The following is a 141,763-nucleotide window of genomic DNA, read 5'->3' on the forward strand; positions in this document are numbered from 1 at the left end:
TTAGGGACATCTTGGACATCAGTCTAAATGAAGACATTCTTTTTTAACAGCTGCAAAGACTCTGTTGTCTGGATGATCTGTAGTATATTGTTCCCTCCCCTATGGTAGCTGTTTAGGCGGTTGCTGATCCTTTGCTGTTACAAATACTGCTGCAACACACAGCCTCGTGCATGTATTGTGAGGCACTTGAGGAATCATAAAACTGAAAATTGGAATTAGAATCGGAAAAGTAGAATCACTAGGTCAAATAACCATGATAATATTAATCAAGCACTTACTAGGTCCCAGGCATTGTCTAAGGTGCTTTCCGTTTATTAATTAATTTAATCCTCACAGCCATCTTTAAAACAGTCACTATTAGTCCCGTTTCCAGGTGTGGAAACTGAATCACAGAGAGGTTAAGTATATGTGAGATCATAGCTAGTAAGAACTGTGTTTTAAATTTTGATCTAGGGACTTCCCTGGTGGTGTGGTTGTTAAGAATCTGCCTGCCAGTGCAGCGGACACGGGTTCAAGCCCTGGTCCGGGAAGATCCCACATGCCGCGGAGCAGCTAAGCCCATGCACCACAACTACTGAGCCTGCGCTCTAGAGCCCACGAGCCACAACTACTGAGCCCGCGTGCCGCAACTACTGAAACCCGTGCACCTAGAGACCATGCTTCGAAACAAGAGAAGCCACTGCAATGAGAAGCCCGCGCACCGCAAGGAAGAGTAGCCCCCGCCCGCCGCAACTAGAGAAAGCCTGCAGGTAGGAACGAAGATGCAATGCAGCCAAATAAATAAATAAAAATAAATAAATGATTTTTAAAAATTTTATCTGTATTCCGATACTGACCTCCAGAAAGATCGTTTCCAAGTATGCCCTGCTGTCAGGAACTGAGAACCAGAGCTCCCATTTACCCAGAGCTTCATCAGTGCTCTATGTTTCATCCCACTGCAGTCTTCAAAAGTACCCCATGGGGGAACAACAGTGGTCGCTGGGGGTCACCGGCTGGCACAAGGAGAGTGAGGATGATGACACCTGTTTCATTTCCAAATTAAAGAAAATGTATGTGCAAATGGTCTTAAGACGTCCATGGCCGCCCAAGGGTTTCCTGGACCCCCCAGGGGACCCCTCTCCCTAGTCATTCCCTGCACACGTCGTTGGTGGATTTGAGTCGTTGGTTATGGCAGTGACAGTGCCTTTGGAGGTCTTTGGGGGCGGCTGGGAGTGATTTGGGCGCAGAGCTGAGCAGAGTTTCCTGAATGAAAAGGCAAGACTCTTCCCAGGGTTAGGAGCATGGGGTGGGGGCAGAGAACAACTGCAAAGGTTGTAGATGGGAGTGACCTCCCACTTCCAGAAACAACCACGTGAGTCCTTTGTGGGAGTTTCAAGCACTCCTGGGGCGGCCACCTCCGGGCCCCTCCCCATCCGCTGTCCCACCGCAGCAGCAGCGAGCACACAGTGGTCTTGACTCCTCTGGGGCCCTGCAGGCATCCACCTCTGAGTGAGGCCACTAAGTCGCTCACACCTGAGTGTCAATTGCTTTACTCAGCTAATTAGATCAGCACCTTGCCTCCTGGATGCCCAAACCTCCCCCGAGGGCTTATCAGAGAGGAGACAGACTTATTTCTGAGGGAAGATAGCCCAAGGCTGACGGGTGGAGCCAGAGCTGCCCTCAGGAATTCCAGGAGGAAGACGGCAAGGCTGTTTCCCGGCCACTCGCGGGGAGGAGGTTGGGGTAGAGTTAACTGGAGAGGGTGGACGGATGGAGGAAGGTGCCAGGCCTGGGGATGGCTTGGAAGAGAGGGGGGATGGCTTGGGTCCCAAGGGTACCGGCAAAGCCCTCAGGGTGGCGGGGTCACTCCTGCACTGGTCAGGCAGGCCCATGGCTGCCCCAGCTAGGATGTGACCCCACCGCATGCAACGGGTCCTGTGTACCCAGCTTCTCAGTGGATTCTTTGTATCTCCTCTTTGGCACATCTTCACCTGCCCACTTTCTTTGTTTTTTTTCCTGTCTCGGAGTGAAGACAGCAAGCTCTGGGGTGCGGGTGATGCCCTGAGAGACCGCCAGGTGTCCCCCTATCTAAGATCAAGTCCAGATTGCTCAGTATGGTGGACCTGGGGCTGACAGTCCTTCCGCCTGGAGCATCCCCACACCTCTGCTCACACCCCAGCCTCCAGCTGCACCCAACTGACCGTATGTTTTCTCCTCCGAACCTTTGCACAAGCTGGTCTGTCTTCCCAGAATACCACCCCTCACCCCAGCCCCAGGGACAGGGTAGGTTTACCCCCTCCTGCAACAGCAATTTCCTTGAGTGACCCCTCCCTCTGGGCAGAGTGTCCCTGCCAGCCAGGGGGACCCTTGTGTGAATTTGTATGAGACGCCCCTGTACCACGATTAGGTGGGATGTTAGCAGTAGGGGGAGCAGGGTGAGGGGCATGCCGAACCCTCTGTACTGTGTTTGCAACTTTGCTGCAAGTCTAAAATTACTTCCAAAACAAAATGTCAGCAAGAAAAGGCACCCTTTCCTCCGTCCTACTGGGCTTGATTTCCCGTCCCCAGGGCAGGGCAACCTGTGTGACTGGACCTATCGGACCTGTGGGTCAGCGTCTCTCCTTTGTCCGTCCTCCAGCCCCGTGGGGCCCCCACTGATACAGAGCATGGCCCGATGGAGAAATGGCTCAAAACACACACTCGTTGGCTCACTGATCCTTCTGGTTTTGGCTTCTCAAACCTTTAACACAGTCAGTTTGACCTGTAACCTGCTGTTTGAAACCATTTTGCTAAACGTCTCTGCCTTAGGCCGAGTCCCCTTGAAGCAGACGCTGAGACACGGATTCACGTGCCTGGGACTTCCTGAGGATGTGTGTCCAGGGCAGCTGGACGGGGCGGGCAGACGCCAAGCATGGGGGGTTGTCAGGCGTGCCCAATGCCAAGCTCAGGACCCCGCCTGGTGGGAGTTCTGTCCAGAGTGTGAGTGACACTCGGAGCTCAGCCTACCTGGAGGCAAGGGCTGGACTCTTGGTCGTCGGCTAAGGGCCACTGGGACCTCAACAGCCAGGTGTCTTTGGCTCCCTGGGCCTGTGACACAGCAGGAGCAGCTGCAGGAGGAGAGCACAGAAGCAGAGAGGGGCGTCCGAGGGGGCACAGGCAGACGCTGGCACTTGGCATCTGCAGTGCAGACAGTGAGACCAGGAAAATGGATGTTCAGTGGGGGAGGAACCTGCCAGAACCTACAGGCATGAGCTGGAGCCCATGAGGACCGACCGGAACCTGTGTTGGTTCTTGTCCCCTCTGACCATGGTGATGGGGGTGTCTTGCTACGGCCGGGACCTTCACCAAGGAGCTGAACACACGCCCGGCCCAGGAGCTGGAGGACCTGCAGGAAGAGCCAGGAGAAGGGGGGGCAGTGGCAGCCCCCTGTTATGGGACGAACTGTGTCCGCCCCAGAAGATAGGCTGAAGTCCTAACCCCCAGGGTCTCAGCGTGTGACCTCACTTGGAGATGGGGTCGATGCAGATCCTATTGGGTAATTAGTTGCGGTGATAAGTTGAAGTCCTGTTAGAGTAGGGTGGGCTCCCAATCCAGTAGGACTGGTGTCCTTGAAGGGAGAGGGCAAGGTGGACACAGATACATGGAAGGAAGACGACGTAGAGATGCAGGCAGAGATCGGAGGGGTGCAGCCGTAAGCCCAGAACACTGGAGCCGCCAGCAGCTGGGAGAGGCCAGGAAGGATCCTCCCCTAAAGGCTTTGGCCCTAATTTGATACCTTGATTTCGCACTTCTAGCCTCCAGAATTTCGAGAGAATAAATTCCCGTCATTTTAAGCCATCTACGTTTTGGGTGCTTTGTTATAGCAGCTCTAGGAAGTGAGTGCAACCCCCTACCCAGGCACCGCAGAGAAGGGAGTTCCAGGAAACAGGTCGCAGACTGGCCGCAGCAGTGTATCAGAGCCACCCAGCCTCTTAGATGAACGTCACCACCTCAAGGAGGAGCCCTGAGCTGGGCCCCTGCCCAGCTCCTTACTGGTGCCAGCCGTGCATGGTTAAGTGGCGTTGGGTCACTGGGCATTCTTGCCGGCTCCCCCGGAGACCATTCGTTCTGGCAGACGAGCGTGCCGTCTGGTTCCTTCTCTCTGTTGTCTCAGGCCTAGCAAAGTGCCTGGCACATTGTAGGGCCTTTGGTAGCTGACAGAAGGGGGCGGGCTTTGCAGGGAGAGAGACGTGACCATCGCTGGGCTGGCATCGCAGCCTCAGGGGGCGGGGGAGCTGGGGCCTCCTTTTCCCAGACCCGCACTGGTCAGCAGATCAACTTCTCAGAGAAAACCCGGCTTTTTTCCTTGCTCCTTTGGACAGACAGCCCCCAACCCTGACGTACCAGTTTCCTCCAAGTGCTGATTTATCAGGACAATAATAATCTTGGGGATGATTTATGGTTTGGAGGGATTACCAGCCTGTAGTGGTGGAGCTGATAGGCGTTTATTACCTACTTAACCATTTAAGTCGAACAAAAAAGGAAAGCCTTGTTGCACAAAAGGTGATGAATGTTTCTGTTAAAACACCCTGTTAACATGATTCATTAACATGACAAAGAACGGCTTGGTCTCCTGACACCAGCTATAGGAGGTTGGAAGATCCCACCAGACCTGCGCTCTGAGGGCAGGGAGTGGGGCGGGGGCTGGCGGGAGGCTCCAGGAATTCAGGGATTTGCTTCGACTCTGCTTGGGGTGGGGTGTGGGGCATATCTGCCCAGGTCTCAGGCCAGCTGCTTTGTGGGATTTGGGTCTTTTTGAGAACCCTGACCCACGTTCACCTCCAGCAGCGGCGCTGCAAGCTGTACTGGGAAGGAAGTAGCTATAAAAAGAAACCCAGAGGTTTCCCTCAAATCTCCTCCGTATTGAATCATTTCTAAACAGCAGAGGGGTTGGGTAAGGATGTCACGACTGTGCCGCCTCACGCCAGTGTCAGGTCACTCAGCAGCTGACACAGAGTAGTGGATAATGAGCCTTTAATGAATAGAAACGTGGCAGAAAGTGATACAGTGGAGTGACCAAGAGCTGGAGGGGGGCAGTGGGAGGGGTGCTGTGGACTGGCCTGGGCTTAAACTCTTCCTCCGCCCCGCCCTCCCTGTGCGATCTTGAAGAAGTCACTTCTCTCTGAGCCTCAGTTTCCTTGCCTGTAAAACGGAGCTGACACCTGGACCTAGTTCCAGGGTTGTTGCCAGGGTTCAGTGAAAGAATCATAGCAAAGCTCTTGGGTCAGTTCATGGGTGGAGCGTAGCACAGCGCCTGGCACAGTGGCTGCCGAATAAAGGATCTTCGGGGGCACATTCAGGCTGTTTAATGAAATTCCTCGTTCATCAAAGGTACCATCTGGGCAGTGCGCGACAGGATCAGCCCTTCTCTGGAGTTCTGCCAGCTTGTTACTGTTTTTTAAAAAATACAGATGACATTTATCCAATACCACCTCGTCTTTCTCCCTTGATTCTCACCCCATGAGGTCTGCTCTGTCATCAGCTCCATTTTCCAGATGAGGATTGTTGAGGTTCAGAAAGGGTTAAGTGACACCCCAAATCACATGGCCAGGAGAGGATGGGTGCCCAGTTTGAACCCTAATCTGTCTGAATCTTTGGTATTTAAAAGTGTATTCTGCCAGCTGGGAGAGGCAGGAAATGGGCAAATGTTTCTTAAGGAATCACGTACCAGAATCTTTCATGCCCTTTATCTCATTGAATCACTATGGCAGCACTTCAAAGTGGTATTTTATTAGTCTTGATTTATAGCTGCTTGCTCATAGAGTGTTAGTCCTTCAGTACAAGGAGTGACTTTGGGGAGGCAGGCTGGCTTTGGGGCAAACCACTTTCAGGTTCAGCTTCACTATGGAGCTGTGTGACCCAGCATAAGTTGCTTAACCTCTCTGTGCCTCAGCTTCTTGATTGGTAATCCTGGCACCTACCTCCTAGGGTGGTTTGAGGCTCCATGACTTTATATCTCCATGAGGGGCTCATGGTCAGGTCTCAGTACTTGTTTTCTGTGATAATTGGGCAGCAGCAGGCTGGACTCCGGCAACATGCCCCCCTCTGTCCCCACACCCGTCATTCCTCAGAGGGTTACAGCGATCTACAGGGTTTCCATCACTAGAAACTGTTCACGCTGATCTGACCCCATTGATAACAACTCCCCCAAACACACCTCCCTGTTTCTCTCTTTTATTTGAAGATGAAATTCATATTTCTACTATCTACTATAGGTGTGTCTGAGAGCAAAAAAAAAAAAAAAGTAATTTGAAAGCCTGGAATTCAAAACCCGCAAACCTTTGAAGCTAGAGCCAGCTGAAAAAATTGTAGTCAACTGTAGTCATTCATGTTTATCACGAAGAGAAAAAAAGGTTCACTCCAAACAAAGGCGCTTACCGGGGAGAGGGAAAATATGAGAAGTATTTGGTCAAATGCCGTCCTCTGAGCAGCTTACCCAGCAAGGCATTTCACCCACCAGGGGCTTGGCCTCTCCCCCCACCCCAGGAAGTTATTAAGTTGAAAATAATTAAGGTTGCTACGTGATTTCACCTCTTGTGAAACCGCTAGAAAGGAATCCCGTCATTGTTTAATTAAAAAACGAAGAAGGGAAAGAAGGAAGGAAAGAAGGGGAGGGAGGAAGGAAGGAAAGAGGGATGGGGAAGGGAAGAAAGGAAACCGTGTGATGTGCTTAGAGGACGGGGCTCTCCCCGGGGGGGGGGGGGGGGGGGGAACATCTCTTCTTATCACAGAATGAGCTCATTTCCCACTCAGCTGGAAAGTGGTCCCTGCCAGGCCTTCCCCCTGTTGCTCCCACCCCTTGCCGGCACCTCTGCGGTTGCCTCTTTCCTGCACCCAGGAGAGAACAAAGGGATTCTGAAGTTCTTTTGGCACCATATGCCAACTTCTTCTAAAGACACACAGGGTCCCAGTTAGAACCCCGAGCAGAAGTTCTGGATTCAGACTGGCTCCAGCGTCTCCCCGTTATGTGGCCTGGGGAAAGGTCCCTGGCTTTTGCTTGACTATGATTTTACTTACGTGCAAAACAGGATCAGTAATATACTTGTTCTGCCTATGTATTTAGACTGAACTCTTTTTTATTTTTTGGTAGGTCAAAAATGGCCAAATATCAGTAATTCCATAAGGTTCTACCTGAATCAGTTAAAAAGGAAAGAGCATGGGAGTGTTTTGAAAGTGGTTAAGTGTTGTACCGATACCGTCATTAAGTCATCCCACGGGTAGTCGCTGAGTGTCTCCGAGATGCCAACACGGCTAAGTCAGCACGTACTGTGGACCCCGCTTAATCCTGCGACAACCCCAGGGATGGATGCGACTGTTCCTCATTTTATGATGAGGAAACTGAGGCTCATATGTCCAGAATCACATACCCTAGGACATTCAGTGGAATGTAGAGCAGCCAGAATTTGAACTCGAGCAGTCTGGCTTCCGAACCCAAGCTCTTCATCGTTAATTAATCAATCATCGGTTATTTTTTTTAAAGTCTTTATATTCATTCAATAAATATTTATTGAGTTTTTTAAATGGGCCAGGCACTGTTCTAGGCATTGGGAATACAGTGATAAGGAAGATAAAGCCCCTGCTCCTACGAGAGAGAAAGACAACATACAGCAGATGAGTAAAAAGTATTACAGATGCTGGTAGTAACAGGAAGGAAGATAAGGGGTGGGGTGGAGAGGCTATCTATAATGGGAAACTCTTAAAACCTTTGGAATTTTCTGAGTAATAGGGATGATAGGAGCATCTTTTGTTATAGTATTTGGTGTTTGGCTCTGGTTCCTGACACAGAGCTCCTAAAGCCTTTGGAATTTTGTGATAGCAACATGTTTTGCTCTAATGAGGCGACTCTGGGCAGATCCCTGAATAGCTTCATGATGGGGATTGGTCACCGGAAAGACTGGATCTTGATGAGAAGCTTGGGACTTTCAGCCCTACCCCCGCTCCCCATCTCAGGGGAAGGGCGAGGGGCTGGGGATTGAGTTAATAGTTGATCATGCTTATGTGGTGAAACTTCCATGAAAAACTCTAAATGATGATATTGAGGGAGCTTCCATGTTAGCGAACACATCCACATGCTGGAAGGGTGGAGCACTCCAACTCCACAGGAACAGAAGCTCCTTTATAATAAACCAGCAAATGTAAGTAGTCCTTGAGTTCTGTGAACAGTTATAGCAAATTACTGAACCTGAGGAGAGGGGTCATGGGAACACCCAATTTATAGCTGGTTGGTCAGAAGTGCAGGAGGTCCAGGACTTGTGTTTGATATCTAATGTCAGGTTAGTCTTTTGGGACTCAGCCCTTAACCTGTGGGGTCTAACTCCAGGTCGTTAGTGTCAGAATTGAATTGAATTGTAGGATACGCAATTGGTATCCAGAGAGTTGGAGAATTGGTTGGTGCAGGAAAAAACCCACACACACATTTGGTGTCAGAAGTGTTGGGAGTAGAAACAGAGCATATAGTTGGTGTCAGAAGTGGGATTTGTTAGAACAGTCTTGGCTCATGGAAACATGTGGCTTGAGAAGAGAGAGGATGAAAGGGTGGGGGATGAGGAACTTTTGATTCCTGGGTGGCCACGTGGTCACCCAAGGTGTGGAACAGCAGGAATGCTGCAGTCAGTTACTAAAGATAAAAGTTGCTCATGGAATTCAGAGTTGGATCCAACTCCTAGGGAGTTGGTTCACTGGATGCATCAGGAAATGTAAACTAATAAGAAAAAGAGCAAAATATATTCAATATAATGCTTTGGTTATTGTTGTCTGTAAGAGCTAAAATGAAATTAAAAGAGAATGCTGGGCTGGACCTTGATGCAAGACAAAGCTCAGATTTCAGTCAGTCTGTGCTTGGCTACCACCCTCAAAGCCACCCATAAAAGGAAAAATTATGTGGGGGCCACAGAGAGTACCCCCAAGGCCTCTAGTCACCAAAAAAGTAGTCCATGTGAGGGGAGGGAAGAGTCAAGAAACTTTTGAAACCAAGGGGGATAGTGTGAAGGAGTTGTCTCATTTTGTGGATCAGTGTCACCAGATTCCTGAAGAACCTTAACTAAAATGAATTTCGAGAGTGATTACCTCAGGGGCAGTAGCCTCAGTTTGTAACACTGCAGAGTAGAAGAGGCTCTTCTGATGGGTGGTCTGGGTGCTGATATTGGAGGAGGCCAGGGTGGCTGGGACATCTGGAATGGAGTAAGAGCAGTAAGGGCAGCCAGAGAGGCAGAGCGACTGTGAACCGTGGCCTGGGCTTCTGGAGGAGGCCAGGGCCACCATCCAGGCAGAGGTGATGGGGGCCTGGGTCTGGGTGCAGGCGTGAGAGGTGGGTGGAGTCAGAATATACCTTGAAGGTAGAGGGGGCAGCACCTGCTGATAGACTAGGTGTGTGAGAGAGAAAGAGAAGGCTGTTGTTTTTGTTATTCCAAGTCCACAGCTAATAACTTGCAGAGGGGGGACTAGAGGTCCAGGCTCTTGATATTGGTCAAATGTTGTCCACCGTTCATTCATTTCACAAGCATTGATTGAGTGCTTGCTGTGTACCTGTGCCTGGCGCCGAGTCAGACCTGCTCTGCTCTCATACAGCTTGCGTTCTCGAGGGGAAGGCAGATTCCAAGTCACAAGTGTCCTAATGGCTACTATAATCACGTGGATGTAGAGAGGTGGGGGGTGCCCCAGGAATACAGAGGGGACCTCATTACCCCAGGCTCCCCTGGACCTGCCGAAGGACAAAGCTGGACCAGAAAGATAGCCAGCGTCTCCTGACCTCCTCCCAGGGGCTGGGGAGTATGCAGAGCAGCTTGCATCCGGGATCTCATTTTAATCTTGGTAAGAACCCTAGGAGAAAGGAATTATTTTTATTCCCCTTTTATAGATGAGAAAGCCCAGGGTTCGGGGGAGCAGGGGCAGGTAGCTCAAGGTCACACAGCTGGCCAGGCCGAGACTCAGATCTCGAGATCTGGATCCTAAGTTTCACTGTCTTCTCTGTTCAGCGTTCTCTGATATCAGCCCCTTCCCATTACTTCTTGGAGCAAAAGGGAAGTGATTAATAAATCAATATGTCACATAATAAGCATGGTTTACCTCCAGACAGTCCCCTGTGATAGAAGCAGGTGTGTTTTTTTGGGAGGGGGTGAGCATGAGGGAAACTTGATGAAAGTCCAGAATTTTCCCCACAAAGTCCACATGACCTTTAATTACTTACAGATTTAATAGAATATCATTCCACATGATTTATTCCACTGGAAGATTGATTAGTAATATAACTTGAATTGTATTCCATTTCCCCATGCAATTTAAGATGATTTAGTGCCAAATAAAGACTAACCTCAAAGCCCTTGCTTCAAAGAACAGCAGTCCCCCTTCCTGTTCGAATGCATGTGGGAGGGAGAAATTGTGCCTTCCCCCACCCCCACCCCCACCCCTCCCACCCCCCACCCCCACCCCCCCCCCCCCCCCCCCCCCCCCCCCCCCCACCCCTCCCACCCCCACCCCCACCCCCCCACCCCCCACCCCCATCAGAAAGCAATTCCATCTCTCCTGACCTTTAACTAAGTGAGGATCCGGATCCTTGTAATCTTGGCCGTGGATCTGGGTCACTTTCTCTTAGCCCAGGGTTTCTCAGCCTCGGTACTGTGGACATTTGGGTCCGTTCCTTCTCTGCTGTGGCCTGTCCTGTGCACTGTAGGGCGGTGAGCAGCACTCCTGACCTCTGCCCACCAGGTGCCAGGAGCACCCCCTGCAGTTGTGAATAACTAAAAATGTCCCCAGGGCTTCCCTGGTGGCGCAGTGGTTGGCAGTCCGCCTGCCAATGCAGGGGACACGGGTTCGTGCCCCGGCCCGGGAAGATCCCACATGCCGCGGAGCGGCTGGGCCCGTGAGCCATGGCCGCTGAGCCTGTGGTCCGCAACGGGAGAGGCCACAACAGTGAGAGGCCCGCGTACCGCAAAAATAAAAAATAAAAATGTCCCCAGACATTGACACCTGTCCCCTGGGAGCAGAATCTTCACCCCTGGCTGAGAACGACCGATCCAGACTTCACTGATGTGGGGAGAACCAAAGTATGTTCTTTAGAAAAGAACAAATGAGCACAGTTAAAATCTCACTTGCACATGTATAATTAAAAGAGGGGAAACTCTCTCGGAGGGATAAATCACACCTTTTGTTTCTTGTCTCTCTGGTCCCTGTTGTTACATAGACAACATCCTTCAGGTCCACCTGGGAGACCCTCAGAGGACACTCAGGTGGACCTCAGGTTTTAACAGGGGTGTTGAGCAGGCAGCACGTTGTGACGTGTGAGTGGCTGGTACATTTCAGTCTGTTTCTTCCCTTCTATGTCAGATCCTGCAGGAACCAATGGGACCCCGAGGCCTCCACATGGAAGCACAGTGGTCAGAATGTGGCTCCCCCAATGCAGGCTGAGTTCTCGGGCCAGGGAAACACATGTTGCACTTAGTACATTGGCTCTACCAGCTCCTGGGTTTTCAGCTTTGGGGAACCCCTGTCCCTCTGGGATGACATTTGATGTTACTGTGTGTGTGTGTGCGTGTGTGTGTGAGTGTGCGCGCGTGCACGCATGTTTGAGTCTCTTAACACGTTGCAGACACTAATTATGGAAATTTGTGGGACAGTCCGCCTCACACCAGCCCCCTTCCCTTTTCCATTTTAGACAACAAATAAAACAGCCCTGTTCTCCTTTGCGGCAGGACCACCAAGGCTGAGCAAAGGGCCGCCAGCCCCTCCCAACGGTTCCCTTGTGCTCTGCCCCGCTTGGCTCTTTCAAGGACGGCTCAATGAGTGGCCTTGTTGAGACTTCCACTAAGGCCCGGCCTAGAAGGGACCATTAAAAACAGTTTAATCAGAACAAAAGGAGTTCTGTTCTTATTGTCCCCCTGGTTGCAGTTTGGATGCAGCAGCTGAAAATCTATCTGCACTAAGCCACAAATCCGGACCCAGCCATGCCTCGAAGTTCACCCTCCACAGAGATTTCTGGGTGGATCTCTGGAGCAGATAATTTACAACGAAAGCAAAATGCAAGGAGAAGCCTTTTTATTTGGCACAAATGTTTCCCATTAAAAGCCTTCGAAAGCCCCTGGTAACTGGAGTGCTCCTTTTGCTGCCCCAGCTCAAGGTGATCATGTTTATGCGTACAGAGCACCTTAAAAGAATTCCTGGCTTGGATGCCCATCCTGTCTGCGAGGAACAGTGTGGAACCTGATTGTGAAAAAGTATACAGAGGCAGAGGCATGTGAAAGGGAGTGTCTTTCAGTTGATTTTAAATGCCTGCCCTGGAAGCTTTGTGGTCAGTGATTTTCTGCTGCTGAGAAGTTCCAAACAGGTAGGGGCATTTGTGGTAAGCTTCCTGAACCGTCCGGAAACAGGGAGAATTGCCCCGAAGTGGAGCCGCTCGTGTGTCGTGAGGGGATGGGAATTTTTGTGGCCAGCTTTCTGGGACACAAAAGAAGCTCAGTGCTGCCTATTCTTTGGAATAGACCATCTAAAAGAGGTTATTTTTAAATTTTTGGTTTTCTAAAATTCGTTTTTAATTCTATTTTTTTCTGTATCGGCAAAGATGAAATTCCTAGGGAGACGAGGTTCAGAAGCTCATCTTATTTGACCTTGAGGTTCCTCGTCCAGATTTTTCCAGAATGGGCAGCATGTGGGGTTGTGGGCTCTTTTTGCTGTGCAGGGCCTAATGCAGCTCAGAACCGTTTTCATCCCAGCTCATGAGTAGCTCTGAACAAAAGGAGTCAAAGGAACAAGTCTTAGTGTTTGGGCCTCAACTTGGGGGAAAATGTGTCTGTTAAGGCCCGAGGAGGACCCTCCTGTGCAGACATCAAAGAACTAGCCAGAAAGCAACACGGGAACGGCTGGGTGGAAGCATTTCCGTGTGATGTCGAATAAAAGCCCCAAAGGGAATTCAATGCCAGGTGGATGTTTCTCTCCTGGTGCCCAGCAGCCCCAGAGTCCAGGCCCCTGTCATTCTTTATCCCCCGTGGAATTCCTATGTGCCCATCTTGGGCAGTGAGGGTTATGAGGCTGTCATGAGACCAGTACTTGTGATTAGTCACCATTTCTGGTTTTTTTTAATAAATGTATTTATTGTATTTATTTATTATTTTTGGCCGCATTGGGTCTTTGTTGCTGCGCGCGGGGGCTACTCTTCGTTGCGGTGCGTGGGCTTCTCATTGTGGTGGTTTCTCTTCTTGTGGAGCACGGGCTCTAGGTGCGTGGGCTTCAGTAGTTGTGGCACGTGGGCTGAGTAGTTGTGGCTTGCGGGCTCTAGAGCGCAGGCTCAGTAGTTGTGGCACATGGGCTTAGTTGCTCCGTGGCATGTGGGATCTTCCCGGACCAGGGCTCAAACCCCTGTCCCCTGCACTGGCAGGTGGATTCTTAACCACTGCGCCACCAGGGAAGCCCTAGTCACCATTTCTTTTTTTTTTTTTTAATTATTATTTATTTTATCTATTTATTTTTGGCTGCGTTGGGTCTTTGTTGCTGTGCACGGGCTTTCTCTAGTTGCGGCAAGCGGGGGCTACTCTTCGTTGTGGTGTGCGGGCTTCTCATTGCGGTGGCTTCTCTTGTTGCGGAGCACGGGCTCTAGGCACTTGGGCTTCAGTAGTTGTGGCATGAGGGCTCAGTAGTTGTGGCACGAGCGCTCAATAGTTGTGGCTCACGGGCTCTAGAGGGCAGGCTCAGTAGTTGTGGTACACGGGCTTAGTTGCTCCACGGCATGTGGAATCTTCCCGGGCCAGGGCTCGAACCTGTGTCCCCTGCATTGGCAGGCAGATTCTTAACCACTGTACCACCAGGGAAGTCCCTTAGTCACCATTTCTTAAGTAATTAGTATATGATGGGCACTTTCCATGGATTTTCTCGCTGACTCTTCCTGGCAACATGGGGTAGATAAATGAGAGAAATAAGTCTCCCCATTTTACAGATGGGAGAATGGAGACTCGGCAAGGGTCAGTAAACTGTGCAGGCCCCCACAGTGAGCAGGTGGACGGTTCTGATCAGCAGGCCTGGGTGGGCTTGAGGTTCTGCTCCCAGTGATGCCAGTGCTACTGGCCCACCAACCACACGTTGAGAATCAAGGGTTTAATGCAGGAGCCGGTCAATGTTTTCTGTAAAGTGTGGTTTACAGATTGTAAATATTTTTGACTCTGCAGACCATATGGTCTCTGTCCCAGCTATTCAACTCTGCTGTGTAGCATGAAAACAGCCATAGATGATATGTAAACAACTGGCGTAGCTGTGTTCCAGTACAACTTTATTAACTAAAATAGGTGACTGAATGTGGTCTGTGGGCCTTAGTTTGCTGACCCCTGACCTAGTCCCTAGACTAGGTGCACAGTCTGCACCTCACAGAGATGTAGGGAGGCTGAAATGAGTTCGGCCTGTGATGTGCTGAGGCAGATGCTGCTGGTTGCTGGCCCTGTATCCCTTCTCCCCTCCTTCCTTTCTACCAGAACCAACATGATGCCAATTAAAAATACCCGCTGATTAGCCTCTGTTGCAGCTAAGGATGGCTGTGTGGCCCTGCAATGGCTGATGAGATGTGAGGATGAGATATGTTGCTATCAGGAAAGGCTGTTGTTTCCCCTTGTCCCCCTCCTTCTTCCGTTCATCCTGCCTGGAAGACTGATGTGATGGCTGGAGGTGGGCAACCGGGAGGACACTGAAACCATGAGGAAGCAAACCACAGGCTTCGGACAGCAGGGCAGGAAGCTTAAGAAGAGGAAGGTACTTGTGGTGTTTTCTGAGAAGCTACATCAACCTTGGACTTCCTACCTGTACACTTCCAGTATGGGAGAAAACCACACCCTCTTTTGGTCAAGCCATTATGGGCAGGTTTCTGTTAATACAGCCACGTGCAATCCTACCATTCCAGTTCTGGATGAATAGTGAGTATTTAATAAGTGATTGATATTCAGTGTTGGTAATGTCAGAAGTGAAATCTTTGACCTCTTGGGCATCTTGAATGATGGGTAGGGTGGTAAGGTGGCATGTTTTGTCATGGTATCAATTTTAATGCCTTTTTTCCCCTTTAATTCAGTGAGCAGTTAGGAGGTTGGGTAAAGAAGTGGAAAGAACAATGCCTTTGTATTTTTCATACTGTCATAATTGTGCCTGTTTCTCTACTTTCCCCAAAGACACAGTTGACCTCTGTCTGAATCATCCCTGTGCCCCTGGGTACTGGTACCTGCAACTCACCCACCACATGCTTGTAGAGGCTCGGGGGTGGGGACTTCTTGCCCAATGTGATGGTTAATTTTTAAGTGTCAACTTGACTGGGCTAAAAGATGCCCAGACAGCTGGTTAAACGTTATTTCTGGGTGTGTCTGTAAGAGTGTTTCTGGAAGAGATTAGTATTTGAGTTGGTCAACTGAGTAGAGATGATCACCCTCACCAGTGGGGGTGGGCATCATCTGATCCATTGAGGGTCTGAATAGGGTGAAATATGGCGGAAGTGCCAATTCAGTCTCTCTGCCTGTGCTGGGACATCCATCTCCTGCCCTTGGACATCCTTACTCCTGGTTCTCAGGCCTTCAGACTCAGACTGAATTACACCGCCAGGGTTCCTGTTTCTTTAGCTTTCAGAGGGTAGATTGTGGGACTTTTTGACCTCCATCATTGCATGAGCCAATTCCTACAATAAATATCGATAAATATTGGTTCTGTTTCTCTGGAGAACCCTGAATAATACACTCCTATGGCATCACTTTTGTTTGTCCTTCCAGCAGTCCCTCTCCACCTGCTTCTTACAACAGCAGAGGAGCCAAACCTCATACTTATTTTCCCAGCCTCCCTTGCAGCCAGGTGTGGCCATGTGACCTGCTCTGACCAATGGGATGAAAGGGAGGTCCACTGGGGACTTCTGGGAAAATCTTCAGTCCCAATAAAAAGAGAGAGGGACAGAGGAGAGGTTTCCATGCCTGATCCCTTCTATCTTTGGCGCAGGTTGTGTGAGGGCATAATACCTGGATCTGTGGCAGCCATTTGTGACCTTAAGGTAACAAGTCAGAGAAAGAAAAGCCAACCCGATGAGGAGGGCAGAGAAGGGAGATGGAGACAGCCTGAGTCCTTGGTGACTCTGTTGAATTTCTGAGCCAATTCTAAAACCATTTTCCTCCTTACCTGTTGTTCTTTGAGATCATATAATAGCTGTATCATTTAAGACACCAGCCAGGGTTTCCCTACAGCCAAACACATCCCAAACACATCACCTTCTGTGCAGTACCTTTTTAAGTTTAGTAAGCGGAGTTCTTCACAGGGTCCCCCACCCCCCAACCTCTTCTTCCTCCCCGTTCCCCACCTCAGTCCATGACACCACCCTTCACCTGGTAATTCAGGCCAAAAACCTTGACATCATCCTTAGTCTCTCTTTCCCCCATGCCCTACATCCAGTCCATCTGGAAATCCTGCTATCTGTCTTCAAAAGGAAACCAGAATCCAATCAGTTCAACATTCTTACAAACTTAGTGACTTAAAATAACACATGTTTATTATCTTTTAGTTTCTGTGAGTCAGGAGTCTCTGTTAGCCTAGCTGGGTCCTTTGCGGGACGGCAGTAAAGGTATTGGCCAGGGCTGGGTTCTCATCTGAAGGCTCAACTGTGGAAAGATCTGCTTCCAAGTTTATGTGGTTGTTGACAGGACACAGTTCCTTGCTGACCGTTAGCCAAAGACCACCCTCCAACTTTGTTCCCTAATGCTCCAGCCACAGAGACCTCTGGCTACCTTCAACACATAAGCATGTCTTGCTTCAAGGCCTTTGCACTTTCTGTTCCCTTGACCTAGAATGCTTTTCCACAGGAATGTGAGCAGCTCCCTCCCCACTGCCTTCAGCAGGCTCTGGTCAGACACATGTCCTCCAGGAGGGTTTACCTGACCACTGTAGCTAAAGTAGCACCCTTGTCTCTCTCTGAACCCACGCTCTGCCTTACTGGGTCTTCTGTCTGACAGCCCCATTAGGATAGAAGCTCAACAAATCAGGAATTGTATTTGGTCCTTGTTGTTCACCCTGTACCCACCATTCTCAGGAGAGTGCCTGCTGGGCACACAGTTACGCTCCATAAATATTTATTGCATGCAAACAGGCTGAACCTCTAGAAGGATGAACCCTTGCTCTTGAAGAAGAGGAAGAAAAGAGTTTTAAGGTGCAAGGTAGGAGCAAAGACAGGGAAAAGCCAACCAACACACAAGCAAAAACCACTGGCACATGACATCCGCCCCTAATTAGCATCTCCGACCATGTGCCAGGCGCTGTCCTCAGAGCTCAAGGCAGGTGGACTCTGCCGTTTTAGTGAGGGAGGTGGACAAGAGACCAGGAGCTGCACTGAAGCGAGCTGAGTTAGGCTGTGGCAGGAAAAGTGCAGGGGGCTCTGCATCTCCTCTGTCAAGCAGGTATTTATGGAGCACTGACTGTGCAGGTCCCTAGTTAGACACAGAAAGTATAAAACAACGGGATCCAGTGTGCCTCTGGGACCTCAGAAAGCAATGGGCGCGAGGCGTCCGCCCCTAACGTTCGGCCAGCAGTCAAGCAGGGCTGGGATTTGGAGGATGGAGAGGCCACGTGGCAGTGATAATTCTGGCTCCCCAGGGTGTCTGTCTGTCTGCAAAACGCCAGCTCAGCTGGATGCTTGACCAGAGAGGGGATTCTTTGATCAAAGGTGGTGCTGGTATCTGCTCTTTCATTTTCACCCACCTGGTATCCCTTCCCCGCTTTTTCTAGTGACAGCATCCCCTTGTTTGGGAGGAACAGCTCCTGCCCCATGGCAGGCATGGGTCTCTGTTGAGGCTTTCAGTACCTTGATCCCCACCCTGACCCAGGGGCAGTCAGGTGACCCAAGTCAGGAAATCCAGGTGCTCCACTAACTGGTCCACGAGGTGAGCCAAGATCTGGACATCCTCTTCTGGGAGTGGATCCCCCCGCCCCGCCCCCAGGGTCACCAGCCAACACTGTATGGTGGCTGAGACCCCCTGCTATGCAAAGAAAGCTTGTCTGTGGTAGGAAAAAATGAACATCAGACAGATGCTGAATCAACAGAGAGAGACAGAGAGAAACTAAGCCACAGAGAAGAAAGCACGGTAAGCCCCAGTACAGCCCAGACAGAGCTCCCTTTAGCGGCTCCACTTGGATTTGGGCTGATACCACTGGGACTTGAGAGACCCCCTGACTTACTGTAACAGCTCAGGGAAACTCTGCACTTTAATTAAAGACCGAGGAGGCCCGCAGTGAAGAAACCTGTTTATCTTTCTTGAGCTCATCATTTCTTAAACTTACTTGACCAGAAATTCCTTTTTCCGCAGGACACGTGCGGACATTTTGATGACCAGGGAGAAAGAGACGGCACATTCCAGGTGATGAGACAGCAGAGGTGTGGAGGTAATATTTGCAACATAAAAACTCATCTGGGCAATGGGGCTTTGAGGTAGCTTCTTGAAGCCAGAAGTAGGGGATTATCTAAATCCCCCCAAACCTTCCTGCCTCTTGTAGGGTTCACTTCCCGAGTGAAGAGATCTGTGTCCACATGGGACCATTTTTACAAGATGACTTCTCTGAGTCACATTCCGTTGTTTTATCTATAAAAATTCTGCCTCGGAGACAGACCAGCTTTTTAAACACAGGATGGTTTTATCTCCTTGGCCTGTTTATTGCTTAATGCCAAGAAGGCTTTCTGAAGACACAGATGCCTTGAACTAACCTCCGAGCAAGGGGGACTCAGTGTGGTCACGCTCAAAGGATTTTTTTTTTTTCCTCTTTCAAAAATGGAAATGAAAGAACCGAAAGTCTGTAAATTAAATTTTCTGGTTATAATGATGCTTTTGAACCACTGTAAATCATCCTTTTATTTCTCGGGTTCCCATCTCCCAGCCCCAGCAAATTCCCACAAGGCATTTGGGAATCAAAGAATATTACCCCATAAAAACAAAATCAGGGCCATAGTGCCAGAGACATGGAGGGACATGGGAGCCACAGATGACGGTGGGGATGGGGGTGGCTGGAGGCATCAGCAGCTTCTACCCTTCACCGGAGCCTAAAGAAAACACGTCAGACTCAGTGTCTAAACAGCAGCTGCAGGAAAAGGTCTGGCTCTGAGGTGACTGCAATCTCTGTAACCTCTTTGATGTCTGGGAACATCATGCTTCCTGGCTTTGCAACTGCAGATAGCTGACTGGGAACACGGTCTTCAGACGCGGCTGGGCAGGGTCTGGCTGGTGAGGATGCTCAGCTTCAGACCAGAAGAAATGGATGAGCACCCAGCAACACCGAGTCTGAACTCTGCTTGGGGACAGAGGCCCAGGCTGGTTTGGGCTGAGTTCTCTTGGCTCTAAGAATTAGGCATCTGCTTAAGTCAACCCAGGGAATATGTTGGTATCGTAAAGACACTCGTGTCCGGGGATCTGGGCACAGGGAACCATCAGACCCCAGGAAAAACTGGAGTTAGAAGTTATTTCTGGAGTTAAGCAGCCCAGATGCTCTTGAGAGTCACCTCAGGGCCTTTGCACTGGCTGTTGCCGCTACCAGGAGCAACTGTTCCCTGTTTGTCACATGCCTGACTTCTTCTCAGACATCTGCTTTTCAGACAGGTCTCCCCCTTCTGTTTCCCTCAGCCTCTCTCTTGGCTCTGTTTTCCTCTTTGGAACTTCTCACTCACTCGTTTCTCGTCTGACCCCACCCCAACTAGAATATAAGAAATTTTGAATGTCTTTCCACAGCTGCTACCTCAAGGCCTGTATAGAGACTGCCACATGGTAGAAACTAAATACATATATGCGAATGAATCATGAATAAATAAAGTCTCAGGGCTGCCACGTACAGTCACTCAGGGTGTGCACTGCACAAGTCCAGAGGTCACCACTCGCAGACAAGGACGGGCATGGTGATCCAAGGGAATGTAGTGCACAACCTCTGCCTCTGGACATGGAGGCCCAGAGCTCCTTTGCAATGCCGGCTTGCTCACAGCCCATCATGGCTGTGTTCACTTCACTTTCTACCTCCTGACCTGGACTCACTCCCATTTTCTTATGATAGGCCTCATTTTTCTGGAATTTTCTACTTTGAATACTCAAGAGAGTGAATCTGATAAGCCTGGCTAGTGTCTTGCTCTAAGCCATGTCATTGATCACTCGGGCCAGCATGGGATGGTGGCCCTTAGGTGGCCTCCTCTAGCCTAATCATCTCTGGCTAGAGAAGAGACAGGGTTGCCTGTGGTGGGCACTCGGGCCCATGGAGGTACTTCACACAACATCCCAGCCAGGTGGTACTGTTATTAAACCTGTTTTACAGGTGAGGAAGTGGGCTCAGAGCCTGATATCGGGCCATCTGAGCTCATGTTTGATTTTATTGCTTTGTGGTAGTGAAACCCTGGGAAAACTGCTTACCCTCTCTGAACCTCAGTTTCCTCATCTGTAAAAAGGACTGATTTCAGAATACTGATTTCCAAAGTGCTACGACGACTAAACGCGGACGTGCCGGCAAAGTGCCTGGAAACGCCAACTATTTAGCTATTGTCGATAAGAATGTCTGGAAGTGTGTTTTCCTTCCATCGGACACGGAAGTGCTTCACACTCTTGTCTGCAGTGCTGCTGGGGGCGGGCAGCTTGTACACGCTCAGAACATTGGGTAAAAATGGGAGAAGTTGGCTTTTAGGGTTTGTGTCTCCAGGACTCAGTTGTCTGGGGACATGAGCCCTTGGATGAGAAAAGGAAACCGCACTCGAATACTTGAACATGTTGCTTTTCTAATGTGTAGCCACTGTTGAGGTGGTTTTGTCACCTGACCTCCCCTGTGATGCTGGGCTATAAGGTGACATTAAGGACGGTGCCTCGGGGACAGGGTACCAGTGACAATGCCAGCTCCTGATTCTGAGTCAGGCAGTGTTCCTGACAGAAACCAAGAATTGCTCTCAGGGAGTGCATTCATTTACTCAGCAATTATTTGTGAGTGTCAACTATATACGAGACGCTCTTCTGGGGTCTAGTGAACAAATCAGACCAAAATCTGCACCCACATTCCAGTGGGGGAGAGAAACAATAAACATGTGACTATATAATATTTCTGGTGGTGGTAAGTGTTATAGAGAAGAAGCATTGAGAGGAGGAAAGGAAGGCAGGAGTGGGGAGAGATTGATTCTGGTAGGGTGGGCGGGGAAGTCTTCCCTGACATTTGAGCAGAGACTTCTTAAAAATATTTTTTCCATTTCTGTAATTTTATTTTAATTAAATTAAATTGATTTATTTTTTGGTCTGTGTTGGGTCTTCGCCGCTGCATGCGGGCTTTCTCTAGTTGCGGCGAGTGGGAGCTACTCTTCGTTGCGGTGCGCGGGCTTCTCATTGCGGTGGCTTCTCTTTGTTGCAGAGCATGGGTTCTAGGCCTGTGGGCTTCAGTAGTTGCAGTACGTGGGCTCAGTAGTTGTGGTGCACTGGCTCAGCTGCTCTGTGGCATGTGGGATCCTCCCAGACCAGGGCTCGAACCTGTGTCCCCTGCATTGGCAGGCGGATTCTTAACCACTGCGCCACCAGGGAAGTCCCTTGAGCAGAGACTTGAAGGAGGTGAAGGAGGGAGCCATGTGGATATTGGCAGATGAGCCTTCCAGGCAGATGGTGCAGCAAGTGCAAAGGCCCTGAGGTGGGCATTTTACTACAAGGCAGAACCTAGGACACAACTGATGCTTCTTGCTTTACCCAGAAGAGCCCCTTAGTGTAGAATTGGCAGACATAAAATACGAAATGTCCAGTTATATTTGAATTTAAGATACTCAATGACTAAGTTTTAGTGTAAGTATGTCCCACAGAGTTTGGGACATATTTATATTTTAAAATTAATCATGTGTATCTGAAATTCAAATCTAACTGGGTGACCTATATTTTTATTTGCTAAATCTGGCTGTGTGAGCTATGAAAATAAAAGTAGTGGGCTGGCTCTATGGAGAGGTATGGCTGGAAGAAATAAGGGAGTCAGAATCAGGCTGCCCGGGATCTGAATGCTGGCTTTGGCCTTCACTAGCCATGTGGTCTTGGCCAAGGTCTTTGATGTCGGTGCCTCCGCATCTTCTTCTGTGAAATGGGAGACGCGCATCTAATGTCAGGGCCATTCGAAGATTCAAGATAATCTGTAATAGGAATTCCCCGGCGGTCCAGCGGTTAAGACTCGGTGCTCCATGGCAGGGGGTGTGGGTTCATTCACTGGTCGGGGAACTAAGATCCAGCACGAAGTGCGGCGTGGCCGGAAAAAAGAGAGAGAATCTGTAATGTGCTCAATCAATGTCACTAATGTAACTCTCGTTAGTGTTAGCTGTGTCATTAATGTTACTCTCATTAGTCTCACTGTGTGATAGATGAGCTGAAATCTGTTAATCTTCCCAAATTATCTTTTTACATGAGTCAGAACTAACCTATTTAGAGTGAGGCTGTGCTTGGCAGGGGAGATAATAAAGATAAAACCCGAAGTAGAAGACAGAATAATTAAAAAACAAAAAAGGGGGTGTCAGAAACAGAGTGAGGGAGGGAAGAGAAGGAAGAAGAAACGGACGGAGAGAAGCATGGTGCGGGGCAGTGAAGAGCTCCCAGGACCCTGAAGGCCAGGGGCCCCAGTTCGAATCCCAGCTCTGCCCTGACTTGCTATAGGGTTTTCAGCCCCACAGTTTTCTTCTGGGTCTCAATTTCTCTATCTTCAGGATGAACCCCACACCGGGAGGACTTTGGTTGTAACTTACTGGAAACTCAGTATACAACGGCTTAAACTATCAAACGTCTTTTTCAATAAACAAAGAAATAAACTTCCAGCATAAGTATGTCCCAAATAACACATAGGACATACTTAAACTAAAAATTATTCCTTGTTTATCTGAAATTCAAATTTAACTGGGCATCCTATATTTTTATTTGCTAAGTATAGCAACCCTAGACCCCTTTCTTGCTCTATTGAACCAGAGAAGCTCTGTTTCTGTTTTCTGTGTTGAGCATCTGTGAAAAGCTTCTTGACCAAAAGTTTCAGCTGCTGAAAAAAAGAGAAGGTCTGTAAGCTTTAGATCAGCATGATTTCCACGGCCCCTCCCAGCTCCCTGATGCTGTATTCTGCAGGGTTCATAGCTGTGGGCAACAGAAACCATCTGGGGCTAACTGGTGCAGAAAAAGTGCTCACCAAAGGATCATGAGAGGCTTACAGGAGGCCCAGAAAGGCCAGGGAACCAGGCTTGGGGGCTCTGCAGCTGGGAAGATGGCCCCCAAATGCTCTGCAGGATAATAGCTTCTGGGGTGGGTGCCTCTGACTGGCTGAGACTTGGTCACATGCCAATGCTCTGTCTGCAAAGCAAGCTGGGACAGTGCATGTCAGGGTGTTCAGCTCCTATTTGGGGATGGGGGGGCAGGGACTGCTTCCCAAGATGGGGAATTCCCAAATATAAGAAAAGGTTCAGGGACTTCCCTGGTGGCACAGTGGTTAAGAATCCGCCTGCCAGTGCAGGGGACACGGGTTCGAGCCCTAGTCCAGGAAGATCCCACATGCCACGGAGCAACGAAGCCCGTGCGCCACAACTACTGAGCCTGCGCTCTAGAGCCCGTGAGCCACAACTACTGAGCCCACGCACCACAACTACTGATGCCCGCGTGCCTAGAGCCTGTGCTCCACAACAAGAGAAGCCACCGCAATGAGAAGCCCGCGCACCACAACAAAGAGTAGGCCCCGCTCGCTGCAACTAGAGAAAGCCCGTGCACAGCAAAAAAGACCCAACACAGACAAAAATAAATAAAAAATTTTTTTAAAAAGGGTTCAGATGTAGCTGGTAGGAGGGAGGTGCTTGGAAGCAACAATGACCAACACTCTTGCTCCTAAAGAAAGAATTCTGAGTTTTGATGTTTCTGGGTGAATTTTCTGACCTGGGCGGGAGGGTGAGTTTATCCAAAAATCAGTTAGAGCTGGAGTGCCAGGGGGAAGCGACTCTGGAGAGGGCGAGGGCCTGACTTTGCCTGGAGGCGAGGGAGTGGCAGGTTCTGTCCTTTCCGCCTCTCACTCAGTGTTCCTGGAACAGTGAGTTAAATGGAGCTGCTTAGAGATGCCCCAGCCTCGGTGGTCCTTTGGCTTGGGGCAAGGGGAAGGCTGGGTTAGCCCTTCAAATCCAGCAGAGCCCATTATAAGGCCAGAAGCAAACTGGGTTCCTGAATCAGACTGGTAGATGGGTTTTCTTTGGTCTAACAGTTCAAAAACAAATGGAATTAGTTGCCAACAAATGCACATTGAGAGTTTTCACATACAAACCCAAATTTCCAGCTTCTCTTGAAAATTAGGACCATCTGGTAACATTGGGATCAAATTCCTCGATGGCATCACCCATGGTAATGTGGTTTCCAGTTCACCTTGGTCCCTACTCCTTCCCTGTTGTATCGGGGCCCTGGGTCCCTCGCCACCTGTCAGTATGTCTGTGCTCATGGTCCCCTTTAGAGGAAAGTTAGCTGTAACTTCAGACATGTACAGCCTTGCCCCTCAGTGTAGAATCCTCAGACCAGCAGCATCGGTCCCCCCCTGGGGACTGGGTCAAAGTGCAGAATCTCAGGCACCACTGGGACTGGCCGTGTGGGAATCTTCATTTTGACAGCTCCCCAGGGGTGTGTGTACAATCCGGATGGAGAAGTGTGGCTTTAGGATCAAGCAGGGGGGAAAAGATCACGAAACCACCAGACGGTGAGGAGTCTGGGCTGTGTAGACGGATGTGGCTTTGGATAAGGGTTCCGTCGTAGATGAGCTGTGTGACTTTGGGCAAGGCGCTCTCGGAGTCTCGATCTCCTTCCTGCGGTCTGAGAAGCAGAATGGGGCCCTCTGTGCCGGAGGGTGACATGAGCTAAGGCAGCACTGGGCTTAGCAGGTGCCTGGCAGAAGGGAAAGCCCTGGACTTGTCAGCAGCTCTTATTCATGTCTGGGAGGGAGGAAAGGGCTCCCTCTAAAGCCGAATGGAGAATCGTTAAGTTCTCAAAACCAAATCAGGTTTCCTCCAATCGAGGAGGAACTAACAGCCATGCTGGTAATAAACAAAACCGCAGCTTCCCACTAGCTGTTCGGGAGACCCTGGAAATCCCTCCTTGGGCATCAGCTTTCTCTGGAGGTGTGTGTGTGTGTGTGTGTGCGCGCGCGTGTGTGTGCGTGTGTGTGTGTGTGTGTGTGTGTCTTTGTTGCCTGTGTTTTCCATTGGGAGCGGTGGCTACTGCCACGTGTATTTAAGACTGATAAAAAACTGTTTAGTATCTTACTCCTCTGTTTAAAAAATTGTGCAGAGCAAGTCCCAGCATGAGCGAGCATGAGTTTATCTCCAGTGCGATGAGGGATTTGCACGGAAAGCAACGCTGAATTATAGGTGTGCTAAGATCATTTCCTCTCTAGGGTGGGTCTCTTTGCACACAAGGATTTTAAAGCCTGTGCGTGAGAAGGCTCTCGGCCCTACTGGGGTCCGAGGCCGAGGTCGTCAGGCCTTGGCCAGGTGGGTGGACAGAGGGAGCAGCCCTCAGGCTCCCTTGGCTGTGTAGGGCGCCCCCAGGGAGCCCTCAGGCCTGCTGCGCTTCCTCCAGGGCAGATGGTATAAGAGTTCTGCCCATGAAGATGAGGTCCCTATCTCCCGCTGAATGTGCGTGTCAGCAGAATTCTTTTCTTCTTTTTATTGCTTTGGAGACATATGCTGACTTGGTCAAAATCGCTTCAGCAAGATGTGACTGATGATGTATGAAATGAAAACTGCTTACCCAGTGCTGGGAGGCCGGCGAGTGAGGGCTGTGGACACTCGGCCGGGGCTGGCCAGACACAATAACACCCCTCACGTTTCCAGGCCATCTTTCATCTGGGAGAAGCTGGCCCTGGGGTGGAGCAGATTGGGGAGATCGGGTTACCGCCCAGGAGTCCAGTGCTGGGTGCCCCGGCTTGGGGAACCACAGCTGGGGTCGGGTGGCTGGGGGCTGTCTGCTGGGGAAATGAGATAGGCCCCAGGGAAGTTCCTGGGCCCCGGATGGCATGGGGCAGGAGGAGGGGGGAGCTGGGGGACAATGAGACGGATCAGAATGCGGGGATCCCCCTTTCATCTCTGATCCCTTCTCCCTCTCTGCCCTGCTCTCTCCTGCTCTCACACTCTTGCCCCTGCCCTGGATCTCTCCTAGTCAGGATACATTTGCTTTCTTCTGTTTGGCCAAAAAACAGACCATCATGAAAAGTTGCGTTGTTATTTTTAAGCTTAGGAGGCTTTCCTGTTAACATATTTTCCTTTTCATCCAGATGGTAACTAACATCTATCAAATGCTTTCTCTGTGCCCCAGGCACCTTGCGAAGTCCTTTACATGAGTTGAATTAACTTCTGAATCCTCCCAGCAACCCTAGGAAACAGGTGCTATTTGTCCCCCCATTATACAGATGGGGGAACTGAGGCACAGAGAGGTTAAACCCCTGGTACATGCCTGCAAGTGGCAGGGCTGACGTGTGAACCCAGGCTGCCAGCTCCCACCCAAGACTTTCTCTAAACAATCCCGAAGCCTTTGCTGGTGGCCTCCGCTCTCAAACCAGCATCTGATGTGCTTCCAGGCAGATATTCTTGTTTGCATGAGTGCATTCATTCATTCAGCGATCAAGCAAGCATTCAGTGGGGGCCTGGTGCAGTCTGGGGGACTCCTTTAAGGGAGGAAGCAGGGAAAATAAAGAGCCCCCCAACCCCCGGCATGAATCACAGGAAAAATCAGGTTAAATAGGGGGTGGTGGGAGTTCAGAGGGAACCTGGTGTCTTCCGGGTCTCAGATATGGAAAGCGTATCGTCTCCGTCTCGCAGGGGAAAAGATGGCAGAGCAGAGCAAGGGGGGCGGGGTGAGGGCTCACAAGATGCCTTAGCCTGGTGCCTGCGCAGTCAGCCCTCAGTCCACTGTGCTCTTCAGGTATTGGCTGTGCTTCCTGTTCTTCACTCAACAGGTACTTCCTGAGTGCCTGCTGTGTGCCAGGCTCGGGTGAGAGGCACAGATCTTGCTTCGGGGCCTTCCCCTGACCGAGGGGGAGCAGCGCAGACGCCAGCCAATCAGTTGTTTTCGTTGTAGACTGGTAGCACCAATACCTGCGGCCTCCACCCCCAGCCTCACTTGCTTGTTAAAATCCCCCCCAAGAGATTTGACAGTGGATTAAAAAGCAGAGAAGGCTGCTGCAGAGGAGTAGTATTTCAGACTGGACGAAAGTAACCTACTTCATCCAAGCTGGCATTGGAGGTGGCATAGCAGTTGCAGTGGCTTTGCCCCTGGAAGGCCAACCCCGGGGGCACAGGGAGCTCTGGGGAGACAGAGCCTGGTGGCCGTTCCTCGCTCTGCAGGGCCTGTGTTGCACTTGCTGCTCTCCCTGCCTGGGATGCCTCTCCCTGGCAAAGCCGTGTCTTTCTCATCCTTCCAGGACTCAGGTCAATGGCATCTCCTCCAGGAGATCCCCTTCCCACCTCCCTCCACCTCTCCCTGTTTATTCACTCCTTCACCCTATCACAGGCTGACATGATCTGGGTTGCATATGCTCTGGTGGACACTGGACTAGCCAGTGCCCCTCTGACTGCCTCAGCAGGTCCCTGTGTTGGTTCTCACTCTCCACAGTGCCCACCCGGGGCTCTCCCCCTCGACCCTCCTGTGTGCCCCGCTTGGCCTGGCTCCAGCAGGTGAGCGCACTGCATCCTGCCTGAGAGAACCAATGGCCGAGCATAGCCTCCCCTCCCACCCCTAAACCATGTATCAGCTTCCCGCTTTGTCTCCCCTGGCCTGAAAGCCAGCTTCGTGGTGGAGGCCACTGGGTGAGCTCACTCTCTCCTGTCCCCTCCAGCCCAGCACTGTGCTGGCATTGGGATGGGCCACATAATTTGCAGGGCCCAGTGCAAAATGAAAGCGGGGACCCTTTATTCGTAGATCACGAAGAGCTGCAATGTGGCCATAGCAGAGCATTAAGCCAGGTGTGAGCGTGGGGGCCCGTGGAGCCCACCCTGCGTGACGCCCAGGAAGTGCTCAACAAACCTTTGTTGAAGGAAGGCGGCAGTGGAAGAAGGCAGGTGGAGGGGGCTTTCACAGTGCCTTGATTGACAGGTGGGCAGAGGCCCAGCCCTGGGCCGGGGGCCCAGGACCCGCTCCACCTCACAACCTGGAGCCTGTGTAACAGGGCCGGGATGTGATTGAAATGGCTAGGACCCACAGCCTTGCATCTCTCTTCTCCTCACCTGGCCTCTGGCCTCTCCTGTCTCCACCCATGTGGACCCTCAGGCTGCCATCTTGTCCAGAAGCCCCCAAAAGGCTGCATGGCAGAACCACCTATGCTGCAGAAAACTCCAGAAGATCAGGTTCCTCTTTACCAGCCCTGGAGCTTCTGCCTCCCCCAAGTGAGGCTTAGCCAGATCCCTCCCCCTAAAGGACACCCCTGTCCCCAAACTCAGCCCTTTACCTTTCATCCCAGAGTCCCTCTGGTCACCCTTCATCTAGCCCATCATCGGGCAACCACTGGTTTGTGGGTTTGCCTCCTTGGGGCGGGAAAGGGCGGAGGCAAGATTGAACTTGATCACGGTACTCACTGCCACTCTGAGTCAAGTGTTATTTTGCTCCCAGTTTTACAATGAAACTGAGGCTCTGAAGAGCAGTAGTTTACTCAAAGTCCCACAGCGGGTTCTGGGTTGTCTGGGGCGCCTGTGTGCCATGCCCAGTGTGAGCTGGGCCCCAAGTGGGCAGCTCAGTGTCATTCGTGGGATGAATGAATGAGGGGACGGAAGAAAGGAGGCCAGGAGCATCTGGTGAGGTCTCAGGCACAGACACTCAGAGGTGAACTGGATGCAAGGCCAGCTGTGCGCTTCTCAGGTGTGGCCAGGCAGGGGCTGGTGGACAAGGTCAGACAGTGACCGAGGGAGTTCCGTGGTGGTCCAGTGGGTAAGACTCCACGCTCCCAATGCAGGGGGCCCGGGTTTGATCCCTGATCGGAGAACTAGATTCCACATCCGCGTGCATACCGCAACTGAGAGTCCACATGCTGCAACTAAGAGTTCGCATGCCGCAACTAAGAAGTCCGCACGCCACAGCTAAAGATCCTGCATGCTGCAACTAAGACCCGGCGCAACCAAAATAAATAGATAAATTAATAAATAAATAAGTATTTTTTAAAAAAAGAGGCAGTGCCGGGCCGGGATATCTGGTCTCAGGCTGAGGAGTGGTTGGGCCCCCAAGGAGGGAGGTGGGGAGGAATTCTCCAGCTCACACAATTTCAGTCATCCAACAAATAACGACTGTGCAGCCACAGTGGCTACCAGGCCCTGGGCTCCAGGACATCTGAGAGAGTCCCACCTCGGCCCCCAGGGAGCTCTGTTTCTAGTGGGAAGGCAAGACAATAAAGAAGGTACGAATAACTCAGTAATGCCAGACGGTGGGAGGAGGAGTTAAGGAAAATAGAACAGGTGTGCGCGGGGGTGACGAGGGGAAGGGACCTTATCTCCGACGGTCTGGGAGGAAGTGGCACCTGAGTGGCACCTGGAGGTGGAGGCTTGGCCAGATGGCAGGGGTGGGGAGGGAGACTGGGAGGGGAGAGAGTTCCAGGCAGAAGGGCTGGCAAGTGCAAGAACAAGCTGGCAACAAGTTCGGGGAGGGATCCGCGTGTCTGGAGTAAGGCGGGGAAGGGGGGGCAAAAGGCGAGAGGGGCTCGGGTGCCACCTCCGCCAGGAAGCCTTCTCGTATCGCCGCGCTTCCTCCACGCTCCCCCAGCTTGCTCTACCGCAGCGCAAATCCCATGGGTGCCGCTCAGGCCTCCTTCCCTGTCCGGACTACGAGTGCGGAGAAAGCAGGGCCGGCTCGGATTCCTCTCTCCGCATCCCCGCGGCGCCCGGCCCGGCGCTGGGCACCCTGTGGGCACTGGGTAAATATTTGCAGAGCGCACTAGAAGGAATGAATGAACCCATTGGGCGCCGCTGGGGGGAGGGCGGGGCCGAGGGCAGGTGGGAGGCCGCCGACGCGGGAGGGGCCCTCGGAAGCCCGTCCTCCTCCTCCCCCTCCCCCTCCCAGGCCCCAGCGCGCACCACTCTGGGGCTCCCGAGGCGGCCTCTCGTGCGATCAAGGGCGCGCAGGGCTGGGAGAGCGACCTGGGGCCCCTTTTCTGGGCGCCGGAGTTCGGAAGAGGGTGGGTCCCCGCCGCCCAAGAGCAAGAGCGCGAGAAGAGCCGGAGGAAGGAGCGCCCGCTCGCCCGCCGCCTCGCTGCCACCCCGGCGCTCGCTCTCCCGGCTCCTAGGTTTGCTGGCTGCTCCTCCCACCCGCGCCCGCCTCTTTGCTCGCGCTCTCGCTCGCTCAAGCCGGTTTCCGAGCCCCACGGTGCGCCCGGGCGAGTGCGGGGCGAGGGGCCCCGGGGCCAGCGCCGAGCCGGGGGCGGGGGTCCGGGCAGAGCGCAGCCGGCCGGGGAGGGGCCATGTCCGGCGCGGGCGCAGAGGGGCCCGTCTACAGCAAGTGACCGAGCGGCGTGGACGGCCGCCTGCCCCGCTCCGTCACCTGGGGCGGCTCGGGCCCCGGTGCCGGGTGCCCGGAGCCCGGGTCGCGCGTAGAGCCGGCGCGATGCACGTGCGCTCGCTGCGCGTCGCGGCGCCCCACAGCTTCGTGGCGCTCTGGGCGCCCCTGTTCCTACTGCGCTCCGCCCTGGCCGACTTCAGCCTGGACAACGAGGTGCACTCAAGCTTCATCCACCGGCGCCTCCGCAGCCAGGAGCGGCGGGAGATGCAGCGCGAGATCCTCTCCATCTTGGGCTTGCCCCATCGCCCGCGTCCCCACCTCCAGGGCAAGCACAACTCGGCGCCCATGTTCATGCTGGACCTGTACAATGCCATGGCGGTGGAGGAGGGCGGCGGGCCCGACGGCCAGGGCTTCTCCTACCCCTACAAGGCCGTCTTCAGTACCCAAGGCCCCCCTCTGGCCAGCCTGCAAGACAGCCACTTTCTCACCGACGCCGACATGGTCATGAGCTTCGTCAACCTCGGTGAGTGAAGGCGGGAGGGAGGGGTGCGCGTCTCGGCCAGGAGTCGCTTTGGGACAGGGAGGGCGCCGCGTCTTGCATCCAGCCCGCCCATCTTTCCACTCCCGGTAGTTTTCAAAACGGCAGTGCCTGGCCGAGGGTCTCCCACCCCCCTGCCTTAGTGGACCCCAAGCTGCGCGCGCCCCAGGTAGGGCGAGCCGGGCTCATCTGGCCTGTGGGAGTGCGGGGGAAGTAAGGACCGGTCTGAAGCCTGCTCTGGGTTTAGTCGGCGACTGCACCTCTGGGGCGGGAGGCGCCGGGCGGGCCGCGGCTCAGTTCAAAGCGCGGGGCTCGGTCATGTGAGCTGTGCCTGTACGGCTGGGCCCGCGCTACCTGGATTTAAAGGGCCCTGCTCCGCGAAGCTGACTTCCCGCCCTTTCTGAGCCCCTCTCTGCCCTGCCTGGCCCTGGCATCGCGGGCGTTGCGCTCCCTTCCCCGCCCTGGCAAGCCCTACCTGTCCCCTCGCGGTGCGCCCGCCGTAGCGTGCTGCGCGCCCCGAGCGCCTCGGGGCCCCTTTCCTGACCGCTGGGCGCCCCTCTCGCGCTCAGCTCTCCTGGCTGGAGCTGGGGGAAAAAACGTTGCCATTGCGACCTTTCTATTTTAAATATTTAATGATAGGTCCCGGACTGGCAGAATCCATTTTCAGCGTTTATCACGTGTGGCGCGCAAACCACGGCTTCTGGCTATTGGGTGGCGAGGGATCTCCCAGCAGACGCCGCCGGGGGAGGCTAGGGGACCCGGCTTCCGACTGGAGCCGCGACGGCCCCAGGGATCGGAGGCTGGCGCTGCGGCGGGGGTGGTGCCCTCGCTCCATCTGTGCACATTCACCAGACTTGCTCAGACTAACCCCCGACTGCGCGCTATAGAGCTCATGATCAAATATTTGGTTTCTGAGACAACACGCCCCGATAGCGCTGTTTCCCGAGCCGCTTTCATTCTACAAGTGTCACTTGTTGCGAAAATGCGAACGAAGTCAAGACAGCAAACTCACGCCCACCGGCGCTGTGTCAACCGGGAAATAATGATCCTGAAGCCCCCCGCGGGGCACCTGGGGCGTGGATGGAGGGCGCCGGGAAGCGCGGATCAACCTTAATGCTTCCCGCGCCAGATAAGGTCCCTGGAGTTCCCGGGACGCCATTGTCTGTCCTTAATAATAGCCCAAAATCAAATAGTGAAACGAGTTTCAGCGAGCAAGGGGTGGGAGGTTTAGATGCCAAAATGACTTCAAGAAAGTTTAAATTATACTAGGCAGCCTGTTAGAATGAGACAGCTCCATATGTCCTGATTTCGAACAATCTCCAAGATGTATGGGGTGGAAAAAAGCGAGGTGCAGATCAGAGGTTACATACGTGCTTGTCTATCATGCTTTCCCACTGGAGGAAGACGCCATGGATTGGAAATAGATTTTATGGGGGCAGGGCAGAACTGGGGCTGGGGCCTTAGGGATTTGGGAGCTGGGGCCTGATTTTTCATTGTCTGCAGTTTTGTGTATGATTTTTTTTTCCATGTGTATTTGTGACCTATACTAGAAGCTAAAGAAAAATCCCAAATACGTACATATAAATAAATTAATTAAAGCAGAGCTGTGTCTCCATCCTGAAGCCAGGGGTTAACCAGGCCCTTTCTCTGGCTGGGGATTTATGGTATCTTCTGTTCTGTCGGATACCTGTGACTCCCAGTGAATGCCAGCAGGTCCCAGTGGCGGCCTTCAGAGCCTGGCTGAGGTCATTAAAAAGGTATTTGTAAGCCCTGGCTTCTGTGGAGGGCTCTGCAAACGCAGTGCAGAAAGCACCCCGCTGCTTATGGACCAACCTCGTGGCCAGACGCGGGCTCCTCCCATGCCCGAAAAGGACCAGGTTGCCAACTGGGCACCTCTGGGAAACTTGGGGCAGGGCTGTTTGCTGCCCCTTGGTAGGGGGGAGCAAGCTGGGACTTGTTTGGGAAGACCACAGCTGGGTGGTTTTCCTCCTCTGGCTGTACACACACCTTTCAACCCGTTAGTCCCATTTCTTTCATCTTGAAAAGACAAAGACCAGCTTGTCTGAGCCTCTTAATCAGTCAGGCTGGCTTTGGGCTTTGTGGGACAGTCCTGACTTTCTCAGGTCTTGCTTTCTGGAGCATCACTCCAAATTAGATGGCAGAGTGGCTTTTAACAGAGAGCACTGACCTTGTTTGCTTTCTTTCTCAGTCCCTAAAACTTTCTCGGTAATTAGTTGGGTGAAGACCTGGACCGCAGTTGGGCAAGACTCTTCCTGTAGATGTTTCTAAGGTTGCCCTTTAATTTCTGCTCGGCAGCAGCATGGGAATAAACCGCCTGTCCCTTCCATTTTGTGGGGTTCTGGGATTTTGCCGCAGGAGGGGCTGGGGGGTAGCAGTGGGGTTGGAGGGGGCGTGTGGGAGACCTGCTTGGAAGCTGAGAAAAAGCATACGATTTTTCCTTGGATTGCAGATCATACTGACCTGTAACATACAAAGTTTTCTAAAAATGCGTTTAGTCTCACACTTTTACTAAGAGTGAGAAAAACGTCGTTTGTTCATATGCAGCTATTACTTGTTACCTTGCAGGGGACCTGGGGGAGACCTTGAAGGGAGACTGACTTTCTCCACCACCCTCTCCTCCCCTCAAAGCCCCCTCCTCCTTCCACCACCCCCTCCTCCCTCATTGCATACCGCTGCTGTCCTGCAGTGCTCTGGGGGACTTCGGCCTGAAGTCTGAAGGCTTTTGCAGAGCTGGTGCGTTTATTCTTCCGTCTGCAGCCAAACTGGTTTTTGTTCCTCTAAGTCGTTCTCCTCAGAATTCAAGCTTTTTGCCAGGCTGAGTGGGATCTAAACTAGAGAGGAAACTAGAGGAGAATTTATGACAAAACCAGGTGCTGAGCATGAGGACCTCAGACCGCACCTTGTGACAAAGACCAGCCTGTACAATAAAGCCCCTGTAATGCTAGCTGAGCTGCCGGAGGGAGACTTACATCTTCCCAGGCTGGGCCTCTTAAGTTCAATGGCGAGATTTGTAAACTGGTTTGGATTAACAAGCCCCCAACTCCTCTGTGCAGACTTAAGTTTGGAATTCAAAACAGGCTACCCTCTCTTAAACTGTCCCCAGGCAATGTGAGTTCTGCAGACTGAATCCCGAAGATAGTTGCCCTCCCCCCGCTTCTTTCTTTGGAGAAGTCCAGCAGCTCCTTTTGGTATCTTCTAAAGAAGCCCCTGGCACTGGGGGTGTGCGATCCACATTTATCTCTGGTCCAGGTTCTGAAGGAACCAAATTTGTTTAATCTTTGAAGCTAAATTGAAAAGAGGGGAAGTTAGAAACCTATCCTTATTGGGCTCAGTGTCTAAAAGTGGCTTTTGTTAATGTAGTCGAGGAGTGGGGAGAAGGCCGTTCAGTTTTACTTTTATTTTATACCATCTGGCGATCCTTTTTGTTGACAAGTGTTTGGCATTAAGATCTCTCCTTTTGCCCCTTCAGAACAGGCCCTACCACTGTAGAGTATTAGAAAAAGATTCTGTTACAGTTTAAAAATTTCCTTCAGGGAGTGCTTGCCGAGGGAGCACAGGCTGCAGGCGCTCGCAGCTGTAACCTGGCTTGTGTTAAAATTTGGAAGGGGCTGCCCCACATTCCAGCACTGGAGTGCCGGCCCTCACTGGTGAGCAGCCAGAGGTTAATATAGATGTCACACAGCCTTCCCTCCTTCTTTCTTTCTTTCTCTCTTTCTGCAGTGTCTTCGCTATAGGAGTGCACCAACAGCTGTGTTTTTAGTAACCCTTTCAACATCACTTCTTTTAAACCTCATTTTCCTGCTTATATAAATCAAAGATCTTCTCCCCTCTCCCCCCAAGGATATATGTGACCCAGGTTTGAACTTTGGGGGGGTCTTTGTATTTCCCTTCTGGAATCAGAGCAGGTTAAGGCCGAAGCCTGGATGCCAGCTCGCGTGGCCAACAGTTTTGGTGTTTATTCCAGAGTTGTCACTTGGTTGTGGGGCGGCCCTTGGAGGGGTAAGGGAGGAGGCCTAGGGAAGCGAAGGGGGGGCTTCTCTGAACGCACAGAGAGAGGAAACAGCTTCTGAGATGCAGCTCCTGCGAGCCTCGGGTCGGGGCCTTCCGTAGCGTCGTAGCCTGTCAAGCCTCTGCCGGGATAAACACAGCTGGCCCGCGAACCCTTGACCAGCAGCGTGCCTGCGATGTGAGCGAATATCACGTGTCCACTGAGCTCGGAGAGGATGATGACTTCATTCCAGGGAGAGCCTCATCTAAGTTGATTGATCACCCCTATCGCTTTAATATCTTTTTTTTCCCCTATTGGGTAAGGTCATATTTGGCCCATTGCAAGAATCAGAGTGTCCTAACACTCCCCCAGTCTCCACCCTTCCCCAGCCTGCCCATCCATTTCACCAGCTGACTATTTTGAATGGAGAGCCCTTTGCACCAAGTGGCTGGCCACGTTCATTCTTTGGCGATCACTCTTCAGACCTAGCTGGGGGCTGTCGGCACGGCTGCTTTTTGGCCGGCCTCTGCTTTAATGCACTCTGGCAGTGTCACCGGGCTTAGGGCACAGGCAGGGATGTGTGGGACCTGTCACGTTATTGTCAGAAGGAATGCACGGATTAGCCTGTAAAACGTGGCGGTGGGAGAGCGCTGCAGCTGTGTACACTTATTATAAAAGATTTAAGTCCCACTGGTAAAATCAGTACGTTGAATTGCATGACCCTCTGCTTTTAATTAGTTTAAGTCAAATGCGCCGGTGCCATTTTGCCCCCTCTCGCCTTCGTGGGGTGAGGAAATACCAATATTTACATAGAAACTCTTAATTTGTGGTAAAAATGATAACACGTTTAGCTTTGCACACCCAAAGTGCTCCAACTTGATGGATCCCGGATCAATGTGGAGTCGTGGGGTGATGTCACCTGGGCGAGGGGGCAGGGCGGCCACATCAGTGATGTTTGTCGCCTGGACCCAGGACCCAGGATATGGTCGCAGGTGCCTGTACCGGTGGGTGCAGTGCGTGAAGAGGCTGGTCTTTCAAGAAACTAGCCGACTCTGTCTTTGCAAGCCAGATACGTTGCGATTCAACCCCATGATGTAAAAATCTTTTAAGCATTCTTACAAAATTGTGAAGCGAAGCGGCAGTTGCCTTTCTGGTTGTTTTGCGTCTGTTCTCCCAGCATGCTGGGTCCTTTGTACTGGGCAGCTCAAGGCACAGTACTTTATTTATTCCAGAGCTTCAGATGCTTTTCTTTCCAATTCCTGAAACAGTTTATAGAGGAAGGGGGGTGCTTTCACTGCAAATGATCCCATGTACAACCACAGCTATTATGTGAACCGTTCGGTATTAGCTGTGTGTTCAGCTGCACTTGAAATCTGGGTTTTGCAGCAAATGGCATTTGACAAATAATATTTGACAAAAAATGTGACTTGGTATTTCTTAATATGGAACAGATATTTCCCAGTTAACCTTCTGCGGGGAAAAATTGCTCTAACCCGATGTGAAATGGCAGTGCCGATGAATACCAGGGCTGCCGCTGTGTGCTTCCCCCGCTCTCCAAAGTGGAGTGTTTATGATTTGGGGGCATATTAGCAGTGCATGAGGCTTGACACTTACTTATGTGAAACTCAGAGTAGCATGTGCGATGCCGTCCTTTCAACATTTGTATCGGGAGGCATTGCTGGGAGCCGAGAAAAGCCTTTGCTGATCCGCGTGGAGTGGATTGAATTAATGACAACTCCAAGAGCACCAGTTTTAGGGTAAATTGCTTTATTGTTTTGGAGCCAGGGTGCTTATAATCCGGTTCCTGTACAAACATGTTTAACGTGTGTTAATGCATTTGCAAACCAGGGCCTCTCAGCACAACCCTGCTTTTCATTAATTGATGTCGGTAGCATGGTACAGTATTTCAAAGAGCTGGCCAAGTATAAACTGTGTTTCCAATTTCCTTCCTTTCCTGTGTTTGGAATGCCAATGTTAATTTGTTCCCATGCAGGAGCAGGGGCTGCCAACTGCGGCTTTCTATAAAGGGCTTCACGGTGAAGGCTTCCAGCCCTCGCTGATGCTTGGGGCTGCCTGGCCAAGTTTCCTGACACTTTGCAGCTAATTCTGGGTGATATATGGAGTGGGGGGTTGGGGGGCTTCACTGCCGTGTAACGGAAGTTCTCGGTGACAGCAGAGGGTGTGACTTGGCAAGAGAGAACAGAATGGCATCCACACTGATTCTCTCTAGACACAGCTTCAACCCATGTGTCTGTTTCCACTATGGTTGCCTATTAGCTGTGTGACCTTGAGCAAGTTACTTAACGTCTCTGAGTTTGTTTCTTCGTCTTAGAAATCTGGTTAAGAATCCGCTCCTCCACAGACTCTCATGAAGACAAAATCATATCTCTCTTGGGTAGAGTCGGGCACCAAGTAGGTGCACAATAAATGGTAAACCTTGTTTGTATTTTGGTGGCCAGATCACTATTCACTTCGGTATAATAGTCCAAATTTCCCTTTTTAAGTACTTGATCTTAAAGTACCAAGATTAAGCCACCCATGTTGTTTTAGAGATATGAAGAAAATGACCCCAAAGATGTATATCTTTGTATATATGTGTATCCCCCGCTCCCCAACGACACATTCATTTTCCTCCTCTTCAGAGATCAGTGACATTTGAGCACACCAAACTCATTTGAGGATAAGTAGAGTCTAATGCTGACTTTCTCTTGATTTTAAGCATCTATGGCTATTTAAAAACTTTCCTACTAGGGAACCTAAAACTCGTATGAGGGGTGTACAGGAACTCTCTACTATCCTTGCAACTTCTCTCTGAATCGAAAATTATTCCAAAATAAAAACTTTTAATTTCAAAAACTCGCATTACTGACATATTTCTTCCCACCCCTTCCTGGAAGGTGGTCAAAGTACAAATTGTCTTTTCCTTGATTCAAGGGAGTGACAAGCCCAAAGCATTCATTAACAGACCAGCACAACTTCCCCACTTTTTATGGGAGCAGGTGCAAGACTGCCCGCCCCCCGCTCTCCCAGCTGCGGTTGGGATAACAAAGTCCCAAGTGGATTCAGTGCCTTTAGAAGCCTCTGGAGACCAGAGGATGGTGAAGGCCTCCGGGGCCCGAGTCTCGGGGTGGGCTTTCTCACACAAGGTTTCCCATAAATTCTCTTCAGCCCTTTCTGTACCGTTAGAAAACTCTGACTTAGCGAGTATTAAGGTTCCCACATCTTTGAGGTCACGTGTTATTCTTTCACATCTTTATCTCCCCAGAGTAGCTTTCAAGTTTCACTCTTTTGTTGTCTGGCTTAATTAAATTTGGCTGTGAATAAAAACTTGCACTGTTTCCAAAATTGCGGACTTGCATGTTTTTAAACATTGGAGTTAGGCCTGTACCGTCTTGTAATGCCAGCCTCTCTCTTGCCTTCATGTAGTTTGAAGAAAAAAAAAGAATCCAAGCAGTTAGCATGACCATCTACCTAGAATGGCCCCGGGGCTCGTCTGCCCAGCAATTTAACAACTCACTCAAAGGCAGGAGGGTTTTTCTGTGGTTTCGATGGCTTGTGTTTTGGCCTTTGATAAAGGACTTTTTCTTGACTATTTTCTCAGACATTCTCCCCGTCCCGCTCTAGCACTGCCTTGCAGAATTCTCATGGCACAGAAGGTACTCGCACATTGGCAGCTTGCGTGCGTGCAAGGGGTGAGGATGTTCCACGGCAGCGTCTTCAAGTGTGTTTTGAACTTGCATCCCCGCTAGGAAACCTTTGAGTACACACCCTAAACAGAAATAGATCGTTTAACTACTCCTGTTTTAGGATGGTGTGCACTTTGTAAAACAAAGACTAAAATAGAAGTTTAAGTAGGAGGCACTAAAGATAAAAAAATACAAAATTCTGATGTTCATTAATACACATTTTAACTCATGCATCATTAGTAATTAATGCAAAGATTACAAGTTTAATTCATTAGCAAGACAAATGTAATTTTGCTGTCCCTAAGATTTTCAATGTGATGGAATTTGATCTTTCACAGCTCATGGTTCAACAGTTTGGGGTCAGCGAGCTAAAGGTCTGGTCCTAAATTTTGATTATTTTGATCCTTCGTCTAGTCAGCATCAAGAATTCACAAAGAGCCCCACAATCTCGGTAGCTTGAAACCACAGAGCTTTGTTGTTCTTTTGTTATGGCTGCATCGTGGGTTGGCAGGGGGCTCTGCACATTGGCCGGGCGGGAGGGTGTTCAGATCTCCAGGCCGATGGAGCTGCCGCCCTCTTGAAAGTCACCAGTTATGGTCCCAAAGGGAAAGACAGTGTGGCTTGTGCACGGGCTTTTCATCTTGCCAGCAGGAAGCTACACGGGCGCTTCTGCCTGCATTGCATTGGTCACAGCCTGTCACATGGTCAGACCTGACCCAAGGAGGCAGGAGATGACAGTCCCACCCCAAGCTTGGAAAGGGGAGCACCAGAAAGCGCCTGGGAAGTGGCACTCATGACAACCACACTGTCGCAGGCGAAGGCTCTCTCACGGGGTAAAACGATGGAAACAGAACAGGTGAATTGCTGGCTGCATTACTGAAAACAAGGTCTGTGTTTTTCAGTCTCACCCATCAGTTATGCAGAGACGCTTGTTGAAGCTCAGCCAGTAAGTCCCCATCTTCCCTGACATCCGTCAGTCCTTGAAATTTACTTAGTTGCGATTATAATCTTTCCCGCCCCACGTCCCAGTGGATCCCTCTTGCCCCCCCTAAGTGCTTGCACCCCATTTTGGAGACCAGTGTTTCTAGAATCTTCCTGATCACTGAGGTATTCACGTGGTTCAACAAGAATAACCACTTCTCTCCATTCCCACTTGTAAAATGACTCGCCTCTTTAGGACTTGTCTTAAAGCAAAAGCATGCTTCGGCGGCACTCGGGTTCACTACCCAGAGAATTAAGGAGCCTGACTCTGGCCCCAGCTCAACAGGCCCTTGCCCTAGCCGGGGTCTCTCCGGGCTGTGCAGGTGACTGTCTTGTCATGAGGTCTTGCTTTTTCTTCCTGGGCTTCAGAGGCACTTCCTCGTCCAGGCAGGATCTTGCAAGGTTGAACCTAGAAACTGAATTCAGAGACTCCTTCATTATCTAAGTGCATCGCTGAAGTAAATCACAGTGATAACGTGGGAGGGTTGTGATCTTTCTGTAGCACTAATGGATTTATAACAGCCTCCCTTATCAGGCTCCTTATTTAATTCTCTCAGGTTCTGCAAAGCAAGTCGTAGCATTTCCATTTTAAGGAGGAAGAGACGGAAGGGCCCCGAACTTGCAGAGCTAGGAAGCGGTGGGGTTGGCATTTGAAACCAGCTCTTGCTGAATGTAAACCCATTCACTCTTCCTCCCGGCCCCGTGGAGGTGCGTGAATGGGGGAGACGGGGCACAAGGGCAGCGGTGATGAGACCACCAGAACAGCCTCCAAGCCCTTGACCTTGACTTTGTGGTTCTGTGCTCTGAAGAGGAAGATAAAGATAAGTTATCCATCCTGCTTGTGGAAACTCCCCTCTGCTCTGTCTCTATGGCTTAAGAATTATCGACGGGGCAAAGGGCCCCGAGTGCCCATGTACTGGGGCTCCTGCATGCACCCCACACCTACTTGATGGGAAAATTCCAGAGGCAGCTAGGGACTGGTATTTTAATAGCGATACCTCAAGACACTGTATTGAAAAGATCATGGAGGTGGTTTTTACCATATGTACTAGAATAAATATTGCATATTGTTTGTAATAGCATCGTCACCACCAGCCTAAATGTCCACGAGCAGGGGATTGGAGAAATACATTTGTAATAAATTTATTTATAAATGTGTAAGAAACCAGAAGGGAATGCAAGAATTTCTTTTTTATGTATCCACTTAGACTCGGGCAGAATGTCAAGAGGGAGAAAGCCAGTTGTAGGAGGATGTTTAGGGTGTAAGCGTTTGTCGTTGTGTCAAAACAGACACACACAAGAGCATCAGATAATACTGTGTATCGTTTGTGGGCTCATATATGTGTGGTAACACTATGGAAACATGGCGGTAGGACTCACACCAACCGCCTTTGGGGAGGGAGGCAAGGGATGGGATTGGGGAGAAATTTTAAATAAATTCCAACTGTTCTGGTCAAGTTTCCTTTATTTTAATAATAAGAAACCATTCGGAAGTGCAGTGTGGTATCATGGACTGGATCTTGGAACAGAACAAGGGCAATAGTGGAAAAACTGGTGCAATCTGAAAAAAAAATCAGGAGTCTGGTTAATAGTAACCCATCGATATCAAATTCTTATTTTTGACAAGTGTCCCACGGTTATGGAAGATGTGAACCTTGGGGGAATCTGGGTGAGGGTCCACGGGAACTTTACACTGTCTTTGCAACTTTTCTGTAAAGTTATTCTAAAATAAAAAGTTTATGGGAAAACCAGGAAGCAACCGTGATATTAACTCCTGCAAATTCTTAGTTTTGTGGGTACCTGGATATTAGTTACATTTTCCTCTGCATTCTTCTTTGTGATTACATTTTTCCAAGCACCGGTGAATCAGAAATCTCTCCTACTGGAGACAAGAGAGTCTTGGCCGGAAGCTCAGCCCTGAGGTGGCTCTTGGTGGTGTGGCCCCAGGGAACCCGTCTTAGAGTGTATTCAGGGTATCATGCCCCAAAGGCCAATAACTCATCAATCCACAGACCCATTAACATGACGGGGCCTCAGCCGGCAAATGAAAACCCCACGTGGCAGTGTCCCGAGACCTTCAAAACTCTCCCTGCCTCGGTTCACGAGGTGCCCCATGTAAGGCAGTCCTCCGTTTATAAGCAAGAAAGAGAGGGGAGGGGGTCGTTTTAGGTCTTTCAGTTTTCCTCTTGGTCCTGAACTTTGTGAAATGTCCCCCCACCCTCTTCCCTCTTCTCAGGTTCCATTTTCTGACTCACTTGACCTAACATTTGTTGAGGGAGAAGCCCTTAAAAATGGCAGTGGGGCCTCAGAACCTTCCAGGGCTAGTAAACGTTTATGGGGTGGAGGCACCCGCTGGTCATTTCCTTTAGGAGGAGACAGTAAATGAAGCCACTTGCCTTATACCTGCTCGAACCTGGAGCTCCTAATTGTCTTAATATACTGGGGAGGGGGGTAAGGGGGCGGGGGGATGGGAGAGGAGATCCAGAAATCTCTGGTTCTCATGTGCCTCAAACACCCTAGGAACTTGGAAGTGGCCCTTTCACGTAGGTGTAGAGCAGGGTTTCCCACCCGCAGCGCTGTTGACATTTTCAGCCCGACTCTTCTCTGCCGGGGGGCATCCTGGGCGCTGTAGAATGTTGAGGAGCATCGCTGAGCTCCACGCATGAGCGGCCAGGAGTGGCCTCCAGTTTGACAACCACAGTGTCTCCAGACATAGCCAGATGTGCCCTGAGGGGCAGAGGAGCCCCCGGCGGAGAACCACTGGTTTGGGGTAACTCTCCTCCAACTGGGAAATTGACTTGGGAGCCTGTGCTTCAAACCCATTGGCCCATGGCCGTGAGCGGGGAAAGCGGCATTTTCGGATGGATGGATCGTTTTCCGGTTGAAAGGAAGACAGAGTGCAAGCAAAACGTGAGCCCTCTCCTGGGGACCCAGCTCTGCCTGGATTTGAAACAGCCTGGAGACGAAAAGGAGGTCAGAGCTCTCAAGAGCAGGCATTGTCTCCCGGGAACCAAAATATTTTTACAGCACCTTTTGCCCGATGATACTAAAAACTTATTAAACACACACTTAGAACTGGTCTCTCTTTATTCCCCTCCGCCAGCTTCTCAGGAGGAAATAGGGCAAACCTCTCTCTTACCTTGTTCCCCTCCAGCAGGTAACCTGCTGGGGGGAGGGGCGTGAGCCAGGAAGCTGCATTTTCCATTTCTCACTGCAGCTCAGAGCTACGATAAATGAAGCAGGGAGACCCGCTGATTTTTGTGCAGACTGTGAGCCAGAATGGCTTTTACATTTTTCAAAAAGGGTGATTAAAGAAGAATATTCCACGATGTGAAAATGAGATGAAATCCAGACTCCAGTGTCTATAAAGCTTTATCGGAACTCGTTTTGTTTGCGTCTTGTCTGTGGCTGCTTTCATGCTCCATCCACAGAGCTGAGTGGTTGCGACAGAGACGGTACGGTCTCCAAAGCCTAGAATATTTATTATCTGGCCTGCTAGAGAAGTGTGCTGACTCCTGCTGTAGACTGCCCATACCCTCTACCTGGGGAAGGGTAAATAGTAAAAAAAAGTCTGAGTTTTATCTGACCCCTCTGTCCTCTGCAGACGTCCAGTGACACACAGACAACACTCTCTCTTCCCGGATGTGGGAGGGCCTCCTCTGAGTTTGAACAAACTCTTAGTTAAACAGATTGCTCCTCTGAAGACTTCCCGGCATCCTTCATGTGGGTCGTGTGTCACAAGTTCCCGCCAAAGCGATCAGGTAGACTGCACAGCTTTTCCTAAATTCGCTTCATCCCAGCAGCCCCGTCCCATGTTCTCTTTTTAAAAAAATTGTCCTAAAACGTCTCAGGTGATAGTTAAGACTGGCTCTGGGGTCGGACCTGAGTCTAAATCCCACCTCTGCTACTTGTTAGCTCTGTGACCTTGGGCAGGTTATGAAACTCTGGATCCCCATTTCCTCCTCTGGGTTCGTGTTGGTGCCTGCCACCTGGGCTGCTGTGAGGATCCGTCCCCTCCGCGGTGGCGGGAGGAGAGCTGAGCATGGTGCCCACGTGGCAGCTGGTGCCCCATACGTAACGTTAGTGGCCGGCAGCAACGCTGTCACTTGCCTAGCCAAAACTAGGACCACTCTGGGCGTGGCCTGCCTGTGCAGGTCCTCCGTGCAGCTCTCCGTGTAGGGCAGTGGGATGCACCGCCCGGCACCTTCTGGGGATGGGAACGGCGTGGGCACGTGTCCCACCAACTGAGTGCTGTGGGATTTGGGTCGGGGTGGTCCTCCCTTAGCCGGGATGCCCCGTGATGAAGCTGGAAGCTGGCCTCTGTTGACTGGGCACGAGGCAAAGCAGGAAGCTGGTTTTGTTATTACGAGTCCTGTTATACTAGAAAGTTACCTCTTGCTGATTATAATCTGTGTTTATCCGTGCAGAGGTTTAAGGAAACACCAGATCATCAGGACTAACCCTCCGCGCGTCCGCCAGCTTAGGGCACAGACAGCCCCTCAGATTTAGACACTTGTCTATGGGCGGACCTACTCTTAAAAAAATGAATAACAAAAATTTCACAGTAAAATTGTACCCTTTTCTCTCTCTTTTTTTTTCCCCTGAACTCTGTTTATGTCAGACTTAGTAGCATTTCCTGTGCCTGACATTTTGTTTTGTTTTTGTTTTTTTGTGGTACGCGGGCCTCTCACTGTTGTGGCCTCTCCCGTTGCGGAGCACAGGCTCGGGACGCACAGGCCCAGCGGCCATGGTTCACGGGCCCAGCCGCTCCGCGGCATGTGGGATCTTCCCGGACCGGGGCACGAACCCGCGTCCCCTGCATCGGCAGGCGGACTCTCAACCACTGCGCCACCAGGGAAGCCCCCGACATTTTTTGATATGGGCAACTGACCTCCACCTGAAGTGAGGACCCACCCATGCCGGTCATTCTTCAAATAGCACGATTTCCACATTTATTCTTATGTGTGAGGAAACTGGGACGCAGGGGTGACAAGTCATTTGCCCAGCTTTGGGGACAGCAGGTCTGTCTGGCTTTGAGTCCCGGGTCACTGGTGTGTGACCTCATGCAGGTGACCGGAGGCATTCAAGTGGTCTGGGACCCAGCTTCTGTCTTGGTCAGCTTGGGCTCCCGTAACAAAACACCATTTTCTGGGTAGCTGAAACATCAGACGTTTATTTCTTGTAGTTTTGGAGGCTGGAAGTCTGAGATCAGGGTACGTGCATGGCTGGGTTCTGTTCTCTCTGGCTTGCAGACGGCTGCCCTCTCGCTGTGTCCTCACATGATGGGGAGAGGGGTCAAGTCTCTTCCTCTTCTTATACGGGCGCTAATCCCATCGCTTCATGACCTCATCTATACCTGATCACCTCCCAAAGACCGCACCTCCTAATACCATCCTGTTGGAGGTTAGGGTTCAACACATGAATCTGGGGGACCCAATTTAGTTCATAGCAGTTCCCCTCTCATATGGTGTGGCTTAGGGCCCAGGGCAGCTGGGATTAAATGGGGTGATGGCAGCTATCTCTCAGTAAACAGGGGCTGCCCGGTCCTGCCTTTGGAGCCCAGTCTGGCTGCAGAATCTCTTTGAGGTCCTTCTGTACACATGGGTATGGCCCGATGTCCTGACTTGTCCTCGCTGGGGACGCCTGTAAGTTCCTCTCCGGGTCCAACTTGGGTCCTCACACTTAAGACCCAGCATTTTCCTAAGTAGCTTCACGTTGGAAAAACCGTATTTATAGTATTTATTCAAATCCCATTATGGATTTTGACGAGGCCTGGACATTTTAAGAGCAGTGTGATGCGGCATCTGCCCCTTTGTGGGGACAGTGGGTCAGCCAGAAACTGGGCAGAGTGAACATGACCCTTGGACTCCCTTAGGAAGCTGCCGTGTTGGAGCTGGACACACTCCGTGTGAGTCCCTGCTGCTGGTTTTTCTTCCAGCATTGGGGTAGTTTTGCCACTTCTTCCGTGGCGCATGAGATGAAACAGTTGGCTTCAGTTTAGTGCCATATTATACCAAAATACCTTTTTTTAAAAAATATATATATATTATTTATTTATTTATTTATTGGCTGCATCGAGTCTTGGTTGCAAGCACACGGGATCTCTCGCTGGGGCTCGCGGGCTTCTCTCTCGCTGGGGCTCGCGGGCTTCTCTCTCGCTGGGGCTCGCGGGCTTCTCTCTCGCTGGGGCTCGCGGGCTTCTCTCTCGTTGGGGCTCGCGGGCTTCTCTCTCGCTGGGGCTCGCGGGCTTCTCTCTCGTTGGGGCTCGCGGGCTTAGTTGCCCCGCGGCATGCGGGCTCTTAGTTCTGCGACCAGGCATCGAACCCGCATCCTCTGTAGTGGAAGGCAGATTCTTAACCACTGGACCGCCAGGGAAGTCCCCGAAAATACTTATTTTTAAACACTAGCACCACTCTCATGAACAGGAAGTGCTGTAAGATATATACGTCCCAAAGCCTGCTCCTTGTTTCTGTGGAGAGGAATGATGTCTCATTTAGGACTTGTTCTAAGTCACAGTATACCTGCCTAACAGTGGCTTCAGCATTAAAAACATGTCAGTATCTCCCATAACAGCAAGTCTTCTGCGAAGTGATTCCAAGTTTGGGGTAGCAGCTCAGTAATATCATCCAGGTATCCATGAGCTTTCCCCCTTGCCTTCGCCGTCCTCTAATGTCTTATGTCTGTTACCTCATGGTTACAGGATGGCTGCTACAGCCCCAGACATCACATCTTCATATAATCTCACGTTCAAGGCAAGAGAAAGGGAAACGGTCCAAAGAGCTCTCCTTGCTTATCTGTCTCCTGGCTTCCTAGACATTCCCTAGAAGTCTTCTCTGTAAGTCCCCTGGCCCAAACTGGTTCACAAGGCCAGATCTTGCTACAAGGAAGGATGGAAAGGAATGAAACTGGCTTCTGGCCCACACAGTAGGAGGGAAAGCTTGGGGGAGGAAAGTGCATTGGAAGTGTTCGTTATGTAGCCACATTCAAATAATCTAAGTTGTTTCTCTCTCCCTCTTTGTTGTTGTTGCCTATGTGGTGTATAGGTGGATTTACAGAAGTTATTTGCACATGTGATTTGACTCAACTCTTCACTATGCCCAGATAAATGGGGACCCTGAGCTAGTTTCCAAAGTCTCCAAATAATAGCGTGCCGCAGTGAATATATGCAGAAGTTGGGTTGCATGTTGGCATTAATTCAACCAGACCCTCTGCAGCCCATGGAGGGACTTCAGTTCCTCTTTAAACTCGAACCTGTGAGTAGGTATACCTCTCGCCCTGACTTTGAAGACTGCGTGGGATTCTGGCCAACAGCCAGTTGCCTGCTGAAAACTATCTTTATTTTATCACCATCTCCTTAGACAAGTGGCAAAACTTCTTGAAAATGATCTGAAAAGGTCAGAATCATTGTCCCATGGAAGAAAACAGAGGCCAGGTCTGAGCTCTGCTTGTGGGACAGGTGGCTCCTGTTTCCCTCTGGGTAGAGGATGAACAGATCAAGATACTCAAGGCATGTTAAGAATCTGTGTCTTTGTTGGTAAGCCGAGGGTGGAGAGCTACTTGGATGGAAGCCCTGCTATCCTGGTAGAACCTTGTTTGTACCCTGAAAGCCTGTAAGAACTTTTTCCAGTAAGTGGGTTCTGGGCACATGGGTTACTACTGCTTGTTTCCAAGAGAGACCGATGTGAGAGGGTCTGGGTATATCCCTAGGCCCACTGGTTGGAAGAGATGATCAGTGGAAAAGGAGGTAGAAGGTGTTTTCAGGTATTATTTCTGTGCAGTGTGTGTCTGGTGTGAACAAAATTATATGTAACAGAATTTTTGGGTTGCAGGCAAGAAAATATATTCAAACTAGTGTAAGGAGAATAAATAGGAAATCGATGCATCCCCAAGACCTGGGAAAGGACATAACAGCGACTAGAATGTCCTTAGAGAGTCCAGGGGTTATTCTCTCCATGTCCCTCACTGAATAGCTTCCCTCTGACCTCTCTGTCCCACTGGATTCCTCTGCTACCCTGCCTATTGGGAGAAAGATGGCCACCCACAGCAACTTGTAGTCACAGCTCTCTGGCTAGCCACATACTTGCCTTACCAGCTTCCCTAGCAGGATGGAATGGACATGGGATGGTGTTCTAACCTGTGAAGCGCCAGAGGAAATCTGCTGGGAGTAGAAAGGGATGGGAGATGGTTCTGAAAAATATTTTGCTTCCTGATGAGTGACAGATGAACAAACAGAACAGTGTATCCTTTTCTCCCTTTTCTTACCTTGCATGTGGTTCTGTGAAGATGTGATGTCTGGAGCTGTGGCAGCCATCTTGTGACCATTAGGCAACAAGCGTAAGGACTGAACATCAATGTGCAGGCGATGGCAGAGCAAAAAGGTGGAAGAAACTTGAGTTCTTGATGACTTGGTTGAGCTACTGCACCCAAATAAAATTCCTCGGGAGGGACTCTTAGCTTGAATTACATGTTCAGTCATGAATCGGTTGGGTCTAGAAGGTAGATCATGCTTCATAAATAAGGTTTCTGAGAGTCAGCCTTTGGCCCCCTGTGGCTGGGTTGGGGAGTTGGGGGTGTGTATATGATCTAATTATCGCTAAGTTAGCCATAAAAATAATAATAATCTTTGTAGCTAACATTTGTGAAGGGCTTACTATGTGCTAAGTACCCTTTATCCTCTTTACCTATATTACTAATTTAATTCTCATAACAGCTGTTTCAGGTGGGAGCTATTACTATCCTCCTTATTTTAGAGATGGGAAAACTGAGCACAGAGAAGTGAGTAGCTGGCCCAGAAAGTGTATTTGAATTTGGAGGTCCAGTTACTGAGCCCTCCCTCTTAAACTTGATCCCGAGCTGCTCCTCAGGCTTGAAGGATGGGTTTGGAGCAGGTGAATAAGCAGCCTTGCTAACGGGAGGGTCATAGGTCAGGGCAGTAGGATGCCACATACACGTTTCCCAATTAGGTGCTTTAGGCATAATATCCCATTTCTTTGATTATCGATGCTTCTGAAACCAAGATGTCTTAAAATTGATAAAGGTGTTAGTATCTTTTCCCCAAACAGCTGGCATGAAATTGCTCTTACTATAGGGGGACTATGGTGACAGATACTTCTTGAGTACAACTGGAGATGGATAAAGCCAGCCAATACGTATTGTTGATAAAACTGTTTATTGAAGTTTAACTTGTGTACAGAACAGTGCACGAATCTAGAACAGTAGGAATTTCCACAAAGTGAACACACCCAGGTACCAGTGCCCAGAACAAGAAACAGAACGTGACCAGCTGCCAGAAGCCCCCTCACAGCCTCACCCAAGGGCGACTCATCCTGTCTTCTAACGCCATAGACTAGTGTTGCCTGTTTTAAAACTTTATCCATTTAATTGTACAAGTGTTCCCTTAAATCACTACCCATCATTTCCAGTTATTTGGAAAGATGACTCCATTTAGACCTGTTTCAAGTAAACCAGAGGAGACTCACTTTGGAAATCTGTTTGCCGCTCTGCCAGTTACATTCAACAGAGAATCCAAACTGTAATTTCAGAACCATTGTTTGGTTTGACCTCGGATTCTCCTTCACTTACCAGAAATAGGTTCAAGGGACAAAAATGCAGTTTTAAGGGTGTTTTGATAGTTCAGCTTGGGAAGTCAAGTTCAGTTTGTTGCAGTGTGAGCGTGAAACGAATGAAGGTCTTGAAGTTTGCTGGTTTCCACCAAACTCCCCCCTGCAAGCCCCCGGGGCGGCTTCTGAGCATCTCTTTACAGTCCTACTTGCAGAAGTGGACGCTGATGCCTCTGTGACGAGTGTTTTGCTCCATGTAGGGGGTTTAGAGGAGACTCTTATTGTGAAAGGGAGATGGGAGTCCAGCATGAAGGAAACGCAGAACAATCTCTTCCTTAGCTGCACCTGCACTGCTCTGGCCTAATGAGTTTAGGTTGATGGAACCCAGACCTCAGGAAGGATTATAAATTCTCATTTGATTTGATTTGCTTCTAAAATACCTTAAACCAGCTGTGCCTGCCCAGCTGACCCAGGAGTCTCTGGCTGCTTTGGGGGAAGGTCTGAGCAGGCACCCTCCTGTCCTGGGGAGGGGCCCGTGGGCTGCCGCACTGCCCCTCCCACCCCCGGCCGCTCCCGGGGCCTCCTCTGGTCTGGCGCTTGTCCTTGTCATGTCCCATGATCGCTGGCCTCTGTCTTCTTGAATTCTCATGACGGCCCCATATAACTGGGGACCTCTTCGTGTCCCCATTTTATTGAAGGGGAAGCTAAGCCTCCCAGAGATGGGTTAACTTGTCCTGAGTCACTGCTGGTGATTGGCAGAGTCCGAGTCTGAACCCAGGCCATAGGGCCCCATCTCAACCCCAATTCTCTGCTGCTTCTAGAGCTGAGGGAGACCGAGAGGGGCTTTTCTGCCCTCCCAAGGGAACCCGGGGGGAAAGTTTCCAAAGACTGTTCACTGAGATACTTGAGAACCTGCCCAGGGCCACGCAAGTGAGTATGGTGGGTGGGACAGTGGAGAACCACAAAACAATCAGAGCTGACATCGTTCAAGACTCTTCTGCGCGCCAGGGACTCCACGGACGGGCTCTATTCTGGCGGTTCTCAAAGTGGGGTCCCTGGACCGGCGGCATCGGCATCTCCTGACAACCTGTTAGAAGTGCAAGTTCTTGGGCCCCACCCCAGATCTCCCACGTTACAAATACTGGGAGCCGGTCCAGTGGTCTGTGTTTTGACAGGCTCCCCGGTGGTTCTGGAACACGCCGAAGCCTGAGGATCCCTGGTCTGTTTTAATCCTACACCGACCCAGTGAAGTCAGTGTTATTCTCATCGTCCTCGCATTTGACAGATGAAGAGTAACTTGCCCCAGCGCCCCGTGGGTGGCAGGGCCGGGACTCCCCCCCCTCCCCCAGCCTGGCTCCACGTTCAAGCCTCTTACGTTCTGTACCTGACTTCTCTCAGGTCTTACTCTGGGAGTTAAAACCTAGAAAAGAAGATGGTTAATAAACAGGTCAACGGGCCAATCAATCAATTCCTTAAGCCCTAGGAAGGACATGAACGGGGAGGGGCGGCTGGGAGGGAGTAAACGGCCCAGCTCAGCCAGCCGAGGGGAAGGGGTCTCGGGGCCGGGTGCGCCTGAAGCAGAGCCCCTGAACTTGCTGGGTCTGATGATTACCCAGCCTGATGTCACTCAGCAAGTGACAAACTCCCAGGTGGCCCTGTGACCGGGGCAGGGGTCGTCATTCCTATTTTACAGACGGAACCGAGAGCCCAGGGGCCACCAGCGTCCGGCGCAGGCCTCTCCCACAGCTCCGGGATTAAGTTCTCCCTACTTCCATGGAATTTCTCACACTGGGAACCTGTTTCTGAGGAAGAACCTCCCCGTCTCTCTGAGAACATGTATTTGGACCCTGGTTTGTGAGAAGCTCTTTATGTCGTCACGCTGCTATCAGAAACCAGCGCGCCGATGCTGCAGAGCAGCGCTGTCCAATAGCACGTTCCCCGGTGATGGAAGTGTTCTGTATCTGCCGTCCAGTACAGGCGCCCCGGGCACATTTAAACTGATGACACTGAAATCAATGGAAACACTGGGCACATTTAAACTGATGACACTGAAATCAATGGAAACACTGCCACACCGGCCACATTTCAAGTGCTCTGTAGACACATGCAGTTAGTGGCTGCCATATTGGACCGTGCAGATGTAGAATTCAAGTTTAGGTCGAACTACATATAGGTCAAAATTGGTGGAAATTTCACAACTTTTTATGGTACAACCTAACAGAAGTGAAAGGGGACTTCAGGCCAATTAAATCCATTCTCTTGTTACTGAGGGAAGAACTGAGGCCCACGGAGCTCAGGTCCCACGCAGCCGATTGAGACCCCAGGTGGGACCCAAACTGCCTGGGTCTCAAGAGGCTTGTGTGTCTGTTAGCTCCCGGATTCTCAACTCGGCGTGGCTGACAGTTGAGACTGGACCACCCCCTGTAGTCGGGGGCTGTCCTGTGCACTGTAGGATGCTTAGCAGTGTCCTGGCCATTACCCACCAGACTCCAGTAGCACACACTCCCTAAGCTGTGACAAACAAAAAGGAATGCAGGCATTGCCCAAGAGCCCCTGGGGAGGGGAGGGGAGAACAAAATTGCCCCGGCTAAGAATCACTAGTTTAGCTGAAATCGTAACTAGTTTCCATTCTGTCCCCTCATTTTCAATTAGCTAAGGATGGGGTGGGGACCCAGAGGTCCCTAAGGGCTGGGCTCCCCCGCTCTGGGGAGACGGGTACCCCTGGATGAAGGATGACTGCCTCGATTTATGGCGGAAAGGTTGATGTAAGCTCACAGGCTGTTTTTCTTTTCAGCTCTACCAGCGTCTGGGGCTTTTTAGGCAAACAACTGGCTTTGGCCCTAGAGATAATTAAACCCATCTTTTCTCCGTCTCCCCGCCCCATCCCCTAAACCCTTTGGTCCATTCAATTCACAATGATAACATTGTTCAGGCAACAGCGCACACATGTTGACGCCGGGGTGTTTAATCTCGCGGGGCAGCAATTCTCCGCTCCACCCCCTCCACATCTGCGCGGCTGCCACGCTTATGACAAAGCGCCTGGCCGCCAGCGGGCTCGCCTCCGCACCCGCGGCTCGGGACGCGGCCCCCTGCGTCTAACAAGGAGGCAGTGTCTCGGAAGACCCTCTCGGAGCGCCCGGCGCTGGGGCTCCAGGTGGTCTCGCTGGCAGCCAAAGCATTTGGTGGAAAGTTCGAGAGTTGAAGCGGCAGTTCAGGGGAGACAATGCCGCTTGTGTGCCCTCTGCCGGGCGGGGCCCCGCCCCCTGATTTGGGGGGCTGGGGAGGGAGGATGGGGAGACGGGTTAAGGCTACACCACCTTCAAGCGGTCGGCCTCCCTCGGGGCGACTCTAGCACCAGCAGGAGCAGTATTTACAAACCAGAGGGACCTGAGAGGAATGCGGAGTCCTCGCTCTCTGAGTTTAGTGTTTAAGGAGATTAATGTTGTGACCGCGTCGTGTGTGCTGAGAGCTTGGTGTGTACTTCAGGGATGTCTTTATTTAATCGTCTCCATGGCTAAGAGGTTGGCAGTGGCTCCCGGCATGAGGGAGAGAGTGTGGCTAAGTGGTGAAGCATTCAGACCAGCTGTGTGGCCGTGGGCAAGTGACTTTACCTCTCTGAGCCTCAGTGTACTCATCTGTAGAATGGACACGATGCACGTGCTTACTTCTGCGTGGGGGGGGGGTTTATAAGGATTCGAGGAAATGATGTGTGTGTGACACGTGTGATGGGGTATCCAGGCCAGTGGGAGGGCTTTGATGATGGTACCCGTCCTCCTCATATCGTTAGGATGGCTGCGATCAAAACAAAACAAATCGTCAGAAAATAACAAGCGTTGGGGTGAGAGAATGTGGACCAATTGGAACTTCTGTGTGCTGTTGGTGGGAATGTAAAATGGTACAGCCTCTATGGAAAACAGTATGATAAGTCCTCAAAAAATTAAAAGTAGAAGTACCATGTGATCCAGGAATTCCATTTCTGGGCATATATCCAAAAGGATGGAAAGCAGGGTTTCAAAGAGAGATCTGCACACCCGTATCTGTAGCTGCATTATTCACGAGAGCCAAAAGGTGGAAGCAAGCCAGGTGTCCCCTGACAGATGACTGGATAAACAAAACGTAGGGTATCCACACAATGGAATATTATTCAGCCTTGAAAATGAAACAAATTCTGAAGCATGCTACAACATAGATGAACCTGGAAGACATTGGGCACAGTGAAATAAGCCAGTCACAAAAGTGTGGTTCCACTGTATGAGGTACAGAGGGCTGTCAAAGTCCTAGAGACCGAAAGTAGACTGGTGGATGCCAGGGGATGGGGTGGGTGCAGAATGGGGAGGCGTGTAATGGGGCCAGAGTTTCAGTTCTGCAAGAGTAAGAGTTCTGCGTATTGCTTGCGCAGCCATGTGAATGGACTTAACGCAACTGAACCGTACACTTTAAAATGGTTAAGATGGCAGATTTTATGTTGTGTGTATTTTTACCACAATTAAAAATAAAACTTTTAAAACGGTGGCTGTTACCTAGCTCAGGGGTTGGGTAGGTGACAGAGCTGCAATCCAAGTGAGCTTTTATCCACCTCTCACCTCTAGCAGGTCAACAGAGGGCTCTTTCCCCCAGAGCGGGCGGTCAAGAAATACTTGTAGAATGAATACAGTGGGGGTGAGGAGACACCGAAATATTTTCTTGGCCGTGTTTATCGTGTTAGACTTTGATGCAGTTTTCCTCTTCTCTATGTTTAGGACCGTCTCCCTTCTTCTGTAAGAGCAGCACAGTGTATCAACACTCATGTTATTAAGAGAACATTTTCCTGTTAGGGTCATTGGTATGTCTCTTCAGTTCTCTAGGACTCCCAATTTATGGCATGCCTCTGGCGGCTTTTTCAAGCTCCTTAATCTTGCCGTGTAAATCTTGGAATGAATGAAGAACCATCATCAAATTTCACATCCCTGAAGCTGCAGAGCCGTAAATCGCCGAGTGACAGCAGCCTTGGTAACATCAGCTCCAGTGAATTCTGGCGTGGGCCAGAACCTTCTGGATGAATTGTATCCCCGTAGGACAGGAAGGAGCCTGGGGTGAAAGTTTCAGAGTGAAATCGGGGTGGGGAGATGCTGGGCCACAGGATCCTAAGAAGTCAAGGGTCTTTGAAAACTCAGCTCTAGTTTCTGGTTATATTTTGGACTTTGGTTGGTTCTCAGAGCCTCGTGAAAGGCGTCCAGGGGTCTGCCCCCAGCCCATAACTGGAGCTTGTGGTCCAATCTGAGCTCAGGGAAACCGGACGCTGAGTAAAGAGCAGACTTCCAATGCTGGACTTGCAGTTTTTACTTGGAAAGTGTCACTTTGCTTATAAAATATTTAAGTCCTCTCTCATAGTTTGGCGGCATCTTTTGGGGACAGTCAGAGGACCGCATAGTCTGGAAAGTTAACTAAGCTTTTTCTAAAAACCATGAAATTTTGGAAGGAACAGCTGGGCCATTAACTTGCTTACTACTATTTATCAGGTCTTCCTAGCCCTGGCCGGGAGACCGGCTCAAGGAGGGAATGAAGGCAGCTTTGTACGGGCTGACAGTCCCCCCTCCACGACGCAAATGTCTGTCCTCTGCAACTGGCCATCTCTTTGCTTCTCTGCCTTCTGTGCACGGCTGTCTCCACCATTACCACGTCCTGGGGTCTCTAAGCTGCCGACGATCAAACCCCGTGCGTGGCCTCCGTATCCCTGTTACCTGACGCTGGCCACCACCTGGTCGTCTTATCCTGCCTGTCTCTGGTCCTGTTCCTTCCCCTGGACCGAGGTCTTGCGGTGGCCGTGTCTTCCATCTCCCGCACAGCCCCCCAGTAGTGGTCCGAGGCGGTGCTCATCTTTCTCATGGGATGTGCATTTTTCCCACAAAACTAGATGCATAAGTGCAATTCAGCAGCCCCCAACTGGACATTCAATTGTCCAGTCAAATTTCCCACTTGGATTTCCCACAGGTCTTCTCAAGTTTAGCTTTCTGCATCTACACGTGTTTCCTTCTCTCCTACTTCACCTGTGGAGCTCTTCCTCCTGCGCTTATATCCACCACTGGCATTATTGCCCACGAGGCGTTCCTAGCCAGCACCGGGTAGCCCTTCTCCATCTCCCTCTCTTCAGAATGCTTGCTCTTGACCAGTCTTTGGCTTCTGTCCATTCCCACTCCTGCTTCAAGGTGTTTACCCAGTAGAATTGTGTTCACCAACAGGAAGGATGTTCACTGTAGCCCGATTTGTAATAGTCCCAAACTGGAAACTCCCCAAATGCCCATAGAAAAATCAGCAGTGGCCTATTCATACAGTGGGGTCCAGTACAGCAGTGGAAATGAGTGAATAACCGCTCCGCATAGCCACAGAGGGTGCGCGCGGACACAGTTAAGTGAAGGAAGCAGAGGCAGAAGGGGAAGCCCCAGGCAGGCAGGGTGAGTCTGCGGTGTTGGGTGTTCGGATGGTGGTCACCTTTGGGGATGAGCAAGGGGCTGGTGTTTGGGAGGGGCCCGGGAGGGGCCCGGGGGGGTGTCTTTGGTGCTAGTAATGAATGTGCCGTGTCCTGCTCTGGGTGCGTTTGCATTGAGAAATTTCACCAAACTTCAAGAACACGTAGGATCTGTGTGCTTTACTGCATGTATGTTATCAATAAAATAGTTGACTTAAAGACTAGAAGAGGATTACACGAAGTAATATATTGAATCCAATAGACTAATGGAGCCCTACTAACCATCAGGCTGTGCGGGGCACTGGAGGCTCACGATCGAGACGTCATTGCCCCTGTTCCCAGAGCTCCGTCAGGGGGTCATCTTGTACTTGGAAATTATCCACGTCTGAAGAAAGCAGCTTTCATGGCAAATGGCCACCTGGGCATCCCCACTATTACCTGGGTGTGTTTCCTGCCCATCCATTTCTGGGTGTGTATATAATTGGGCTCGACTGTTTTGCTCAGAACTGCCTTGGTTGCAAAGGACAGCAACCTGACTCTAAGTAGCTTACACGGGACTTGTCTGAAGGGTCTCCACGTGACTCACAAATTAGAAGAACTGAAACCTCAAACTTCAGGGAGGATGGGGACCACCAGGCCAGGGGATCAAGCCTGGAAGGCTTCCCCCTTAATTCTGAGCTCTGTCCTCCTTGCCTGGAGTCTTCTCACCGGCCAGCTTTCTCTGTGCGGTGATGGTGTGTGGCTACCCAGAGTGCCACATTACATCCTTAGGGTTTAAGGCAGAGAAAACAAACAGGGCTCTTTCCCACCAGGTGCCAGTAAAAATAAAAGCAATCTTGTGCTTGGCCCAGCTTGGGGCTCGTTCCTTCCCATCCCTCAGCTCTGGGGAAGTAGGTCATGGGACAAGGTGGTGGCTCCCTTGGGACCGTTTGGCTCGGTTGCAAGAGCCACGATGAAGCTCTCCAAGAGAAGGAGATGGCGTGAACGTGGCACCCGCGGGTGACATCACAGTGAGCTGTGTCTCAGCACGAAATGAACCCGTAAGGAGCAGGAGGAATATTGCATCTTCTAGAGCTCTTCTCCCATGTGTATAAGAGTTTATTGTATTCATTTATCTTTGTGTATTATTATGTGTGCACATCAGTATGTGTATATCGGGGGGCATACCCCTAATTTTTAGGGTGTTAAATACAGTTCTATAAAGTGTGGCTCTGGAAACCTCCACCTAGGTACCCTTTATTTATTTATTTTTAAATTTTATTTATTTTTGGCTGCGTTGGCGCTCACAGGCTTTCTCTAGTTGTGGAGAGCGGGGGCTACTCTTCGTTGCAGTGTGCGGGCTCCTCATTGCTGCGGAGCACAGGCTCAGGTGTGCGGGCTTCAGTAGTTGCAGCATGTGGGCTCAGTAGTTGTGGCTCACGGGCTTAGTTGCTCCATGGCATGTGGGGTCTTCCCGGACCAGGGCTTGAACCCGTGTCCCCTACACTGGCAGGTGGATTCTTAACCACTGTGCCACCAGGGAAGCCCCACTTAGGTACCCTTTAAATGCCTGCTGCCCTCTGCAAGTCTGCATGGCAAGCTGCCTTTGGTTATCGTAATCCGCTTGTGCAGAGGACCCTAACTTATTGAGGGGCACACTTGGACGTATCGTGTGACTGTAAATGGGAGGAGAAACCCTAGGTGCTGAGAGGAGGCAAACGCACTTGGGTGATGCTTGGGGATCAGGCTTGACCTGTATGTGGGGCAGAGGTCTTGCCTGACATGTCAGAGGGTCATGAGAGGGGATACCGCCTCCTGTTCCACCTGCCTCTACCCTTCATTGGCACCCTCCAGCCCAAAATTTGCCCTCCCGGGGCCAGCTTTGGGGTTATCATTTCGGGCTTTTGTGAAAGAAGGACATCGGAATCGGCTTTGGGGACAGTCGTGAAGCTGGTTGCTGTCAGGATGGTTTTTCTGGAATCTGTTTTCTTTGGACTTAGCTTTTGGTTCTCAGGGGTTTGGACTTTTTTAATCTTTTGAAGATGAAAGTCCTTTGTTCATTCCTGTGAGTTCACTCAGTCAGTGGTGTTCTAGACTATAAAGGGCAGTGGGAGAAAAAGCCGGTTTCCTAGGTTCTGGGTTTCCTTGGGTTGCTTTTCTTAATGGGCTCAGGGAGATATCAACTCTAGACATTTATTTTAAAACTCGAGTCTTGGGTAATCAACTACAGTAATTTAACAACAAAGTGTGAAGACAGTTTTCTCCCTAAAATGCATGCATGTTTCCATCTGCTTTAGTGGTGACTGTTAAGCCATCTTTTTTTTTTTTAATTAATGTATTTATTTGTTTATTTTTGGCTGCATTGGGTCTTCGTTGCTGCGCACGGGCTTTCTCTAGTTGTGGCGAGAGGGGGCTACTCTTCGTTGCGGTGCGCGGGCTTCTCATTGCAGAGGCTTCTCTTGTTGCAGAGCACAGGCTCTAGGCACACGGGCTTCAGTAGTTGTGGCACACAGGCTCAGTAGTTGTGGCTCACGGGCTCTAGAGCACAAGCTCAGTAGTTGTGGCACACGGGCTTAGTTGCTCCATGGCATGTGGGATCTTCCCGGACCAGGGATTGAACCCGTGTCCCCTGCATTGGCAGGCGGATTCTCAACCACTGAGCCACCAGGGAAGCCCTGTTAAGCCATCTTGATCCCTGAGACTGAAATGGTGTAGACTCCACACGGTGGAGCGGTTTCCATATTAAATGGAAACCTTGGGAAGAGGAGATTTGGGATTTGCTTTGAACTTTGAATTAGTCGCTGCTCTTCTTTTAAAAAATGACTGTTTTTTCTTTGATAAATCACAAGATTATGTAGGTTTCAGGAAGAACAGAATAATGACATGGTTCATCCCTCTCATTGTCTTAAAATGATTAATGAAAAAATTTCACTTAGGAAGCCATGCCAAAGAGCCTGTAAATGTTTGCAAGAAATTTAGTTGGACACTTTATCCATTTATCTTTTTTTAAAAAAGAAACCTTATAACCCTGATATCTTAATTGTCTTAGCAGTTAAGATACGTTTTATCTTACACGTTAAAAAAAGTTACATATACACCTGCTGCAACAAACTATATTTGTGATTATATATCAGTGTTTTCTTTCTTCATTGCCTGTGACATTAGTGACTGTACCTGTGTTAATGTCATGCTTATCCAAACATTTCTTTTCTGTTTGATCTATTGTAATTTTTTTCAAATAAAGTTATCATAGCTGAACTATGTAAATACCCACACGCACATATTATTTTTTCTGTACTGATTGTCACTCTTACAGCTCATTGTTTGAGAGGCCCTGTAAAAATGACCCATACAAATTACTCCCCGTTCGCCAGGCACTGTTGTAAGTGCCGCCTCCTGTGAGCTTCCCTATGAGAAAGGACCAGTGTAATATCCCTGGAGGAAGGGGATACGCACAGAGGTTAAGTAACTGGGCCAAGACCACAGGCAGTGCACAGCTGAGATCTGAACTCAGGCCACCCGGCTCCAGGGAGTGTAAAGGTCAAGAGTGGGGTTTCGGCGCTCAGGCACTCACCTAACGTGTGGCCTCGGGCAAGTTACCTTTCCTCCCTGAGCTTCAGTTTCCTCATCTGTCAAATGGGGCTCAATCCTGCCTCGCCTGGATCCACCACGTGATGGCCAAGAGTGCTCAACGTGAGAACCGTCACGGAGCACGTGCCTTTTTGCACTTCTGGGTTCTTCAGCCATCTTCATTTGTAAATTGTGGGTCCACTGTCCCATTCTCTGCTCGGGTTGATGGCTGTGTTTGCCAGTAGGAGCTGTGGTGAGGCATGGTCTGTCCCCGCGCTGGGAGCAGGGGCACCGGGGTCTGTCGGGGTCTCGCCGAGTCCCAGGCACCGTGCCCGAGGCTCCTGTGCACAACGGCACGAAGCTGGCTTGCTCGCTCGCTGAATACTGAAGCATCGCACACCTCAGGGGTTCTTTCTGGCCTTTGGGGGTTTGGCTCCGCTGGGGGGGAAGGGAAGACGGTTGGAAATAGAGACTGTATCTGTGTAGTCTGTCAGCATGGGGGGCCACTCCTGGTGTTCCTTAGCTGCATGTCAACTCCTGTAAATGGAAATATCTAAGGGGATGTTTCAAGGAGTGGCCAGAAGGATGGGGCGGGGTGGGCGGGAGACAGCCAAGTGTTCACAGTGAAGGGGACTGCAGGAGGGCAAGGTCTGCCGAGGCTGGAAGAGCCACATGTTGGCCGCTGCTACCTGGAGGTCCAGAAAAATGGTGACCATAGGGTGTCCTTTCCATTTGGTTGTGGGTGGTCTCTGGTGACCTTGGCTTGGGTGGGGTGCTGGGGCTGGGGCCGACGCGGCTGAGTTCACTGCGAGGGAGCTCAGGGGGGCAGGGGTGCACCCTCCGGCCGCTCACTGGGGCGCAGGGATTCTCTCCAGGAGTTGTCGCCTCCCCCTCAGCCCCCCACCCAGAGTCCCCTGCAGAAAAGTACCTGAGGAGAACAGGAGTCATCCCCAGACTGTGCCCACGTCTTTGGCAGGACAGACTTGCCTTCTTCCATCACCCCCGCCCCCCGTACATAAAAGTGCTCGGGCGCGATATCGAACACGCACAGCTCCACTTCCGGGTGTGCCTGCCCCCCCCGCCCCGGAAATACGGGTGCCCGGATGTGCACAGCAGTGCTGCTCGCAGAGCCCCAAACTGGAAACTACCCAGACGCCCGTGTCCTGTGGGATGGATCCGTGAACAGGGCTGTAATCGAGCTGTGGAATACTATACAGCAACGAGGAGGAATGAACGTCCACAGCAACGTGGATGAATCGCACAAACGCTGTTGAGTGAAAGAAGCCTGGCACAGAAGAATAGATACCGTATTATTCCCTGTTTATAATGTTCAGAAACAAGCAAAACTAACCTCTGGTTTGAGAAGTTGGGGGGAGAGGAAGGGGGCACTGGTAATGTTCTGTTTCTTGATCTGGGAGAAGGTCCCATGGTGGGTTCACTGTGACAGTTCACTGAACTGCACCCCTATGGTTGTGCACGTACAACACGTATGTTGTAATGCAGTGAAAACATTCTAACAGACACGCCAAGGAACTCCCCTTGCTGAGCTGTCAGCACTGCCACTGAGATGTGTGGTTAAGGCCTCGGGTTGGGTGGGACCTCGGTTTCAGTCTCAGCTCCCCGACCCTGGGAGGCCACACCACGCCTCTTGGGTCTCAGGTGCACCCCTACCCCTACCGACGCGGCATTGTGCTCACCTCCTAGGGTGACGTGAGGGCTGAATGAGCTAGAAGGGTGACCAAGACTGGCCCGGGGCATTTCCCTAGTGACAGAGGCCCCCTTCCCCTGGGGTCCCCTCCCGAGGCTCCCTCGATCCCCCGTGGGGGGCACTTTGCAGAGGCTGCCGCAGTAGACCCTGCATCCTCATCTTCTCCATAAATCAAAGTGGAAATGCCCTGGGCCAGTCATATTATTAAGGTTTAAAACAGATTTTTGGTTTTTAAAGGGCCTTTGGGCTGCCAGTGCTGTGAACCTCCTTCCTCAAAGGCATTCACGCGTTCTCGTCCTGCTTGTACCTGTGGCAGCCCTAACCCCCCAGCCTGAGGGCTTTCACGCTGAGAAAGCTGAAGCTCGCTGGTCATGTTTCTCCTCCCTTCTGGCCAAGCTGGTTGCACTCTCCCTCCCTGTCTCTCTGGTTCCCCACCCCCGAGGCAGGAAGTGGAGATTGGGCTGTATCTCCCAGGAGATGAAGGGTACCTGCAGATGCTGCAGGCCCACCTGGGCTTGGCCATCCTGCATCTTTGCAACACCGACGATGCTCACCTTCGTTGCTGCTCCATGTTAGTCCAAAGGATGCACGATCCTTGGGAACCAGGGGCCCACTCCCCGAAGCATCGCTCTTGCACTTACATCCATCTTGGTGTTCGCCGTCTATGAAGTGGACATAATGGCTTAGTCTAGTGTCACTGCCAGTATAAGGGAGAAGGGCTTGGTCCCTTGACCTTGTTTTGTCCTGAAGTCCTCTTCCAAACCCCCCACCCTCCCCGCCAAGATGCTGCCATTCACCTCTTTTTCTTCTTTTTGTCTAAGGCTGTGTAAACCCTGGCTGCTGTTAGAGACATCTGGGGTGCTTTAAAAAGTACAGGTTTCTGGGCCCCTTCCCCAAAGATAGTGATTCATTTGGTTCCGAGAGGGGCAGGGTGCTGGAGCCCACTTTGTGCCAGTCTGCCCACCCCTGTTCTCAGTGACTTCACTTTGGTAGCTTGAAATCTTCCAAGATGAAAATTGGCAAACACCGCAGATCGGGTCCTAGAGAGCCGGTTATTAAACGTTTACCAGCCCCCACTGGGCTAGGGCATCAATGTGTTCTCAAAGTTCCCATGGTGATTGTCACACGCAGCCAGGGCTGAGCACCACTGGCCTAGGTAACCCATGATAGGCATAGTAAGGTTGACGTTTACACTGTAGCTCACAGCTATCCAGCCCTTCCAGTGGTTAAGCTATTTATATGAATTAGATCACTTAACTCTCACAGCAACCCATGAAGGGGGATTATTATTCCCATTTTTCAGATGAGGAAACTGAGGTCTGGATAGCTAACCTGGCACTTGTCCAAGCCCACCCAGCTTGGTAGTGGCTGAGTCTGGATTTGAGCCCAGGCCTGAGTCCCCGGAGCCCAGGCCTGTCCAGGGCCTCTGGGATGACTTGGTCAGTACCCCACTCTCCCCAGCAAGTTGGTGCAGAGTTCATTGTTCTTATTGTCCAAGGTGACCACGGGGTCTGAGCCTGTGACCTGTAGTCTGCTGCAGGTCAGCCTGGAACAGGCAGTCATCACCAGGGGTCACCGGCTCTGGGCAAGTCTCCATTGAGCTTAGGCAAGATGCTTGGACTCTGAGCTGGGAGAGTGAAACCCAGTCACTAATGAGCTTTTGGTGCCGATGTGTGTTTTCTCCCCTTTGCAGTGGAACACGACAAAGAGTTCTTCCACCCACGCTACCACCACCGGGAGTTCCGGTTTGATCTTTCCAAGATCCCAGAAGGGGAAGCGGTGACTGCAGCCGAATTCCGGATCTACAAGGACCACATCCGGGAACACTTCAGTAACGAGACGTTCCGGATCAGCGTTTACCAGGTGCTGCAGGAACACTTGGGCAGGTGGGTGCTGTACTGGTGCCTGGGAGAGGTCCTGAGCTGCTTCAGCTGCAGAGGAGCTGGTGGCCAGAGGATGCGACCAGACTGGTCATGACCGCTCCCCCCGTGGATCACCAGCCACGTGCCCTGGATGGAGTTATCTTTTTTTAGAGATGGTGTATGGTGTATGTCTCCACCTCTTAAAACTATCACCGTCAGCAGATCGAGTTAGGAATAGGGGACAGCCAGGTGAGCCAGGGATTGGGTGGCCCCCGTGGGGAATTATGGGTAGTCTGGGTCAGCCTGTGTTTAGGGGGAACGAGGAAGAGGAAGAAGCGTTTTTGACGGTCTGCTTCTCTCCCATGTGATGTCAGGCCACCAATGAAAGTGGCCATTTGTAATAAAATGCTAGGGGATAAAAATCCCCAAATCAAAAATAAACGGTCAGAGAACTCTGAGCCTTCCAGGAATCTTGAGGTCAGGAACGAAAAGCTTGGGTTGAAGGACTTTCATTTCTTGAGACCCTTCTGTTTCGTTTCAAAGTCCTCTGAGAGGTGAGAAGGCTGAGAGAATGGGCTGGAACTTCTTTTTTTTTTTTTTTTAACATCTTTATTGGGGTATAATTGCTTTACGATGGTGTGTTAGTTTCTGCTTTATAACAAAGTGACTCAGTTATACATATACGTATGTTCCCATATCTCCTGCAGTCCCGAGGTGGTGCTGCCTGGTGGCTGGGTTTTTGGACATCGCGGGCTCTTGGACTTTTACTCCCACCGGCACCACCTGCCACTCCTCATGACGGAAGAAAGGTGGTGTGGACGCCCCCTTCTGCTGGGCTGTCCTAGCGTCTTCAGCAGGAAAGGGGACCTCGTAGCACGTTTGGGGACATAGCGACTCTCAGCACCTGGCTTGGCAGGCACTGTCATTTGGAAGGTCATCTTAAATACTAAGAAAACCAAGCTTGTCTTGAGTGTTTCCAGTGTTTCGCCTTCGTTAACTGCCTCTGCGCCCAGTTTCTCGCGTTGTCTCAAATCAGCAGATATGTGTGCATTTATATCTTTTCACAAGTGATATCTCGTCATAGAGTCTCTCCTGCACCTACTTCTATCACTAAACCTTGACAGTCTTGACAGTAAACCTTGACCATCCTTCCACGTCCCTTCCCAGGGGGCATCCTCGTTCTTTTCATCACCACGCGTCTCCAGTCGTGTGGGTTGTGCTCTAAGGTATTCAGCCAGTTTCCTGCGGGCACAAGGTGGATTCTCAACTTTTCCGAATTATAGACGGTGTGGGTGGGGCGTATAACACACGTGCTTGTCTATCAGTCGGATATAGTTCTAGAAATAGAATTGTGGGGTCGGGGGCGCATACCTTGGTGACTCTGATAGATTTTGCTGAACTGCTCCCTTTGGAGGCTGTGTCAATATATACTTCTGCCAGCCACATGGAGGGGGCCTGTGGCCCCATGTGCTCCCCAGCATGGGCTCTTATTGCACTGTTTTGATCTTAGTCTGTCTGATGGGTGACACGTGGCGTCTCAGTGTGGATTAAGTTTGCATTTTAGAGCGCCCGCTTGAATGCACTGCCCTGTACTGCTCCCCTGCTAGAGAGGATGGCAGACCCTCCCTGAGGGGATGGCACCTTTCTGGAATGTGGGTGTGGCTCGGAAGGGGGTGCGGGCAGCAGACAGCCTTGGCAGTCACCTCCGAATCTTACTAAAGGCACTCAGGTGCCCCACTTCACCCTGGTGGGCTGGACCCTGGCCCCCAGACCCAATTTCAATAAGAAGCATTGAGTTCAGTCCCCCAGGGTAACATATGTTTGCTCTGTACTCTGACGGATCCCCCGGGACTCTTGAACGAGAGCACATGTTTGGCTGTTTTCTCCTGAAGGCTGACCAACTGGGGCGAGGCAGGTACCCAGAGGCTATCTGTCAGTAGCACTCGATCGGTCCACTTGTGCAAAAGCCAAGCCCTGCTCACACCCCAGGGCCTCCTGGCAGGCTCCCCAAAGCTGCCTCAGAAACCTCCACCCAGAGGTTTAACCTCAGGAACGTAGCTGCCCCGATGGCCTTTGGCTGAGCGGGACCGGAAGGGTTGGCTGGTGTCGCCTGTGCAGCTCTTCCCCCAAGTTCTCCACGCAGGAAGGCATTCGTCCTCCCTGGCCGGCGGTCTCTGGGGTCAGCTGGGATGCTGCTGGCATGGGCCCCTCCCTCACGTGCGTGGGAGCTTTCTTCGTGTCTGGAGCATCCTCAGGCCCCGCCCTTGACGCGAGGGGCACCCCACCCCTCGGCCCCACGCCTGCCGTGTGCGCCCGCTCCACTCCACGCGCCGGGAAGAGCAGCGGAGACCCAGCAACGGGCGAGACGGGCCTGGCGTGCACGTGCCTCCCTCGCGGGGCGGATGGGCTGCGCAGAGGCCACTGCATTTGGAGAGACCCGTGGGAGCCCAGCCATTTGCTTATTCAACCACTGCTGCTAAACCGCTGGAATAAACCAGCCCGGCTCACGGGGGCAGGGACCTCGTCTCAACTCTGTGTGAGGGGTGTACCGGTTTCCTGCCCTCACGAAGCACCACACACTGGGTGGCTTGAAACGATAGACATGTGCTCTCTCACAGTGCTGGGGGCCAGAAGTCTGAAATCAGGGTGTCAGCGGGCTGTGCTCCTTCTGAAGTTTGCAGGGGAGGATCCTTCCTGCCTCTTCCAGCTTCTGGTGCTGCCGTCGATGGCGTTCCTGGCGCTCGGCGGCGCCGCTCCCATCTCCGCCTCCGTCGTCACATGGCTCTGGCATCCTCTCTGTGTGCCTCTCTCCTCTTCTGATAAGGAGGCCAGTCATCTTGGCTTAGGGGCCGTCCTGCTCCAGCATGACTTTTCATTACTTAACTGATCATGTTCATAAAGACTCTAATTCCAAATAAGGTCACATTCAGAGACACCAGTGGTAGGACTTGAGCGCATCTTCTTAGGAGATACAATTCCATCCATAACAGGGGGTGAAGACGGGCAGTCAGCAAATAAGCAAATAAATAGGCCCACTGGCCAGACAAGGTGACTGGTGGTCCTTGACGGCCTGTTGAGCTGGGGATATTTGAAGGACTAGAAGGAACTGAAATGGGGTGCGGGGAGAGTATCTCCGGGGAACCGCAAGGGCCACCGTCCTAAGGTGCAGACAGGCATGTTTGTTAGAAGGACAGAAGGGAGGTGATGATGCGGGGGTGGGTGTGAGCCACTGGGTCCTCACTTAGAAGAAACACAAGCCTTTGGCTTCCCTAGTGCCTGCTGGCAGCCCCTCAGCCTTCTGTCTGTGTCAACCTGCTGACTTCATGGGCACTGGTCCCATAACAGTTTGAAGTGGCTGCCTCCTCAGCCCTGCCTTAGCTCCATGGGGTGGATCCAGAGGCCCTGGGAGGGGAGAAGGCCTGAGTCACTGTGGTTGGAAGAGGGACAGGCGGGACAGGACAGCTGTCAGTGGCTCTGTGGCCGGCGTGGCAGGTTGCCCCGAAGAGCAGCTTGGCCACAGGCCACCTCTGGGGACGCTCAGGCCAGCGTTGGGAATTCCTGCCTCGGGGGGCTTTGGGCTTTGCTGGGAGACCGAGTCCCCCCTCAGCAAATGTTTGAGTACCTGCTGTGCTGGGCGATGGTGGACGTGACCAGACCCCAGTCCGAGCCCTTGAGGAGGTCACATTCAAACGGAGGAGGAGACGCAGGAGGACATGGCAGGTGCAAAGTGTAAAACAGAGCAGAGGGTGGACCGAGAGGCCGCAGGAGGGCCGGAAGGGGCTGCTTGCTCTAGATTTCTAAACTTCCTATCTATACTTTTTTTCCTGGAATTTATTTATTTTTTATTTATTTATTTTTGGCCGCGCCGGGTCTTCGTTGCTGCGCAAGGGCTTTCTCTAGTTGCGGCGAGCGGGGGCTACTCTTTGTTGCGGTGCGCGGGCTTCTCATTGCGGTGGCTTCTCTTGCGGAGCACAGGCTCTAGGCGCACGGGCTTCGGTAGTTGTGTCTCGTGGGTTCTAGAACACAGGCTCGGTAGTTGTGGCGCACGGGCTTAGTTGCTCCGCGGCATGTGGGATCTTCCCGGACCAGGGCCCGAACCCGTGTCCCCTGCTTTGGCAGGAGGATTCTTAACCACTGCACCACCAGGGAAGCCCCCTATCTATACTTGAAAGAAGGAAGCAAGGCCCTCATGCTCCAAGAGTTAAAAGGTGAACATTTTTTCCAAAAAATTACTGATTTTTCTTCTGGGTAGGTTCTGTTTTTGACTCCAGAGCAAAATGATCCTATTATGTTGTTCCCCAGGTGGGATAACCCAGCTTTGAAGAGTATAGATTCGCATCCCGACATTATGTACCAGTGTGACCTTGGGAAGTAGTAACCCCTCAGAGCCTCGGTTTCCTCCTCTATACAATGGGGATAATAACTGAATCTACCTCCCAGGGCTGTGGTGAGGATAAAGGGAGTTACCATACCTACTTAGAACATAGTAAGCTCTCAATAAAGGCTTCCCCGCTATTAGAATCATCACCATCGCTGCCACCATCACCACCATCCTCACCATCACCACCACCATCACGGGGAACGCAGAGACCTGCTTAGGAAGATGAAGGGCTCCAGGTCTGGGTGGTGGTACTGCCTTTGCCCTCTATGCTAAATCCCTTAATTTCGCCGTTTCTGATGGGGATGCAGGCCTAAGCTTGCTTGGAGGTGGAGCACTTGTTTGCGTTTCCACAGCCTGGACCACACATCCTCTTCAAGCAGAAGGCCTTTGGCTCATCTGAGCCCGAGAGGAGTTCTGATCTGGCCCCCGCCGCCCTGCTGTGTGGCCCCCTGCTCCCTCTGCTAAGGGAGCCGTGGCCTCCCTGACACCGACCGCCCAGCTGCGCAGAGCTCGGAGCTGGGACATCTGGCGAGCCTCTGCCTGAGCTCCAGGAAAGCCCTGGGCGTGCCGGGGCTTAGCTGGCTTTGGGTCGGCCTCAGCATCGCTCCCCCTGTGGCAGCCACTTTCTACAGACTCCTCTTGATCTCTTGGAATCCAGATTAAATTCCGATAATGAGCCGAGCTGGAGGCCTTCCACGGCCTTTGGGCTCCACTTGCAGCTGGAGAGGCCGCCCTTGGCCGGCTGTGGGGTGAGCGGGGGCCGAGAGGCAGGTCTGGGGATGGTGGCCTTGGCTCCAGTGGCCTTGCTGGGGAGGGTGGGGGGCGGCGAAGGGCTTGGAGTCTTGCCCTCCTTTTAGGAACCCTGGGTCAGGGGCTGGCCAGTCGGGGCTTGGCTTCCAGGAGCTGGTCCCACTTCTGTCCCCCTTGGCTCTAACCCTGGTTCCAGCTCAAGATGAGGCTGTTTGAGGTGGGCGTCCTGCAAGCTAACGGGCTTCATTCGTGGAACTCAGGCTGGGCGTTTTCCAGCCTCACCCCGCCCCAGCCCTCTCCTCGCAGGTCCACGCTTTCTCCCTGCAGTGCGGCCCCACTGGTAGGGGGTCCAGCTGGTCAGTGAGACACCCTGGGGCCCGCGGGCCAGCAGAACCCGCTTGCAGGGAGTCAGTCACTGCCAAGGTCGAGATGAAGTTGACAGCTGGATAAAAACTGTCCCTCGGTCTGTCTCAGGGACCTTGGCTGCCAGGAGGTGACCTCAGAGTGGTCTCTGGGGCCAAGATTGGATCAGCCGTAGCCTGAATCACTCGAGGAAGAGGGAACCGTCCCCGTGACGGGCCGGAGGGGGAGGGGGGCCGAGGGGCTGCTCGCCAGTTCCCTTTGCCCCAAGGCAGCCGCGGGCATTGAGGAGGGTGGAGGCCAGCGCTGTGCCCGTGCTGCCCACGTGGGGACCTTGTAACCTGCAGCCCCGCCAGCAGCCCCGCCCCAAGACTCCCAGCTCCCTGCACAGAGGAGGTGCCACGGGTCTCCTCAGCCGGTGTCTCCACCCTCCAGGAATTCGCACGCCTGCTGCAGCTCCTGCCTTCCCTCGAGAAGGAAGCTTCGTCCAGATCTTCCCTGACCCAAGCCCAGGGCCATCCTCGCCCTTTAAAAGCTCAGCTCAGTGACACGGCTCCTCCGGCATCAGATGAAAACGCAGGTTCCAAGTCAGGTGGCTGGGGTGCAGCCTGAGCTTCTGTGTTTCTGACAAGCTCCCAGGGGATGCGATGCACAGAGGCGGGCGAGAAGGCGCCGGGTGGACAGGGCCCCCCACTGTGGGGACATTGTGGTCCCCATGCCCCAGGGTGGCCTCAGGGCGGCGGGTCATCGGACCCTTCCCAAGTCTTTGTCGCATCAGATAAAGGTGAAGAACTTGGTAACGAGACTGCTTTTTTTTTTTTTAAATTATTTTATTTATTTTATTTATTTATTTTTGGCTGCGTCGGGTCTGCGTTGCTGCGCGCGGGCTTTCTCTAGCTGTGGCGAGTGGGGGCCATTCCTTGTTGCGGTGCGCGGGCTTCTCATTGCGGCGGCTTCTCTAGTTGCAGAGCACGGGTTCTAGGCACGCGGGCTTCAGTAGCTGTGGCTCGTGGGCTCCAGAGCGCAGGCTCAGTAGTTGTGGCGCACGGGCTTAGTTGCTCCGCGGCACGTGGGATCTTCCCGGACCAGGGCTCGAACCCATGTCCCCTGCGTTGGCAGACGGATTCCTAACCACCACGCCGCCAGGGAAGCCCACGAGACTGCTTTTTATCTGACTTAAGTCACCATGAGCATGTCTGGACCAAGGGGTGTGGTTGCACCGCAGGGCACTTCACCTTCCTTGAGGACCTTGGAAATGATTCTGCGAAGGCTTGATATCCCCATTACAGGTGTAGAGACCGGCTCAGAGGGGAAGTAACTTATCTGAGATCCCACAGCTCAAATGGGGCAGAGGTGGGACTTAGCCTCAGGTCTCTTGGACTCCAGGGCTCGTGTTCCTGGCCACGGCAGCACCCTGGGGCTTCTTGCTTGTCCGGATTTCCTTCCCTGGAGAAAACAGGCTCAAACAGGGCGACTGTGACCCCAGCTGCGGTCCTCACCCCTGGCCGTGCATTAGAATCACCTGCGGGGGGGGGGGGGGGGGGGGGGGGGGGGGCGCTTTTCCGACTCTGGCTACATCAGGGTCTGGGGTGTGGCTGGGCCTCAGTATTTTCTGAGCTCCCAGGTGCTTCTCTATGTAGCCAGGTCTGAGAACAGGTGGCTGAGCTCTCTCTTCTCCCTCCCCTGTGGGCTGTCCTATGCACCCAGGAAAAAGAAGGGGAGAGATTTCTTCTAGCCCAGGCCCCCAAGTTCCTCTTGCCTTGGTCTCTCCAACAACACTGTTTCTCTCCCATTGGACTGAGCCCCAAGTGTGGTCCAGGCCCTGATTAACAGTGTCAGTGGCACAGGGAAGGGGCAGGCTGAGGGTGGAGGTCCTGCGGGCTGTGGTTCTGAAGGCTTCCGGAATCTCCTGGAGCCTTCCTGCTGAAGGCCCGCGTGCCCGGTTCCACTCTCCTGGCTTTCACCTTGCATCACAACCCTCCGCCGCAGGGCGTGAGCTCCGCAGAGGGCAAGGAGGGAGCACTGACTGCCCAGGCACGGCCGGAACGTCCTGGAAGGTCCAGGGAGAGCAGCTTGGTCCAGGGCACCCAGGCACTTCTGGCTGCCTTCCCCCAGGCCCCCTCCAAATCCCAGCACAGAGCGGCTCCAGCAGGAGCCAGGGCCCCTTGGGATCCACTCAGGTGTCCAACAGGCTCACTCTGGAAAAAGCCTGCATCTGGCGCCCCCCCCCCCCCCCCCCCCCCCCCCCACTGAGCAGATGGTAATCTGCTGTGTCCAGCCCCCGCGTCATGCCAGTCAAATCGCAGTTGGGCTGCCCTGCTCGGCAGCCCGGGACCAAATGTCCACAGGTCCGTCGGTTTCCTGTCCTGCAGGCTAAGGCCATCGTGGGCCTTGTTGCTTTTTAAAATCTCGGTGCCTTTTGTTTCCTTCCGTAATTCATCCCCTAACTGGCTTCACAGGGAAGATACGAGCGGTGGTCAGGGAGTTGGTGGCAACAAACTCTGTGCGTCAAGTGCTTGCAAGTTGCACGCACGCTAAGTCCTCACGACGACCTTGAGACGTCTATATCCTCCCGTTCTGTGGATGTGGTCATTGGGGCACAGAGAGGTCAAATGACCCTCCCAAGGTCCCACCCTCCCTGCAATTCAAAACCAGGCACTAGGTAAAATTTCGGGGCCGCACCCCCAGAATTCTGATGTAACGGGTCCCAGTATCGCCTTGACACTGGGTTTTTTTAAAGTCCCCAGAGTGGACTTGATCCTGTCCTTTCCTGTTCCTTTGAGGATCTGCGGGACCTTGCAGGAGTCACGTCATCCGTTCAGCGTGGGTGGAGACTCCTGCCCTGCGTCCCCTCCCGGGAGTGCGTGAGATGTGGTTGATGCTGGTGAGTGCCAGTGTGGGATTCCCCAAGGTGAGCGGATGGCAGCCTAGATGCCTCTTTGGGAGAGGAGGTTACAGACGATGACGCTGGGGAGCCTTTAGGAGGACCTTCTTCTGTGCCTGCCCTGTTCCCATCATTCCATATGGATTTAATGCTTAATGACCGTGAAGGTCAAGGAGACCAGATGTCCCGTGAGTCAGTCCCCTTGCAGACCCGCCTTGTGGAAAGGGCCGCTCCTTTACCTCTTGTCCATGAGGCAGATGCCTTCGAATTCATGATGTAATATACACGCTCCCAGGTGGATAACAGTTCTCTGAACTGAGAGAAGAGTTGGCTGCCTTTGCTGACGGTGACGATGACAAAGCTGATTGTTCAGAGCACTCTGTCCTTCCCACCACAACCCCCTGAGGGAGGTACCATCACCCACCCCATTTTACAGGCAAGGAAACTGAGGCACAGTAGCAGGTTAGGGTTAAGGAAAGGAAGTTTGCATCTGTCCTCAGTCACATCTGGTTTTCCTCCTTGGCTGATGGATACACATTTCCTTTTCCCTTCATGGCAATCCTAGGAATTGGGTGATGGGAGGGAAACGTATTTTCTGCACAAGGAAACTGAGGCCGAGAAGATGGAAGACCTGCCCTGCTTGCCCCAGTGATGCTGTGTGGACAGCTGGTAAAGACCAGGGGCTTTGGAAGCAATTGGATTTGCCTCCCACTCCACCACTTGGAAGCTGCTTGAACTTGGGTGGGTCGTGGCCCGCCATGAGCCTCATCGGGCTTTTCCGCAAAGATCTGAGTGGGAGCCGTGGTGACCGTGATGGTGGCCCAGCAACAGGGCCAGAGACGATCTCTCCATGAGGGCAGGCGTCCAGTGTGTTTTGCTCACTGTTGTATCCTTAGTACCTGGAAGCTGGCATATAGTAGGTGCTCAGCAAAACACGTGTACATGAAGGATCTGCCCTTCTAGCCGTGGGCTTCCTGACTTGACAGACTGTGGCTGCGTCTTGCACAGAGGAGTTTCAGTACCAAGCACGGGGGCTGGTACGAGACCGTGTGAAACAGGTCCCTGCTGGCCGGGGGAGCGCCGGCCCTCCTCTCACACTTCCCACACCTCCCACCTTGGGCCCGTCAGTCCCAGCAAGCCTTCCAATGTGTTCTCTCCTCCAGAGCTGAAACCCGAGAACACCTCGTTCGCAACCTTTCCTCAGCATCTGAGCCCAATTTCCAAAAAGTGAAAATTGCCCATAATTATAATACTTTTCAATCCCAGGGAAGTTTCCCTGTGATGATTATAATTATATTATTTTGAGCTTGTGTGCCAGTGGGTACCCAAGGGTGGATTGGTTCTCGTCTGCAAGTAGGGGACATGTCAGCGTGTGTGCCATGGCCCCGGATTCCCTACACTGGAATGAATTTTGGAAGAATGGGCTTCAGTATTGGGGGCTGGCTGTATAACTTGATCCCAGCGCTTTAATTCCAAAAGCACTTCATACTTGGACCTCTGCTCGTCCATAGGAGTCTATTTTTCCAAATGTATTAACATCTGTGTTTCATATCAGGGCCCGTAATTGCTTTAGCCTTTTTGGCAGGAGACAGAGAGAATTAATATTTTTCAGTTTGGTCATGAGCAGTGGGTCATCTGTAGCTGGGAAGAAAAGTGCCTGCTCAGATGTGAACTCAGTAAGGATGGGAAATGCAGGCTCACCGGGAAAGGGACGTTTTAAAAGGAGTCAACCATGGTTAAGGAAGCCCTTGGTTATTTCAAGTTCAGGCTGGAGGTCAGCATCTGGGTAAATGCTCAAGGTTCTTCCAGATACAGGTCCTTCCTTTGTCTTCCTACCACCAGCCCCCAGCAGCACCATTTTCTTCTTTTCTCCACAATGTCCAAGGCTTTGCCTTTTGTCACTCCAAAAATGGAGGAAGGAAAGCTGACACCTGGCCTGCAGTCCAGCGAGCATGCCACCACACCCCCTCAGGGACCCAGGGCAGGCATCGCTAATAGATCACAGAGCTCCTTCCTGCCTACCCGGGCCTTGGCCTGAATCCTCAGTACAGCTCCGCTAGCTGAGGCAGCTGCTGCTAGTTGAGTGAAGCTGCCGTCGAGTGAAGCCTGCTGGCCACCCGTCTCAGGTCAGGTTTCCCTGAAGTCAGACCCTGAGATGAAGACTGTGTGAAGGTGCACGATTAGAAAACGTTTCCAGAAAAAGCAGGTGCATGGGGAAGTGGGCCTGGAAAGACAGGCAGCCAGGCAAGGGGGTGGTGCCGGGCAGAGCCCCGCGGAAGGTGACTTTGGCTCCCTCGTCCTGTAGGGACTTCCGGAGGGGTGAGTCGTACTCCTCCCTGCACTCACGGGTCAGGGAGCTGACGTGCTGCTACCTCCTCATCCGCCAGTGCTGTTTGAGGCAGGTTTCTCAACCTGGCATCACGGACACTTGGGGCTGCCCTGTGCACTGTAGGGTGTTTAGCGTCCTCCCTGGCCTCTGCTTGTGAGATGGCACTGCCAGGGTGCGACAACCCAAAACGTCTCCAGACGTTGTCACATGTCCCCTGCGGGACCCCTGGGGAGGGGGAGGGGCACTTCCACCCTGGATGTTCACAGGTGAAGGGGTGCTGGCACCTGGGAGGGAAAGCCCCCGGGAGCCGGGGAGCCCAGGCAGAAGCATCTGAGATGCTGCGCTTGTGGATAAGCCGGAGGGGGTGCTGCTGGCCCTGACCCAGGCTTGAGTGGGGAGTCCCTCCCCACCCTGTCTCCTTCCTGCCTCCCATTCATCGTGCTCACTGCTATCCTCCCCCTAAAGACCCACTAAGCTCCAGCCACGTACCTGCTCACACGGGTCCATCCATCGGCCCCATGGTCTGGGATGGGAGGGCCCAAGCTGAGCTGTTGTCAGGACCCCCTGGGACCACGTTTAAAGAGAAAAATACAGATTCGTGTGTTTAACCGCAGCCAATATGGTGTAGGGACCAGAAGTCTTTGTTAGTATTCTTTTTTTAAAAAAAGATTTTTTTTTAGAGCAGTTTCAGGTTCACAGCAAAATTGAAGGAAAGGTACAGAGACTTCCCCTATAGCCCCCATCCCCACACGTGCACAGCCTCCCCATAATCCACATCCCACACGAGATGGTACATTTGTTACAACTGAGGAACCTCCATCGATACATCATTATCACCCAGGGTCCCTAGTTTACATCAGGATTGACTCTTGGTGTACATTTTATGGCTTTGGACAAATGTGTATGACATGTATCCATCATCACAGTGTCTTTATGTAGAGTACTTTCACTGCCCTAAAAATCCTCTGTGCTCTGCCTGTTCATCCTTCCCCTCCCCTCAGCTCCTGGCAACCACTGATCTTCTTACCGTCTCCATAAATTTGCTTTTTGCAGAATGTCATACAGTTAGAATCATGCAGTATGGAATTATTATTATTAATTGTTAAAAAGAAGCTCCCAGGACTGGTCACATACTTTGTGAGACCCAGTGCAACACGGAAACATGGGACTACTTGTTAAAAATGCATTAAAGGGGACTTCCCTGGTGGTCCAGTGGTTAAGACTCTGCCCTCCCACTGCAGAGGGCACCGGGTTCGATCCCTGGTCAGGGTAAGATCCCACATGCCATACAGCGCGGGCAAAAAAAAAAATGCATCAAGGATTTCAAGGCAGTGACTGCAGAGCATTAAACGAAGCACGGAGCCCTCGTATGTGTGGGCTCCTGGGTGATGGCCCAGGTCACACGCCCATGAGGCTGGCCCTGCAAGCGACCTGGGTATAGATATCTGTTGCTGTCTATACACATACGAATGCTTCTCATCTGTACCTTGAAAGTCCAGTGCTTTACTGCAGGGATGCACACCTTCCACAGTCCAGCTCCAGCCTCACCTCCAGCTGCCGCCTGTATACACACACACACAGAGACACACAGATCCACATACAGACATATACACACACAGAGATACAGGCACGCAACACACACAGATCCACATACAGACGTATACACACACACACATGACCTGTGGTCCAGCCAGCTTGGCTCTCGCACAGCCCCCTTTTCTCCAGAGATACCTTGTTTTCTGGCCTCTGCTTTCCCCCAGCTGGTCTCCCTTCCCTGTCTCTTCAGTCCTCACTCTAGTTTAATCCTTCCAGCCCCCTGGAAACCAGAGTTTAGAAAAACATAATTTACTTTTTATTACTAGATCGTACTTTTCAGAATGGGTTTAGATTCACAGAAACATTGACTATGTGGCACACAGAGCTCCCATACGCACTGTAGCCGGGCTCCCCTGTTAACCTCTTACATTAGTTTGGTGCATTTGCTATAGTTAAGGAACCCATGTTGATGCATTATTATTATGAACTGAAGTCAATAATTGACCCAGATTTTCTTGGTTTTTACCCAGTGTCTTTCTTCTGCTCCAGGACCCCTTCCAGGACATCATATGACATTTAGTCATCACGTCTCCTTGGGCACATCTTGCCTGTGGGTTTCTTAGGCTCTGCTTGTTTCTGATGACCTTGACAGTCAACCAGCTTTTTTTTTTTAATAAATAAATTTATTTATTTATTTTTGGCTGCGTTGGGTCTTCGTTGCTGCGCGCAGGTTTTCTCTAGTTGGCAGCGAGCGAGGGCTACTCTTCGTTGCAGTGTGCGGGCTTCTCATGGCGGTGGCTTCTCTTGTTGCAGAGCACGGGTTCTAGGCGCGTGGGCTTCAGTAGTTGTGGCTCTCAGGCTTCAGTAGTTGTGGCGCACAGGCTTAGTTGCTCCGCAGCATGTGGGATCTTCCCCGACCAGGGCTCGAACCTGTGTGCCCTGCATTGGCAGGCGGATTCTTAACCACTGCGCCACCAGGGAAGCCCCTCAGCCAGCTTTTGACGGAGCGTTTGTACATAATCCTCTCCCACTGTTGCTTCGTCTGTCTCAACCTTACCTCTTTCAAACTCCAACTCGAATCCCACACCCTCTGAACCTGGACGCAGGTGGTCAGGCTCGCTAGGTCCTCAGCCTGGAGCGCCCTGTGGCCTCTGGGGCTTTCGACCAGTGCACACCACCCCTTTCTGGTGCCTGGCACAAAGCCTGTGGTTTCCCTTCTTGCATGGAAACTAGATTATGAGAGCCTTTTCCGAGTTAGGATTTTTAATTTTTTTGGTTCTTCCTCAGAACCTAGTTAGGGACTCTTTAAAGATGACACTTGGGTCCAAAAGCAGACTTCCTATTTCCCCTTGATGTGAGGTTAGGGATTTGAGCTCAACCTTTGGCTCCAGGGTTGGGCCTGTAGGCTGGGGAAGTGTAGGAGTGCTGGTCTGTGAGCCAGGTTTTCGAGCGGGACTGAGAGTTAGAACGAGCAGCCTGCAAGGGAGTCGGTCATCGTCAAAGGGAAGGAAATGGGGTTCTCCTTGGACAGCGCTTTCCAGCAGAGCCCTGCTTTGTCAGGCATTACACGTGCAGCGGATCGGGGTGCATCCCAGTGACCCTGAGTTCCCAGGAGAAGAATCTGTGAGGCCCACAGTCTTGATTCCTGGGCTGGAAGAGGGACCGCCCACTGGCTTCCCCTTCAGCGCTGGGTCTTCTCTCCCAGGTCCCACCCCTACCAGCCATTGTGGGAGAGGGGGTCCCTGCAATTTCTCCTGCAGCCCATGTCTGGCCTCCAAGGGTGGGCAACTCCTGCCGTGTTGGCCTCGCCAGCTGTGACCTGGGACAGGGCCTCCGTCCTTCCTCACTGCAATGGCTGACGGGCGCCGCACGCGAGATACTTCCGCTCAGCACCGGCCTCTCCTGCCCAGGGCTTTCTCTGCCCCAGGAGTGTGTGCAGCTCACTGCAGAGTCAAAGCCCCTCACCTTCCATCGCAGGTGGATATATAGCCCAGCCTCCTCGCACCCAGGAAGCACCACGCTGAGCTGTGTTCACGCAGCGCCCCGGGGGCCCAGCGGGTGTGAGCCCCAGAGGCCCACAGCTCCGTGTTTTGGCCCCTTTCCATCCCTGCCTCACTTCCCGCCCCGCTTCAGGTGGTTCCTGGGGTCACTTCTCAGACGAACCACTTGCATTCAAGCCCTTGACTCAGGATCTGCTCCCGGGGGGCCCCAGAACATGACAGAGGACGAGAGAGTGTGCACCTGGTAGGCTGTCGGGGGTCCAGCCGCGCAAGGCACCTGTGGCACCTGGCACAGCAGGTGTGTCCCCAGCCTCGCCTCTTCTGCCGCCACTCTTTGGTTTAAGGAGCCACTGGTCTCAGACACCCCCTCCCTCCTCTGCATCGAGCTTCGGGTCTGGCCTTTGTTCTCGAAAACCTTGACTGTGGTGCTCAGGACACTTGCTTCTGTCTGCAGACTCCGCTGCTGAGTTCATTTCCTCTCTCCCTTGTCTGCCTGGTTCACTTAACTTTTCTTCGCCTGGGTTTGGAATCTTAAAACAGCCTGTGGTTGTTTTTTAAAAAAAAAAGTAGGAAAGATGACACAGCACAAACACTGGGTTTGCGTTGGTGTGTTTATTCCTTGAGTGTGCGTGAAAGAGGCTGCACTTACCTTGCGCTATTTCCGTCCGGAGCTGGAGGCCGGAGGAAATGGGGCAACCGGGGAAGGTCTTGAAAAATGAGTCTCCCGTCCTGGGCGTCTCGCCCGCCCACCTCCACGATGCCAGATGCCGGCAGCTGCCCGGCCACGTGGGATTTCCCATCTCAGAGCTCCATGGTGCTCCCCACAAGGCCTGGTTGTTCTGGGGCGACCCCGGGGACCTTCATGTTTCACCTCCGAGCACTGAAATCCCCAGCGCGGCTCACTTCTCATCGTTTGGTTTCTGTATGGAGCCCACCCAGGGTGAACAGAATGCCAGGTCTCCAGGGTTCTGGAAAATTCTGGGGCCCAAACCTTGGGATCTTAAGTAAGGAGGAGCAACAGTTGGGTCCCAAAGTAAATTTGAGATTGACTTTCTTCCCAGCCGCAGCCCCCTGCCTGTCTGCGTCCTGTTGGTTTCTCCTGACAGGTGCAGACCAAGGAGCTGACCTTGACAGGGTGCTGAGGGCATAGAAATGGAGGAGGTGAAGCCCAGGCAGCCGGGCAGCCTCCAGCTGGGGGTTGGCTGGGGGAGGTTTGGCCACCCTGTGATTACCTAGCCAGGACCTGTGGAAGGTGGGGAGCGTGGAGGTGCCTGGGGACGGACCAGTGTGTGTGACCAGGCAGCCTAGTGCCCGTGACCTGGGAGGAGGCTCCCGGTGGGTACAGGGTGGATGGTGGGCAGAAGCCCAGGGCACTGGAGGCAAATGCATCTCTGGAAGCACCTGAGTCATTAGAAAAAACATTCACTCTTCCTTTTTAATAACACAAACTACAGAGAGTGACATCAGAAAACCTCCTTGGCTGATAGAAACTCCAAAGATACCAGCACATTCATTCAGAGGTCTTGTATTTGAGACCTACTGTGTGCTATGTTGTTTGCTAGGTGCTGGGACTCCGACGGAGGTGAGCAAAGTAGGACTGGTTCTGGCCGATAAGGAGCTTAAAATGTGTTGGGGAAAGAGGAAAACCCAAAGAACCACATGAACACATTTAAACTCTAGCCTGAGTGCTGGAAAGGAGAGGCTGCGAGGATGTATAATGAGGACCTACCCATCAGGGTGTCAGTGGAAGCTTCCCTGAGGAGCTGCAGGGTGCCCAGGGACGACAGAGGCGAAAGGACAGGGAACAGTCTTCCAGGCAGTGGGAACAGCATGTACCAAGGCCTGGAGTGGGCCAGAGTCTGGTATAGATGGCAGCCTGAAAGGAGGCTGGAGTGGCTGGCCCTGGGGGGCAGGTGGAAGGACAGTGGAGTGAGAGGAGGTGTCAGGGAGGGAGGGGGGCCAGACCACCCAGAGCCTATAGGGAGGGTGACTAAATGCCCCCATGTGCCCACCTGGAATTAATAATGGCCTCCTTCCTCTCCCCAGAGTCTCCCAGTTTGGACCGGCAGTTACATCATCTCCCTTATCATGGAACACATTAGTGAATTTTGGCTTTTTTATCCTAAGACCTAATAAAGGGTTTAGGGCAGGGCAGTTAGCTGTTCAGAATCGGGGTTCTGACAGCCTAGCCGGCTGCTGGGGACAGACGGAGTGGGGGAGGAGGAGGGTGGAAGGAAGGCTCTGAGGTTCCTCCAGGTGGCTGCTCTCCCTCCACCCCGGGAGTGTTTGGAAGCTTCCCTGAGCCTCAGTCTCCCACCTGTGCAAGGGGACAACAGCACCTGCCTGCCTCTCAGGTATCGTAGGGTTCGGTGGGCCGTCTCCACGCCAGACCTGTTCTATGATCATTGCATCTCGAATGAGTCAGAACCATGTGGTTGTGAGTGAATCTGCTGCACCCTGGAGCCTTCAGCCTTGAGTCTTCAGCTCTGTGCCGGCATCTCGACTGTCCCATCCCAGTTGATGCATCCTTAGAACAGTCCTCATCGTTACCCCCACATTACAAACAAAAGAACCTGAAGGACAGAGGTTGGCTTGCCCTGGGTCACTCCACAGGGATTTGATTTCGGCTTTCCTAGGACCCAAAGCCTTGTGTCGTCATGCATACATCCCTGACCCCCCAAAGTGTGACCCAAGGGCCACCCTGGCGACGTCATCACAAAGAGGCTCCTGGGCTCCACTTAGACCTCCTGACTGTTGCCTCCTGCTGGGAGCTGCATCCCATTTTTAGGTGCCGACTTGATCCCTTTCTCCTCCTGCCCCCGTGACCTGCTTTCACACACGAGTTGGAAAGCCTCTGCAAGCGCACTCCATGGCTGGAGGAGACATTTCCTTGCAGCAGGATTTCTCAGAACCTTTAACGAGCCAGTGTGCATTATGAAATCTCTCAAGAAGCAGTGATCACGTGATGCTTCCTGATCTTACTTGAATACAGAGCCTTTGTGATTTTCAGCCGTGTCATTTTACCCCCTTGGACATCTTATTCATGGGAGGCAGGTTTTTTTTAAAATTAATTAATTTATTTATTTTTGCCTGTGTTGGGTCTTCGTTGCTGCACATGGGCTTTCTCTAGTTGTGGCGAGCGGGGGCTACTCTTCGTTGTGATGCGCGGGCTTCTCATTGCGGTGGCTTCTCTTGTCGTGGAGCACGGGCTCTAGACACGCGGGCTTCTGTAGTTGTGCTGTGCAGGCTCAGTAGTTTTGGCACGCGGGTTCTAGACTGCAGGCTCAGTAGTTGTGGGGCACGGGCTTCGTTGCTCCGCGGCATGTGGCATCTCCCCCGACCAGGGCTCGAACCCGTGTCGCCTGCATTGGCAGGCAGATTCTTAACCACTGCGCCACCAGGGAAGCCCGGGAAGCAGTTTTTGAGACCTTGGTAAACTCCAAATCCTTCCTCTTGCAGACGGACAGATTGAGCCCCAGGCCTTAACGGCTGCTGATTTGCTCCCTGACTTCAGTGACACAGGCCTCTTGGACCCTGAACAGGGGTGTTCTTGACCCTTCTGTGAATGCCCAGGTGGAGGATGGGGAAGGGAAGAGAGGAGGGAGAGACAGACAGACAGACAGGCAGACAGATGGTCCTGGGGCAGGGACGCTGTGGGCTGGTGACTCGGGCTCTGGCTGCGGGAGGAGAATATTGTGCTTCTTTGTGTATTTTTCCACCTTTCTCCCCAAATGACTTAATTTTAGTCTTCCTGGACAGGCGCAGCCTTAAAAAAAAAAAAAAAGTGTTTAAAAAAAGCCTTGGACCTCTCTGACTTCACCTTCCCGCCCCGGGGACACCAGGGACTGTCTGGGTGACTTGGAAGAAGGTGGGGCATTCCCTGAAGCCCCAGGTGGGGTGCGGGGACCTGGGCTGGGTCCTCCCTGACCCGGGAGCCTCATGACAGCCACGCCCTACTTCCTCTGCCGGCTCCTTTGATCTCCTTCCCGGCTTCCCTGCAGGGCTGGTGTTTGCAGGCTGGGCTGCCTCCAGGTGCACAGCGGGCTGCTGGCTTCCCAGCCTGACTCAGCCTTAGCAGCGCCATGAATGCCCCGCTCTGTGACATCATGTTAGCCTGGGAAAGCTCTGGCTTCTCCATCACTCGCTGCCTTCTGAGGAATGTTCTCGAGGCCCAGAAGCGGTTTGCAACATGCAGGTTTTAAAATAAAATGTCCAGCCATGCAGTTTCCCAAAGAGCCACAGGGTGAGGGTCAGAGCAGGGGTGAGGGAGAGTTTGCCCAAAGCCAGTTATTTCCACTCCCTGGTTAAAACTCTTGCCGGCCTCTCAGTTCTCCCAGCATCTGAACCTTCCCGTGGCCAGGACGCCCTGCAGTTCCGTGCCGCCGCACGCCTCTGTGCTCACCAAGTACCTGCACCCCCTCCACGGTAGCCTCTCTCATGAGGCTTTGCGAATTCTGTTCCCTCTGCTGCAATGCCCTTCCTGCCCTGTTGGCTGCATCGGCCTTGCTCACCCCTCTGGCCTCCCTCAGGAGACACTTCCCTGGACAGCCTCGCACCCCCCCCCCCCCCCCCCCCCCCCGCCCCCCCCCCCCTCCCCCCCCCGCGGGCCCCTCCCCGCCCCCCCCCCCCCCCCCCCCCCCCCCCCGCCCAATCCAGTGCTTTGCTCTGTCTTGGTCACGCAGAGGGCACTTCCCCTCCTCCACTCCACTTAGTCAGTGTTTACTTGCCCTCACTATGGGATGCATTCATGGCCCATGCACCCAGAGCTCCGTCTGTGGCTGCCTTTGTACCTCTGGTTCCCAGCAGAACTCCTGAGACATAGGAGGTGTTCAGAGTGTGTTTCAGGAGGGAAATTCTTAAGTTCTTCTGGCTGCTGTAACAAATTACCGCGAACTTAGTAGCTTAACACAAATTTGTTATCTTTTAGTTCTGGAGGTCAGAAGTCTGAAATGGGTCTCGCTGGGCTAAGAAGGAGATGTCCCCAGGGCTACCTTCCTTCTGCAGGCTCTACGGAGAATCTGTTTCCCTGACTTTTTTTTTTTTTTGCGGTACGCGGACCTCTCAGTGCTGTGGCCTCTCCCGTTGCGGAGCACAGGCTCCGGACGCGCAGGCTCAGCGGCCATGGCTCACGGGCCCAGCCGCTCCGCGGCATGTGGGATCTTCCCGGACCGGGGCACGAACCCGCGTCCCCTGCATCGGCAGGCGGACTCTCAACCACTGCGCCACCAGGGAAGCCCTGTTTCCCTGACTTTTCCAGCTTCTAGAGGCACCTGAATCCCTCGGCTGGTGGCCCCCGCCAGCAGTCACATCACTCGGCCCTCTGCTCTGTCTGACATCTCCTTCTCTGACCCTCCCGTCACCTTCTTTCACTTATGAGGACCCTTGTAAAATTACACGGGGCCCACCTGGATAATCCAGGGTCATCTCCCATCTCAAAAATCCTTGATGTAATCCCTTTTGCCATGTAATCCACGGGTTCTGGGGATTAGATGTGGATGTCTTTGAGGGGGGTATCATTCCGCACACCACGTAATCTCAAGTTCTTTTCCCTTTTTCTAATGGCGTTGGGGGGAACCTTGGCACTGGGCCAGCCGCATTCTCTCTTGGATCCTCTCCACCTCCTCTAACCTCAGGGGGGGATTCTTGGCTGGGGGCACCGATGTGAAGAATGGGCCCATGTGCTTCCTGTCACTTCCGGTCGGGGACCGGCCGGTCACTAGCTGAGGATGCTGTCTTAACTCCCCTGCAGCTCAGTTGTGTCATCTATGAAGTAGGGGCTGTAATTATGTCTACCTGGTTGGAAGAGGAATGATTAGGTGAGAGAACGTCACTCAAGAGCTTGGCGCACAGTGGGTGCCCAGGATAAGGAGCTGGGGTGCTGATGCCTCCTGCCACCAGCGAGGCTTCCTGGAGAGACCTTGGGTGACTCCGAATGTCGCCATTCCGAACCCCAGCCTGCGTCTGCACCCTGTCGGTGATGGACTGTGTCCGAGGGATCCTGGAGGGAGTCAAGCTGGGTCTCGGCCTCCATCACACTGGCCTAGACTGAGGCCCAGGACTGGGTTCTAATTCCCGTGCAGCCACCAGCGGCCTGTACACCAGACTCTGGTCTTCCGGGCTGAAAATTAAAGCATCTGGAGTGGATTTCCAAGGTCCTTTTTGGCTGTGAGGACCCTGCACTGCTGGGCCCCACTGGCAGGTGGAAGGCGGTGTCCTTCCTACAGCGCTATAGGGTCAGGGGGAAGGAGAGTGAAACTGGATGCTGAGACTGGACAGAGACAGTCCCAGGTGACCAGGCAATGGGCACTGGGTGACCCCGTTGGAATCTGTTTCCCATGGGTCCTGCTCCTGCCTGGAAAACCCCAGGGGTCAGAGGACTCCCCAGGCTTCCAGTCTCAGTCCCGGGGCTGTTTCCCTGGGAGCTGAGTGTATGCAAAGCATTAACAATGTCTCTGAGGCCCTGGTCGGAGCCGGTGGCGTCTTGCGTGGGGTCTTACTGCTCCGGGAGAGGCTCGTGGGCGAAGGCCCTTGAGATCACAGTCTCTAAATAGTCTCTAAGGAGCCAGAGGGCAAAAAAAAAAAAAGGACTTTCCACCTTCCCACGTTGGAGATTTTAAAATACCCACTTTTCCGTTGTGGTTGGACTTCCCAGGGGAAGGTGGGCTGAGATGCTGGAAACTAGGTCAGGTGATGGTGTGGGCTTCCTCCTGCTTCCCCCATGGGTTAGATTTCGGCCGCTCTCATGGTGTCCCTGGGAGGAGGAGCCCGCATGCCCCAGCAGCACTGTGTCCCCAGGCCGGTGGTTAAATATTAACGCCCCTTCTGCCACGGAGTTGGGGTCACTGGCGGTTCACGCCTCGCGGACAGCAGGGCTTTGGGGGAGGCTGGGTTTCAGGAGGGGGTGAAGTCTGCCTTCTGGGTCTCCCCCAGCTGCCTGTGTGAGCCTGGAGGAACGGGCAGGACTGTCCCCAGGAAAACATGGAAACAATGTGGACCTCGTACTATCTCACTTCTTTCAGAAATAGATTGTGCTTGCTGACTTGCGACAACATTGATGTGTGTGTGTAGAGGCGAGAAACAGCCTCGGGGGGGGGGTTGTTGCTGCAACTCCAGAGTACGTGCCTCTAGGCTTTCCACGCATAGGTGTGTTAACCTTAAAGAAATTGTTAGCATCGTGACACCGTGCCCTACATTTTGGGCTTATTCACTCTTTAAAATATAGCTTTATTGGGATCTATTTCACATCCCATCCACTTCAATCTTGCAAAGTGTGTTATCCATTGGTTTTTAGTATATTCAGAGCTGTGCTATTTAAGGTTACCCTATTTAATCTTAGATGATATTCACCACCCCAGAGGAAACTCCATACGCATTGGCAGCCAGCCTCCCCTCATTTTCCCCCATCCTCGGCTACTGGCAGCTACTAATCTCTTCAGTCTCCATGGATTTGCCTGTTCTGGACATTTCATTTAAATGGAATCCTACAATATGTGGTCCTTTGTGTCTGACTTCTTTTACTTAACATAATGATTTCAAAGTTCACCCATGTCGTAGCATGTGTCAGTGCCTCATTCCTTTTTACTGCCAAATAGTATTCCATGGTATGGGCTTACCATGTTTTGTTTATCTGTTCATCACGTGATGGATATATGAGTTGTTTCCATTTTTTTTTTGACTCTTATGAGTAATGCTGCTATGAACATTCATGTATAGGATTTTCATTTCTCTTGGGTAGTAAAATTATTGGGTCATTTGGTAACTCTATGTTTTACCTCTTAAAAAACTGCTCTTCTGGGCTTCCCTGGTGGCGCAGTGGTTGAGAGTCCGCCTGCCGAGGCAGGGAACACGGGTTCGTGCCCCGGTCCGGGAAGATCCCACATGCCGCGGAGCGGCTGGGCCCGTGAGCCATGGCCGCTGAGCCTGCGCGTCCAGAGCCTGTGCTCCGCAACGGGAGAGGCCACAACAGTGAGAGGCCCGCGTACCACAAAAAAACAACAACAAAAAAAACTGCCGTTCTGTTTTCCAAATTCACTGCACCGTTTCATGTTCCCACCAGCAGTGTCTGAAGGTTCCAGTCCCTCCACATCCTGGCCAATACTGCTATTGTCTGTGTTTCTGGTTTTAGCTATCCTGCTGGCTGTGAAGTACTAACTTACTGTAGTTCTGATTTGCATTTCCCTAATGGCTCATCATGTTGACCCTCTGTTCATATGTTCACTGGCCATTTGTATATCTTTAAAGAAATGTCTGTTGAAACTGGCCTTATCCATCTTTGGAATCAGTAACATGCTAGCTTTACAATACTGGTTCTTACTTTTCCCTCTTCCATTTTCTCGACCAATTTGTATAAGAAGGAATTCTCTCTTTTTTAAAAAATTTATTTATTTATGTATATATTTTATTTTTGGCTGTGTTGGGTCTTCATTGCTGCACGCCAGCTTTCTCTAGTTGCGGCGAGCGAGGGCTACCCTTTGATGTGGTGCACGGGCTTCTCACTGCGGTGGCTTCTCTTGTTGTGGAGCGCGGGCTCTAGGCGCACGGGCTTCAGTAGTTGTGGTACACGGGCTCAGTAGTTGTGGCTCAAGGGCTCTAGAGCGCAAGCTCAGTAGTTGTGGCACACGGGCTTAGTTGTTCCGCGGCATGTGGGATCTTCCCGGACCAGGTCTCGAACCTGTGTCCCCTGCATTGGCAGGCGGATTCTTAACCACTGTGCCACCAGGAAGTCCAGAAGGAATTATCTCTTGATAATATGGCAAATATACAGTATAAAACCATCTGGGTGTGGGGAAAGGCCTTTTATTTCAATTTGTTAGTGCATGTTGGGTGACTCAAATTTTCTATTTCCTTTTTTTTTTAACCAATCTTAGCATATTGTATTTTTCCAGAAATTTGCGTACTGTTTTATGACACCTTTTTACTTAATACCGTGTTTCCCTCTTGTCAAGAAGTATGGATTTATATGGTCCTTTGACACAGCTGTGTAGCGCTTGGATACACCCCCTGTTTTTACCCGTCCCTCTCAGTAGATGGTTCGTTTCAGTTTTTCTGTTCTGAACAGTGTAACTGTTGTTTGGGTTCTATCTCCGTGGTGAACAAACCACCTACAACGCAGTGGCTTAAACAACAATCATTTAATTGCTCAGGAATTTGGGCAGGGCTCAGCTGGGCAGTTTTTCTACTCTTGGTAGCGTCTGCTGTAGTCCCTGAGGAAGCTGAGAGCTTGGCTGGGGCTGGAACACCCTGGACGGCGTGTCTGCTGAGGGCTGGCTTGGCTCTTCTCTCTCTCCCCTCAGAGACCCCCCTCCTCCGCAGCCTCTGACCCTTCCCCTTCCATGTCATCTCTCCCGCAGAAGAGTCAGGGTTGCCAGTGCAGTGGGCAGCAGAAGCAGATCTGCTAAGCCTCTTGAGTCTTCCTCCTGGACATGGCAGGGCCTCCCTGCCACTGAGTCCACGACAAGTCGGGTGGTCAGTGCAGACGTCAGAGGTGGAGCAGACCTCCCCGACTTATGAGAGAGCTGCATGTGGGGAGGGAGGGGAGGAATTGCTGACGGCCGTATTTGCAGAAAATCTCCCGACTGCGAACACCCGGAGACCCTTGTCTGATAAGTGCTGGCGTCCAAGGCGAACGTTGTTTGAGTGGATGTGTGGTCTGTTGTTGCATGGATCTTGGGCAGTCATGTAATGACTGGGCCCAAGACAGATAAAGTTCCCCTCCCAGAATTTCCTACCGTCCAACAGGGAGTGTACACCGGCACTTACATGACTTGTAGTAATTATAGCGTTGCTCCAGGAGCCCTGGGAGTTTGTCACTAGGCTAGTCTTCAGTCGGCTTCCCCAGCTGCTGAAGAAGAGGGCGTTCTCTCCACTTTACAGAGGAGGAAAGTGAGGCTCTGGAATGAGCTAGCTTGCCCTACTTACCTTCTCTATTCCCTGCTACCTGGACGTCATCCCCCCTCTGGTATTCTCTCTACTCCACACAATGTTGTGACAATAACATGCATCGTGCAGCATTGAACAACCTCCTGGGTCTCTTGTCCCTTGGCCAGAGGGTGAGTTAAGGAGGTGATGGGGCTTAAGTACCAAGTCCTCAGGTCACACTTCTGGCGCTGTATCCTGGTTCTGTCACTTAGAAGGTTTATCGATGGGCAGTGGGCTTCCCCTCTCTGAACCTCACTTCCCTCATCTATAAAATGGGAACAATAACCTGACTGTTGGAGATCAGGGAGCTGGTGCGTGGAAAGTACCTAGATTCTTAGCAGTGGGAAAGGGGAAGGAGTGCATTTAGGTTCCCCGGGGCTCCCACCCTGAGCCGTTCTGCCTCTGCTGTCACCTGGGCTCGTCAGGGAGGCCAGTATGTTCATGGTAAATAAAAACATCCCAAAGGGCTTGTTGGTTCCTCCCAGTTGTGAGAACCATTGTGTTCGAATAAGATGCTGGAGGTGGCAGCGAGGCATTCCCACTTTCCCAGCCGTCAGTCCGGACACGGCTGCTGGGTAATTGCTCCCTTGTCCCGTTCACGCGGCCAACCTGGGGCTGGGCTTTCTGTCTCAAAGCAGAGTCTGTGTTAGCATCTCACTCCTCCCGCCTCGACAGGGCTTTCCTGTCCCGATGCCTTCCACGAAGGTTTGGCTCTTCCCAGCAAGCCCGGAACGCACTGCGAACTAGGGCTCAGGAGAGGGAGTCCGCACACGCACACATGTTGATTCATGATGAGTCAACGCGCGCCTGTAACATCTGGCCCTCGGTGTCCTGGCTGTAACAAGAGAACGTGTAGTACCGTTTGGCAAGGCGCTCACTGTTCAAAGGCCCAATTCCATTCCCTAAGTTGCTATTCATTGTTTGACTGTCAGTCAGGGCCTATCCAGATATCTGGTCACATCTTCTGGCAAATAATTTTCCAGCGAAGTTGCCACCCAGGTCTGTGACTTGTGCTGTGCTGTAGAGGCTTCCGACCGGGGCCCTGGGTGCCTGAGCGAGGGAGGGAGTTGTTTGGTTTCGGAGTGGTGCTTCTTCTCTCATCTGCTAATTATCTAGAGCAGCGAACTCGTGCGTTCACAGTCTTGGTAATCTCCACAACCAGGAAAGCCATCAAGGCAGATTGGAGATGAAGACAGTGGAAATTCTTGTTTGGAAGTTTAAAATCTGTGTGGACGTGCCCCCAAGACAGTTCTGAAACTACCTCTGAAAAGGCACTGGGAAGAAGTAGAAGTAAACGGGTCATGAAAGATTGTCTCGTTATTTTAATTCAGTTTGGCCATGAAAGTGAGTGTCCTCAAAATATTCGGTGGCTCTAAAAAGACGTCCTTGCCCCTCTGATGTCTCTGTATTACAGAGGCAGCAAGTGTCCTGCAGTCACAAGGGACTGCGGTTTGGCTGGTCAAGAGACCATGCACTGTCTTGTAGTGTGGCTCCGTTCTGCTGGCCGTACGGTCAGAAGTCGTATCTCGTTCACATGCGTGGCATAATATAATTCAGCATTTTCTGAATTGGGTTCCGGCGATTACTGAGTATCACTTAAAAAGTGGGATTTTGGGGGGCATGAGGTGGGGATAACCCGTGTTTCCATCTTGTGGTCCCGGTGATGTTGTCCATCACCGTGGAGTGCTCAGCCCTCCCGTGGCCAAGGGCGGGGCAGGGACTTGACGAGGCCAACTAGATCCTCTGCCCTCAGACGTTTGGATGGAGAGAGTCAAAGAGGGAAATACAGCTCAAATTCATTCCCTCACTCCCCAAAACTGTGCCTTGATGAGACAGCCCTGCACCCTCACACCTATCTTGGCTCCTGTCTGCTTCTGAGCCTGCTTCTCCAACCTATGTAGACTTCTCTGAGTGACCTGTTAATCGCCCGGTGCATTTCCACTGGGTTCCGAGTGAAAGTACATTTGAGACACTGGGTAACATTACCAGTTTGTTTTCTGCATGCATGCCTTCTCTGAGTCTCATACATTTTAATATGCTTGGTAAATGTCTAATGTGTTATGATGCAACAGAGACCTCACCAACTTGGAGGTCTGCAGACCACACAGGAAAGATGAAGAGGGTGGTCAGCCCTAGTTTTTAGGAGAGAGAGCGGGGGATGGGGTCAATAGGGAGATCGTGCCTCATCTCAAGGAGCGGGTATCTGCCGCTCGCTTCGGCCGAGGGCTTAGTGAGTTATATACGATGGGTTTAATTCGCCAAAGGCTCTGAAATGATGACAGCTACACTTGAGCAAAGGCAGCGTCCAGAAGACCTTCTCTTCTTGTATGGTTGCAAGCCTCCCAGGGGGCCCGGTGGGCTTCCAGTCCTGCCTCAGCTGTGTGCCAGCAGCGTAACCCTGCGCTAACATCTTTGCCTTTCTGAGCCTCGGTTCTGAGACCCGCACAGGGGTACAGTTAATATTACCCACCTCAGAGAGTTATTGTAGGAACTCAGTGACATGATCTGGGCAGGCAGTGCAGCCCAGGGCTTGGCAGGTGGCAAGTGCTCAATCAGTAGTTGATACATCTGATAAGGTGTGAGCAGAGAAAATGCACCTTAATTCCCAGGAAAATTAGATCCCTCCAGGTACGACAGAGACTGTCAGTACCCTGGGACAGGAGCTGGTTGGGTGCTGTTCATCATTGTACCCACAGCCTGGTACAGTGTAGGAGCTCAGATATCCTAACTGACTATCGAAGGACTCAAAATATTTAAACGTTGAATCCTTATAATTAAAAGTGCAAAAGAGACATTAAGATATCTTACATACTAGAATTCTACTACCTAGCAATGTAAAAATCCATCCATCCATGCTTCTGTCCATCCATCCATCCATCCATCCATCTTCCATCTATCCATCCATCAATCTTCTATCCGTCCATCAATCTTCTATCCGTCCATCAATCTTCCATCCATCCATCTTCCATCTATCCATCCATCAATCTTCTGTCCATCCATCAATCTTCTATCCGTCCATCAATCTTCCATCCATCCATCTCTCCATCCGTCCATCTCTCCATCCATCCATCCATCCATCCATCCATTTCCATCCATTCATCCTCCATCCACTACAAGGTCAATTGTGGTTTTACCCATTTTGCTACTACAAATCTGAGGAAGAGAGAATTAAAGGACTCCCTCTATTAATGATGTCAGTCTGCATGGGGGTCCACCTCCTAACACGTGGTGGGCTCATGAAGAAGTGGCACAGTGTGGAAATGAGGCGCGTTTGCACTGGTGCTCAGCTGCCTGGGCTCCAACCCCCAGGCTAGCAACTTCCCGGCTAAATGACCTTGGGCATGTCATGGTTTTACCATGGATTCATCGGAGATGATAGTACTCCCGCAGCTTAGGGTTGTGAGAACTGAATGAGAATGTGCGTACCACACTGGGGACAGCGCCTGGCAAGTGGTGAATAAGCCAACGAAAGGGGACTTCTGTTTCCTGAAACTTCTGGCATCATGGAGGCTGTGTAATTGCTGCCTTCCTGTGCTCTGTCTCATTGGCATCCCCGCTAATGAATCTGAAGGGCACATCGGTCTCGTAGCGGTGCGTCTGTCTCCTGCACGTATCTCTTTACACCTCTTCTGCACTCTGTCTCCCCACCACGGCTGCTACCTGGGGGTCTCCATGGCTGGATCTTGGTCTGATGAACCCACTTTGGGGGGACTGGCAGACCTCCCGAACCATGGCCTGCTGACCCGGAGCCTGTGTCTCTCTCCTCTCTTGCAGGGAGTCAGACCTGTTTCTGCTTGACAGCCGCACCCTCTGGGCCTCGGAGGAGGGCTGGCTGGTGTTCGACGTCACGGCCACCAGCAACCACTGGGTGGTCAACCCACGGCACAACCTGGGCCTGCAGCTCTCGGTGGAGACTCTGGATGGTAAGTCCACGCCAGCACCCCAGCTCGTGCCGGTGCGGCCCGCAGCCGTGGACTCGAGGAGGATCTCGGCAGTCCACGTGCTCGTCTCCATCAGGACCAGGCTTCCCCTGCCCCCTCCCCCATCAGTACTTACTGTCCAGCTTTTTGATCCACAGCGAAAGCAGTCCCTACGTCTTTTGCATAAGATGATTACACAGTTGGCCAGAGCTGGGTTGGGTGAGGCCTCGTTGCTCACAGCAGCATGGGTGGCCTCCCCCTATTCGAAATGCAGACTCTCTGGCCCGTCCCAGGCCCGCGGCGTCAGAAGCTGCACTTTAGCTGAGCCTCCGGGGATGCCCGAACACAGAGCGTGCTGATGCAGGCTCCTCACGCTCAGGACACAGGACATTCTGGGGTGTCCTGGGCATTGTTGGATGTTTAACAGTATCCCTGGCCTCTACCCACTAGATAGATAGATAGCCTCTTCCACTTGTGACACCCAAAAAACGTCTCCAGACGTTGCCAAGTGTCCCATGCAGGCACAGTTGCCCCAGTTAAGGACCACCACACTGATACGAGGCATTGCCGTCTTCCAAGAGCTTGAACGTGGTGCCGAGTCCCAGATACTTGGAGAAAGCGCTGTCCGCCCGCCCTCCCCCAGCCCCTCACCCTCACCCCACGCCCATCTTTTCTGAGAAGGGCAGACAGGAGAGCACGTGCGGGACTAGGGTGGGCCCGGCTGTGCTGATTTCTCCTTCCCCAAAGCGTATTTCTTATTAAGTGGGGATGCCTTTAGGGTGTGGATAACTTCTTCCTTACACCAGTTTACAGAAGAATTATTTTAGAATAGGTAATACATGTGCCTGGTTCAAAATTCAAAAGTTACAGCCGTGTGCAACAGTGAGTAGTTTCCCTCTGACCTCCTTCCTCCAGCTGCTGAGTTCCACCTCCCAGCGGCAGCTATCTCCATGTTATTGGGTGTCTTTCTGATCGGAGATGCCTTCTGGGTATCTAAGCAATTACGTATAGATTCTGCTGTTTTTTTTTTTTCCTCCCACAAATACTATCATAGTATATACAGTGTTCTTCACTTTGCTTTTTTCACCGGACAACGTATCTCGGAGGTTGGTCTTTTTTCCACTGTTACAGAACTTCCTTAGTCTTTAGAGGCTGTTGTGTTTTTGTATACACGTGGAGTGGATGCAGCTCTGCCGCTCACCCGCTGTGTGACTTTTTGGACAACTTCGCTAACGTCCCAGAGCCTGCACTCCTCGCCTCCAACCCTTGGGTAATAAGAGAGCCTGGGTTATTGGGTTGTTCTGAGAATGAGTGAGTTAATACAGGAAGAGTTTTAAAAATAATGCCCTAAGGTACAAAGGAATTCCCTGGGACTCTTGTGAAAATGCAGATTCTGTTTCAGCAGGTCTGGGACGGATGGGAGGCTGTGGTCCAAACAGCCCCCATGTGATGCAGAGGCTGCTGGTCCCTGGACAGTGCTTTGAGTAGTGAGGGCTGAGAACAGGACCCGGCTCATAATACACATGCCCTAAATGAGAGGAGGAGTTGTTGTCGTTGTTTTTGTTGTTTTACTACCACCAAGAGTAACTCATCCAGTCCACCCGGGATGGACGTCTAGGGTTTTTCCATCTTCCGCTCCTATAAACAGGGCTGCAGTGGAGAACCTCAGTGCACGTGTCCTTGGACACTTGAGTAGGTGTAGGTCTAGGAACAATTCCTGAAAGTGGCATGTCTGTAGTTTTTTTTTTTTTTTTAAATATTTTATTTATTTGTTTAGGTGGCACACAGGATCTTTTAGTTGCAGGACACAGGCTCTTCGTTATGGCACGTGTGTGGGATCTAATTCCCCGACCAGGGATCGAACCCGGGCCCCCTGCTTTGGGAGCGCGGAGTCTTACCCACTGGACCCCCAGGGAAGTCCCTGTTTGTAGTTTTGATCGGTATTGCCAAATTTACCCTCTGGAGAGGTCTGTCCATTTGCGCCCCCACTGGCAATGCACGAGGGCACCCGTGTCCCCTTCTTCGTTGGGACAGCCTCTCAAATGTACCTGTCTTTGCTAATCCGATAGATGATGCGTGGGATCTTGTAGTTTTGCTTTGCTTTTCTCTCCTCTGTGCGAGGCTGAGCCCTTTCTCGAATATGCTGTTTGCAGTTTCCTCCCTGGGAACCTCTGTCTCCTCTGCCCATTGCTCGCATAGGGTGTCGGTCTTTTTCTACGTTATATTTTAGGGACATTTTGCCCTTTGTGATTTGAGCTGCAGATATTGTTCCAGCTTTTAGTTCTTCTTTTTACTGTGGTTAATGCTGGGTTTGGCCAAGTGGATTTGGAAAATGTAAATAAATTTTATAATTTTTTCCCCAGAATTATCCGCCTAAGGTCACATGCTGTGTGGGAGGGGGCCACAGAGTTTAGGACCACACTTGTCTTCTTTCCAGTCTGGTCTTCTTTCTACTGATGGTCTCCCCCAGGCTCCCCAGCCCCCCAAACCTTCCCCTTTTCATGCCCCTGACACTTTATAGTGAGGTCCTAGAAGATGCTGGAGTTTCCCATTGCTCTATACTGGGTTGGCAAACTATGCACGGTGGACCAAATTCAGCCTCCAGACTGTTTTTGGGTGCCTGTGAGCTAAGGATAGTTTTCCAATTTTTAAATGGCTAAGAAAAATTTTAAGAAGAAGAATATCTTGTGACACATAGAATTATAGGAAATTCACATTTTGGTGTCCATAAATAAAGTTGTATTAGTACACAGTCACACTTACTGGTTTACGTATCACCTGGTCCTGCTTTTGTGCTGCAGCAGCAGAGTTGAGTAGTTGTAACAGACGCTATGGCCCACAAAGCTGAAAATATTATTTTTAGAAATACTATTTACAGAAGGAGTTTGCAGCCCCTGCTGTATACTAGAGTTTCTCAAACTGTGTTCCGTGAAGAGTCATGATCAGTTAAGTGCAAGAAATGCTAGGTTGGATAAACTAAACGGGTTTCACTGCAGGACTTATCAGAGCCTTTATTTTGCTGATGTCCATTGTGAATCTCCTGATGGGGTATACAGCATAGAAGAATTCCAAACTTATTTGGCGATAGAATCATTCAACTCTTGCTTGTCCTTGAAAGCCCCTGTGGAACACAGTGGAGATGAGGCACAAATGAGGCTAAGGGAGACTTGATTGACCTTTTCAGAGTGACCATTTCCCTGAACTTGTGGGTATTGGCTTGACCTGCCAACTTGATCCAATGGGTCACGTGCTCCTTTATCCTGCCTGCCTTTCTGGCTCAGCGTGGCACAGGTTTGGTTTTTCTCTTAAGTGACACTCAGCCCAGGCCTGCCATCCCCTTTCTCCCCCACAGTCAGGGCCTTTGTCCCCCTTTTGCCTCTAGCGTCTGCTCCCCCCCAACCCATGGCTGAGGCTCAGTGTTTATTGACGTGGCACAGCCTGATGGTTACGTGGGCTTGGGCTCAGGAGCTGGCCAGACTCCCCAGGTTCAAGTCCCAGCTCTGCTGTTTCTAGCCACATGACGCAGGGTGAGTCACTTAATGTCCCTCATCTGGAAAATGGGGTTAATAATAGTTTCCACCTCCCAGGGTGGTTGCAAAGGATTAGATGAGCTCATGCAAGTGAAGAGCTTAATTGCTTAGCGTGTGGCAGCTGCTAAGCACAAAGTAAGTGCTTTCTGCCATAGTCTCATGTGATCCTCACCGTTACCAGCGGGGTAGATGCTATCATTAACATCCCCGAGGGGCAGGTGACGAAACTGGGGCCCCTGAGAGGTGCTGAGGCCTGGGGACCCCTCTCCAGCCAGGGGGAGCGTAGCCTAGTGGCCGCAGGATGCTGCCTAGAGCCAGGGTAAGGCTTAGACACCATGCCCCAGACTTGAGGCCCCATCTCCTCCCCTCCTAAGTGGGGCCCTGGGGGCTGGGCATGGATGCCGCCGCCCTGAGACCCGGCCTGTCCAGGTGCTGTGCACGCCGACGCAGCAAGTTTAAGCTGGTTGCCCGGGTCAGGGAAGGATCACCCACCCAGACCGTCAGGGAGGAGGAAGGTATTCAATGGCCAACTGAGGGTATGAGTTTTTGCGTCTTTGGGGGGATGAGATAAGAAGCAAGTGAGCCCAGCATTTCTGAGACCACAGGCTCCTGGCTGGGAACTCGTTTCCCTCCATGGTGTTTCTCCCACGTGTTGTCCATCACAGTCCCCCTGGGTGGCACGTTGAGCATACAGATTCCCGGGCTCCACCCCCAGACCCACTGATGGCGATTCCCCAGGGATGGGCCCAAGAATCTGCCATTTCTCACAGGCTCCTTCTAACTTGGGGTCTGGCCCAGTGATAACACTCCGCCCCATGTTTTGGGGTACCCTGTTTATAAGATGGTGCCTGGGCTGGCCAACTCCATTCAGCTCTAAACCTGGGTCAGAACCTTTTCACGTTGGATGCCTACACAGGTGAAAGACCAGCAAGGCCTGCTGGGGAGTCCGTGGACTCTGGGGTGCATTTGATGGGCCGGCTGATGCCCACATACTGTGTGCCAGCCCTGTGTTACCTGTAGGGACAGCCTGGCCCCTGCCCTGGGACCACCTACTAGCATTAATATAAACTCCTACAGCACCTGGAGAAGACGGAGTTTCAGGGCGTGGCACCCGTGCCCAGCTCCCAGTGCCCCGCCTGGGAGGGGAGGAGATGGGGCACTGAGTCGGGGTGCAGCATCTTGCAGCCACTGGGCACCTGCCAGAATATGCAGCCAGGTCACCTCCGGGGCCTCAGTTTCCCCACCCGTACAATGGGCATGTTGATGACAGTAATTCGGACCAGCTTGCTTAGTGAGGCACAGACGTCACAGACCCTCTCTCCTGATGTTTGGTGCGGCGTGAGGTGAGCCCCGGCTCACCGGATCTCCACACGCTGCCTGAGACCACCCAGGAAGCGCGTGTCTGTCCCCTCTTCCTCCAGCTGCGGCCCTCCTGTTGGTCGCCCCTCGGAGCGGAGCGGAGCGGTGCAGCTGAGGCCTCCGCCAGCCGGCGAGCCTGTGTGGGGAGAAGCCCATAAACTCCCCGGGCACCTGGGGCTCGTCAGGAGCCCAGTAGGGAGCCTCGTCTCATCTCCGAGGACAGGACGCCGCGGGAAGGAGGGCTGGCGTCTGCTGTCTTTCCTTGTACAGAGGACAAGAGGAGAGGCAGCCCCTCCACCTCCCAAGCCACACAGGCTGCGCCCCCCTGAACCCCCAGGGCAGTGGGAGAGGGGAGAAGAGGCACCCTGAACAGAGGGGACCTGACACCAGTGTGGAGGGCTCGCCAGCTGGCAAGGGGGCTGTGTAGGCGGCGCTGGTGAGAGCTGCGCCCTCGCTGCCGGCCAGGCCCCGTGCTCAGTTCCGGTCCGGGACCAGAGTGGGGGCATTCTGGCGGCTCCTGCACCGACTCCAGCGCCCGATAGCCTGACGCTCCGCGGGGCGGCCTCATGTGATCTGGGACGGCTGGTCCAGCCTCCTGATGCCTTGTCCCTTCATCTGTTCCTCGGGCATAACTATGGCTGGGAGGAAGAAAAGAGTGAATTCATGTAAAAGTGCTGAGCCCTGGGCCGGCACCCTGTCCATGCTCGTGAGTGTTAGATATTATTATTGCTGTTATCGATGTGTTTAATTCTCACAGTGACCCTGCCCAGGTAGCACGTTTGTTGTGGCCAGCATCTTACAGATGAGGAGACAGAGGCCGAGAAGGCCAAGCAACTTGACTAAAGTTACTCTGCTCCCCGGGTAGACCTGGGCGTGGCTGCAGATTCTGACTCCAGACTTGCTCATTGCAGGAAAGCCTTCGAGGAATGTGGTCACCAGCGGCCACACCTTGAGGGGCAGTGTGTAATTAACAGGCCCCTGCTGGGTGCACGGCTGGGCCATCCAGACAGAGAGCCTGGGACCCTCTAGCATCCTGGTTTCTGCCTGGCTCTTCTCTCCACATCCCCTTTCCTGCGAAGAGAGTTTGAAAAAGGACCCGGAAGACAGTGGGCTTCCCACAGGGCTAACTGGAGGAGGCAGCATCACAGAAGTGGCCAGGGGGTCCTCCCTGCATTCAAAAATGTTAAAACTTGGTTTATGACCATCTTGATATAACGATGAATATAATCCTGGCTGGATTAAAAATGAAAACATTTTCTCCAACACTAAAGAGTTCATGTTTTTTCTTCTGATTTTAAGAGACACTATAACGTTTTCCCAGGTCCCTAAAAGTGCTGTGGGTCTGGCTGTGGTGCCTGACGGATCCCAGCCTGCAGAGCAATGCTGAACCCTCCCAGCCCCCGCACCTGGTGGTCAGAACCGGCTTCCTACCGTCAAGAGCCTTTTGCCCATGTTGAAAGCACTCAACAAACATTCACTCAACAAACATTCACTCAACAAACATTTGTGTGGAGCTATGATGGACCTGGGACTATTGCAGGCACCGGGGCTACGGCTTGGATAGGACAAGGCTTGTGCTCACATTCTCACAGGAAGAGGCAGACCGTGAAGGGACCATATGCTGAAGGTCAGGGATGAGGCCATGAAGACAAGTTCTGAGGTTCCGAGGATGGCTCCGGAGGGCTTCCTGCACACTGTGTTCCTAGTGCCGCTGTCCGTCCCAAAGCGGCGGGGAGGTGAAGACTGCTTTGGGCTGGAGACTCCATTGTCTTTGCAGATACAGAAGCACCTAGTCCTTTGTTCCCAAGGCGAGGACTCCAACATCTTGTCCTCGTTGACAGGGTCCCCCTCCTCTCCCTTGTCCACAGAAGAAATCACTTGACGGCTCAGGAGGCCCGCGGTGTCGATCAGCCCTGGCTCTCTGACCCAAGAAGACGACCTGGGGGCCTCGCTTCCCCCCTCACACTCCCTTGCTGGGGGCCTCCAGCCGCTGCTCGACACCCCCGGAGCTCCAAGACCAGGAGGGCCCCTTCTCCTCCCTCCAGAAGGGCAGATACAGGCACATCCTGGACGTCTGCATGCAAAGAGGGCCTCGGGCTTCTCTCCGGGGCCCGCGAGAGCACATATCACTGTTCTTGATCATCCCAGATGGGATCAGATGGGATTGTGAGGCATTTAAAGGATTGAGGGCGTATGCTGTGCAAGCGTGATGCCGGCCGCGGCAGCTGAGGACGAGACCGGGGGCGAGCCTTCGCCCGCGGAGGCTGCGGAGACTAAGCTCCATAAAGCCGAGGTTGGCGAGCGATCCCGCCCACGGCACAGCTGGCTCCCAGGTGCCTTTGCCCTTGCGGTTGCTTCACATCCTGTTCGTCCAGAAGCCGAAGCAAGAGAGCAGAGAAGAGGCCTTGGTGACCCAGAGGCTGGGATGGGACCTTCCAGGGCCGGTGGGCAGTGGCGGCTGCGGTGGCCTTGGGTAACTGGGCCAGGCAGATGTCACAAGTATTAACTGCGTTCTCACTTGTCACTCAGACCTCGGTCCATCAGGAGAAGTGGCTGGAATTAATGCGTTTTGCACAATTAAGGAGGAACATTCTTATGCCGTGGGCCTCCTAGGGGCATCCGATGGCTCTAGCCCTGGAAAACAGAGAGACCACAAGAAAACCAAGATGCCACCCTCTCTTGGGCGAGTTACATCCCCTCCTTCCCTAAGAGGCCCCATTTGTGCTCCCTGGCTGCTCCGGGGCTCTTCTGGACTGGGCATGCTCTTTCTGCCCGGGCCACCCAGGCCTGCCAGTGGTGGCCCGATGCACTGGCTCGACCCTGTCCTCAGCTCAACTTCCCAGAGTCCCATATCCACACCCCTGCCCACCTGGTTCGCCTCTGGGAAGGGCCTCCCCTCAGAGCCTCGGTGGAGCCTTCCTACCCCTGGAGGCCCCCGTAGGCTGCCCACATCCATGCCTGGGCAATCTCTCCTTTCTGCATTTCCATCCACCTTCCCTCGGCAAAGGTTTGGGGGTCAAGTTCGTAGCCTCGAGCCAGCTTTCCCCGTCTGTAAATGTGGGGCCAGTAGTCCTGCCCGAGAGCGGTGCAGGGGGTGGGCTCCGCACAGTGCCTGGTACAGAGCACACACTCAGTAATCTTCGCTGTGAACCAACAACGGGCAGAACCCTCTCTGCAAGGAATACGTTCATTGGCAAATAATAGATAGTAAAGGCATCTTATCTCATCGGGACACTTTATGGCTTTCTTTACAAGTCTAGAATTCAGTGGATCTGGGGCTGGTTAGAGCAGAGGTCAGCAAACGCCTTCCCTGAAGTGCCACATAGTAAAGGCTTTAGCTTCGCGGGTCAGACACTCTCTGGCCAGGTTCCTCATCTCGACCGTTACAGCGGCAGTACATACATGCGTTAAAGCGGACAGTACGTATGTGCACGGGTGTTCAAAGCTCTGTTGCAGTAAAGCTTCTTTTTTAACTTTTTATCTTATATTGGAGTATAGTTGATTAACAATGTTGTGTTGGTGTCAGGTGTACAGCAGAGTGATTCAGTTATATACATAACATGTATCTATTCTTTTTCAAATTCTTTTCCCATTTAGGTTGTTACATAATATTGAGCAGAGTTCTCCGTGTTACGCAGTAGGTCCTTGTTGGTTATCTGTTTTCAATATAGCAGTGTGTACATGTCAATCCCAAACTCCCTAACTATCCCTCCCCCGCCCCACCCCATAACTGTAAGTTCATTCTCTAAGTCTGTGAGTCTGTTTCTGTTTTGTAAATAAGTTCATTTGTATCTTCTTCTTCTTTTTCTTTTTTGATTCCGCATATTTCTCTTTCTCTGGAGAGAAAGAGAAATGTCCAATAAAACTTTATTTGCAAAAGCAGGCGGTGGGCTGGATTTGGCCCACGGGCTGTTGTTATCAACACCTGGTTGGAGTGTGAACAGCAGGCAGGGCTTCTCCCCCGGCCCCCGTCTTGCGTGTCTGGAGACTCACCTTAGCGCCGCTGGCAGGTGGCTGTCTCCACGTGCCCAAGCCTGGAGGAGGGGAGCAGGGGCCGGATGAAGGCTGTTCTCTGCCTCTTTAGGAGGAGCCTGCAGCACCCATCCTAGAAGGAGCGGCACAGGAGGCTGGGAAGGGTCTCCTTTGCAGCCTGCTTCGGTGGAGGAGGGCCAGGCAGGACGGGGCTGGGCACGGTGGCGGGCGCGCTCCTGGGGTCGGACCTTCCCGGCTCAGCTCTGCAGCCTCCCTGGTCTCTCCAGATGGCAGGCGGGTTGATTCCAGCACCGACGGACACCTCGAGTGTGCGAAGACTGTGGGGAATAGGCCACACCAAGGATTTCACCTCTGCTTCACGTCACGGAAATGAAAGGGTAGGTCCACACAGAAACCTGTACGGGAACGTCCGTCATGATGTTCACGCTTACGCACACTGGAAGCAGCCGGGTGTCCTTCGGCAGGTGACTGGGCCACCAAACGTCGTGCATCCACACTGTGGACCGTGAAACATGCAGCACCGCGAGTGAATCCCAAAGACACGCGGGTTGAAATAAGCCGACGACAAAGACTGTGCGTCCATGTATATGAAATGTCTAGAAAATGCGAAGCTGTAGGGATTAGAACAGGTCAGTCGTTGAGAGTCTGGGAGTCGGGGAGGGGGTGACCGAGAAAGCAGGGTTTCTCCCCCTCGGCACTGTGGGTGTGCTCTGTGTGTGTGTTGGGACGGGGTGCGTCCTGTGCACTGTACGATGTTTAGCAGCATCTCTGGCCTCCACCCGCTTGATGCCAGTAGCACCCCTGCCCCAAGTTGCGAAAACCAAAAATGTCTCCAGACGTTGCCAGTGTCCCCTGGGGTGGAGGGGGAGGCGGGCTCACCCCTGGTTGGATGCACTGAGGTAAAGCAGCACGAGCGAGTTCTTTGGGACGCAGGAGCTGCTCTGTATCCTGAGAGAAGTGGTGCTAACATGAACCTACGCACGCATTAAAACAGACAGATCTGGACACCAAATAAAAGTCAATTTTACTAGATGTTAATTTGAAAACTAAGATTTAAGAAAAGCCAGAAAACAGGAACAGAAGCAAAGCACTCACTCTGCTAGAGGCAAAGCCATGAATCCTAAGGATGAAGAAATCAGCAGAGTCGTTACCTGCTTGTTGGGTGGGCCGGAGACCCCATCATGGTTGCTACAGTGTAGCAGGGTCAGTTACCATCACAGGCCAGGAAAGGCTTTCTATCCTGACTTAAGGAGCACCTCTTGGCAGATAAAATACAGATGCACGCTTAAATTTGAATGTCAGATTAAACAACAAATAATTGCTTAACATAAGTTTGTCCCACGTATTGCAAACGTTATTCATTTATCTGAAATTCAAACTTAACTGGGCATCCAGTATTTTTATTTGCAAAATCGGATAATCCCATCCTTGGGCAAACCTTCAGGGTTTTTTTAACCTATTAATCCTTGTCTAGAATATAAATCTTTTTCAAAAATACAGACCTCTGTTCAGATATTACGCGTATCTTTTCTTCCTGCCTAGATGAATGAATTCACCCACCTCAGCCCCTCTGCCTGATACGTTTGGCCTGGCTCCCTATTCAGTGTGGCTTGCTCTGGAGGTTTAAATACAAATAATCCAAACAAATACTTGCAAGTGCTAAGTGAAGCCTTTATATTGTAACAGCATAAAATGAAAAGGAATTCCTCTCTCAGCTAACCCACACGTCTTCTCCCCCAGTGTAACCTTTCTCTGCCCTTTGTGGGAGTATTAAAACAGAAATAAACTTTCTGTATATACATATCCACATCTGTTGGTATATGCTTCAAATTTCTTTTCTCCCACGTGGAATCACACTGTATCATGTTCTGCCCCTCACTTGGCAGCCCTCCCTTCTGTCCGTCCCACGAGAGCCTGGACCTGTCTTGTCCCCGTGGTAACCCCCAGGGTGCAGAGCTTTGCTGGGCCCGGGGCGTGTGAGCCAGGAATATTGGTAAATCGATGAGTGAATTGTTTAGGTGGCTGGTTGGTACTTCATGCCCGCACCCCCTCATTTAATTATCCTGTCGTAACAAAGCACCACTTTGTCTGTGGGTTGCGCAGCGAAAACCTTGACCACAGTAACATATCTTCGCACGTCTCTGCTGCCTGCCTTACTTCAGGAAGGGTTTATGTAACACCTGGCTCTCGACCTGGGACGTTTTGCCTCCCAGGGACACTTGGCAAGGTCGGGAAACATTTTGGGGATGCATTTTGGGGAGCAGCCAGGGACGCTGCTGCACATCCTACAGTGCCCACGACGGCGCCCCAGAGGATCATCAACCCAAACGCCCGGTGCCCGGTGGAGAGGCCGGCTGTGTTTGCGATCGCCTGCTTGGCGAACGTGCTTTGGGCCCCATCTTAGAGCTCTCACCTGTGCAGGGACGGTGGGTGAAGGGGACCATCCCTGCCCTGAGTTGCTGAGCCTTTGGAGGAAGGCGACATGTGTGCAGGGCCCCGAGAGGCCGCCCTGAGCGTTACGGGGGTCCAGAGGAGGGCGTGGTGGGATGGAGCTGGTTTCTGGACCTCCACATGGCTTCCTCTCTCCCCACCCTATCTGTTCGCCACACACCAGTCCCAGGGGGCCTCTCATCACAGAACTCTGGCCACGTCCCCCTGCCAGACCTAGAACATGAACCGAGGCCCCGCGTGACCCGGCCCCTGACCAGTCCCCCCTTGCCCCTGAGCGCATCTCCCTCTCTGGTCAGCTCCTGGGGGCTGTCACCCCGCACCTGGCACGGTGCCTGGCACACAGAGGGGGCTTCATGAATCGTTGACTGAACTGCTAAATGGATAAACAAGTTGTTTGTTCAAGCCTGGGATGGAAGAGGATGAGGCAAAGGGATTTCCAGACGCGAGGCCCCTTTGCAGCCGCAAGACACGAGATCAACGTGTGTTTCATTGACGAGGGAAGATGCCCACAGTACGTTGCCCCCAACCCAGGTTTATGTGAATCAGCAGGGACACACATCTCAGTTATGAGGAATTGCACACACGTGTTTCCGTGTGTCTATACGTGCATGACGGGAATGGCTTCACGGGTGTGTGACCCGCACAGGACCCTGTACTAGGACCCCATGCTGGGTTTGATGCTCTGCTGTCTCCGTCTTGCGATTTTTAATAACATTAGGTCAAGGGGTCCTGCATTTCCACTTTGCACTGGGACCCGCAGATGCTGCAGCCAGTCCTGGTGCCCGGGGATGGCTGGGAGGTCAGTGCATCTTCTAGAACCCCAAATGGGCTGTGAACAGCAGGGCCCACTCTCTTCTCTGCAGTTTGCTCCGGTTGCAGACACCAGGCAGAGTTTTTATAACCCTCCCACCCCAAGAGGAAGCCGGGGGGATGAACTCAGTTCAGGGTCCTTCTTTCCACATTCTTCCAAATGACCGTGGTCGCATAGTTGACCTTTCAAGGAATACCAGGGAGGTGAAGACCAGCCTGGGAGAAAGCTGTCTCCTCTCCACCTCCAGGTGGCTCTTTGAGATGCGGTCCTGGGCCAGGGGAACCTCCGAGCTCACGTGCAGCTCCCACCCTGTGTTGGGGAACCTTGACCCCTTTTTAGCACATGGGGCAGCCCAGGACACACTGGTGTGAAGCTGAGAGCTCAGACTTCGGCTTCCAGCAGAACAAGGTTCGAATACTGGCTCCACCACTGACCTGCTGCAAGGCCTTTATCGCGGGAGCCTGTTCCTCTTTGACAAGTGACATCACGATGTCTGCCCCGTGGGGCCGTGGAGAGGGCTGGCTGGGCTGTGAGCTCTCGCCCCACTGTTGGCACAGGAGACGTTTGTTCATCTCGTAAACGGTCCTCAGGAGCCCACGAGTGCCGGGCACTATGACGGACATCCTTACACTGTTTATTAGCAAAAACTATCCCCCGGGGTTTGGTTGATGGGTCATTCCTACTCCTGTTTTTTTTTGTAATTTATGTACTTCAAAAGTTAAGATACAGTTCACGTTCATGGAATTCACCATCTTAAAGTGTACCGTCTAGTACTTCTTAGTACATTCGCCTTGTTGTGCAGCCATCCCACTCAACAATGCCAGAACATTTCTGTCATCCCCAGAAGAGACTTGCTATCCATTAGCACTCCCCCCATTCCCTGCCTTCTCCTGGGCCCTGGCAACCCCTAATCTACTTTCTGTTTCCATGGATTTACCTGTTCTGGAAATCATACAACATAGGATGTTTGGTGACTGGTTTCTTTCACGTAGCATAATGTTTTCAGAGTTCATACATGTTGTACCGTGGATCCGTACTTCATTTCTTTTTCTGGAGAATAATATTCCATTGTCTGGATACACCGTGTTTTTTTTATCCACTCATTAGCTAATGGACACTTGGGTTGTTTCCACGTCTGGCTATTATGAATAATGCTGCTGTGAGCACTTGCGAACCTATGTTTTTAGTTCTCTTGGGTACGTACTTAGGGATGGAACTGCTGGGTCGAATGAGAGCTCTCCGTTTAACTCTTTGAGGAATTGCCAAACCGTCTTCCAAAACATCTGCGGCATTTTTATAACCCCATCAGCAGTGTAAGAGGGTTCCACTCTCTCCACATCCTCAACAGTACTTGTCTTTTGTCTGCCTTTATTTTAGCCATTTTAGTGGGAGCGAAGTGATATTTCACTGTAGTTTTCCGTATCCCTGTTTTTTGTTGAAGGTGAACGTCTGTTGTGGTGACAGTTTTACCTTGAAAGCTCTCATCTTTTCTCATACTTGGTGATAGAAGGGGAATGATCCGTACCTGCCCTGTGAGTGCCTGCTCTCTACCAGGCCCAAGATGGCTTGCTACCCTGTTCCCTAGTTCTCCAGCCTCTGAAAAAGGGGCAAGGATGACCCTAAAATGGCAACTTGGACTGAACAATCAAAGGGGTTTATTCGTTTGGCTGGCCGGGGCAAGAATTCAGCTTCAGGAATGGTGTGATCCAGTGGCTCGGTGATACCACCAGAGATCACATGTCTGTTTGTCTCTCTGCTCTTCCCTCCAGCAGGTCAGCCCCATTTGGAAATGTGGTCTACTCGTGGTTGCCAGATGGTAGCTGTTTCTGGGACTCTCTCCATCCCTCCTCCCTCAATCCTGTCCAGGGAAAGAGAGGGCTGCTCTGGACTTGGAAACTTCTAGGATACCTGTGCTCCATTCATTGACTAAATTGGATCACGTGCCCACTCCTGAACCAGTCGCTGTAGCTGGAGGGTTGGTTGCCGCGTATAAGGCCACAGGTCCTGCCCTCTATAGCCAGGCTGGAGTCACTCTAAGGCACGGCTGCCTAAATAAAAATTGGGTTGGGTAGAAAAAAAGAGGGCATGGGTGAGACAGATGGCATCATCCCTATTTCACAGATGAGGAAATGGAGGCCCCAGCACGTGACTTCCCCTCTCTCAGCCCACACAGGCTGGTCAGCAGCAGATGTGGGTTTCAACCCCCTGGAGACCCTCTTCTTTCCTTTCTGTCTGCCCATTTCTCAGCTGAGGCTGTGCGTCCCTGGACGTGCCTGTCCTGACAGTGGCCAGATCGAGCCAGACACCCTCCCTCAGATGCCCAGCGACTGCCCCCAGTGCTTGGGTTTACTGGATCTGGAACGGGATCAGGTTTTCAGGGAGGCATTTTTATTTTGCCCTAAAAGCCTTCCGGGGGGGACGCAATTCCTAAGGGCTCGGCTTTAATGGTTTCTTTTATAGAATCATTCAAATTATAGATGGGTGAACTCGAGGAAACCCCACTAAAGAATGCAGGAAAGCCGGCATTAAAAGCGACTAAGGTAAAGTAGTGGTGAGTGGAAGAGCTCGCTCTTTAAACATTTGTTGTTAAACAGCCAGAGAGAACCCCCGATGCTGGTCTGGTCCTTGGGAGGCCGGGCTTCGGGACATCTGGCCCGTCTGGAAGGCTCCAGGTGAAGTCGATTCCAGATGTGGACGGGCCCAGGGCCTTCAGAAGCACTGCTTTCGCTGACCTCTGACTCTTCTCACCCAACTTGCCGGCACCATATTTGTTGTGGTTAAGCAGCCTCCCCTGGGTTCAGATTCGGCTTCCCTGCTTCCAAGCTGGGTGTCCTTGGGCAAGTTATTCAGCCTCTCTGAGCTGTTTTGTCATGAGTGAGATGGGCTTTCTTTGTCCTCTTGCTTTACCTTCCTTTGGAACACTTATCACCACCAGATGTGATGTTAAGTATATACTGGCCAACGGTCTCATCGTTGCCAGAGCTGGTAGCCTGTTCTAGGCCCCTGTCACACTGGACCCGCCCGCAGAGCACAGGACACTATGACTGCTTCATCCGCCTTCTCCCCCAGAACCCAGAGCCCCACATCCTCCCGGCATCCCCCTTCCTCCGTTCAAGCTTCTTCCAGATCCTTCCCCGTCGGGCACTCGTGCACAGCCTCTGCCGCATTCCCCGGATCTCTCAGGTGGAGACGGGGCATCTGGGCTCGGTCCTCACGTTGCTTGTCCAGCTACACGCTCTCCCCGGGGTGCAGTCTCCACTCCGGCCTGGACCGCTGCCCTTAGCTGGTGGTTAGTGAGCACTTCCGGCGTGCAGAGCTCTGCTGGGAGGAGCATCTGTGTGTTGAGTGGCAGAGGTGGGGCGTGAACCCAGGAAGGCGGGCCCCGGACCAGAGCACGTCTTGGCTCCAAGGCTGCCTCTCTCCCTAGATCAGGAGCCAGGCCTGGGCTGGGATGTCCTGCTGTCCCCTGCCCGTTTTCCTCGTGCGTCCGGTGGGGATTTCAGAGAGGAGCTGCTCAGTCGCACTGTTTCGTCCTCTGTCCTCCACTTCCCAGGTCTTCTCCCCACCCCTACCCTCCGCCTTGGTTTCCCCACCTCCTGAAGGGTACATGGGGCCTCCCTGTACACTTTTATCACAATTTCCTGTGAATCTGTAATTATTCCAAAACGAGACACTGAAAATAAAATAAATTCTAAAGATGAACTTCAAAATGAACCATCGAGGGTCTGAGGGTTTCCGGCCGCCTCTGCCCTCACTGCCCCCCGTCCAGTGCCTGTCACGTCTTCCTGCGCTATTCCGTCGCCGCTGCCCGGACTCGCACTTCCAGCCTCGCCCCCTGCAGTTCATTCTCCAGCAGTGGCCTGGGTTGGTCTTTTACAAACAATTGCAGCTGCCCACTCCTCAGCCGAACACCCCGTGGTTTCCACTCATGCAGACAGGGTGTGTGTCCTGGACTCAAAGCAGCACAGCTTTATTCTGTCACGGTCAGGAGGCTGCAAGTCCAAAACCAAGGTGTCCTGGGCCACACTCCTTCCAAAGGCGCCAGGGAAGAGTCCTTCCTGGCCTCTTCCAGCTTCTGGTGGCCGTCGGTGTTCCTTGGGCTCTGTTTTCACAAGGCTGCCGTGTGTGTGTGTGTGTGTGTGTGTGTGTGCGCGTGCATCTCCGTGTCTTCACGTGACCTTCAAGGACACCAGTCATTGGATTAGGAACAACCTTAATCCAGTATGATCTTAACTAATTACATCTACAGAGATGCTATTTTCAAATAAGGTCGCATCCTGAGGTTCTGGGTGGACATGAAGTTGCGGGAGTAAATGGAATAAAGGTAAAGGGCTCGCTGATGCCCCCAGGACCCTGCGTTGCTTCTGCCCCCTGCTGTGCCCACCACTTTTGCCCTGAACTCCCCCGGCCCTCTCACCCTTAGTCTCTGCTCCAAGAGGAGGCCAGTTTTCTCACTGCGCCCCCGCCACCTCCAGGCCTTTGCCTTTGCACTGCCCACTTCCCTGACATGTGGCTCCCTCCCTCGCTGTTACCCACCTCTCTGCTCAAGAGGTCCCTCCGCGCAGAAGGTGGCAGTCACTGGGGCTGCTTGTGACTGTTCCCACCCACCTGGGCACCAAGCGGGACTGACCCCACCCTTTGAATTTAGGTGGATCGCATGACCTGATTTGGCCAATGAGATGCGAGTGGAACTTCCACCAGCTGGAGTCCTTCTGCAGACATCAGCGTCCTACCCCTCCCCTGCTCCGTTTGTCTCCACACACGTATCACCACGGGCTCCCTGCCCTGCGTGTTTCCTGGCCGCCTTCCCCACCAGTGGGCGCACCCAGGGGCCAGGGAGTTTTCTCTCTGTGGTTCGCACCGTGTTCCAAGCTTCTAAAGCAACCTGGCTAGGGTCAGAGCTGAGGCCACACTTGCGATGGACGAGTGGTGGGCGCGCGGATGGATCGCGAGCCTCGGCTGAAACGGAGTCTGTGCAGCCCTTCCCACTAACCGCCTCTCCTGTAACCGCTCCTCTGTGCATTTGACTCCTTCCTGTCTAGGGCAGAGCATCAACCCCAAGTTGGCAGGCCTGATCGGGCGGCAGGGGCCCCAGAACAAGCAGCCCTTCATGGTGGCCTTCTTCAAGGCCACCGAGGTCCACCTCCGCAGCACCCGTTCCACGGGGGGCAAGCAGCGCAGCCAGAACCGCTCCAAGACACCCAAGAACCAGGAAGCCCTGCGGGTGGCCAACGTCGCAGGTACGCCTGGGGGCGGGAGGGTTAACACGTGGACACCCGCCCCCCGCCCCCGAGGAGCCCACAGGGGGCCCACTGTGGGACCCCAGCTGGGGTGGGACTCAGAATCCACGCATGTGCTTGACAGATGGTTCTGGAACCAATGCAGCAGGAAGCACAGCCCACAGAATCCCTTCCACCCCAGAGCTCACCGTCTTCCGGGTATAAATTGTGTCATAAATTCATTTCGAAATGCAAGTAGCAAAACATGAGTGTAACAAGATGCCAATCATGTAAATTTCTAAGCGGAAGAAACAATAGCTCCAAATAAATAGAGGGAGGGAGGCCGCTGCCCGGGGAGCGGGGAGGAGGAAAAGGGGGGAGTGTGCTGCATCTTTAGTTTTATTTCTTCAAGTGAAAAACATTTGAAACTCATGGCAAGTTTTAACACTTGTTGAATATGGCCGGTACGATTTTCCTGTGGAGCCGTCCCGGCTCTGGGTTCATCGTGAGCTGGGAGAGGCCTGGGGCTGGTCGGAGGAAGCGTGGAAGGGAGACATGGGGGGTGTTTAGACGGGTGATGGCGAGGTGGGAAAGGGGCTGCCACCCTCAGATTCACTTATATTGTCAATGGCTTCTTCTGCCTTACCTGGACAATTTTGAAATTTCTGTTCATTTTCCTTTTCGAGGAAAAAGAAAATTACAGTTACTGCGGTTGGTGACGTTTTCGAGAGCAGGGCATCCTGCTGGGTGGGTACTAGTGGGTACGTGTGGCTTCAGAGCTTGTGTGCAGAGCTTTTGAATCGAAAAGGATCTTTAGATTCTTTTCTGGCAGGTGCATCCGTTATTCTTTAGGCTGCTCCGAGGGAATCTGTGATCCCCCAAATCAAAGCCCAACTGAATCTCTTCATTTGTATTAGGAGCCTCCTCTGCGCTGGGCTCCTGGGGGCTGGGATTCACCAGTGAAAGCCCAGCCGTGGTGCAGAGATGATTCAGGATGGGCAGGAGGCGGCCATCATTCACAGCCACACTGACACCAGGCCCGGGAGTTGGAACGTGGTGACGAGGGACTCTTGAGGGGGTGGTTCAGAGAAGACTTGCCAGCTGAGAGCTCCGAGGCGAGCTGGTGCCCCAGGGGCCAGGCCCGGTGGGCAGGAGGCCAGCGCTGCAGGCAGTGGGACCTGCAAGTGGAGGGAGTTTTCGGGGCAGCTCTGGGAGGGAGGGTGGAGGGGGGCAGGCCATGTGGCTGGGCTGGGGAATGAGCACGGTCAAGTGTCCTCTCGGGAGCCACATCTTGAGTTTGAATTTCATCCAAAGCAAATTTGGAAGCCTTTGCAGAGTTTCCAGCTATGATTCGGGGTGGGGTTGATAAGAAGCTCATTCTGGCTGCTCTGAGAATGCTGGGGAGCAGGGCGGGGCACTCAGGGAGGGTTGGAATAGGAAGATTTATGAGAGGCTTTTCTATATCAATCAGGCAGGAAGGGCTAGCAAACGTCATCCCCGCGGAGACTCCCGTGGCTCGGAGGTCTGTCAGGTGTAACGGTCTAACCGAGGTAGTGAAAGGGGAGGGACTGGTCTCAAAATCTTAAAATTGGACACTCAGCTTCCCCCACTGCGTCCTCTGGTGAGGACCCCCATCAAGTCTGCACTTACATAATCCCACAGGACGGAGCTCTCACTATCTCACGTGGCAGCTGTTCTACCTTGCCTGGGATCCACTTCCTTGCTCTGGATTTCTACTTCCTGGCCCTGTTTGAAGTTCACCTAAACCCTGCCTGGGAGTTTAATTTTAAAAGAATACCGAAGCCTGGGCCCCACTGCAGGCTTAGTAAACCAGAATCTCTGAGTGTGTGTTTGTACACACATGCCCGGTTGAAGTGCTTTGCCTCCTGTGATGAGCTGGGAATCCTGCTGCAGGGCCACATGAGTAGAATCCTCTCTGCTGTGGCAGCCCTTGTGTGCTAGAGAGACACGTCCTGCAGGCCAGCCCCACCCCGCAAAGGCCTTCCGCTGCTCTTCAGACCGTGTGGTTTGGGGCGAGAAACTGGGTCCCTCGCCTCCCTTCCACTTGCCTCTCACCCACGACTGGACCCAACTCCCTAGTCATTAGCCATTTTCACCAGATGACCCACGGGGGTGGGAGCTGAGTCCCAGCCCCAGTTGTAACTTCTCAGCTGCTCTGGCCGGGTTTGCGGAGGTGGGTGAGCAGTTGCCTCTCCACTCCTGCTTGCCTGCTGCTGCGGCCTGGGATGGTGGGCAGGACAGGAGGAACAGGGGAACTAGGATTCTACTTCTTGAGCATCTCTTTTCTTCCCTTTCCTCGTCTTTCTGCTAGTAAGAGGTCAGAGTGAAATAGGAGTTCCAACCACTTCTTCCTGGAGCAGCCACGTTCCAAGGAGGCCTGAAGGACCCAGGTGTCTGAGGTCCCTGATGGCAGGGCCAGGGCCCACCCCGTACTGATATGCCCACAACTAGCTTCATGAGCTGCTCTTGTCCTTGGTCTGTTGGGCCTTGGGCTTCAACATGAAGCCACGTATCATTGCTTTGTTTTCAGACAGGGCTGGGAAAAGTGGCAGTAAGGTCCCTACTCGCCCTTCCTCTGCTAATGGCAGACATTGCTAATCAATCCTGGCACATTCTTCTCACTGAGCCCACACAAAGCTTCAGATCCTTCTTTACTCAGGGCAACAAACAGCCAGCAGTGTTGGCCCTCCACGCACAGCTTCTTTGCCACATCCCTGGCCTAGGCTAACATGCTCAGACCTTTGTCTTGTTCAGGTTGCTTCACACATCACTGGGCTGAGGGCTACTCCCCCCCTCTCCCCTCCACCTTCTGCCTCCCTACAAGGAAGGAGGGGAAGAAGGCTTGTGGGGTGGCCGCCTGGGGCCACAGGCATGGCCACAGCAATGGAGGCCTTCCTGGATTTCCACTCAGTGTCTGTGCCCTTCCATATGGCACAGTGAATGGTCCAGGAGGTTCCTGGGCTCGCCTCTGATGGTTCCCTTGAGCTTGACCTTTGTATATCAGTGACCACCTGGCCCTCCAGCAGCCCTAGTACCCCTGCAGCTGGTTTTCTCTATCTCAAGGCCCTCAGGCTAGGTCCCAAAGTGGGGAAGGGGGGCCCAGGACTCCCCATTCCTGCTCCATCCTCCCTAACCTCCCCACCCCCCAGCCGTGGAGCTCAATCCAGCGAAGTAGACCTCCCCCCTGCACGCTGCCGGCCGCTGACCCCAGCGCTGCCTCCTCATTCCTGGAAGGCTCTAGTGGCTGCTGCCCGTCCCTCTGCCAACCGCCACTCCTGTCCTGGTTCTTGCCGACTTCCTAACTCTCCTCTCCATCCTGCTCCGTCCTCATCCTGGGACCTCCTCCCTTGGATTCCTCCCTGGCCCGCCCTCTCACTTCCTTTCGTTCTTACACGAAGAATATCACCTCCTCGGAAGGCCTTGGTTAGCGCCCATGGCACAGACCCCTCAGCCCGCCCTTCCCGTTCTCCTCTCCTCCCTTAGTTCCTCCACGGCACTCATCTAGATGGAATGGAATTGGTGTTTCCTCATTTGGTCATTATCTGCCTCTCGCTGGAGGATAAGCCCCTCAGTGGCAGGGCTTTGTTTTGTTCACACTTGCAGCTCCACTGCCCAAAACAGCATCTGCAAATCTGTAGACATTAACAATTTGTATGAATGAATGAATGACATACCAGGCACCAAGGTAATGAGGGCCCGAGATACCCGAAGGTGGCTGTTCCCACCACCGCCCCCCAGTCCTGGCCCCCCTCACTGAGATCCTCTCACTGGTCCTGAGTGTCTCCTAGGAGCCAGGATCCCTCCTAGAAAGACACATGCAATTCTGTCCTAATCAATTGTGTCCTTTCCTCATTGGTTTGTACATTTTAAAAAATTGCTCTTCTGAACTCTAGATATAAAGATACATGTACAATTGGGGATATTCAAAAAAGCTGATAGGAAGCCCCTGGGAAGTTTTAGGCGGAGGAGAGACAGGTCGTGGTTAAGAAAAAAAATGAATCCCTCTAGCTTCTGGGTTCAGGGGAGGTTATACAGTGGCAGCTGTGTGTGTGTGTGCGTGTGTGTGTGTGTGTGTGTGTCAGAGAGAGACAGAGACAGAGAGAGACATAGACACAAAGAGAGAGATAAACAGATTTCTACATGTTTACAAGGGCTCAATTCCTAACCCAAAGTTCCTGCAAACTTTACATACTTCTGGAAAACCCCAGTGCATCATTTTCGTTCCTCAGAGAAACCTCAGTATTGTTTTTCTGGAAGGTCAGTGGGGCTTGACTTTTCGCCCTGTCATTTCTTCTCGATGGTGGGGTTTGTCCCAGGCCCTGTCCATGTCTCCTGCTGCCCGCTCCTCGGGGCTGAGCATCGTGAGGTGGGCGGGCCTCACAAAGTGAGGTTGAGTGGAAGCAACCCCTCCGAGCAGTCTCTTGCAGCCAGCGTGTGGGATGTGGATGGAAATGGACTCCCACACGGAATCCACGCAGACGTCCACATCCAAACAAGAGAAAACAGTGTCCACAGAAGGATCCAGAGAGAGCTGTGAGCTAAGACTGCGTAAGAGAGACGGGGGCGTTGGTGCCTCCCTTACAGAGGCCGTTTGCTGGGGATGGAAATGAGTTTTGAGGCAACAGGTGCTTGAACGGCTTCTGTGTCAGGAAGGTCACCCTCCAGCTTTCAGAGTTTGCTGGGATCACACCACTGTCTTAGACTGAGGAAACTCTAATCTGTGTGTATTTCCTTTTCCTCCCCCCGGTGCCGCTCCTCAGAAAACAGCAGCAGCGACCAGAGGCAGGCCTGTAAGAAGCACGAGCTGTACGTCAGCTTCCGGGACCTGGGCTGGCAGGTAAGGGCGGCGGTGGCTGGATCGGCCCCGGATGTGTGAGGCCTCCAGTGTGGGCTCCCCCGGAGGTGGGGCTGGGTCCCGCATGTGCAGCGAGCCGTGTTTCTCATCTCTTGAGACTCCAGTATCGCGTCCTAACTAGGGGCTCTAGGGATGCCCCGTGAAACCCAAGAGCAGAAACACGGTTGACACTCAAGCCAGAACCAGAAACCCAAACGTTGTGGACTCTGAACCTCATTCTCCACGTGAACCCCATTTCCATCCTGCACTGGCTGCTTCTCTCAGACGTGGCCGAGTCCGTGAGCTGGAATCCAGCTGCCTGGAGGACGGGCTACCACCCTCTGCCCTGTCTGCTTCTCCCTCCCCCGTCTGTGATTCCAATTCCCAGAGAAGGTGCTGATTGGCCCAGCTCGGGTCAGGTGCTTGTTCCTGAACCAATCAGCTGTTTCAGGGCTGGGGTCATGTCCTAGGACTGTGGCTGCCCCTCTGGAATCATTTGACTGGAGCAGGGCAGGGGATGAATCCTAGAAAAAGAGTATCTCAACTATTTATGAGTATCTATGACGTTCTGGGCCCTTTTCTAGGCACTAGAGGTGCAGCCCTGGGCATAGCAATGTGCCTGCCCTCATGGAGCCCAAATTTCCCCGGAAAGGGTGTTGTCGTAAGACCCTTAGGACCACTGGTTTTGTTGTTCTCCCTTCAGCGAGCTTGTAGTTCAGTGGGAGGGTCCAGGTTCTTCCCAAGTCATCATGTCCTCAGATACACCCCCAGGGCACTTGTGCACACAGCCGGCTTGGAGTCCTCCTGCGATTTTGTCCTCACTCTTACGACAGCATCCATGGCCTAAGAGGCGCAGGCCGTGCTTGCGTCCTAGTGCTGGAACAGAGCCCCAAATGCACTTGGGTCCCTGAGGGGCATATGTGTTGCTAGTGCAACGTTTCTGTGCTAACCCGACCACGTGCGTCCTTTGTAGAGTCGCACACGTGTACCAGGCACTGTGCTGGGTCGGCTATGCTGTCACGTCTCTCCTGGGTGGGTAAAGTGAGGCCTGGAGGCTTTGTTTAAAGCAAACCGCCCACGGGTTACCACCTAGCAGGGGTAAGGTTGATGCCACCCTAATCACCCCTCTCTGTGCCACCTTCCGATGAAGAGCAAGTGTTCATTCTGGGCTCAGCCCAGCCCCCGGTGGTCTTTCCCTCACTCTGCAGTCTGTTGGGACCATGGAAGGCTGCCTCTGTAGGAGCCCAAGCTGCACAGGAGGAGGTGGGCCGTGCCTTTGACCTCTGGGAGCTTCGGAGTCTGGCCCACAGGAGGAATGTTTCGGCCTAGAGGGCAGGACCCTGCGGCTCCCACTTTCCACGTGGTTCTGAACCCGCCCCCCGCCTCGTCCTCCGCTCTCTCCCGCAGGACTGGATCATAGCGCCCGAAGGCTATGCCGCCTACTACTGCGAGGGGGAGTGCGCCTTCCCTCTGAACTCCTACATGAACGCCACCAACCACGCCATCGTGCAGACACTGGTGAGTGGCCTGCGCGCCGGCCGGGGTGTGGGCAGCTGGGGGAGCAGGGCCACCACATCCCGCCTCGTGCTCCTCCGAGCTGGGGCCACAGCAGGTCTCTGGCCAAGACCACGTCATGGCTTTCAGGAGCCCAGGGCACTTTTGCTTTCGTGGGCCCTACCTCCATAAAACAAGACTAGAAATTATAGTTAATAACATGTATTATAATCTTCGTGTATGTCTTCAACCCTAGAGTGCATTTATTTCTCCTAATTTTAGAAGCAGTTAGAACAGTTTCGTGGGCTCCTAAAGGTATCGTGGGTAAAGGCCACTGTGCGTAACGGCGGGCGCCCTGGCCCTGCCTCCGTCAGGCGACCGCTGTTCCTGGTCGTCAGCATCCACATCCACAGGCCCTGCAACGTCTGGGCTTCCTCCAGGTCGGGTAGGCTTGAGGGCTCATCCCCTCCCAGAGCTCGTGGCTTTGCCTCCTGGCCTTGAACTCTGTGGTTCAGCCATTCAAGCGTGTTTATTGAGCATCTCCTACATGTAGACCCTGCGCTGACAGCTGGGGACGCTGCAGGGAACAGCATACAGGGAACATCACAGACGTGGTCCCTGCACTCAGAGCCTCATTTTCCAGGCAGGGAAACAGTCAAGTGAACAAATGCGGGAACTTCAGGGAGAACAGAGAGGGGAACGACAGGAAGGTGGCAAACAGGACAATAGGGTAGAGAGATGGGGGGCAGCCATGGGGCTCTTTGAACTTTCACGGGGTCATTGGAGGATTCAGTGTGATGATGCAATTAAAGCTCTTAACGGGGTATCCAGCACAGAGGACACTCAACAGATGTTATTTTTACTACTTTACCAACAACAAGAGTGATACGAGTTAGAGACTTTGTTCTTTAGCTTAGAATCTGAGGCTCAGAGACGTTGTTTATCTTCCTCCTTGCTGTGAACATGATCTAGGCCTTCCCTGACACTGGTCATCCTCTCTGGCTTGAATGCTTCTAGTGATAGAGAGCTCACTACCCAGGCCCATCTCCTCTGTACCACGGGTCTGTCTGTTGCAGAGCTCTGTGCTTCTTTTGCTTAGTAACCTGCCTCCCTCTTCCCTGTCCCTGCCCCGTGTGTTACTTCTCGCTCCCCTGTTCCATTTATTTGGATTAGGCTCTGCCCTTTGAGGGAAGGCCTCTTTTTTGAAACATTGCTTTGCCAGGACCCCCGCTCCCACAGCAGTAAACTCTGAAGCCCTATTCAGGACTGAAGGTCTTCAGGCTGGAAATGAAGAGTCACCCCAGCCTGTTCCTTGGCCTGAACTTGTCCCCCGTGCCAGTGTCCCCCTGTTCTGTCCTGCTCCGAGGACCAGAGTGACGGGGGTGTCTCCCAGGCTGCCAGGAGCACACCTCCACCCCTCTTTGAGCCCTGCCCACGGAGCAGAAGCCCGGCCGCCCTGTGACACTCTCTCCATCTGCAATTCACCAGAAAGCTCTAGGATCAGAATGAGTCCTTTGATTATTCTGAAACGAAGGTCATGTTTGAAAAGGAGGTGAATCCCTGCTTTCTAGAGAGTCCTAATGCAATACAGAGGAAGTGAGCTAACATCTGGGATTTGCTTTCACATTATTCAAGGATGGAGGAGATGGGGGAAGGTTTAGATTTGTAAGGTTTGAGATTAAACATAAAAAACAGTTTAAAAAGCACGCTGACCTACGTGGGAGGTCATAGACTGGGGCTTGGAGGCGGAGGGTCATCCACAGGGTTTCCGGTTGGCCCACGTGGTGTGTCGGAAACCTGGAAGTTTCTCCTAAAAACAAAACAGGACTGACAGCTGGCCTGAGCACTCGGCACATCCGATCGCACTGGCTTTGGGCAGCTTGTGTCCATCTCCCTTTGGTTTGCCCCGGTCCTCACCGTCCCCTATGGTCTGACTCCTGGCCCAGTTTGGTCGTCCGTGGCGCTTGCATGGCCGCTGCCGACGTTTGAATTAGTTTGTCCCCAAGCCCCACCACCTGTAAGGTGCGTAGGCGCCCACGAGCCAGACGGAACAATAAACCTGGGCAACTGGCTGACTCCTTTCCTCGTTCTTACCTCTGGACCTCCTCCTTTCTTGTGGACGTGCACCCAAGGGCTTGCCCAAATTCTTTGCCTCTCATTTTTATTGCTTAAGATGCAGAACAGTCTAATATGGTCTAGACTCACACCATCCAATACAGTGACCACTTCTGTGTGGTGGCTCTTCAGTGAGTACTTGAAACGTGGCCAGTCTGAATCGAGATGTTTTGCAACTACAAAATACACACTGGGTTTTGAAGACTTAGTATAAAAAAAATGTAAAATATCTCATTAATGATTCCTTATGCTAAGTATACGTTGAAATGATGATTTTTTGAAATCTGGCATTAGAGTAAACGTACTGTTTAATTTCACCTCTTTCTTTTTCACCTTTTAAAATGTAGCTACTAGAACGTTTTAAATTACACATGTGGTTTGCGTGATAGTTTTCTTGGACAGGACAGGTCTGGCCCAGAGGTTGGCAACCTTTTTCTGGAAAGGGCCAGATAGTAAATATTTTCAACCTCGAGAGCTGGAAGTCTGTGCCGCACCTTTTCACCACAGATGCTGTGTAATGCAGAAGCAGAAGCAGCCACAGATGACGTGTAGATGAATGGGCGTGGCGTGTGCCAATAAAACTTTATTCATAAAAACAGGCGGTGGAGCAGGGATCGGCCTGCAGGCTAACCCTCGTCTAGCCCAGTGGGTCTCCACTTGGGGCAGTTTTGCCTCCCAGGGGATATTTGACAATGTCTGGAGACATTTTTAGTTGTCACGGTGCGGGGGTGGGGTGGAGTGCCTCCGAATTCTAGTGGGTGTAGCCCAGGGATGCTGTCAGACATCCTACCGTGCACAGGACAGCCCCACATGCTGGCCCCAAGTGTCTTCTAGCCATGTGCTGGGTGACCCTCTATGCTTTGGTTCTCTCATCTGTGGATCAAGAATAACCCCAGAACTGAGTTAGTTACCCAGCAAGCGCTTAGAACTGAGAGTGACCGGTGAGTGTCACCTGCGGGGGACTTTTGTCCAAGCAGTACCTGTTCCTTTTAGGAATACTGAGGCCAGGGAGGAGTGACTCACCGGGTCTCACCACTGCCACCGTTTTGGTGTGTGTTCCAGGTGCACTTCATCAACCCGGAAACGGTGCCCAAGCCTTGCTGTGCTCCGACTCAGCTCAATGCCATTTCCGTGCTCTACTTCGATGACAGTTCCAACGTCATCCTGAAGAAATACAGAAACATGGTTGTCCGGGCCTGTGGTTGCCACTAGCCCCTCCTGGAAGTCAGACGCTTCGGGGCCACGTTTCTCCAGATCCTGGGCCCCTCGCCGCCCAGCGTCTCCCACCACCTCGGCGAGGAGCCCGCGGCCCAGCTGCCTTTCGCGAGGCCTTCCCGTCCCCCTCTCCAGCTGCAGTGCTGTAGGAGCGTTAAGGAATCTGAGAGGCAGATGGCTTTTGATCCGTTTTTCGTTGGCATCCTACAGACAAGATCCTACAAGCTGCTGCAGGCAAAACCTAACAGGGAAAACATATATCAAGAAAAATTGCTGGGCCCCGATCGCTGGCTGTGAAGTCTCAGCTATGCACCGACTCGTTCCCAGGGGTAATGATGACACCCATCAGCCCGGCCACCAGCAGCGGGGGGAAGGGGCCGCGGCCAGGGGTGGGCACGTTCGTCTCTGTGCGAGAGGGAGACTAACGCGGAAGTCCCTGTAATAAATGTCACAATAAAACGAATGAATGAAAATGGTTAGGATGGTAGAGATATATTTTCCTAAACAATTTATCCCCATTTCTTGGTTTACTCTGATTTCATAAACAGAAGCTGTGGCCGGCGGAGGGAGGGGAGGCCCCCTCTCCGTGCCATTCCGGTTTCATTCTGAGGCTTGCTGAGGCCCACTGTTTACGTAAACTCACCCAGAAGCCAAGATTTGGCCAGCAGGGGAGAGGGAAATTTTCTGCTTGGAGTTGACCTTGAAGAATAAATAGGTTCCATCATTCAGCTGAGTGCGTGGTGGCAGAAATTAAAACAGGCACGTGAAGCACCGGCAGACGCCTGGAATTGGTTTTCCAACGCTTCCCATGGTAGGAAGTGAGGGAGGGTTGGCAGATGGAGGCGGACAGCTCAGGACAGAACTTGCAGCTTGATCCTGAGTTCCGGCCACCATAGCCCTACTTTCAGAAGCACGCTAGCCTTCAACAGGGGTGGGTGGGCAGGGGGACCGTCAGTCCCCCAAGCCAGCTCCTCCGTTGGTCATCGATAGCAGCGTCCTGGAGTCTGGGCTCTGATGAGGGCCTCCGTGGTCGCCTCTTTTCGTTCGCAGACCCCTTTTTGAGGACTCTGCACAAGGATCGGCCCCTTGAAGTAAGGGAAAGGTGACACAGTGGGAGGTCTGCTGGATGCAGGGTGTGCAGATGTGAATCTCAAACAGAAGCCTCCAGAAGCTGTCGTGAGAGTGTCCTGACTCGAAGGTGCCATTTCTGACGCGGCCCTTGGCGTGAGCCCCCCTTGCCTTAGCCGGTGGATCCCCTAAATGGCGTGCACCCAGCCTCCAGCTGCAGTGCAGCCTTGGAGACGACCAGGCTCTCTGTGAACAGAGAACAGGGTTATCCCGGTGAGGCCTGTGGCCCCTGGGATCTGGTCTAGTGGGAAACTGCTTCTCCATGTTGATTGAGTTGGTTCCTGGAAACACAGGGACGCTGTTTTCATTTTCTTTTATGTTTTCTTCTTCAGTAGCTTGGGCTGCAGCCTTCACTCTGCCTGGTCAATGGGGAAGAGTCGGTGTTTTTGTTACATTTTGTTTTGTCTGTTGACAGATCTGGGGGTTTTGCTGTGATTCCCTCTTGGTGCAAGTTTTGTCACCACGTACACCCCAGCCGACATCTGGCTCGCATCATTTGTACACTGAAGCATGTAAATAGTTGTTACTCAACAAAGAAATTATTTATGTCCGTCTGAAGCTCGTTTTAGACCCTCTCCAATCCCTTGTTCAGGACGATGAGCTTACCCGCTTCCCTCCAACCTGTTTATTTTCTTATTTAAGACTATTTATTAATGGTCAGACCGATGTACCTTCAGCCGTTGCATAGAGCAGTCCTCAGAGAAAATGCTGTATAAATAGACAAAATAAAAAGGGTTCTGGTTTCGGGCCTGTGTATGTCTGTGTTGTTTTTTCTCTCAGCGCCTGGATATCGGAGTTCTCTTGGTGCGCTGAGAACTCTTTGCCTTGGCCTCCACCATTAACACGCTGTTTATCATTCAGGCCCTGGGGAGAGAGGGACGCTCGTCAATATTTGATGCAGCTGTGCGGGGCTCCGGGCAGGAGAGATGGAACCAAACAACAAATGTGAATTTGGTAGGCTCGACTACAAAGATCCTTGATTGAATTACCGTGCAGCTGTCAGCAGCTGTTTCAAAGAGGCAGGGGGTAAATTAGCTGTGTTTACTGCTAACATAGTTGAAAGATTTAGTCATCCCAATAAAATAGAGGCACAAGAAAGAAAAAGAAATAGTCGTGGGGGTAGGGGGAGTGTACACCCAAAACTTTAAAGCAGCACGGACCCCAGAGCCAGCACTGTCCAGCGCAAATTATTTCGGCAGTTCGGGGGCTGCTGCTGGCTCCCGGCTTGAGCCATAGGTGGCCCACAGCGGGCCCGGTGAAGGGAGCCAGGGGCCCGCTGTGCATGCAGGAGCATGCAGCCGTGCAGCGCGGAGCAGCGTCTTGGGTCCCTTTCCGCTTTGAAGTGCACGCTGAGGTCACCTGATGGTGGTTAGAATCTGGGCCCATTCCCTGGCCGGCTGCTTGCTCTTGCCCTGTTGTCTCAAATGAAGCAGCCGCTCCTAACAAGTTCCAGCCCCTGTGATTTCCAAACCCTCCTGTCATTGTCCTGATGCGTGATCTCACTTTTGTTCTGTTTCCAGGCTGAAGACCAGAGCTGCAAACCAGAGGGCCAGATGCAGCCTGCAGACGTATCTTATTCCTCCTGCATGGTTGAATTCGTTGCCAACACATTTTTGAAACTTAGAAGATTGGGGTGAAAAAAACCTCAGATTCTGCCTTCCCTTGAGCAGTCTGCAGATCTGGCCACCCTGGGCCCCGTTCCTGCGTGGCAGCTCCCGGCTGGAGCCAAAGAGCAGTTGTTGCCACAGTCTCCACTGCTCCCTGTTGTCTGTCTCATGAAGGTGCGAATGTTAGTTGCTGTTTTAAAAATTGTAGGTATTTATTGATTTGTACCCACGTCTCTATTAAGAGTAGGAAAGTAAAGCCTGGACTGAAAGAGCCATGCACTTTGGGGGCAGAGGAGAAGCCTTTTGTTCATTTCTGGCTCACTTTCCCCTTTCCAGCTGGACCCCTGTAGGCAGGCGTGTCTGTGGCTGCAGCACCACAGGTGGCCTCATCTTTGGCCTTCACCTTGCCCTCTCCTGGTTCCACCTCTCTTGCTCGTTGTTACCTTGGAGCATTACCTTGGAGCATTTTGCGTTGGTGCCTCTCCTCCCTGTCCCACTTACGGAGCACCTCTGTCAGGGACCGTGGTTCCCACCACTTGGCCTGACATCGTTGCTGGCCGTGCTGAGAGGGCCTGAAGAAGTGAAGGAATTTACTCAACGTCACCGGCTAATAATTGCTGGGACTGGAATTGGGACCCAAAGCCTGGCCTCGATCCCATGCTCACCTGAGTTAGTCTCCTGGGTCTGCTCACGAAATGTGGGGATTCCCGGCCCCCAGCCCTGCCTCTCCAAATGACCTTCCCCAATTCCTTACGTCCATCCCTGAATCCGTGCCAAGTTCCTGGACCACAGGCTCAGGCTTTCGGTCTCCCTCCTGCTTCCAAGCAGCTCTAGGACCTTCCTCTGTGAGCATGTTGCCGAACTTCTAGCTTCCCCCCTGGCTGGGCCCGCCAGCCCTGCCTGCTGTACATATAGCTTGCCTCACCTCTGATTTCTGCTTCACTGCCTGGTGACGGTAGTGTGTGGACCTTGCTGGGAGCCTGGGAGGGTCAGCAGTGGTCACTGGGGCCATCTGCTTAGAAAATTCTCACATGTGGGTCCTTCCCTCTGTCCAGATCTTTTGGAGAAGCTGAGTGTATTAATTTCCTGAGGCTACCCTCACAAAGTACAAACTAGTGATTTAAAAAACTAGAAATGTATCCTCCCAGTTCTGGAGGCTGTAAGTCCAAACTCAAGGTGTCATTGGGGCCGCGCTCCCTACAGATGCTTCAGGGGAGGAACCTTCCGTGTCTCTTCCATCCTTTGGTGGCTGCCGGCAGCCTTGACTTGTGGCTGCATCTCTCCAATCTCCGCCCGTCTTCACATGGCTTCTTTCTGTGTCCTTCCTCCGCATCTCTTACAAGGACACTTGTCACCAGATTTAGGCTTCACCCAGATGATCCAGGATGATCTCCTCACCTTGAGATCCTTAATGACATCTGCAGAGACCTTTTTTCCAAATAGGGTCACATTCCCAGGTACTAAGGACGAGGATGTGGACATATCTTTTGGGGTAGCACCGTTCGGCCCCCCGTCATGAAGCTACACGTCCCGCTCCTGAGGCCTTGCCCCCACTTTCCTGCTGCAGAGTTTTGGGACCTCGTAGAGCACTGTGGTCCTCAGAATGCCCCTGGCCGCCATCCGCGCTGCTGTGTGAGCACTGCAGCTCCGTGTCTCATCCCACGACTAGAAATGGGCTTGGGAGCCCAGCCCAGCTTCCCCCCAGTTCTGAGCCTTCACCCAGTCATGCTGCAGCCAGGTGCAGCACAGGGTGCCGGGCCGTGTCAGCTCTGGGGGAGTGGGCAGACCATAAACAAGGACGGCTGAGCCACGGCGCCCTTCGCAGGTGCAAAGGTGTCCCTGAGGGCTTCACAGGCTTCCTCTTTGGCCAGAAGCCTTCATTCACTCATTCACTAGTTCCCTGCGCGTCCTCTGTGTGCCGGGCTGCGGGCACTGGAGATACAGGAGCAAAGCATCCGCTCAGGGAAGCACATGTTCGAGGGCACAGGAAACATAGTATCTGGTACCGCACCATGGCTGCGTGGGCTTCTTCCTCCATGTAAAATAATACAGATTTTCCTTCATGATTGCGTTGGTATAGAGATGAATATTAACCAGGCTGCATCATATTTTTTTATCTTCTCATTTCAAAAGATATTAAAATTTTTTTGTGGGCTCCTAAAAGTACCGTGGTTCCCGAGCACGGTGTCTGCTGTGCCTGATGGGCAAGCCGGCTAGGGGTGACCCATTTAGTGATGAGTGCTGGGAAGAAAGAGTGAGCCAGGGAAGGGTGGGTGGTGTCAGCAGAGAGGCTCTTGGAAAGCATGGTCAGGGAAGGACTCTGAGTGGGGAGCGATAGGGGTCCCCATGGGGAAGAGCATTTCTGCCTGAAGGATTTGCACATGCAAAGGCCCTGAGGTGGGACTCACTTGCCAGGTTGGAGGAACAGCAAGGAAGCCTGCCCTTGTGGCCGGGGCAGAGTGAGTCAGGCAGGAATGAAGTCAGCGAGGCAAAGGCTTTGAGGGCCCCAGAGGGACTTTGCAGTGGGGTCATAGGACGTGCTAAGAGCAGGAGAGGACTTGATGGGAAGAGCTGGAGGGTGGGTAAGGGAATAAGGGAGGGCTTCAAGGAGGACGTGGCATTTTAATCTCCCCTGCCCCAGATGAGCCTTTCCCGTCTCCCATCTGCAGAGGCTGGAGGTGGGGTGAGCACTCAAACCCCTCTGCCTGGTGTTTGGGATGGGAAGTGGCACCCGGTCAAGGTCACACACGGAGGCAGCTGAGAGCACGCTCGCTTCCCCTGGGAGAAGGCCTCTGCTGCCTTCTTACACGTATTTATTTGAGATGGAGGTGAATCCTCGTGCCACAGAGGGAGTGCATGCTGGGCAGAGGGGCCTGGGATCAGCGCCAGCTCAAAGCCTAACTAACTTACTTTGTTAGCTGTGGGACCTTGGGCAACTTCCTACCCTCTCTCCCAGGACCCAGTCCTTCTTGGGGCCCCAGCCCTGCACTCAGGTTGGAGCCCGTCCACCCCTTCTAGGGATACTGACCATGACCTAGACATGCTTCCCCTCTGCCTGTGGATCGGGTCCTCCTGGCTCAGACCCCTTCAGGACTCTGGCCCCAGCCTCTCTTGGTCTTAGATTTGAGGAAATAAAAATAGGAGAGGAAAAACACAGAACTCTCCAAAGTCTATGGATTTGTGACAGCTGTTGGGACAAGAAAGTGCACCTGGCCCGGGAGGACAGCGCTGCCTTCCCTGGCACTCAGTCCTTCCCACCCGCCCTCTCCCAGCCACGGCTCCCTGGTGACAGAGGAGGTGGCCGAGTGGGGCAGGGTCTCAAGCCCCCCACTCCATGGACCGCAGGCCCTGGGCTGGCCCTACTTTAGTGCTGTGAGCCCTGCAGTGTGGCCACAAGTCATGTCCCAGCATCAGCGGCCAGTGCTGTGAAATGGTACCAGCTACCCGCCCGCCCTCCCCGCCACGAGGGCGTGTGGCCTGGGCAGTCACCCGGGGCTCTGTGAAGGCCCTGCGTTTCCATGCTGCTCCAGGTCCTGAAGCTCCCATAGCCAGTCCTGTGCCCAGTGGACAGAACAAGAACTTTGGTGTCAGGCCCAGGGTCCGATATGTCCTCTGCCACATCCACTGTTCAACAAGGACATTTGGGACATATATGGGCTGCGGACAGTGTTCTGGGCACTGAGGATACGCTGTGAACGGGGGAGGGGGCAATGAGGCCCCCCTCTCTTGGATGGCGCATGCAATGGCAAAGAGAGCAGGTGAGCAAATGAATGGTCAAGGGAGAGGCCGGACGATGGCCAGCGTTGGGGGAAGGATTCGCACCAGCTGAAGAGATGTTAGCCAGGTGTGTGGTCCAAGTGTGCAGAAACCCCAGGTAGAAGGCCCTGAGCCCACGGAGCTGAGGACAGACCCCAGGGGAGAAAGCCAAGGCCGGCGGAAGACCTGTGATGGGAAGAGGTTAAGTGAGGGGACTCTCAGCCTCGGCTCCACCGGCGTGTGGGGCCGGGCATTCTCTGCTGCTGGGCCATCCTGTGCATTTTAGACCGCCACCCTCTAGCCACCAGCAGCATCCCCCTGTTGTGACAACCACTAATGTCCCCAGATATTGCCAAATGTCCCCTGGGAGGCACAATCGCTCCCAGTTGAGAACCACCGAATTACGGAAACTGAAATCAGGCCAACAGAAGCCTGGGAGCTATGGGGAGATTTTGAGGGGTGGAGTCCACTTACTTAAGAACTCACAGCTGAGGAAGGGAAGGAAATGGGGTTGGAGCACCCCCATCCGGCCTCCTAGAGACACCCCCCCCCCCCCCCCCCCCCAGTGATGTCCAGCCCCTGGACTGGCGCTCAGGAGTCTGCCCTCTGGTGTCTGCCTCTTGGGAAGGGCATCTGCAGGAGACAGTGACGGGGGGAGAGGAGAGAGCTGGGCATTTATTTTAGGGACAGTTGAGGGGAAACTCCTACAGTGAGTGGGGCCACTAAACAAAGGATCCTGTATGCCCCGTTAAACGATGAACTTGGAGCCTCTCATGAGCTGATTGACCTTGGGCACACCGCATAGCTCCTCAAGCCTGAGTTTTCTCTTCTATCAAGTGGGCACAATGATAATAACTTCTTAGGCTTGCTGGGAGCATTAAATGAGATGAGGTAAGCAGAGCACATCTTGGCAGCCAGAGTGATGCTGTTAAACAAGAATTCTCCGCTCAAAGCCCCCCACGGGCTCCCACCCTGCTCAGAGTAAAAGAACCAAAAAGAACCTACAGGATCTGACCCTCGCCCCCGACCAAGTTTCCCGTTACCAGTGACCGCGGTAACAAACTACAGTCGTGCCTCGTTTTCCAGGACCCCTCTCTGTATTTGCGTGTAACCTACACACCTCCTCCATACACTTTAAATCATCTCTAGATTACTTAAAATACCTAATACAGTGTACATGCTCTCCACACGCAGCAAGTTCAAGTTTTGCTTTTTGGAACTTTCTGGAATTTTTTTCTGACTATTTTTGATCCGTGTTTGGTTGAACCCATGGATACAGAGGGCTGAGTGTACCACAAACTTAGTGCCTTAAAGCAACACAAATGTATAGTTCTAGAGGTCTGAAGCCTAAAGAGGGCTGGCGCCTTCACCATCTCCAAGGCCCGCAGGGTAGCATATTTAGGTCTCTTCATATCTCTTTGTCCAGCCCTCCTCCGTCTTCCAGGGACCCTGTGGTTACATCGGGCTCACCCACACAACCCGGGAAAATCTCCCCATCTCAACATCCTCAATCACATCTGCAAAGTCCCTTTTGCCAGGCGGGACATAATAGGAAATAAATATTTGGTCTTCGGTCTCTGATTCCTGGCACAGAGCTTCTAGATGCCTTGGAATTTCCTGAGTGCTGGGAAGAATAGGAGCTCTAGGATTGTCTAGTTTTCGTAACTAGCTCCTTTCAACCCTACCTGAGTTTATGCTAATGAGGTGACTTGACTGAGCAAAGAGACTCTGTGATTGGAGGGTCGAAACCTTCAGCCCCACCCCGACCTGAAGGAGGGTTTGGAGAGCTTCCAGGTTGGTGACCGCGTGGAGGTGAGGGGCAGTGGCGGTTGGGAAGGCCTGGGGTCCACGGGCTCCTTGTCCCACTGCACTTTTCCCTGACCATCTCTTTCATATGGGTGATCCTGAGTTGTATCCTTTATAATAAAGTGCAAAGCACCTTCTTGAGTTCTGTAAGCTGTTCTAGCAAATTATCAAACCTGAGGAGGGGTGTGTGGAAACCCCTGATTTATCGCCAGTCGGTCAAAAGTGCAGGTGACAACCTGGGATTTGCATTTGGTGCCTGAGCCCTTACACTCAGGGTCTGTGCTAACTCCAGGGAGATAGTGTCAGAACTGAATTGAATTGTAGGACACCCAGTTGGTATCCAGAGATTTAGAGAACTGGTTGGTGTGGGGAGAACCACCAACCCCCACCCCCCCGCCAACATTTGGTGTCAGAAGTGTTGTGAATGAAAATGGTTGATACAGACCAACGTACGTCACCTTTCGTAAGGTAACATTCGCAGGTTCCAGGGATTAGGACATGGCCATCTTTGGGGGGCCATCATCAGCCTCCGTCACCCCCACTCTACCGCCCCTCCCCTCACACACTCTGCTCCAGCTGCAGCACCCCCGTTGCTGGTCTCCACATCCCAGGTGTGCGCTCCTGCCTCGGGGCCTTTGCACTTGCTGCGCCCCCCAGCCAGGAATGCAGTTCCTCCAGATGGCTGCAGGCTGTTCCCTAAGCTCCTTCAGATCTTTTCCCCAGATTGCCTCGTCCCCGAGCCTTCCTCTGCTGCCTGCTGGTGATTCCACTCCCCCCACCCCACCGTTCCTGTCCTCTTCCTTGCTTACTTCCCCTCCGTAAAGCTCATGGCCACCTGACAAACTGAATGTTTTTACTTATTTATGTGGCTGTTGTCCGTCTTGGTCTCCAGAGGACAAGGGATTTTGTCTGTTTTGGTCGCTGTGGTGTCCCCATGCCCAACCCAAGTCTTGGTGCACAGCAGGGCTTCCTTGACACGGTTTGATGAATAAATGCCTGTGTTGCTATTAACAAGCCCGGAATCAGGAGACCTGGTCTCTGCTCCTCGTAGCTGAAGGGCCTTGGAGAGGGCTTTAACCCTGGCCCCCTGGGCCTCGCCCTTTCAGATCAAGGTTAGATCGGGGGTGTCTGCCGGCGCCACCTCATTGGTCCCTTTGGCATCTGGGCAGCGTCTCGGGATCATCTGTGAGACGTTTTCTCAGGTGTACCCAGGAGTGTGCTTTACTGGAACGGTGAAGTGACCCTCTGAGTTTCATCCCAAACCCTGTGGTCTTTTCTGCTTTTCCTGCTCTAGAAAAGGAAGGGGCTGGGGGAGTTCAGGAATGATGACTCTGGCCTCAGATCCATGTTCTCCCAAACTCGTGTCATTATTTAATGGCACAAACAAGCCGCTGAGCGACAGACTAAATAATTCCCGAGAAAAGTTTGCGCGTGTGTGCTGGGGTGGGGGTCTGGGACAGTGGCGGTGAAGGTGGAGGTCCGGCGGGCGGGGCGGGGCGGAGCGGGGAGACGCGGCCACCATTTGCTCAGAGGCCCACATCCCTGCCCTTGACCCTTGATGGTGCGCATAGAACTTAATCACGTTATGGAAATGCTGAATAAAAATGGTTTCAGCTGCTAAAGCCAAAGAGAAACCGCATATCTGAGCTCTGACCCTTCCTAACCAAGTCCAGATCCAGATCTCTCTATTTCAGGACGTCTTAGCAGAAATCATCTCACCCTTTTTGTCCAGCCCAGAGTTGGGGAGCAACGGCTTTGCGCCTCCACCTGGCAACCCACGTGGCCTGGGGGTGGGTGGGTGGCCCAGAGGTGCTCTGAGGGGGACGGAGAGTCGCTCTGAGCAAATTCCTTCCCCGGGTGTCTTTGCGGAGGATAATTTTCTGGCTCGGTGGCCTCTCCAGCCCTCCAGACAAGCACTGGTCTTTGTTCCATTCTTGTTTCGAGTGTTGATGAAGGGAAGGATGACAGATGACCCGGGCCTCCCTCTCATCCTGTCCTTCTGAGTGGTCCCTAAAATAACACCATTAGTGGGCCAGGCGGAGGCTCCTTATCTTCAGAGGGGTCTGCTGATAACACCAAGTGGGGCTTCTCAGATGCCCTGGGCTGAGACCGGGCGGCGGCCGTGGCCTTGATGCATTACAAGGGTCTTCGCTTCCCGGCGGCCTGGTGACATTCCAGGGGTATAAATAGTCCAGCAGGCTGGAGGCCTGCGTGCACGGGCGTGATGGCGGCGGCAGAGCCTGGCACGCCTGGTTCATGACACCCGCCGGCAGTCACGTGTGTACGCAGACCTGCCACTGCTCCTGCCCGTGTGTCCTCAGCCAGGCGGGGCCTGTGAGCAGCGGGGTGTGGGGCAGACTCATCTGGGCAGCATTTCTTCCCAGCCCTTGCCCAGCCATGACCTTCCATCCCTGCCATCGGCTACGGGGTGCTCGACTTCAGCGTCATTCCTTAAGCCTTTCTCTGGCCGCCTACGGCTCATCCTCAGAATGCTACTTTGGCTAACATTGATCATTCCTGATCAGAGATTTGGAAATAAAGAACAGCTCACGGGAAAAGGTAACAAATGACCCATCCATCTAATGTTCTCCCCCTCCCTGGATGTAAACATGACGCACGTTTCCACTCCTCTGTTCTGTGGACAGATATCTGACTAGTCCGTTCAGCATCTGATACTCACAAAGCCTCCTTCAGCTCTGCCTCTGCACCAGCCGCTGTTACGGAAACGACACAGAGCAGGAGGAAGGCGGACAGGCCCCTGCTCTCCTGCGCTCACAGGCTGGGCGGCGAGGCAGGCACGACACAATCAACCGTCGGCACCAGACCGGCAAGTGACAACACCAGCCAGAGAAAACAGCCCTGAGAGAGACAGTGACGGGTCGGTAGAGAATTCACAGGCTGTGGTGCTACCAGTGGCCGCTTTGGGACAGGTTTTCAGAGGAGGCTCCTCTGAGAAGGCGACATCTCAGCTGAGACAGGATGTTGGGGAGCCTGGTCTCCACAGCCCTTGGATGAGGGAAACACGATCAAGATGATGTGACTGTAGTTACTTTCAGTTTTCTACTGAAGTATGATATCCGTGCAGGATGTGCAAAATGTGAACACAGAGTGACAGTTTCTGCGCCTGGAACAAATCAAAAAATAGCATCATGGTCCCCAGAGTTGCCCTTCTGGTCATCACCCCGGCCCCCCAGAGTAACCACTGCCTGCAACTCTCACTCCGTAGGTTGGTTTTGCCTATTTTAGCAAGTTATACAAACAAAACAGTATAATACTTGTTCCACTGCACCTGGCTTCTTCTCCTCAATGTCATGACTTACCCATCTTGCTGTGTTTGGTTGTAGTTTGCTTCCTTTTCGTTGCTGTATAATATTCCATTATGTGAACATAGCAAATTTGTTTCTTCATTCTACTGTTGATGGGCATTTGGTAGTTTCTGTCTAATAAGAAAATGCGGCTGTGAACACTCTTGCATATGTCCATGCATGTCTCTGCTGGGTCTCCTCCTAGGAATGGACTAGCGGAGCTGGGTCACAGGATCTGTGAAATGTCTGTTCTAGCTGATTCTGCCAGACTGCTTTCCAAGGTGATTGAAGCTACATCCTCACCACCAGCAGGTGAGAGTCCCATTTGCTATACATCCTCGCCAACGTTTTGGTTTTGGTTTTGTTTTCGGCTGCGTTGGGTCTTCGTTGCTACGCGCAGGCTTTCTCTAGTTGCAGCGAGTGGGGACTACTCTTCACTGCGGTGCGCAGGCTTCTCATTGCGGTGGCTTCTCTTGTTGTGGAGCACGGGCTCTAGGTGCGTGGGCTTCAGTAGTTGTGGCATGAGGGCTCAGTAGTTGTGGCTCGTGGGCTCTAGAGCGCAGGCTCAGTAGTTGTGGTGCACTGGCTTAGTTGCTCCGTGGCATGTGGGATCCTCCCGGACCAGGGCTCGAACCCGTGTCCCCTGCATTGGCAGGCGGATTCTTATCCACTGCGCCACCAGGGAAGTCCCCATCCCCGCCTACATTTGATGTATCTGGTTTTTTTGTTTGTTTGTTTGTTTTCACTTTACAGATGCTCGTGAGCCGTTCAATTGAATTTTGAATTTGCTAGTTTGAATTAATTTTTTGAGGGGGATTCACAGTCACTCAAAAGTATTTAAGGGCAGGGGCAGGACCAGGGATGGAAAAGAGAAAAGGTCTCTGCTAGCTGCGGCTTCGTGCACTGCAAACCTCCTGTGAGCCAGGAGCTGCTCTGGGCAATTGCACCCACTGTTCCAGTCCATGCTGTAAGGGAGGTGCTGTGACGGCCCCTGCACTTTGGGGACCAGAGAAAAGGATTTTGGCCCAGAGACACTAAGCGACTTGCCACTGTCACACAGCTAAGGGCGGAGATTTGAACTCAGGCTTGTCCTGCTCCAAACCCTGCTCCCATTCCCGGCACTATTCCACCCGTGAAGGCGCTCACCCTGCCCAAGAAAGGGGAGACCAAGATGCTTCTACTCCCACAGACCAAAGGTTGTTTCTTGTTCCTTTTGGCGTCTGCCCCAAGCCTTGAATGTCACAAATGTGGGGGCCACCATGTGAGAACTTGAACCAGAATCCAGGGAGACAGCTTATTGCCCAAACCTGTATGCGGGTGAATTAAAACCAAAACAAGTGACCTCTTTGGTCACTTACCAGGTACAGCAGGAAGAGGGGACTTGGCAATGTCCTGCTCACTGACCAGTCTAGAGGAACAAACCTGATCATTCAGGCTAAAGAATTCACTTGCTTCATCAGTCCTGACCCGCCGGGAAGCCTGGCAGCTCTGCCGGGAACGCTGCTCTCGCCAGGACAGCTGTGGGAAGGAGAGTGATGTGTTTATTTATTTCGGATTTATAGATGCACTGCTTCCCAAAAAGGTTTTGTGGGAGGCTTAACAAAAAACTTAAACACATGAAAAAAATAGGAAGATTTAAAATAAAATTGGAGTAAGAGGTTTTAAAAAAAAAACAATGAATTTAACAGTGGTGGGCACCTGGCATGGGACGACCACACAAATGTTCGAGGGGCCACCTTGGGGAATCTGAGCGAGATGCTGAGCCCGAGGAAGGCAGAGCAGAGAGACAGAAAAACTGGGCTCTTGCTAAGGTGACCAACCATGCTGGTGTGCCTGGGACAGACAGCTTTCCCTGGAGTGTGGACATCCCTGTGCTAAAATGAGATCGTCCCAGAGTGGGTTGAGTTGGCTGCTCTAGCCCTTGCTGACGTCACTTGAGCTGCTAAGTCCAGCTGTGCTTGAAAGCAGAGCTCCCTACCATCACCCCTTGCTTTGCCGACGTATATACCAGTCAATTCCTCTTATTCCTCTTTTTACCCATAGAAAACTATCCTATTGTTACTCATTAAGTTTAATTTCTATTTGTGCAGAGGTAAATAAAAAGTTCAACTCTAATACAAGGTTTATAATAAAGAGCAGCTGTGCTCTACCCCCCTCTTCAGCACTGGCTCCAACTCCCAGTGAGGATTCAGATCAATATTCATCATTTTGAAATGTATGATCCTGGGTACTTGATGGGCACCTTAAATCTGGACATTAGTGCCTTCTAGAAGAGACATCTTTTCTTTCTACTCTTTTAGCTATTTCTTCTCATATAAACCTCTGTGTTTCTAAATAATATGCTCACCCTCTTCTTTCTTGATTTCCTATTTTAGACATTAACCATTGACCTCTCATATGGAAAATGAGAATTGAAAACCTAACACCACTTCCATATATAGGCTCCCCACATCCTCTTGATCTATTGATCCAAATGTTTGGCAAAATGAACATTTAGTGTTTATGTAATTCTGGCCTTGCAAATACTGTTTACCTCTACCCAGTGTAGTATGGTATGACATCATTTCCTTTCTGACACAACCTTTTGTTTTTCCTGGAGTTTATAATTACCTTAAGAACATAATCTGCTTAGTTTTCTTTGTATCCATCATGTGTCTTTCTCCAACACTCCAAAAGAATTCTAAAACTTTTCTCAGCACGAACATATCAGCTAATCTATTGGGTGATTTTTGTTTGTTCATTACTTTTCAGTTATTCCTCCTGGTTCCCAGTCAGTGGCTCGCAGGCCTGCTGCAGCGCTGGGACTTCCCCTCACACCATCCCGGGACTTGCCCTCACCTCCCTTCTGCGATGGGTCGCCAATTCCTGGATGCTGCGCTTTCCTCCTTCATGGTTTACACTGCTGTGTGATTGGAACAGGTTCTCTAGGAGCTGCCTGGCATGAGATACAAGGGAGGCAACTTTTTGAAACATCTAATATCTGGAAGCATCATCATTCTATCTCACACTTTGATTGTTTAACCTAATATAAAATTCTAGTTTGAGAATAATTTTCCTCCAGGTATTTGAAGGCCAATAAGTCTTGGCGCCGTGCACGTCATAGTTGCGATACTTCCAGTGCTACTGTTAAGAAGTTCGGGGCTATTGAAAACTTGAGGTGTCTTTTTTGGTACGCGGGCCTCTCACCGCTGCGGCCTCTCCCGTTGTAGAGCACAGGCTCCGGACACGCAGGCTCAGCGGCCATGGCTCACGGGCCCAGCCGCTCCGCAGCATGTGGGATCTTCCCGGACCGGGGCACGAACCTGCGTCCCCTGCATCAGCAGGCGGACTTTCAACCACTGCGCCACCAGGGAAGCCCGAAGTGTCTTTTTTAATCTCCAGTTTTCTGAAAAATTTTAATGCTGTGATAATTTCTTTTTATTGACGTATAGTTGGAATTTGGGTCCCAGGATGGAACCTCTAATTTTCTTATCTCTTACTTCTAGTTTCCATCTCCATATTTTTATGCCAAGCTTTGGGGGTATTTCTTCACCTTTATTTTCTCAATTATTCTATTGATGCTCTTTTTACAGCTTTACAAGAGTGCATTCTTCTCTGAAAAAAAATTTTTAGGTAGCACTTTCTTCTTGTTTCACCCATTCCATCTTTTATCTCTGTGATAATATTAGCCATGGTTTTTGGCTTTTTCTTAGGCATGTTTCTTCTCTCTGCATTGTCTTTGTTTCCTTACGTTCTGTTGTTTTCTGCTGTGTGTTTCGGTTTCTGGCTTTGATGTGGAGGTGGTCCCCGTGATGGGAGGAGCGAGCGTGAGGCTCGCCATTTCCCACACTGACTCGCACTTAAGTATACCGTTTTCACAACAGGGTTGCCCCCTTTCTCTGTGCTGACATCCCTGGTTTTAGAGTCTCAGGTTTAATCTCTGCAGGGTTGATCTCCCATCTCCTTCCAGAGAGGGGCTAGAATTAGGGAGCCTAATTTTCTGGGCCATGCTTCTTAGAGTTCAGCTTTTCTGCTGGCCTACGTGGGTCGTCCCCATCCATTTGACTTCCATTTTCAAATATTTTGTGGGCGTCCTTCAACTGCTGTCGTCCTCTCGTCTATTCATATTGTTCTTTAGGTTTATACCTTTATTTAAAACTTCATCTGTGGGCTTCCCTGGTGGCACAGTGGTTAAGAATCCGCCTGCCAATGCAGGGGACACAGGTTCAAGCCCTGGTCCGGGAAGATCCCACATGCCGCGGAGCAACTAAGCAGCCCATGCGCCACAACTACCGAGCCTGCGCTCTAGAGCCCGCGAGGCACAACTACTGAAGCCCGCGTGCCTAGAGCCCGTGCTCCGCAACAAGAGAAGCCTGCGCACCGCAACAAAGAGTAGCCCCTGCTCACCACAACTAGAGAAAGACCACGTGCAGTAACGGAGACCCAATGCAGCTAAAAATAAGTAAATAAAATTTTTTTTAAAAAAACACCCAAAAACTTCATTTGTTAACCTTTTTAGCATGGTCTCTGGATGGAGCAAAGACAAACACACATGTTCAATTCCCTGGGTTCACCAGGAATAGGGTAACCAACTTATCCTGGTTTGTCCAGGAATTTCTTGGTTTTAAAACTGAAAGTCCTACTGAGTCACCTTGCTGTACAGCAGAGATTGTAAATCAACTGTACTTCAATAATAAAATTTAAAAAATAAATATCAATAAATAAAACTGAAAGTCCTGCAGCTCAGGAAATTCCTGAGTCCTGGGAAAACTAACTTCTCCAGCTGCAGCTTCTGAGTCTCCTTTACCCCATCGATTGTCTGAACCCATCTGTCTGGTCTTCCCTGAACAGCCACTGAAAGTGCCCTGGCTCATCCGGGGGTGGTCCTCACAGCCTCGGAGAATGACGCGGACTGAATCACTCATGTTACAGGCACTCACAAGTGTCTGGAAAAGTCCCTGTATTTCTGGAAACCCCAAAGATAAACGGCAGGCATGACTATCATTACTGAAATTGCCGGCTGCAGCGGAGACGTGCAGGTCTGGTGGCCGCCCGGAGGTGCAGCCCCCGCCTGCGCAACCTCTGTAATTATGAGAGAGCATTTTAAATTGTTCCAGTCCAAACAAGACCTGGAAATGCAGAGAGCAGGCTGGTCGTTAGGGCTGGAGAGGAACGGTCTCCATGGGAGAGCCTGGAAGGGCTTACTCACAACACAGGGCAGGGCTGGAGGTGATGTTCTCACTGTCTCTACAGCAACAGGGGTTGTAGTTGGAAGGGGAGTCGGCAGATCTTCCTCAGCACCCCCAGTCTGTCCCCTGGGAACAGGCATAGGGGGGGTGCCTTTTTGTTTGGTCGGTGCTACGCTATACTCCACCAACTAAGCATGCATTTGGATGAACTAGCATTTAAAATTAAAGGCAAATATTTTTATGATGAGTTGAGCTTAGCAGTCATCCACACATTAGCATAAGTTAATTTACACAAAGAGGGAGGGGAGCCCAGCACAAGGCAGACGCTAGAGGGCAGGCAGGAGGGTGGCTGGTGGAGAGTGCGGACCAAGGTGTGTGTCTTCATGGTGGATGCCACTGTGGCTAAGTCCCAGTGCCACCCACGTATTGGCTGTATTATCTGGCCTCCCTGAGCCTCGGTTTCCTTATCTGCAAAATGGGTATAATTATAGCATGGACTGCATAGCGCTGGTGTGAAGATTAGAAAGAAAAATAAATACCATGTGCTTAGCATGTTATGATAATGGAACATGATAAGTGCACAATGACTGGTGTTATTATTGCTGTTGTTGTAATTATAAGGCTTATTTTGCCATTCTCGAGGGACCCACCTGGCTCTGAAGGTGGGAATTAACAAATGGGGAACAAACAAGGACTTGCTCAGCAGATCCTGGGGGAGGGCGGAGCCCGGCCAATGTGGAAGCATGTCCACCAGCCTCCATCACTCAAGGTGATGCTCCAGGCTCTGTAACAGCACAGGTGCTATGGGGAGGTCCAGTCAGGCTTCATGTGTCCTGACCGTGGAGGAGAACCAGACCAGGGTATCACAGCAAGATTCCAACATCAAGGGGTCATGGAGAAAGCAATGTTCATTATCTCCATCACCTCTGGCCCAGAGAGTTCTGATTGTTTGAGCTTTTCTTACCCAGGATCCTCCTCTGGAAGCATCACGGCACATCCCTGCATTTGTCTAACGAAAAGGCAGCACGCTACACTCCCAATTTGGGGGGTTTTTTTAGGCCACGCCATGCGGCACGTGGGATCTTAGTCCTCTGACCAGGGATAGAACCCGTGCCCACTGCATTGGAAGCACGGATTCTTAACCACCGGACCGCCAGGGAAGTCCCCTGGACGCCCCAGTCTTAAAGAAACTCCAAGAGCCCACAGTCTCACAAGGAGGTTGACAAGTCCAAGGCAGTCACATCACCATCTGAGGAGTCCCTTAGTTCTTGCTGAAATGAGGGAGGGAATCAATGGGGCAGTGAGAGAATGAATGAATGAATGAATGGGCTTCCCTGGTGGCGCAGTGGTTGAGAGTCCGCCTGCCGATGCAGGAGACGCGGGTTCATGCCCCGGTCCGGGAAGACCCCACATGCCGCGGAGCGGCTGGGCCCTGCGCGTCCGGAGCCTGTGCTCCACAACGGGAGAGGCCACAACAGTGAGAAGCCCGCGTACCGCAAAAAAAAAAAAAAAAAAAAAAAGAATGAATGAATGAACTAAAACGCTAGTTGTGGGTGGCATAAGTGCAGGTTTGGTGGAAACACAGGGCTGAAGGACCGGGACTGTCACAACTGCCAAGACTTCCCAAGCTGAATTAGTCCCTCCCTCTCCCCTTCCTGTGCCTCCTGCATCGCCAATCCCTCTGCCTCTCTCTATTCTCCCACTTCTATTTCACAGAAGCCCAGGAACAGGCTGGGCACTCCATTTAGAGCAGGAAAACAAGGAGAAAATTGAGCAAGCAAAATATATAATCCTCTTTCGTTGTGGCGGTTTGGGATTCTTTGGTAAACGAAGGAACACTCAAATATTTATAGATTTGTGTCTCTGTCACAAATACCTGGAAACTATTTTGAGGCATTGCTTAACGTTCCTTCTGCCTTTCCTTCCTGCCTGGAACGTGGATGTGATGTCTGGACGCATAGCTGCCATCTTACAGCTATGAGGTGATCAACATGCTAATGAAGGGAGAACCGGGGAGAGATAGGGAGAGAAGCCAAAGGTCAGAGATGGACATACACAAGAACTGGGGAAGAGAGAGGGAGAAAGAGAGAGAGAGGAGGAGGTGGCCCCACCTAAGTCACCACAGCGTTATTTGAATGCTGACTGCTCTGGGGAGCCCCCCATCTGGACACCACTGTCCTCAGCCCTCTGTCATCTGCAGCCTGAACCAAGGCGGGAAAGCTGTTCACCTCCTGAGAAGGTCGGAAAGTCATCCCTGCCCTGGGGAGGGGCCAGAGAGTCCAATCACGTGACCCACCAGAGCCTCGGTGGGAAGGAGGGATTCCTCCTGGCTGGTGTATTTATTCGGGACCTCTCCCTGGAGGACCTGGCAGCAGATGTGTTTTCCCAAAGGTGCAGAATAAATAGGGAGAATCCAGCAGGGGAGCAGCGCAGGTCTGGCACACAGGCAGCCGGGACCCGTGTGTGCCTGTGGGTGTGAGTGTGTGTGCACACGCATGTGAGCACTGTGCTGTGATCGTCATCATAACAGCCACTGTCCGGCCCTTTGGAATTTACGAAGCAGCTTTTAAATATAACATCCGTACAAGTCACCCACTTAAAGTACACAATTTAATATTTTTAGTATTGATATATTCACAGAGTCGTGCAATCACCACCACAATCCTAGAGACTGGTCAACCTGTGATTTGCATCCAGGCCCTCTGGGTCCAGAGCCTGTGCTCCTAACCTCTGCAGGGCATGGCCCCTCAGGCCCCTTTGCTGCAGTGGTGAACCCGCTGACCAACGAGCCTGGGTTCTCAGTGCCATCCTGGACCTGCCAACATCGCTGCTGTCCCTGTTGCTGGCCTGGGCTCCGTGCCCGCAGACGGTGGTGGCTCTGTAGGGCCTGGGTTTTTATCGCCGTGCTGTACACTTCCTTGGCCCCCTCCCACTCTGGCTGGGGCTCCTGCCACTTTGATGTGGTTCCTGTTTCCCGTCCTGCATCTGGCCTGCACATGGAGGGCCGGGCATCTGAGCCGGCCCACGCCCCCCACCCCGTGTCCCCTCTGCTGCTTCTCCGAAGCTGTTCACGATGCCAGCATCTTCCAGATTCTGTCTTCCCACCTGGGGCTTTGCATCTGGAGGGGCTTGGGAATCTAGGGAGGCAGCTCCTGGGGAGATACAGGAAACCCTGGCACCTGCTTGCTTTCGGGGGAGAAGAACTTCGGCTGCAGTGAAAAGCTGCAGGTAGGCAAAGAGCATTGCTTTGAACCCTCCGGGCATCCCTCCCGTTGCCCCAGATCCTCCCTCACTGCCCCCAGCCCAGCATCTAAAGTGGCAGCATCAGCCCAGTGGGGCGGCCAGCACCATCTTCCTACTGTGTGTTGCTAAATATTTTGAAAAGCACTTTGCAAAAGTGGGAGCAGGGTTGGGGGGGGGGACATGAGTCTCTAGGGACAATACAGAGCCACCAGCCACGGGCCATGGTGAAGGAGCTCCGAGCTCTGTGGCCATCGGTCAGTGGTGGCCTCCACGTGGATGCATTCTGGGGCTGAGTGTCTGGGTTTGAATCCAGTTCCTACTCTCAGGACTCTGTGACCATAGCCGGTGACAGAACCCCTCTGAGTCTTCAACTATGCATCTAAATCTGTTCATGGTAGCGCTCTCCTAGCAGGGCTGCTTGAAAGATTAAGTTAAACAGTATATTCTAGTAGCGCCCAGCATATAGTCGGCACTCAAAAACTGTAGCGTTACATACGAACTTCAAATAAATAGGGGCATCTGTGCTGATTTGTAACCTGCTTTGTAAACTGAACCATGGAGTTTTCCATGCTAGTGGATGCAGTTCCACAGCATGATTTTAAGCCATGGCGGGTGAGAGCACAGGCTTTGCGACCAAGCTGTGTGATTGCAAATTCCAGCCTTGGCAGATGGGAGCTGGGTGACCTTGGACAAGTCACTTAACCTCTCTGTGCCTCAGTTTCCACACCTATGAATTCTATTGAAATGGGAATAAAAACACTACCCAGATCAAAGGATTGTTGTGAGAATTAAATTCATACATAGAAAATGCTTTGCCCAGTTTCTGGCATGAAATCAGCTCTTCGGACCAGTTGGATTTTTAAAAATTATTTCTCCATGGAATAGATATGCCTTTCATGTATTTAATTTGACTTCTCATTAAGCAACTTGCCCAGAGCTGGGATTTGAAGCCAAGACCTGTCTGTATGATACCGAAGCCCATCGAGCTAATCAAGGTGGAAGCCTAGAAGCTTTTAACATTGGGAAGGAGAGCTAAACGCACTGCATAGATACGTGAATTGTAAGAAAATGGTTTCTTGTAATAGAAAGAGCGTCAGACTTGGCATCTGAGTTCAAGCCTGGCTCTACCTTTAGCCAAATGATCTCAGTTGAATCATGCCCTTCAATAAAATAAAAAAAAAAAAATCATGACCTTTCTCTGAGCCTCAGCTTCCCTCTCTACAAAATGGAGATAATGAAAGTATCTACTCATAAACCTAGGAACCTGTGAATCAAATGCAGTAATGGATATAAAGGCAGAGAGTCAATAAACCTCTCTGGCTTTAAGGTCACAAAGAGCTGGATTGGCTCCCAGACCAGCCTCTTCCTTGCTACTTACCAAGTCAGACCACCTGTCCAAGCCTCAGTTCCCTTACCTAAAAAACCCGAGAGAAAACAACGATTTTCCTGAGAATCAAACGTAGGTCAGATGATGTGCTAACCCGGTATCTGATACTGTTGGCCGAGGGTCACTGTCACTGTCGGCCAGACCTCAGGGGCTGCGGGGGGCATGAAAGCTTCCCAGGATGGCTCAGCTGAGGCCCTCAGAGTCCCCATCACTCCGGTCCCTGGGACGGCACAGCCCTTGGCTTCCGAGGCTCAGCCCCTCCCCCCAAGGTTAAACTGATTAAAGCTGAGTGCTGCTCTGTTGGGGTGTAATGCCATCACTGTGCTCACTGATGTTAAAAATAACCTGGAAAGTAAGAGCTGCTTAAAGCATGTGAACCATTAATCGTGTGGGTTTTTTAAAATATACTTGCTTTTAAAAATCATTTGGCATGTCACAAAGAACACACATTACTTTTATAATGAAATAAAATTAAATGAAGAGAATATAAAAGTTAACATAAATAAATGAGGGTTTGTGTCATATGATCTGTCTGCAATTTCTCCCAAGCCTCCTTTATGACCGGCAGGGGACACCAGTGGTTATGGCCTCATGGCCTGGATTCAAATCCCACCCTAACACTTACTACTGAGTGATCTTGGGCAAGTTTACACCATGACTCAGATTTCTCATTTGTCAAGTGAGCTTAAAACTGTGTCTAACAGGGCTTCCCTGGTGGCACAGTGGTTAAGAGTCCGCCTGCCAATGCAGGGGACACGGGTTCGAGCCCTGGTCTGGGAAGATCCCACATGCCACGGAGCAACTAAGCCCGTGAGCCACAACTACTGAGCCTGCGCTTCTGGAGCCTGTGCTCTGCAATGAGAGAGGCCACGATAGTGAGAGGCCCGCGCACCGTGATGAAGAGTGGCCCCGGCTCGCCGCAACTGGAGAAAGCCCTTGCACAGAAACGAAGACCCAACGCAGCCAAAAATAAATAAATATCTTTAATAAGATTGACTATGTAGATTATAAAAAGTTAAAAAAAAACTGTGTCTAACAGGGCTTCCCTGGTGGCGCAGTGATTAAGAATCTGCCTGTCAATGCAGGGGACACGGGTTCGAGCCCTGGTTCGGGAAGATCCCACATACTACGAAGCAGCTAAGCCCGTGCGCCACAACTACTGAGCCTGTGCTCTAGAGCCCGTGAGCCACAACTACTGAGCCCACGAGCCGCAACTACTGAAGCCCATGTGCCTAGAGCCTGTGCTCCGCAACAAGAGAAGCCACTGCAATGAGAAGCCTGTGCACCACAACAAAGAGTAGCCCCCGCTTGCCGCAACTAGAGAAAGCCCGCGCACAGCAATGAAGACCCAATGCAGCCAAAAATTAATAAATAAAATAAGTAAATTTATTTAAAAAAAAAACTGTATCTAATATAGTGTTCCCATACGACCGAGAAATTCCACTCCTAGATAATATAACCAAGAGAATTGAAAGCAGGTGTTCAAATAAAAGCATGTACATGAGTGTTCATAGCAGCATTATTCACAAGAGCCAAAAAGGGAAAACAACCCAAGCACCCATCAACTGATGAATGGATAAACAAAATGTGGCATATCCGTACAATGGAATATTATTCAGTTGTAAAAATGAGGGAAGTATTGACACCTGCTACCACATGGATGAACCTTGAAGCTAAGACACTAAGTGAAAGAAGCTAGACACAAAAGGCCACGTATTGTATGATCCCATTTATAGGAGTTGTCCAAAACCAGCGAATCCATAGAGGCAGAAAGTAGATTAGTGGTTGTCAGGGGCTGGGGGAGGGGAAATGAGGAATAACTTCTTAATGGGTATGAAGTCTCTTTTTGGAGAGATGAAGATGTCTGCCATTAGATAGTGGTGAGGGTTGCACAAGATCGTGAATGCATGAAAAGCCACTGAATTGCACATTTTAAAATGGTTAAAGTGCTGAATTTTGTTAAATGAACTTTACCTCAATAAAAAACAAAAACAAACAATATCTACCCCCAAAGGGCTGAAACTGGCATGAAATAGCACCCCTGAAGCATTTGCACAGTGCCTGCCGTATAACCAGAACTAGCTGAACTTAGCTCGCTGGAAGTAAATGGTAAGACTCGTACAGTTCTAGAACCTTCCATTCTCACCACCCAGCCTGAAAATCCTGCTCAAACAAGGCAACGATCTGTGCTGGGAAGCCGAACAAAAGCCCACTCCATGAACCCCTCCAATCCAGTTCCCATGGCACCCGAGGATTAAAAGGAAATTAAGGCCAAACAGGGCAACTGCAGGGGAAGTAACCGCAATAAAGGCGGACAACCTGGAACAGTGGTGCGTCCTCCTTCTTCATGAAGACCAGCTCAGGGAAAATAATAGTCTTGTTCGTGGCATTTTCCCCCATCTAATAATAAACATCGTTAAACTGTGTCCCATAGAAAATATATACTC

The 141,763-nt window shown here is 52.1% G+C and overlaps 1 protein-coding gene across 8 annotated transcripts; it reads left to right on the plus strand.

Moving 5' to 3' along the window:
* Nucleotides 1–29,103: 29,103 nt before the first annotated feature.
* BMP7 (bone morphogenetic protein 7) lies at nt 29,104–119,798 on the plus strand. Of its 8 annotated transcripts, none has more exons than XM_027086918.1 (7): nt 29,118–30,981; nt 62,628–62,820; nt 90,729–90,877; nt 108,061–108,258; nt 113,019–113,095; nt 114,500–114,610; nt 114,869–117,757. In XM_027086918.1, the coding sequence occupies exons 1-7, from the start codon at nt 29,907–29,909 to the stop codon at nt 115,085–115,087; spliced, it is 2,022 nt and encodes a 673-aa protein (XP_026942719.1). In that variant the 5' UTR covers nt 29,118–29,906; the 3' UTR covers nt 115,088–117,757. The 8 variants fall into 8 exon arrangements, with proteins under 8 accessions (XP_026942725.1, XP_026942724.1, XP_026942721.1 ...); XM_027086919.1 differs by lacking the exon at nt 114,869–117,757 and adding an exon at nt 117,764–119,798 and having other exon boundaries at nt 29,988–30,981; XM_027086920.1 differs by lacking the exon at nt 108,061–108,258 and having other exon boundaries at nt 29,109–30,981.
* The last annotated feature ends 21,965 nt before the right edge of the window (nt 119,799–141,763 follow it).

Source organism: Aethalodelphis obliquidens, unplaced genomic scaffold (genome assembly GCF_003676395.1).
Source record: "Aethalodelphis obliquidens isolate GAN/ISIS:26980383/991018 unplaced genomic scaffold, ASM367639v1 scaffold57, whole genome shotgun sequence".
Taxonomy (NCBI): Eukaryota; Metazoa; Chordata; class Mammalia; order Artiodactyla; family Delphinidae; genus Aethalodelphis; species Aethalodelphis obliquidens.

What these genes read in the sequence shown, in the direction of transcription:
- BMP7 (XM_027086918.1), top strand. Translation starts at nt 29,907, where the DNA reads ATGAATGAACCCATTGGGCGCCGCTGGGGGGAGGGCGGGGCCGAGGGC. An exon ending in TCCGGGACCTGGGCTGGCAG is followed by an intron (nt 113,096 to 114,499) that starts GTAAGGGCGGCG and finishes TCTCTCCCGCAG; the next exon opens with GACTGGATCATAGCGCCCGA. An exon ending in ACGCCATCGTGCAGACACTG is followed by an intron (nt 114,611 to 114,868) that starts GTGAGTGGCCTG and finishes TCCTAATTTTAG; the next exon opens with AAGCAGTTAGAACAGTTTCG.